Source organism: Rhinichthys klamathensis, unplaced genomic scaffold (assembly GCF_029890125.1).
Source record: "Rhinichthys klamathensis goyatoka isolate OS25496 unplaced genomic scaffold, OSU_Roscu_1.1 h1tg000274l_1, whole genome shotgun sequence".
Lineage (NCBI taxonomy): Eukaryota > Metazoa > Chordata > Actinopteri > Cypriniformes > Leuciscidae > Rhinichthys > Rhinichthys klamathensis.
The window spans coordinates 517,159-661,337 of record NW_026606793.1 but is presented as its reverse complement, the minus strand read 5'-3'; the positions used below and the strand labels follow the sequence as shown (position 1 = coordinate 661,337).

The following is a 144,179-nucleotide window of genomic DNA, read 5'->3' as shown; positions in this document are numbered from 1 at the left end:
CATTCAACACCTCAAAACACGTAACACATAGCCTATGTTTACCTGTTGCCGAGCCCCGCCTACACACAGTGATTGACAGGGCGGGAGGGGACGTGATCGGCTCGGAATGCATTTGCACATTGAATTTTGCTACATTCATTGCGGGACACTTAATGAAAATGCAATCGCAAGTGCCTTAAATGTGAGTGTAAATGCAATTAAGAAAAATAACATTTAATTGATCATTTTGCTACAGTTTTTGCTTGAACATGTAAGACTTTTCGGAGCATTTCTGTAATACATTTTCATTTTCATTTTGCAACTTATAAAGCGTTAAAATCAGTATTCAATTTACATATTAAAACTAGTGTATGAAATGGAAAATGTAAATTATATTATTGAATTATCATTTTCATTTTGCACCAAACGTTGCACAAATGTATTGGAAAATTAAAATTTAAATACAGAAATGCATAGCCATTTTACATATAGCATTGTCATTTTATTACATTTCAAATTGAATATTGCTACCCAAATGCTTCCATAGGGCCAGCCCAGTGTCAATCAAGAAAACAACCAATGGGCCGCTGATCTACGCGTTTCATGCGGTGTCAGAAAAAAAGCTAACGCTGACTTTTTTTTTTACCAATGCATTACACCAGCACTAACCCAGCGCCGCTGATTAAGCAAAACAAAACAAAACAAAACAAAATGAATGGGCTATTTCTATTTTAGCCCCCGGCCGCTTTTTTGCTTTATCCATCTTTTCCAACGACAACTCACTACTCGTGCCTGTTCGCTCAGCGCTCCCGGCACCCGCTCGCGATATTATTGGAGGGGGGTCCCCTGTCAAAATTCTATGATGAAATCTTATGAGGGCGCCTACTCCGCTACACATACCGGTATACCCACTTTTTGCGCCACTGGCAGGCCTATGTGCCGGCCCGGGGCTGAGCCCCGGAGAGCCCCGGCCCAATTTAACCACTGGCTGTGAGCTTGATGATATAGTCTACATACCTCTGCTTTGGGCCCGTTTTTCTTCCGCCTCCTTCCTTCGATTTCGGAAAGCCGATCCCGATGGCTTGGGTGTTCTTTTCATAATAAAAGATTATATAATATATGATCATTTATAGCCTACAACCGCCAAGATGCGTTTAAAGCGCATTTAAAGCGCTAAAGCCAGCTGTCAAATGTTTTCGCGCCACTCCCGGTTGCTGAGCAACGCGCGTGAGTTTGACAGCTGCCTGCCAGAGTGACTCAGTCGTTTTTTAGGATTGTATAATCTAGTAAAAGAAATTGACAAGCAGTGTGTGGACAGTGCACAGTAAAAGTGTACAGTGTGTGCGCAGCTTTCATAATACGATACATACATTAAATTGACTTTTTTTTTTAATTCTGGAATTTTGCGCCCCGTCCAGCGGATGGCGCCCCAGGCGGCCGCCACTGTCGCCTGTCGGCAAAGCCGGCCCTGCCTATTACTTATTCATTTTGATGTTTTTGAAAGTAAAAACCAAGCGAACGTCATAAGTTGACCTCAGACAACAATATAATTTTTAAAAAAAGCCAGTTCGCCCTAGTCAAAAAATCCTATTGGAATTTCAGTTTATCCTGTAGGATCTTAATGGATTCCAATATGATCTTATTGGATTCTTATAATCCTATTGGACATTCTGATTAATTTTAATGAAATTTCACTTTGTCCTGTAGTATCTTACTGGATTCTTATAGGATCTTATTGGATTCTTAGAATCCTTCATTCTGATTTATTTTCATGGTATTTTTAGTTTGTCCTGTAGTATATTTTTTTAAAATTCTATATCATTTCTGTATGTTGTGCTGTTTTTCCAGGTAATTACAATTAAATATTATAAACATTTATACAGCCAGATCATTTTAATCATTTAAATTCAGAAATTATATACATTATAGATAGATTCACAAATAAAAGAATATAAATACAATTTAGGTAGAATGTCATATAGTCGACACAATAAAATGATTTATTTACACTTTCAGGAACACCATTAAATATTAAATATATTAAATTAAATATATAACATTAAATATATAATTTTATAAACATTTATACAGCAAGATCGTTTTAATCATTTCAATTCAGAAATTATATACATTATAGATAGATTCATAAATAAAAGAATATAACAATTTAGATAGAATGTCATATAGTCCATACAATAAAAGGATTTATTTACACTTGCAGGAACACCATACAGCTCAGTTACTATAAAAAATATTCAGCCATCAGCTGAGCTCTATGCTAGGCCTATACATCAGTCAAGCTCTATGCTGTTTGGTTGTAATGCAATATAGCATGTTTTTTTCAAGCAAATGTGCACAACTTTGCGGACAATTTCCAGAGGTTTTACAATCATACGTGTTGGAGTTGGCACCACTTCTTTTATATGGGAAGGAGATCCTTCAGACACAAAACCAGCAAGTGTGGTTTGTAAAAGCTGAACTTGGATGAGCGGATTGTTTTTGTGATCATGTATGATATTTACAATTGACTCAATCTTTCCAATGCAACCATTATTTAGCTGAACAGTAAAACTGTTGTGTTTGTACTCTTTTCCATATTTCTCTGTCGTTAACAGTTGTCCATTCACAATTGCTCTGTCATATGTCTCTGCAGAGTACTCATCATTTTCAGATAGATCACAGACTGGGAGCATTAAGAACTTATCTTTGTGATCTAACATTTTTTGTCGAGAACATCCCAGCAAAACAAGACCTTCTAGCTTTTGCGCCTAAGCAACAAGAGGATAAACACCTAGCCAGTCATTGACAAGTTTGCCCACCCTATTTGAGACATCAGCACTAGTCGTTGTTCGTTTAAGTAGTTGGGGAATTGACTGAAGTATGTTGATTTGGCGTGAGTGGTATTAACATATACCATGTGTCAATATGTCAATCAAACTATGATTATGACTTGATTTATGGCCCTATGTTGGTACAGAGTTGTGTGCCTGTCACTCATGACTGACATGTGTCAGTCATGACTGTCGTAGTGTTCTTGTATCAAGAAAACAGTGTTTCTGATTTACGGTGGTAGCTGATAGGCTCCTGTATGTCTAGGAAGTTTGGAGCCGTGTGACATCCTCCTTTGGTGAGATCCGGGAAACTTTTAAAAGACAAAAAAAAACTTTTGTTTGATTTTATGACCATCTTTTGGTAGATTTAGGCACCCCTTGTCACTCATGATTGACAGAGACTCCATGTGTCAACAAAAATCTGGGCTCCTTCCAGTCAGCTGGGGGGAAACTGTTGCTGATTGTATTTACCTTTGATTGTTGGGGGTGAAATTCACCCAAGCAGGCATCACGTAATGGTGGCACCCTGAGTGTTGAAAACCTTTGTTGTAGGGTAGCCTATATGTTAATTGAGTCAAAACATTTGAGTCAAGGCATTCAGGAATACCATTAGCCCTACGTGTGTGTGTGTGTGTGTGTGTGTGTGTGTGTGTGTGTGTGTGTGTGTGTGTGTGTGTGTGTGTGTGCCCAGCCCGTTCTCATCCTTTGGCGTCATACATGTGACACTTGTACATTTCGTTGAAATCTTACACACATGGCATCCTTTAGCATCAATATGAGACGCAGAACCCAAGGCGTCATACAGGTGACGCGCGTCTAAATCCAACGCACATGGCATCGTTTAGCGTGAATATGAGACGCAGATCCCAAGGCGTCATAACCGTAACCCGACCCCAGACCTAAACCTACCCATAACAGTGCGTGTTATATTGACGCTAAAGGATGCCATGTGCGTAAGATTTCGACGAAATGTCATATGGCGTCACCTATATGACGCCAAAGGATGAGAATGCGTTGGTGTGCCACAGTAGGATGTAGTACCTGAACTATAGGTTTATGGTAATACCTAAGACAAAGAATCAAAAGATTTTTTTCTAAAATCACAGTTAAGGTGTTTACAAGTGGAACTGGCAGGGGAAGAGTGCAACCTAAATGGGTTTGTTAATGGTTTTACGACAGTTGCTTAGGCTGGATGTTTAAAGAATGACACTTCATCAAAAGCTTTCTGGTGATTCTCTGGGCTCGCACACAAAAAACATTTTTAGTGTATATCAATTTGGTCGTTACTTTGGTTATTTTAGTATTTTTTAAAGAAAATGTTTTAGTTTTTTTACCCCAACCCATAGTGTATGTGTGTGTGTGTGTGTGTGTGTGTGTGTGTGTGTGTGTGTGTGTGTGTGTGTGTGTGTGTGTGTGTGTGTGTGTGTGTGTGTGTGTGTGTTGCAAAACAACAACAGATTTACATATTTTACTTCAAACTAAGAGATTTTAAATGTTCAGACATTTATACATTTGTTTGCCACAAAAAGCAAGGAAAGTTGTCTATTTTCTGTAAATAAAACTTTTACTTTATTGTATTCTTTAAAACAGACTGATAACCAGCAACTGGTATTAGAACTGTAGCCGAGCAGTTTCCTCACACGAGTAAAACACAATTTTCACTAGAAAATGTATGACTGAACATTTTTCTTTTGACAAACCTATATTTCAAATTATACATGAGGTGTGTAACAACCACAGGGGATACACATTGATTCCTAAGATCCGGGGCACAGTGCAAACAAGCAAAAGTCAAGAAATCAAATCTTAGTGTAATCTCTGTGAGGTCAGAAAACAAAACTTTATGTTGAGTGATCCAGATAAATCTTTATGCTACAAAACATCATAGAAGTCACTAGCACTTTAAACATCCAGCACAAAATTAAAGAGATGAGCTTCGGATGTTTAGACTATTACACATCCTCCAAAAATGTGTGTGTGTGTGTGTGTGTGTAAATAATACTGCTAAACTCTTTGTGCGTATTTTTACACGCTAACATATTTTGACAGGGGGTATTTCACACCGCAGTGATACAAAGTTTTTACACTCTTGAATAACTTTCAAACATAATCTTTATATAGTTACTGTATGTGTGTCCAAAAACATCTGTAAGATTCAAAAGACCAAATCAGTAAGAAAAGAGGGCACAGCATACATTGAAAAGCAAGATTTATAATAAATACACAAAATCCATTTGTGAACAAATATGAAAGTTTGTACATTTTTTTTTGTAAGTAGTGTTTTTATCACTCCACTAGTGTTATTCTTCTTATTCAGATATTTTGTTAAAATATTTTGTTTGTTGGACTCTTCTTTGAGAACTGTCAACATTCAGTGTTTATAGGAATAAATGCAAATTAAGAATTTAAGTGATAGTATTTCTGCTTGAGAGTGTTTGACTAAATTGATATTTCTTTTAATGCAACTTTACAGCTATCTATGATTTCAGTTTACACAAAGCATCAACACGAAAAATAAGTTATGCTTTTAGTTTAAGTTTTACACTTAATCTGTTACAACCGAATCGCATCTGACTATTGCACTGAGAGCTATACATTGATTCATTTCATCAACTTTAATAATGGTAAATAATGTTCCACACTCTGGCAAAATGAAAAGAAATAATGAAGTGTACATAAATCACCATGTAAATTCAAGACCCCAAATCACTAAGAAAATAAATTACGCCATACAGACATTGTTTATGATGCATACATAGAAAACTCAAATGTTGAGCAATTTGTACTTTTGTTTCATGTTTTGTAAATATGGTTTTGCAAAGGCTTTTTATCGCACCACTAGACATAGTCATCTTGTTGAGATGACACTGTTCACATTTCTTTCTTTTTTGTTTTTGTTTTAGGTGAAGACAGAAACGATGTAAGTTTATGCTATTCCGCACATGGGAAAACGTGTGATGAACGCATGGCTTACATTTAAGAGGCTTTTTTATTTATTTATTTTTTATAAATGACTGAACTTTCTCCTTTTGACAAAACCAGTATTTCATATTATATTATACTTAATATTATATTAAGTTACTTAACGTCCGCAGAATAGTTTGTCAACATCCCGCTTAGCATTAAAGATTAGTTTGTTTTTAATTGGTATCATCATCTTCTTTGACTCAAATAAAGTTACTATATGTGCTATAAATCTTCGTAATTTTTTTTGCACTTCTGACAGATTTGTTAGAGGAACTATATGCTACAGTATTGTGATGCAAACACATTAAGAACAATAAAGTTACATGTCCTTGTAAAGACTATGAGTAAAATTCAAACAATCGTTATACAGGATTTATGTTTGCACAAAAGGAAATACAAGAGGTAAATTTACTTCAACCGTGTGTAGGGGGTATAAGAGGGTTGAAAAGCTGTTCACAATAAACACACATAAGTGTGCAAATGACGGTTCTATTACGCCGATAGATTTAGTCATCTTGTTCAGACAGCAGATGATACTGTTTCACAGTATGTATGTAGGACTGTATGTTTTTAGGTGAAGACTTTTCTTAAAGAGCTGTCAACATTCTGCGTTTTATAGGAATAAATGACCATTCATTTAAGTAATAGTCTTTCTGTTTGAGAATATTTGACTAAGCTGATACTTTGTTTAGGTCAACTTCCCCCATCTATCTATGATGTGGTCTATACATGCTGTTTTACACTTAAAACCATACGGCTGAGTCACATTTGACTATTGCCCTGAGAGATACGTATTCATTAAAGCATGAGGTTGTTAAACAAAGTTCCACACTTTGGTGAATCCTGCAGATAAAATTGCACAAAAGCAAATTCTAGAGGTCAAATTGCTATAAAATAAAAATAAAAATTGTAAATAGTAAGTAAATACAACATGCGCCATTTAAAACAGATACAGAAACCCTCTCTTCCGATCTATTGCTAAAGTTTACGAATAAAATGCTGTTTAAGAACAGCATAAGAAAATTACACACATTTAAACCGATATTATTTTAGGTCTGTCTACGAAGAGGTCACAAGACATAGAAAAACATCAAGTCTCACTTTTCATGTTGGTCCTATTATGTTACATACACTGTAAAAAATAAAATCGTAAAAAAACGGTCAATAACTGGCAGCTATGGCTGCCAAACAAAAACTGTAAAAATAAAGTAAAATATCCTAATTTAAATTGAGTGCAAAAAACTTTTCCAAACTTTGTCCTTAAATGTTTTACAGAAAAACACTGTTATTTTACAGTTATTTCCTGAATTATTATGATCAAACACCTTCACTGTGAAAAAAAGGTCAAATGACTGTCAGCAATGGCTGCCATACAAACAACCATAAAATGAATGTAAAATATCCTAATTTAAATTATAAATACTATTGCAGAATTCTTCATTAAGCTTTTTAACAGAAACACAGTTATTTCACAAATATATATATATATATATTTACCGAATTTTTACTAAAAAACATATTCACTGTAAAAAGTAAATATCTTGCTATAAACTACATGCATGATTTACTGTGATTATACGTCATCAGCAACTACACAGTTACTGTCGGTTAAATAAAGCTACACACAGCATTTCATCAGTATTACTGAAGCACAGGCTCTACTCTTCAACACAATGGTGACAGACACAAAACACACCATACAGAAACACTTTACATCCCAACAGAACATTAAACACTAACAGATCTGTCAAAATCTCAGCATCTTCACTTATTACAATCCTTCTTTCATACTAACATTCTTATTGAGAAATAACAGAGGTTTAGAAGTTGATATTTTATTGAAAATAATAAAGTTTGATGTCACCATGATAGAGGTCAGTGTTGGCTTTAGTTGGGCTCTTGACCCTTCAGATATTAACATTAGTTTTTCTCTTAACTGTGCATGTCTTTGATGCATATTTGTTATTGTAGGAAATCGAGAGAAACTCAGATCAGATGATGTTGGTCACTTAATAGTCATAATATTCATCAAGCAGTTGTCTGCTGTATTGATACCACCTGTTTTGTATGACTTTTTAATGACTGATTAAGTTGTAAAATGTTAATTGTTAATTTTGAATGGCAGTATTGCTATAGAACATCCTACAATGCTGTTATATAAGATTTTATGAAGTCATTATGCAAACAGTGTTTTGACAGGATCATACAGACTCACTCAGACATCAATAATTAGCGTATGAATCTCAACAATGGTGACAATGGAAAAAAAATTCTGACCTATTATAAAGTCACAAAAAGGCTTTGTTGATTGTCACCATTGTTGAGATTCATATGTAGATTCTTGATGTCTCTATACTCCTAACAAAATAAACCAACCCAAAAAATTTTATGTAGAATATATATTTTTTTGGAGATTGCAATAATACTGATCCCACAATATTTCAACAAATCATGTGAAAAAAAGTATGATAATAATTGCCTTTGTATAACACTAAAGTCTATCTACATATAATGTATTCACAGCTAATAGAAATTTGACTGTCATATCAATGAATCAGATCATCATATGATGACTATAAAATCATCAATAAATGACCAAGATCATCTTATATTTTCTCTTGCAAATATTGCCATAATAGATGTGCATCAAAACACAGTTAAGGCAGCCAGAGAAAAAGTAATGTTGAAACTCAAGAGTCATGAGCCCTACTAAAGCAAACACTGATCTCAATCATGGTGACATCACATTTCTATGAAAGTTTTTTACACTTTATTTAAATTAGGATATTTTTACAATGAAGGTATTTGATCATAATAATGCAGAAAATACCTGTGAAATAACAGTGTTTTTTTATTTTTTTTATTTGAATTATAAGATTTTACTTTAATTTTATGGTTTTTGTTTGGCAGCCGTAGCTGCCAGTCATTTGACCCTTTTTTTACGATTTTTTTTTTTTACTGAAGGTATATGATTGTTATTTTACAGGTATATCCTGAATTATCACAGTGTTTTTCAGTTTATTTAATTTAGGATTTTTTACTTTAATGTTACAGTTTTTGGGGGGCTACCAGTCATTTGACCGTTTTATCATTTAACTGTTTTGTTACTGTTTAATTACAGATTATATTTGTAATTTTACATACATTTTTATGTAATTTAAGAAAACAGAAAAAATACTGTATGAAAAATACAATCAATTTCCTGTATACAAAATGTGAATTACTGCAATTTGTCATTAATGTCACAATACCTAAAATAACAGCTGAATTTTAATTTTACAGATATTATTTGTAATTTTACAGTGTTTTGAGTAAAATTTAAAATGAAAGAAAATGATCGTCAAATGATCACAGTTATTTTCAGTATGGAGATTGAGTTATGTTCTTTGATTTTGAAAAGAACATAACAGCAGCATTCTTATTGTAATGTCGGGTGTGATTGTAATGCTTGTGTGATGTTTTCTTTACACTTTCCCCATGGATGTCTGTTTCCCATGTCATGTTAGTGAACTCTAGGTCTTCTCGCCTTCTATTTGGTCATAAGTGACAGTATTCACATGAATTTGCATGATTTAATAACTTCGAATGCTGGGTGTTATATCCATATCTGTGTTACACAACATATTTTCAACACAAGCTGTTTATGTTGAGCGTAAGCATCGGTAAGTGTCAACATGTATGGAAAAGACCATTGTGTTACAGCAAAACCACTATCGGTGGAATGATATTGTAATGTATAGAGTTTTTGCATTAATAAATTAACTTTTAATTAACATTACCTCATTGTTTCTTGACATATGTTTATAACCGTGATCCAATTTTCACATCTCAAAGAATCTTACAGACGGAAAATGTTTATCCAGAATTTAGACTACTGTTAAAAAAAAGTCGACGTGTAGGGATATATACAATCGGTACATTGTATTTAATGTCACTATAGAGACAATTTAATGCACGCTTCAGGGGCTGAACTTTTAACATTTTAATCTTTGGTAAAAGTTAACTTAAAGTCTGCACAAAAAGAAAAAAAAAAGAAATTCCATCCTTTCTAAATGCATGTTACGGATCTATTGAGAACAATTCACCAGTGCCTATGTTTTGACCTTGTAATGTTTAATCAAATTTGTTGGAAAATCAAAAATACATGTAGGCTTTACTCAACTTTTTATGTCAACAGGTTTTACGTAGATGCCGCATTTAATTAACATTGTTTATTTCAGTAAACTTAATTTTCTTACATAACATTAATTCAATTTCATTTAGTGGAATCAGGTTAACATTCTTAATTTTGTCCAAAACTATTAAGTTCAATTATCCTAAACTGTTATATCCAAGGCATGCCCAAAGTAGTTGTTTTTATTATTATTATTAAAACCACTTTAATTATTGTTAGCACGTCCTCACCACCGGTCTACACTTTACTACAATGGTAACCTCCAAAAACACTAACACACCAGAAACTCTTTTAAATATAATCATAAAAGAACATTAAACATTGACAAGTACCAATTTTTTATCCTGATGAAAATGATGGGAAGGGGGAAATCCTCTTGCTATATTGCTATGGGTATGTAATCTCAACCCAAATGGATTAAGTAAAATGGTTGAAAAGAATCGTGTTGGATTAACTCCATTGAACAAGCATCAAATGTTATTTTTGGTATACTGAAACATGAAAATATTGAGTTAAGTCAAACGCAACTGTTTCATGTCAGATTAACGCAATGTATTGTGCTTGAATGAGAAAGCTAATACAGCGGTGTTAAATGAAAAATATTTTGACTGAATTCTCTCCGGTGAGATGCAGGACATAGTTATTTATGGCGTCCTGAAGACCACCCCCGTACACAACATGGCGCAGTCCTGATAAACTCTAGAGCTCAGCCTCAGTTATCGCACGCAAGCCGGCTTCTCCTAACTGTTGTGTGTGTGGTGGTGACGATTCCCCCGCTAAATCCAGTTTTGACGCTACAGACGGTTGCTTCAGCGCCGTTGTATTCAAAATCAGAAAAAACGCGGACTGCTGTGCTACTACAACATCTTATTGATCAGGAGTTGAAGGAACATTTGGTTGTTACATGGCCTGCCAAAGACCGCTTCAACATTCCTGTATACCTGAGCATGACACGAATTGCGCTTCTTCGACTAATAACACTTTGGAGGATATGACCCATAAACCCAAACTTCAGAGTGTTAATGCACAAGACTTGGACGATTGTGCTGCAAGGACTCAATCACATGACATTCCAGGAACTATCCGAATCTTTCAACATCGAATAGGAGACAAAGTTTACACCATCCATGAAGTTTTGTTCTAAAAAATCTAAAAACTTCTAACTAAAGGCTTGATGGAGCACGACTGCCCGCTGAGTTCTGAAGATGCTGTGCACAAGTCTACGGTGTACGAGTGCGCCACGAGCAAAGAGTGTCGTTTAAGAGCTACGATAGCCTGTATGTTTGAAGATTATTTTAGAGGCCAGATGGTTGACTTGATGCATAAGATCATCGATGGTGCGTGTGATCCGAACCTTTTATGTTTTACGGGACTTCAATTTATGGGCACAAAAACCCACAATGTATTTCCCTGACATCAATAAATGTCAAGAAACAAGATTCTTGGCCACATATCATGGGCGTTGTAGGACCTCTGTTAAATCCAAAAGTATAGTCCTGTCATGAAACTCTAGATGGCGCAGGCTAATAGGTCAATAGGCTTGTTTGAGATGCGCCTCACCTGAAATGTAGCTGAGAGTATCGGCTCTCCTCACACACACACACACACACACACACACACAAAAATAACACAAATTAACAGAGGTGGGAGACTCGAGTCATATGACTTGACTCGAGTCAGACTCGAGTCGCAATTTTCTGGACTTGAGACTTACTTGACTAGATCTCTGAAAAGACTCGACTTGACTTTAGACTTGACTCGGACTTGTGCCTATTTACTTGAAATGACTTGTGCAAAAAAAAAAATCTCAATTATTGTAATTTTTTGTATACGCCATAAGAGGGAGCGCGGGCGGTAATGCACTCTGTGTGTGCGGGTTGAGGGAGAATAAAGCGTTGAGCGATGTAGCCAATCACAGACATATGTGTTGTTTTCTTGAACGCAATGGCCAATCAGAAGCATTTAAGATAGACTCCCCTCACCGCTCAAAACAGACTTTTTGTTCAGTGCTGAATTCTGTATGCTGGCAAATCCTCTAATTATAACAAACAAAGTGTATATATTATGAAACGTCATTGATAATAACAGATGTGTGAGATCACGATGAACTGTCAGCTTTTTAGGAATTATTAAGGGAGCGCACAGTCATGCCAAACCATGCACGCAGGAGCTGCTTGCTTTTATGTTATAACAATGGTTTGTGTGTTAATGCTTTAATAACAAATAATTTATCAGGAGCATTTATCCTGATGTTTATGGTGGCGACACGTAGGCTAAATTGAAAGTATTTGGATGTACAGAAAAAAGTCTATTTGCGGGCGGGAGCGGGACAAAACATAAATGTTGCGGGCGGGAGAAAGTAATATAGAAAGTAGTTGAGAACGTCAGTTACAACGACCCACGTATTAAAAAATAGCCGGGTTTAAATAATTTAAATGTTTAAATTTGTTTTCTTAAAATTTCCATATAATATTTAGTGTTATGCATGGGATCAAATCACCTGGATATTTAGAGTAAGAACATACAAACTTTTGCATACAGTACTAATTTAGAATGCAATATATATATTAGGGCTGTCAAATGATTAATCACGATTAATCACATCCAAAATAAAAGTTTTTTTTACATAATATATGTGGGTGCACTGTGTATAATTATTTTGTATATATTTAAATACACACACATGCATGTATATTTAAGAAAAAAAAAATATTTTTATATAAAATATTTATATTTATATATAATATAAATTATATATAAATCTATATACAGTATATACATGAAAATATTTCTTAAATATATACCGGTACAAGCATGTGTGTGTATTTATATATATATAAAATAATTATACACAGTGCACCCACATATATTATGTAAAAAAAAAAATATTTTGGATGTGATTAATCACGATTAATCATTTGACAGCCCTAATATATATATATTTTTACAAGATGGGAAAAGTTTTATTAATTCTTGTTTACTTGTGTTCATTTAATTTATTTTTATATTAGAGCATTTAAAGTGCTTCTTAATAATATGATATTATATTTTAAGTTAATTTATTTATTTTTGTAAACCATTAGCCCTCTGTGTCTAAATAAAGTAATAAAAGTCCCAGAGTAAAAAAATGTGTAAAACTAGCCTGTGTGCGACTTGGTATGACTTGATGACTAAGTTGCGACTTGACTTGACTTGACTTGACAAAGAGGATGACTTGACTTGACTTGACTTGACCCTTACAACAGAATGACTTGACTTGACTTTGACTTGCAATGTTAAGACTTGGACTTGACTTGAGACTTGCATTTAGTGACTTACTCCCACCTCTGCAAATTAACAAAAAATTTGTTAATAATAATAAGTCATGACCAGGAAAAAAAATCAAATTTTATTTTAAAAAAGTAAGAATGATTACAATTGCAAAATTGCTTCAAAAGTTTTAAATCTTATGAACATAAAGACATTAAATTCCTTTTCGTTATAGAAATTACTGAGAAAAAAAACTATATATAGGCCTATAATGAATAAGAATAGGATACCAATAATAAATGAATGATTTACATGTAACTCCACATAAATCAAAGTGTGTGGAGCAGCTAAACTAAGCTAGACAATGTAATAATATTCAGGTCATATATGGATTGATTTTTTCACATTGATGTTAACCTTCCATAATCCAGCATTTTCTTCAGATTTTTCAGATATAAATATATAATTTCATCTGTGTGTGTGTGTGTGTGCATGTGTGTATGTGTATATTCCAAGACTGTAACCTTGTATTGAAACTTGAATTTGTTTTGAAAGGATTAAAATGTATTTAAGGGAATAAAGAACAAGCACAAATTATGATCAAATGTTCTAATTATAGTTCAGTATCTAATCAATGTAAACTATTTGCAAATAATATTTTATTTTAATGCACACATTCACTCATATTTGTTTGTATAATATGTCAAAAACACAAAACGTTTCTTGTCTCGTCACAGTCAGAATTGCATGAATCATGTAAATTACATATTTGGTTGAAAAGAAAATCTGAGTACTTTGCATTACTGGACATTACTGTTGGTCGTTTACCATTTCTATCATAAAACAGTTGTCAAATGTAAAATGTTTACTATACTTATGTCTTACAACGCACTCTTCGACTGTTAAAACTAAAGCATCGGCTGGAATTCATGCTCGTCTTCTGTGAGCAGTAAAGCATGGCTACTTTAATTTGATCATTTTGACATTGACGAGTGCTGTTAGACTGCTGAAGCAGACCAGCCTAAAAATATAAAAAAAATGGTCATCCTAATAACACACAAAGTGGTGTGTAATGGAGTATAACTTATTGCTCTGGGCCCTTTACCAACTGAAGGATGGACCAGGGGTGGAGGATTTTTGTTGCAATGCGATTTCACGACTCTTAGACCAGTTGGACACACATTAGTTAAAAAGTCTATGAAATGCTTTACCAACAGTCCCACCAACAGCTGAACCAATAACTCCACCAACAGCTACACCTGTAGGCCCAGCAATGGCTCCAACAGCTGAACCAATAACACCACCAATGACTGCTCCAAAACCAGTTAATTTGCCACTTGCAAAAGCTGATAAACGGAACCTAGAATTATACTTTCTATCAAACTGTTCAAATCCAAGGTCACTTTGTGCTTTGTGTAATGTTATGGCTTTCTCCTTTGCAATTACCTCAATCTCATGTATTTTTATCCATTCTTCCTCACTCTGTCTCACTGCTTTACGTCTTTCAATTTCAGCATACTCTGTTTCTATATTCTGCATTTGGCTTCTTATTCTTTCAATTTCCACTTGTTGTTGTAACTGTTCTTCATCTCTCCGTCTCCACTCTCTCTGTCTCCTCTCTTCCTCTCTTCGTTTCTCCTCTTCCTCTTTCCATCTCCACACTTCCTCTCTCTGTCTCCTCTCTTTTTCCTCTCTCTGTCTCTTCTCTTCCTCTCTTCGTCTCCACTCTTCTTCTCTCTGTCTCCTCTCTTCCTCTCTTTGTTTCTCCTCTTCCTCTCTTCGTCCCCACACTTCCTCTCTCAGTCTCCTCTCTTTTTCCTCTCTCTGTCTCATCTCTTCCTCTCTTCGTCCCCACTCTTCCTCTCTCTGTCTCCTCTCTTTTTCCTCTCTCTGTCTCATCTCTTCCTCTCTTCTTCTCCACTCTTCTTCTTTCTGTCTCCTCTCTTCCTCTCTTCGTCTCCACTCTTCTTCTCTCTGTCTCCTCTCTTCCTCTCTTCGTTTCTCCTCTTCCTCTTTCCATCTCCACACTTCCTCTCTCTGTCTCCTCTCTGTCTCCTCTCTCTGCCTCATCTCTTCCTCTCTTCGTCTCCACTCTTCTTCTCTCTGTCTCCTCTTTTCCTCTCTTCGTCTCCCCTCTTCCTCTCTCCGTCTCCTCTCTTCCTCTCGTCTGAGTCTCTCGGCATCTTCATACATCTGATTACTGTAGTGTCCTCCTCCATTCTGCTCTATCATTGTGTCAATCTTCTTCAGTAGATCATTCACCTGATCTCTGTTATTCACATCTCTATTGTTGAAGACGTGAAATCTGCCTCCACACTGATCAACTAGATCTCTTAATCTACAGTTCTCCTGAATGAGTTCCTCTACAGACTTTCCTTCTAGCAGATCTCCATGAGTGAAGAGAATGATGGAGTACTTTAACACTTCTTCACCAAACCTCATCTCAATCTGCTGAGGAATCTGCTGTTCCTGCTCTGTGAATCTGTCAATAACTCTGAGAACAATGATAAAAGCGTGCGGTCCAGGACTGGATATATAAACACTTCTCGCTATCTCTGTTATTAACTCATCAGGGCTCAGGTCTGTGTCAAAGAATCCAGGAGTATCAACTACAGACACAGATCTGCCTGAAACAGTGGCGTGAGCAACTGAACATTTACTGGTTGCTGAACTCGAACTCTGCTCAGATCTGAACTCTTTCTTTCCAAGTATTGTGTTTCCAGCTGCACTCTTCCCAGCACCAGTTTTACCCAGAAGAACAATCCGTCTGGACAAATGGCTTGTGAAATCATAACCAAGAGTTAATGTTGTGACCGTTGTGATCCGTCTGGGCAGCCTCCCTCCTTCTGATTAAAGACAAAACAGACATTAGTTATTTAGATGGAGTTCACTTACAGGACAAGAGACCTACATTTTCCTGTGCATTTATGCCTCAATGTTAGCCTTACTGAAACATCATCATCATCATCATGTTTTCTCTTTGTTCATCTGGCTGTCACAACTCAGTTACAGCAGCCAAACAAAATCTAAAGTTAAACCGTTAAGGGTCAAGAGCCTCCATAATGATAAAGATCTCCATAATGGTGACTTAAAATGTGTGATTTTCCTCCTTCAGTGATTCTGCTTGTTAAAGGGATACTCCACTTTTTTTGGAAATAGGCTCATTTTACAACTCCCCCAGAGTTTTACCGTTTTTGAATCCATTCAGCCGATCTCCGGTTCTGGCGAGCCTATTGGAATGGAGCCTATTTTCAGGCGCTGCGTCATATCATTACGCCTACTGCTCTCATGGTACAGCAGTAAAGTTTCTTGATTATTACGCAGGAATGAGAGTATAGTTCCTAGCCATATCAGCCTAGAAAATCACAACTTTACATTTTCATTCTGTTGTAGTGCACAATGTAACTACAGAAGTCAAGTTTTAAATAGGAAAAATATCGAAACTCTTTGTTCATTTTTTTTGAGAAATCCTAATGGTCTTGTCTACTTCAATGATGTATGCTAAGCTATGCTAAAAGTGGTACCGCCAGAACCGGAGATCGGCTGAATGGATTCAAAAATGGTAAAACTCTGGGGGAGTTGTAAAATGAGCCTATTTCCAAAAAAAGTGGAGTATCACTTTAACATCAGGGGCCCTATCTTGCACCCAGCACAATTGACTTTGTACACCGACGCATGAATCATTCGTATTTTGCACCCGCGTAAAGCAGACTTTTCCCTGCACAGACGCACGCTGGCAAACTAGGGACTGAACTTGCGCTCCCTGGGCGGTTCAGCGCAAAAAAGGAGGCGTGTTTCGGCGCAAACATTCCCTGGTGCAATTTTGCAGTTCCAGAAAACAATTGCGCCACTGACCAGAAAAAACCTAGTCTAAAGTCAGTGGCGCGTTGCGCGTACATTCAGATGCTATAAGCGCGCGTGCTTGGCCATAATACAGAGTGTGAACAACGCGCATACACTGTAGAGGATTCTCTCATCTATACAGATGCATTTTCCTTTTTGCAAATGATACATTATTATAAGGAAAAAGATTAAAATACGAGCGAAATCATTGTTGTGTCCATGACGATGGGGAAAAATAGGCATAAAGCTTACACATTTACCCAAATTATTATATGCATGTTTAACCGAAGCTAATTTGGGTGGGTTCGTCCCATCCCCAATGTCACTTCTCTTTCTTTTACGGCCCTGACGAGAACATCGATCTCCTCGCTGTGAACCGATTCTGAAGCGCGCCTGGTAAATGCGCAGTTATAATAGTATTGCGCCATGGATCAAGCGCACCTCGTTCATCATGCTCTTAAAGGGAATGTGATATGACGCTCTGATTGGTTTATTTCACGTTACGCCCAAACCACACCTATGAATAATGAAGCTACTTCAGACCAACCCCTTTTAGATTTGCGTCGAGCGCAAGAGTAATTTATCCCGCCGGTTAAATAGCAACAGCGCCCGGGATCCGCCCACAAAGTTACTTGCGCTTTGCGCTTGACACTTGCGTTTCAGATTGTTAAAATAGGGCCCCAGGTGTCTTCAATAATGGCCAATCATCACTCAATTATTCACTTCATTATCTCATTAACCTTAACACTCTTGAGTCTGGATCAAATAAACTCCCAGGAAAGTTCATTTAACACTGGAGTTTTTGCTGTGGGTGGAATAAAAATATGGCAGGACTTTTACTTTCTGACCCCTGGACTTTCCACCTCTGCGACTCATATAAACACTGAGCAGTGTTCACACTGGGGATTTTGCTGTGCTTTGATACAATATTTTAAAAATCAGCTGAATGTTATCTAAAAATTATATTAGAATGTCTTCCATTTTGATAAACAATCTATAGCCGTGTTTCCTTTACCCTTCAAATTGTGCAAATTGCGAATTGAAAATACGCCCAATGGAAACACATCAATTTCACAAAAACAACTATATATTGCAAAAAAGTTTTCACACTCGTATAAGGTGGTGTTTAAAGCAATTTCAAAAAGGAATATTTCGCAAAACTGCAATGGAATCAGTTTTTGTGCATTTACAGTCACATGACGTAGATCACGCTGTATGTTTGGACAGAATACGAGACAGAGTCCTTAATTAAACTCATAAAAGATCAAATAATTACAGGAATACTGGATTCTAAACCACAAAGAAATGCCACAATTTATCAAGAGCTTGAAGCAGAAATGAGGGAGAAACACAGAAACAGCTCATATGAGCCACTCCCAGTATAAGAGTCTTTCCTTGCCAGTAAAGCTTGGCTACACGCCTATGTCTCCTTCCATTAATAATACTAGTGACTAGTGCGGTGGCTGGGATAATAATAAACCTACCAGCATATTTTGCCATGATTTTTGGAATGACATTATCATCGGTTAATAGTAACGGTGTCATTGCGCAATAGTTTTTAGCGTCATTTAGAAAATATCGCAAACCTTTTGCGCAAATATGTAATGGAAACGCACGCGGCTTGTGTTGTATTGATTTTGAGCTAGGGTTTGTTTGTACAGCGAATTTGATCATTTGCGTTGATTGTAACTCAATGTTGATATCTCTCAAAAATAATTTTCCCTGATATAAAGTAGTATCATGAAAGCACAATTTTAATCAAGGACCAGAACTATCAAAACTGCTTTTATAATAAAAAAAATAATAATAAATATTTGAATATATGATTTTTAAGAAGACCCACCATTTACCCCAAATGAAGTCTGGATAATTTTTGCAAGTAGTAATCTAGTTTGTTTGCTTGGTCCTCTTATCTTGTTGTTCAACACATGATATCTCTGATTGTACTTCTCAAGTGTCTTCAATGCATTATTTCTTTCAAGAAATTCCTTTATTGTCGTGTTTCTTTCCTCCAGTTCGTCTCCTCTGGTGAAGAGAATCCAGGTGTTATTCAAGCGGTTTTGTCCCAAAAACCTCTCAATCTTCTCCACAGTTCTTCTCTCTTCTTCAGTGAATCTGTCAGCTTTGATGACCAGCAGAAACACACAGCGACCTGATTCACATCTCTGGAAAATGCTCTGATTCTGGGTAAAAGTCCCAAATGATCCTGGTGTGTCATAAACAGTGACTGGAAAACCAAAGACGGACCCAGATTCAACCGCAACATGTTGTGTGACTGAAAAGGAGCTTTCATTTGACTCAAAAACTTGTCGTCCCAGTATTGTGTTTCCTGACGCACTCTTCCCAGCTCGTCCTGTCCCCAATAAAATCAAGTTTAAATGTTGTTCCATTATCGATGTGTGACCTAAAATTAAACAGTGAGAGACAGGACAATTGTTTTATAAGATTTGTTTTCTCTCTAATCTCTTATCTTCTCTTTTTCATTGGACACCTTTACATTTTCATATTTTCCTTTACAGTTCTAATCACAATTTGCAGCACACAGTTTAAATTATGGTTTTACATTCTAGCAGCACCTTGAAATAAATGTTAGTTTTTGTCAAAGTTAAAGAAGCATCACTTATACACTACCGTTCACAAGTTTGGGGTCAGTACGTTTTTTTTTTTTAAAGAAGTTAAAGAAATTAATACTTTTATTCATCAAGGACATTAAATTGATTAAAAGTGACAGTAAAGACATTTATAATGGTACAAAAGATTATATTTCAAATAAATGTTGTTCTTTTGAACTTTCTATTCATCAAAGAATCCTGAAAAATAAAACATATGACAGTTTCCACAGAAATCTGAACTGTTTTAAACACTGATAATAATCATAAATATTTCTTGATCATCAATGATCATATTATAATGATTACTGAAGAATCATGTGACACTGAAGACTGGAGTGATGCTGAAAATTCAGCTTTGATCACAGGAATAAATTACACTTTACGATATATTCACACAGAAAACAGCTGATTTACACTGGAAAAAATATTTCACAATTTTTACTGTATTTTTACTCAAATAAACACAGCTTTGGTGAACAGAAGAGACTTTTAAAAACATTAAAAATCTTAGCGACCCCAAACTTGTGAACGGCAGTGTAGGTTAATAAACCAGATTAGGCTTAGTTTCATCAAACAGCTTGTGACATGTTTTATAAATGTGATGACATCTTGTTGCATGCACAAATTATGATTCATAAATATAAAAGAGAACATTTGTATTCAAAAAACGCTATTTGTACAAACTGTCACATTGATTTAATTTTGAGTTTTACAGACATAATTTAAAAAAGCCTTTAATCAGAGTTGCAGAATGTAAGTTGATGGATTTTTGAGCATGCATTTGTTACTTTTGAGACCAATTTAATCTCACATACCATGGAAAGTCACTCTGATTCTGAAAAAAAAAAAAGAATTAAAAACAAACTGATTAATGAATCATATTAAGCAATAAAGGCAAACCTGAGAGCTGCTGTCTTTCTCCGCATGGAAATATGTCAATTGTCTGAAGCCCAAAAGACGAGTGAACTTTCTCGGCTGGTCTTTATATAGACACTGTGGTTAGTGAAATCACATGATCAGAATGATCAGAGAGCTGTTTTCTTTTGTAAACATGCAAGAGGACTAATTTACAATTAATTGTATAGAAATATTCGTTTGAGTGTAAACTCTGCCAGATTCACAAGATCTAAGCCTAAACTTGTTCTCTTCTGATATAGATGAGAAAGTGGATGAACACCGTTTGGTAATTAGCATATTACATCTTCAAATCATGTCCATATAAGGTCTTTTCACACAATCTCTCATCTACAGTCGTTTTTTTCTGAAACCATATTTTGATGCTCTAGATGAGTTTTAAAAGGAAGCCAAATGTGCCAGTATGACACACAGATACACACTCTTATTTCAGTGTTGTTGTTAACATTGTAGCCTAGTTTTTAAGCAGAAAGTTTGCTTCATACGTTCTGTTTAACAACATTGTTACGACCCCCGAATTAGTCTAGGGGTTCGGGAGTCCAACATTTTAAATGTGGCATTATAGAGGAACATATAAGCCATGGTTTGTACAAAAGACCCAACAATCAAGCTTAGGACTGTGCAAAAAGCCAAAACCTTTATTCAGTAGGCTAAACAAGGTAAGTGGCAAAAGTGAAGTGAATTGATACGAATATAGATTAATATAAATAGACGTGAGATACAGAATTTCTGTAAAATAGATTAAGTTAATGAAAAGAGAAAAAGATAGACGTGGACGGCGCCAAAGAAAAGAAAATAACAAAACCAAACGAAGTCTAGCTGTTAAATAACCTCTACTCCTAACTAAGAAAATAAAGAAGAAAACAATAATCTTCAGCGTCCAAGACGCCCTACCTAATCTCCACTAACTAACAGAAAACAGAAATACAGGGAGTGGCACTCGCCCCTAACCTAATGTGTTTAGACAAAAGCGAAAACCCCTGCGTGTTGCAGTGTATGTCACGTGACATGCTACCTGTCTATCTCTCTCTCCGCACTAGTAACCTTCAGCGGAGCAAGTTACATAAAATCAGAGAATTAAACACAGGAAGAGTTCACTCATACATAAACTCAGCATCACACAGAGTGAACGAGAACCACAGCCTTAACAGGGTATACAAAGTCATGACAGCAAGCTGCGTCTGAGTCTCAGCGAGCCGAGAGCTTCTGTGGAAACGTCTGGCGTGCACTCTCTGTTCCCATTGGCGACAGCGAGAAGAGGTGACGTCAGCGCTAACAATGATTGACAGGTCACTTAGCCAATCACGGGTACCTGCAAAAGCGAAAGTAACCGAGAGAGAGCGGGAGGAGAAATACAAGAGAACAAACACCAAATACAGGAACGTAACAAACATTAACAGAGGAGCAAACTTTCAACCTTTTTTGCACATATTCATTTCAAAAACGTGCGTTATGTTATTGCTCCGTCTATGCCTGTACTTGGCCCATGCATGAGTATCCAAAATTACACATTAAAATCAATCAGAGCTATGGAAATGTATATTCATATTTTACAATTAAATATGAAGATACATAGTCATGAAGATATATTAAACTTCCAGTAATTGGCACCCTGATAGCACACACATATCTCTGCACATTTTTGCTCTTGTGATTGTCAGCCTCTGCTTTTCGCAACAGACTGAAGTTTCATTGTGAGTGTAACGCACCTTTTCTTTCAGCTAATAAAAGCTGGTGTTATGATTGGTCTGTGCATTCAGCCTTTCGTCAAACATCTCAACACAGCCTGCCTCAGATTGTTTAATGGACACAAAAATGTTGTATTTAACTCTACACATCTGTAGTTGCATTCAAAACAAGATTTAGTGTCTACCCAGCTAATAGACTTTTGTTATAAGAACGTTCTCAAAAATTCAGTGTTGGTTCTGGGAACATAAAAAATGTCCAGTTTTGTTGAATTTTAAATCGAAATCTAGTTGAAACATTATACCTTTTAAAACACGTTCCTACCGTCAAGAAAACTGAACATTTTTCACGTTCCCAGAACCAACACTGAGTATTTGGAGAACGTTCGTATAACAAAAGTCTGTTAGCTGGGTATTCTATTTCAAAACCTGCTGCATTTTTTCCCATGAGAAACTTTATGTTGTCAAGCAGTTGAGTCCCTGATTAAATCAGTGGTCAGATAGAGATAACAAGGACTTCCTGTCTAAGTGACGATTAAATCTTGCTGACGAAAAAAAACAAGGCCATGATGAAAACGAACTCTGCAGGTTTGAACAGTGAAAACACACTCAAAAGACCGTCACAGGCAGATCTTCAAAATAAAGAAGCACTGTACTGAAAATCCAAATACTGTATGTAGTTTTTAGTAGTAGAAGTGTTAAATATATCAAATAATGCCATTTTAAAATGTATTTAGTATACTCAATTATATAATAACAACAATAAAATAATAATATAATCACAATTAATAATCCTCTCTGAACCTAAAAGGCAATATGTCCAGTGGTTCTCAACCAGGGGCCGCAGTGATCCTCCAGGGGGGCGGATATATTATTAATATAAATAATTTTTTTTTTTTATTAATACGTTAAATAAAAAATATAAATTCAATTAATTATCCACCTCTCATACATATTCTGTGATTGTTTCGTTGCAGCCCAAAGCCATTTCTCATCACACTGCACTGTAAAACCTTGCTGTAAAAAAAAACAGCTAAATTCTGACAATAACATACTATTTTCAATTAAAACAGTAATATACTGTAGAAAACAATGCATACTGGGTAATATTTGTCATTTTCGAGAATGTAGTTAATAGGAATATACTGTGAGTTAACAGCGCTCAAAGTCAACACTCAGAGGCTGTGTTCCCAATCACACCCTAAACCCTCATTCACTATTCCCTACATTAGTTCACTAATATGGTCCACTTGAATGGAAAGAAGTGAGTGAATATAGAAACCGATGAACACCTGATAAGCAGAATCACTGAAGGACAGAGAAACAAGAACAGGAAAAAGAGAAACACAAGAACTGTAACTGAGTTTATAAAACATTTGTTATGGCAAGAAAAAGTCAAGAGGAAGTTGATCAGGTGTTTTTGGCTGTTGTGATGATGCCATAATTGTCTTGGATATCTTGTTCGCCGATCTTTTTTTTGGGGTGTTAGGCTATATCTTTTGTTAATAATGTAAAACTTTTGATAAGAGATTAAACACTGGATGAGATCAGTGAATCAAGAGACTACATGATTATATCATCATAAATACATACATATCAGCATTCAATTATCTATTTTTTATTTTATTTGAAATGTAATGTAGGATTTGGATTCCACTACTGCACTCGTCTATTTTACTATGGAAGGCATTATCGGTACTTTTGGCGAAAGGAAAGTCAGTTGTAGTTCTTGTGTTTCTGCTCGTCTCTTTTTCTATTCTCTTCTTTCCTTCAGTGATTCTGCTTGTTAACAGGCTTATTAAGGCTGAGATGACTCCATATTTAATATACACCCAATTTTGTGGCTCAGATAAGATCTGATAAGATTTGTTTTTTTTTAAAGTTCTGTCACATTTATAATGTTGGCCTCTAGTGTGTTGTTATTAATTTAACCCTAAAACAGGCAACGTGTACCACGGGTATTATATTCTTTAGTCTATTGTAGGAGTTGCAACGTCAAAGTTGCAACGACATTGCAACTTTCAAGGCCCAGAAAAGTGGTAAAGACATCTGTGGCGAGGGGGGCGTGGTTTTGCGGAGTCTGTAGCGGGAGAGAGAGGACGGAGCAGAGCGGAGCGTAAGTAGGTCAAGTGCAGATGATGAACACCTGTGTCTGATTTCAGTAATTGGCGTGGAGAGACCGGATATAAGCCGGCGTGTGAGAGCGAGAGGAGAGAGAGAAACAAGCTGGGACCTCGCGTGTGCTGCTGTGGAAAGAGATTGCAAGGAATTCTGAGTTATTGTGTTTTGGCTGTGCCTGTGCACGGTGAACGCGCTCTGTTCGCACCTTTTTGTTTATTTCTGAAGACGTGAATAAAAGTGAACGTCCCAGCTCAAGCCGATCCCTGTCTTCTTCCTTCCTGTCTGAACTGAACCTTATCACACTGGTGCCGAAACCCGGGAGGGAAGAAGATCGCCGCCCCCATGCAAACCCCGCCAGCGTCACCATTTTCAGACATAATCCAGTCGCTCGCCGGTCTTCACCAAGAGCAACACCAACAACTGCTGACGATCAAGGAGGAGCAGGACAAACGGTTCGAGGCGCTCCTCCGAGCTCCACAAACAGACGGCTTGGTCGAACGATTTAATCGCAGGTTAAAATCCATGATTCGAAAGTTCGTACACGAAGACGCCAAAAATTGGGATAGGTGGTTAGAACCCCTCTTGTTCGCTGTACGGGAGGTCCCGCAAGCCTCCACGGGGTTTTCCCCCTTTGAGCTTCTCTATGGACGTCAGCCCCGTGGGGTGCTGGATGTCCTTAGAGAAACTTGGGAGGACGGACCTTCTGATAGTAAAAAACGAAATTCAATATGTCATGGACCTGACAACAAAACTCCACACTTTGGGGCGGCTGTCAAAGGAGAATTTGTTGCAGGCCCAGGACAGACAGAGTCGGTTGTACAACAGGGGGGCTAGACTACGACAATTTACACTGGGAGATAAAGTGCTTGTATTACTCCCTACGTCTAGTTCAAAATTACACGCGAAGTGGCAAGGGCCCTTTGAGGTCACACGGCGAGTTGGGGATCTCAACTATGAGGTAGCTCGAACGGACAGGAGCACATCAAATATACCACCTCAACCTGCTCAAAAAATGGTCGGAGGCAGAATCAGTGATGCTGGCGACGGTAATAAGTGGGGAGGAGGATCTTGGTCCAGAAGTGAATTCAAAGTCTCAATCTCTCGCTCTGGCCCCTGGTGGAGACCACCTCTCACCCTCGCAGCTCACTGATATCAAATCAATACAAGCAGATTTTGCTGATGTGTTTTAACCCCTGCCTGGTCGAACAAATCTCATTCAGCACCATGTTGAGACTGAGCCGGGCGTGGTTGTTCGCAGCCGGCCGTGTAGATTACCGGAACACAAGAAAAAGGTAGTTCAAAATGAATTAGAGGCAATGCTAGAAATGAGAGTGATAGAAGAATCCAACAGTGACTGGGCGAGCCCGATAGTTTTAGTCCTTAAAACGGACGGCTCAGTTCGGTTCTGTGTGGATTACAGGAAGGTGAATGCAGTGTCGAAATTCGACGCATATCTAATGCCTAGAGTTGACGAATTGCTTGATCGACAAGGTACCGCTCGTTTTTATTCGACACTGGACTTAACCAAGGGTTATTGGCAGATCCCCTTGTCTCCCATGACTAAAGAAAAAACAGCTTTTACAAAGCCGTTCGGATTACACCAATTTGTTACTCTTCCGTTCGGGTGGTTTGGGGCTCCAGCCACCTTTCACCGGTTGATGAACAGACTTCTCCGGCCGCATGCTGCATATGCCGCTGCATATCTCGATGATATTATCATTTATAGTGGCGATTGGCAGCGACATATGCAGCATTTGCGAGCTGTCCTAGAGACACTGAGAGGGGCGGGGCTCACGGCCAACCCGAAGAAGTGTGAAGTAAGATATCTGGGCTTTCACTTGGGTCATGGACAGGTGCGTCCACAAATTGACAAGACGGCAGCAGTTGCGACTTGTCCAAGACCCAAGACCAAAAAGGAGGTTGGACAGTTCCTGGGGCTGGCGGGCTATTACAGAAGGTTTGTACCTAATTTTTCGGACACCGCCAGCCCGCTGACTGATCTAACTAAAAAGGAAGCACCAGATATGGTTCAGTGGACGGAGCGGTGTCAGCAGGCTTTCACCCGCATAAAGGCTGCTCTGTGTGGCGGTCCGCTCTTACATGCTCCTGACTTTTCTCTCCCCTTTATTCTGCAGACAGACGCGTCGGACAGGGGGTTGGGCGCCGTACTGTCCCAGGAGGTGGAGGGTGAAGAGCGGCCGGTGCTGTACATCAGTCGCAAGCTCTCTAAGAGTGAGACGAAGTACAGCACCATTGAAAAAGAGTGTTTGGCTATCCGATGGGCTGTTCTCACCCTCCGCTATTACCTCCTGGGGCGGGAGTTCACCCTCTGTTCGGACCACGCTCACCTGCAGTGGCTCCACCGCATGAAAGATACCAACGCGCGGATCACCCGTTGGTATCTGGCTTTACAACCATTTAAATTTCAGGTGATCCACAGGCCGGGTGTACAGATGGCGTAGCCGATTTCCTCTCCAGGAGGAGGGGGGGGGGGGAGGCTGCAGTCCGGATGGCTCCCCGGCCTGAGTCGGGCGGTGGGGGTATGTGGCGAGGGGGGCGTGGTTTTGCGGAGTCTGTAGCGGGAGAGAGAGGACGGAGCAGAGCGGAGCGTAAGTAGGTCAAGTGCAGATGATGAACACCTGTGTCTGATTTCAGTAATTGGCGTGGAGAGACCGGATATAAGCCGGCGTGTGAGAGCGAGAGGAGAGAGAGAAACAAGCTGGGACCTCGTGTGTGCTGCTGTGGAAAGAGATTGCAACGAATTCTGAGTTATTGTGTTTTGGCTGTGCCTGTGCACGGTGAACGCGCTCTGTTCGCACCTTTTTGTTTATTTCTGAAGACGTGAATAAAAGTGAACGTCCCAGCTCAAGCCGATCCCTGTCTTCTTCCTTTCTGTCTGAACTGAACCTTATCACAACATCGTTAAAATAGTCCATGTTACTATTATGAAGCGATAAAAATACTTTGTGCGCAAAAAAACCCTAAAATAACGACTTTATTCAACAATCTCTTCTCTTCCATTTCATTCTCTTACGCTGTTGATGTAGTGTAAACAGTGCAGCGTTTCTGAGTTCTAGGACGTCGGCTCATTATTGGCCAGCATCCCACGCGTCACACACATGACCAGCAATAGTGAGCTCTCAGATTTCATCAAAAATATCTTCATTTGTGTTCCGAAGATGAACGAAGGTCTTCGGGTTTTGATCGAGATGAGGGAGAGTAATTAAGAAGTCATATGTTGGTCATATGTTGATATGTTGATCATATTTACCGCATTTTGAAAAGTATGTGTGTGTAAAGTGTGTAAAGTACTTTTTTACACACTTTACACAAAAGTGTGTGTACACTTTACACAAACGACAACATCAGCTCATCACCCAGCATCAAATATTTAAAATATATTCTGACGACACAGCCATTCTTGTCCTGCTCAAAGATAACAACTCTGTTATGGATTATCACACTACTGTCATGAATTTTGCTGTGGTGTGAGGATAATCACCTGAATCTTAATAATAGCAAGGCAAAAGAGCTGATAGTCAGTCCCCCCTCAACCCAGCATCCTATTGTTATTCATAATCAAACAGTTGAAATAGTGGATGTGTTGTGTTCTTCATCAGGGAAGAGGAGGAGGACATGATGCTGTCTGCTGTGATCCAGAGGACAGGTGAGAAACGGCCCTCATCACTTCATCACATTCAGTGTTTTCATTTGAGTGTTTTTAGATTTACTTTAAGACGTTCTCTCTCTCTAGACCTCCTGGCACAGACGGACAAAAAGCTGGAAAAATTCAACAGGAAGTTTAAAGGCCTTCAGATGTTCAAGACGTCCAGCTGTAAACTAAAAACAGCAGCAGAAAGAAAACCATCTGAAGGAGAGAAAAGGACTGTAGACCAGGGGCCCGTTCTTCGTGCGTTGCTTAAAACATCCGAGATCAAACGAGACATCCAAGATGATATCATCGTGCTAATCATGATCCGGCTAATTGGGTTCTTCGAACACACCTGTTGTTTATGATTAGTATGTAAAACATCCGAGATCAAACGAGACATCCAAGATGATATCATCGTGCTAATCATGATCCGGCTAATTGGGTTCTTCGAACACACCTGTTGTTTATGATTAGTATAGCTGGATCGAGTTATCTGAGATAACTGCGCGTTCATGCGCTGGTTTAAAAGGGGATATGTATCGATAGTAGAAACATTGATCAGCAACGCTGCTATTGGCTGATCACCGTGGCTCAGTTTTTCCATAGTAAAAGAAAAAGGTTTTCTCCACAGCAGAGCAAGAGTTATTGCTTGAAGGTTTTGCTGAATTTGAAAACTTAATTAAAACGCCAGGGAACACCTCAAAGTGTGCAAAAGCCAGGAGAGAGGGCTGGCAAAATGTAGCAGACAAATTAAATGCGTTTGTGGTGGCCATGTTAGATGTTTAACTTAATATTACAGTAGGCTATATTTTTTTGTATTTTAATATTTTCATAATTACTTTGTTCATTGTCATGTCAGAGTCACCACACTACATGGAACATGGTGAAAGTGAAGTACAATAATATTCTACATAATGCTGATTTTTACTAGGACTGCTTAATGGGATAAAAAGGCACTGTTAAATAAATGGTTGTCTGTGTATAAAAGCAACAAAAAACAAACAAAAAAAACAGATGCTCCTGCACCCTGGCAGAAGAGATGACCCTTGGGTTGAATGTGAATTGACATGTTGTGAAGGGCATCCCTGGGTTCAGCTCTTCAGATCAACATCCAGGGACCAGTAGCAGCAACTGTTTTCTGTTCACAAAATCCCCTTCATTGAGGCCTTGATGGGAACATGTGTGCTGTCTATGGTCTGTCCATGTCACCAATCATGTAGAGAAGCCTGAGGGACATACTGTAAGTCAAAATCGGCATGGTCATGATTGCATGATCTTCATTAAAAATTATAATATACCTGCGTTGGCAATAAAAAAAAAAAAAAAAAAAAAAAAAAAACATGCTTTACAATCTTGGGTCTTAAATTGGCTTGCAAATGCCACAAAAAACACTAAAAACTGCTTGAGCGCCAGGTAAACTTTGCGAATGGCACGTGTTATGTCTGAGTTCGTTGCGAATCTGTCTTGTACTAAGTGACATAATCATGTAACCAACGCGGAGGGCGTTTCACTCGTGATGAAGACCTTACAGGAACAGATGGAGAAGCAATTTGATTAGGCAAGTTCACAAGTTCATCTTTAGGCAACACAGTAGAGGACGGAACAGACTGGAGGGGCAAGGACACCAGTTCACTCTCAATGACATTTTCCATAGGTGCACAAGCTGGAGAGAGATGAGATGCATGCCAATTTTCCCCATCTGATAACTGGTAAGTGCATGGACCAAGTTGATGTACAATTTTCAAAGGCTTTGAGAATCTAGGATGTCCTTTTGGCACATGAACTGGAATTTTTATACGCACCCAGTCTCCAGATTTGAACTCAGGAGTACAGGCTCTTCTTTTTAGGTCTGTGTATGCTTTCATCTTCTTTTGAGACAATGACACTTTCTGACTCACAGCAGGATCCTTACAAGTAATAGGAAGAGGGAGAACATTAAGACGAGTACGCATTTTCCTGCCACAGAGTAACTCTGAAGGAGACCGTCCAGTAACAGAATGGGTAGTAGCACGGTAAGTTTGAAGAAACTCTGTTACCATTGATTTCCATGGCTTTCCAGACAGAATGGCAGATTGAATAGCACTCTTCAGTACTCGATGGAATCGCTCAGTAGCTCCATTTGCAGCTGGATGGTACACTGATGTATGTATGTGTTGAATGTCTCGATCTTTCAGAAATGCTGCAAACTCCACTGACTTGAACTGACATCCATTGTCAGATACAATGTAATGAGGATTTCCAAATCTGCTGAAGACTGATGTCAAGAAGTTGATCACATTTTTACTTGTGATTGAAGAAGTGAATGCTACTTCTGGCCACTTACTATGATAGTCAATTAACGTCATAATGTACCGACAATCCCAAGTAGCGGTTTCAAATGGGCCAACAATGTCAACAGCCACTTTTTCCCATGGCATAGATGGAAAAGATACAGGTTGTAAAGGTGCAGCACGAACAGTTGTAGTCTTGTCAGAAGACAAGCAAACCTCACAATTCTTGATCTGTTCATTAACCAAGCAGTCAATGCCAGGCCACCAGTAAAGTTCACGAATGCGCTGTTTCGTCCGCACTATTCCTTGATGACCCTCATGGGCCAGATTCACCAAAACACGTCGCAATGCAACAGGAACAACAAGACGTGACCCTCTAAACACATAGTCCTTTTGCACAGCAAGTTCATGACGTATTTGAAAATATGGACGTAGAACCACCTCCACAGCAGCTGATGAAGAAGGCCATCCACGATCAATCTGAGCACGTAATGCAGTCATTTCTGAGCATGATGCAGAGGCAAAAGCAAATTCAGTTGGAGACACAGCAGACATTTCAGAAGAAATAGTGCAACAAACTCTGGTTCAATGTCAGAGAAATCCTCATCAGAAGCAAGCAAAGGTAGGCGTGAAAGATAATCAGCAACCTGATTTTGAGAGCCAGGATAATAATTCACCTCATAATTAAAACTCAGAAGTCGCTCTGCCCAACGCGCAATCCTCATTCCAGCGCGATCTGTGCCTTTAGAGGAGAGGAGCACTGTCAAGGCCTGATGATCCGTACGTAGAAGAAATTTTCGACCCCAGAGGTAAGTTCTCCATTTTTCAACAGCCCAGACACATGCTAAAGCTTCCTTTTCAATCGTTGAATATTTACGTTCCGCAATCGACAATGTTCTTGAAGCAAATGCAACAATGCGCTCTGTGTTATTTTCATGAATTTGAGAGAATACAGCACCTAGTCCATAATCTGATGCATCCGTCGAAACGATAGTGGGCAAGTTAGGGTCAAACAATGCCAAAGCAGGGCTTTGGAGTAACAACTCCTTTACAGTACTGAAACTCTTCTGAGCCTCATCTGACCAGCTGAACTCAGATCCTTGTCTGATGCAAGCACGCAATGGCTCTACTACTGTAGCGAAATTTGGAATGAATTTATTGTACCATGACAACAATCCAAGAAGGGAACGGAGCTGATGTGCATCTTTAGGAACAGGAGCATGAAGCATTGCACTAAGATGATCCTCATCTGGGTGAATACCCTGTGCAGATACAGTATGACCAAGAAAGCGCAAACTGCTTTTATTAAAGTGACATTTTGAATCATTCAACTGTAAGCCTGCATTTTGTATGCGCTGAATAACCACTTTGAGCATTTGGTCATGTTCACTTTTTGTGTGTCCCCAGACAATGACATCATCCAAATAATTGGCTACATTTGGCAAACCTTGTAGTACAGTAGCTAGCAGTTTCTGAAACGCAGATGGAGCTGAAGCAAGGCCAAAAGGTACTCGACAGAATCTAAATAACCCTTCATGAGTGATGAACGCAGTCAGATCACGACTTTCTTCATGTAACAAAAGCTGGAAATAAGCATTCTCTAAATCAATTGTAGAAAAAAACAGTTGCTCCACGCAGCATAGACATCATCTCATCAATATGGGGCAAAGGATAACTGTCCGCAACAACAGCTTTATTTGGTTCTCGCAGGTCTACACACATGCGAATTCCACCGGTCTTCTTCTGAACAACTACAATTGGAGAAATCCACGGTGATGCATCCACTCGTTCAATAACACCCAAGTCAAGAAGGCGTTGGAGTTCATCACTGACAGCATTTCGAACAGATAATGGCAACCGTCTAAGTTTCTGACGTACAGGTTTCACCACTGAAGAAGTCTTTACCTTATGCACAAATCCTTTTGCACATCCTAGCTTAGTAACAGGAACAGAAGCAGAAAGTCGCATTACAGGAGCTGAAGCCAATCCTGGAAGTATGGAAGAACCTTCAAATTTGAGATGCAACCCATTAATTAAATCCATTCCAAGAAGAGCAGTGCCACATTCAACTATAAAGATTGACGTATTACAGTTCATATTATCTCTGGTAACAGTAACAGGTAGACAGCCAAGCACTGGTATTGGATCTCTTGAATATGTCACCAATTTAACAGAAGGAGGCAGCAAAGGGTCTTGTTTAAAGTGTTTTTCATACACAGATTTTGGCAGAATGGAAACGGAAGATCCCGAATCCACAATCAACTCCACAGGTACAGAAGCTGATGCAGTCATGATAGTAGTAGTACACTTAATCTTATTAGATACTGAATCATGCATGTAAAGAATCTGAAGCTCAGGCAGTTCAATCTCATGTACAGAACGTGCTTGCTGTGAACGACACACTCTTGAAAAATGTCCCAACTTTTGACAACTATTGCACTTTACAGAAACTGCAGGACATCTGGAATCATTTGCAAGATGTTTTGTAGATCCACATCGATAACATGCCCGAGCCAAGGAAGTAGCAACAGACATTGAAGGCACAGACAAAGGTTTCAAAGGTGATTGTCTTTTGTAACGATCAACAGCAGGCACACTTGTTGCTTGAATTGCTTGCACAGGTACTGAAGTCTGATTTGAAAAAAGTTTAGCTTGTTCACCAGCAGCCTCCATTTGTGTAGCAATAGTAATAGCCTTGTTAAGAGTCAAATCAGTCTCTAATAGCAGACGTTCTCTAACACGATGACTGTTTACATTCTCCACTAGTTGATCTCGCAACATTTCATCATTATTAGATGCAAACTTGGCCAAGTCCCGAAGAGAAGCAACATACTGCAGGATTGTTTCCCCTGGTGCTTGAATACGTTTTCTGAATGCATGACGCTCAGCCACAACATTACGTCGGGGAATAAAGTGTAATTTCAAAGTCTCAATAGCATCCTCCATTGTTTCTCCTTGGTTTGGTAAAGTATAGAACAGTCTCTGACCTTCTGTTCCCAGGCAATGAAGAAACAAAGCTCACTTTCTTGCAACTGGCCAGTCATCTCCTGATGCATTTACGACAAGCAAGTAATTCTCAAACATCTTTAACCAGACGCCACAAGGAATAGATGGCTCCCCCGGACATGGTAAGAATGGCGTAGGAAAAGCAGCAACAGCAGACATCTTTCATGTAGACCAGCAAAATCCTCGTCGCCAATTTGTTATGTCTGACAGGTAATCAGGTAATCAAGACAAGAAAGTTTCTTACTTCTTTAAGGTTTATTCAAACCCACAAACAATTCACACTGCCGGCAGTTACATGATAAGGCAGCAGGTGCACCCCTTCCATTATTACTCTACACCTTTTATAGGTAACATCATGTGAACTACAGCGCCATCTCCTGACAAGTACATAAACACAACAGCACGACAGACAGCACTTATCAAGTTCTTCGCATCTCCAATAGTGTAAAGGTAAGAGCCACTCGCAAAGAATTTTTGGGCAATGCAAACATTTTGTGCTGTTGTTAAAGCCCGATTCCTTTTTACTTACTATAAACGACACCCTCACGATCGTTTCACGAGAAAAAAAAATATCTCAGAAAGTATCCTGTACTATCGCGCTGCGCTAAAGGACTTCCCGTATCAGCTCCGCTTATGAAGCCACGATATAATCCTGTTAACATGAGTTAAGCCTGCTCGCGAGCAGGTTCAAGCGGACCTGTTGCTATGACAGCAAGTCCAGGATGAGCGTCGAAGAACCAAACAATCCAAGATCATGCCAAATCGCCAACAATCAAATCCAGCTAACTGAGTTAGCGACGTACGAAGAACAGGCCCCAGGGGTCTCAAACTCAGATCCTGAAGGGCCACTGTCCTTAAACCTGAATCAAGCACACCTGAAACAGGTATTCAGGATTACAAGAAAGTTCCCGGTAGTTAAAGCTAAACTCTGCAGGATGTTGGTCCTCCAGGAGCCGAGTTTCACACATGTGCTATAGATGCTTATTAAATAATGCAGAGCAACAAAAAATATGGTTTAAAACTGTCAAGTCAAGTCATCCTCATTTATATAGCACTTTTAACAATGATTGTTTCAAAGCAGCTTTACAGAGATAAATATATCATTTAAGTTAACAGAGATTGGTTTGGTTTTATAGCGGTTCTTGAGTAATGTTATTATCCAGTCTGGAAAATCTGTGTGTTGACACCAGATGCGTCTGTCAGAGCGAACAATCTGGATCCATTTGTCTTGTCGTTGAAAGTAGTGCCTTCAATATGTCAGAAACAGACTGACCGTTTACTGTCGGTGACTTTACGAATCCAGTGTAGACAGCGCGTAAAACCTGCCAGTCGGTGTATCGTTTCCATAGCAGTGACTTGTCTCTTTAGTGAAACAATAACATCCTTGAACATTTGGTGTTCCGTTGTTCCAGGGGGGAAAAGCCAGATCCGCTCAAGGACAACATCACAAGCCTCTTTATATAGACTGGTCACTGGTCAGAGGTGGAGATGTAAGATTTTACAAAATCCTCAAGATTTATATGAGCGAGGACATGTTATGGACATTTAATACCACCCAAATAGTCAAGGTCATTGTACATTTGTTTTTTTCTTTTATTTAGACATTTATAGTTCTGTACATATGTAATGTACCGTATATGTTGCACCCCTGGAAAAGGGGAAAATAGACATAAATAAATGAGACGACACGAACTCCTTGTTGTCTGTGCATCAAGCTGTATTGGCTGACACTATTTTCTTTCTTTTCCAACACAATATATAACAGAGAATTGAATGTATAAATCAATACATTAGTTCACATTAATACGCAGACGAGATCAGCAATGCATAACAATGTATCACAACAGTCACCATAGCCGTAATTTAAATACATTTTTGTACACATTTTTATAACTTTACTTTTATAACTGTGTATTTATATAAGCACTAAACCTGCATTTTTAACATTTATGGCGATGATACACAGGGCAACTTTTTGAGCAATGTTGCTGGGCAATCTTGCCAAGTGATTGTTGCTTGGGTACTTTCCTATTGAAAATGGGCAATAAAATTCTATCTGGATAATTTAGATCGGTCGTGGGCCCTGTGTCTCATCTGGTTGCCCATTGACGGCAACATTGCCCGGCAACATTGCCCAGCAACATTGCTCAAAAAGTTGCCCTGTGTATCATCACCTTTAGTCCTGTGTCAACTTTTCTACAACTTCTTTGACACTAAAATGATATGAAAAACTATTTCAGCAGTCACTTATCATTAAACAGATTAACCATGAAATACAGAAAAACAACATGGACTATGTTCCACATAACATTTGCTCCTAACCATTTCAGTTAATAAATGGTATATTTTTACTTTACAGTTAGGCAAGGACATAAGATGCGTTCAGTTTAACCCACAGTTTCCTCGTGGTTAGCATGTCAAACACACGATAATTAAACCTCAAACCTCACATTTCCACATATGTTCAGGAGAAATAACCAGCCTTATAAACACTGTGTAGTTTTAACTCACAACAGAAATGAATTAATAAATAGTCTATACCTGGAAAAGGGGGAAATAGACATAAATAAATGAGACGACACGAACTCCTTGTTGTCTGCTCATCAAGCTGTATTGGCTGTGACGCAAAACATAGTTTGTGTCCGCTACTGCCTGCAGCCTTTGGTTTCCCCCTAGTGGACATTTCCTGAATTACACTTCATTTTTACCAACAAAACAATAATACATTCACATACCATATTGTTTAGTATTGCATAATCATATTGATCTTTTTAACCACACTACATATATCATTTTTTTTGTTTCTTTTCATTGGTGTTTAATGTGAGGACTGCAAAGCAAGCTTTTCATTGCATTGTGTAAACCTTACTCAATACAAATGACAGTAAATGTGCTTTGTTTCACTTAATTTTACTGTACCAAACCTGTTGGACCTCCCGTGAAAGCATTCAGACTCTATATCAAAACTGATATCGCTTTTTTTCCCATGTTCTTATTTTCCACTGGGATAATAAGAATGCTTCTGCTTTTCTTATTGCTTGCTCTTTGAGCTACCTAATTAAAGATTGAATGTCAGATTTATAACTGGTGCATTTGTTTAACACTCTGTTGTAATGGCTTTTCTAATAAGCCGTTGCCTTTGATAATAAGTGTGAGCAAGTTTTGCTCATGTGCTGTAATTATACTGAGTCACAGCGCCACTCAGTGGACAACAACAACTCTGCAATACAACAAATGGCTCCTACATTTAATATACAGGGTTCCCACGGGTCATGGAACTTCTGGAATATCATGGCTTTTTAAAAGGTCTATATTCCAGACATTGACTTTTTTTTTCGAGACTCTTATGGTTCTACATAGCACCATTTGACCGATATTCTGTATTTCACATTTAAAGCTATATATTATAAATAGGTGCTATACAGCACTTAAAGTAGATCCTCTATGATTACAAGCCAATGAACCACTTTTAGTGCTATTTAGCAGCGTTTGTGTTTGAGTTTACCGTTGTGCTGAAGAGTAGAGCCTGTGCTTCAGTCCAGGAGAAAATCTAGAAACACTGATGATACGCTGCATGTTGCTTTATTTAAGACAGGGACTGTAGTTTCTGATGCAGTGATAGTTACATTAGAGTTTTACAGAGAGTGTTTCACTGGATTAATCCAGGAATTTCTTGTGAAGTAACAGTTTATTGTAAAACATTGTCAAAAACATTATGATATTTCACCTTAATTTTAGTTTTTGTTCTGCCAGTCATTGACCGTTTCTTTTTAAACTAACTTTAAGCGTTATTTCATTAATTGTAATTGTTGGACACTATGAGCTGCCATACATTTCACAGGTTTTTTTCCCCGGTGTATTTTAATGTCATTTTTTTTATAATTTTCCCAATAGAGAGTGTTATGGCAGAATTATTGCCATCTCTTTCAAACCAATGAATGCTGCTACTGCTGATTTGCTGATTGAAGCGAGCAGGTGAGAAGGATGGACGGGGAGAAAACGGATGGACTTTGACCCCAAAGGTCAAAGTACAGGCCGGTTTTAGAGCGAGTAGAAGAGCATGCCCAAATACTAAAGTTCAGGTTATTACTGTGATTTCCTGACTAGAGAGAACTGAACTTTAGTCTATCTATGGGCAGAAGAACAGACCTTGAGATAGGGTTATAAAAAACTGCGCTCCCCCTCCACACTTTGTTCACTCTTGTATCGCAGACTGTACATTGACTACCTCTGTGGAACAACTGAACCTATTCCTTGCAAGAAATAAATCATTTTTAATTCTCAGACTGTCTCTTACGCTTTGATGATTTAATAGAAAATTTGCTATTACAAGAGTTAGAGAACCTTTAACCCTATTACGATCCTTGTTTCCTGTTTACAATCATGATCTTTGGAGTCAATATGACCCCAAACATTTATGGAGTGATTGTACAAAAAAATAAACAAATTAAAATTACATATATGACATAAATTACAAAAAATACAAATTATATATATATATATATATATATATATATATATATATATATATATATATATATATATATATATATATTGTCTTATCTATTCGGTTATGCTGTGTTTTGGGGGATATGAAGTACTTTTTTTTTACCTATTTACTGCATGCAAAATTCCTAAACTACATCATTAGCATCCATATGAGATGTACAATTTTTATAAGAAAAAAAACAAACACTTTAATGATCAGTAATTAGCATATCTGTCCAGCAGAGGCCCATAGACATCCATTCATTTTTCTGGATGTGGCGAACTGTTCTTATTACAGCTTTGTAAAGGATGAGTGTGGTCATATAGACCCCAAAGATCAAATGATTTTAGTAAAACTTGCTTGAGAAATTTGCAGCAATCAGTTTCCACATATGTGTGTAATAAAATGAACAAGTAGAAATCTGGCTCTTTTGTATTATCATTTCAGCTTTAAGTAACACACACTCGACAGTGTAAAAGAGAAGTTGGCACAGACAGACCCTGAATGTCCTCAAACATCACAAACACTAGTGTTTTCTGCACACTTACAGGATAAAGAAAGCAAACATAAATCCACATGCTCCTTAAATGTTGTTGTTGTTTCACAAGCTTTGCAGAAAGCAGAATCATGAATAGACATTGTGAATCAGTAACAGATTTAAGCTATTTAACCAGAATATATCATCTATGCTACATTTTTTATTTTATAAGAAATCCATAATGCTATATAAAATACTAATTTTAGTCGTGTCCCCGGGTTTCACTCAGTCCTGTTACCCCAACACATGCATTCCCCCGTCTGGAAAACTCGGATCCCCCCTTTTTTACTCTCCTTCCTTCTCTCAACCTCCCTCTCTCTTCTCTTTCTTTCTCTTTCTTTCTCTTTCCACCTCCTTCGCTGTGAAGTACTATACTCGTTGTAACACACGTGGTTTAAAGCTTTACACACATGCCAGCATGAAGAAACCCTCTCAGATAACTGTCTTTTGGAGAAAGTATCTGTAAGTGCATAAATAACTTTACTTCATTTAAACTTGTTTACCTATTATTTCTGAATGCAATATGTGTTGCAGGAGTCCACATCTAAAGGCCTATAGAGTCTGCATTAAGCGTGGGCAGAGTTGTACTTTTCCTTTTAATTTTTGTTGCATAGGCATGTGTTGACAGGTTTACCCCAACCCACCCTCTCATTTAAGTTGGAAACTTGACAACTTAAAGAAAAAAACTGGCACTAGAGATAGAGTTCCTTCAAAGAAACTTCAGAGTAAGTCCTAATATATTATTTCACACAGAGTACTATTGCTGACCTTGCATAATATCTCTTATTGCAGGCAAACGATGACTTGATCACTGGCTTTTCTTTACAAAGAACAATTCAAATAAAACTCAAAGAACTGAGCATATTTGTCTTGTCTTTTATTAAACATTTAATGAAATGTTTTATATTTTTTCTGATGGTGGCAATGTTGTGTAATATGGCACATGCAACAATGTCACAGGCCCTGTCAGGCTTTTCAGACACTGAAATCTTTCCTTTAGTTGGCCAAAATTCACTTCATTGTGTGCCCTTGTCCTGGCTTGAGCGGCATTGTAACTGGTCTGGGGTTTGGGTCAGGGAATGGGGTCATAAACACCTGTCTCCAAGCAGGATCCTGTTGTAATCACCTGTTTAATGGAAATATGCAGGTCTTTTAGGATCAGCATAAGTGTATGTAATGCAGTGAGCTTGATACTTATAATTGTCCTTACCACGTTCAAATAATGTGCATAAATGTGAATCTCTGAAAATGCTTGAGTCATGCACAGATCCTTGCTTTCACATTTGTGATATGGAACATAGTCACACACAGAGATTTTACTCAGTCAACTGCCTTTTTTTTAAATTTGATATAATATTACTAATCTTGAATATTAAAGGTGCTCTACGTAACTTTTAGCGGCCTCTAGTGGTGATGTTTCAGATTGCAACCAAATTTTACAAGAGCGCTCGTGCTCGAACTCATAGACAATACCGTCTATTACGCAAATATCTCGGCGAATACTTGACGGATTCGGCGAGCACCGAGCTCGTTGGGACCATCTAGTCGAGCTGAAAAGAACCATATAAGTTCCATAGTTTTTGGTGGTGTTTTCGCGGAGATATTAGCAGAAAACCATCGGGTGCGCTGCAAAATTGCGGACGCCGGTGACGTCACGATCTCAGAAGAAAATCAGTTCTTGCGCTTCAGTTCACGGAGACCATGAAAGCGCGCCTGATTGTTTTATTTTACTTTACAAAAGCACAACGTTTTCTTGTTATTGTGAGTTTACACAAATAAAAGTAGTTGCGAATAATGTATTATTATTTTCTGTATGACCAGAAATTATAGAGTATTTTAAGTTGTTTCCACTGTTGATAGGAAAATGCAAGTGTTCGCGCCCGCGCCTTCCTGCCATGCAGTGCAGAATCTGAAGGAACTCCACAGTATGTACAGTGAAGAGAAGTTAAAAACAGGGAAGGAGTTAAAAATGTCATACAGACAGTTTGTGCGCCTGCGACCCTTCTTTGTGACAGAGCCAAAAACAAGAGATCGCAACACCTGCGCTTGTCTTGATCATGAAAATGTTAGGCTGCTTGCAGAAAAGCTGTTTCATAGTGGAGTTCTGGGAACATCAAGCACATCTTCACTTCTCTCGCATATAGCATGTGATCAGAAGAAAAAGGATTGTATGTATCGCATATGTCCACATTGCTGCTACTCTGAGATAGAGGTGACGTTACCCGAAGACAAAATCTCAAGGGAAACTACATGGCAGCAATGGAGAAGAGAAAAAGTAAACAAAGATGACAAGGTTTACACCAACTTTGTTAAGAAGGTGGAAACAGGGTCATGGGAAGAGCTTGTTAAATCCTTCAATCAAGCACTAGATTTGCTTGCAAAACACCACTTCAATTGGCTTCATCAGCTGGAGGAATGCAGAAAGCTCAAAGAAAACCTCAGTGACACAGAGGTAGTTGTCCATATCGACTTCTCTGAAAATTATGGATGCAAGCTAAGCACAGAGATCCAGGCCTTCCATTTTGGTGGAAGTCGAAAACAGGCAACCATACATACCTGTGTGGTATACACAAAGCAGGGGTGCAAGTCGTATGCCACCATCTCAAACAGCCTCCGTCACGATGAAAGAGCTGTCTGGGCACACCTTGAACCAATCTTTAAAAAAGTGAAGGAGGAGAACCCAACCATAAACAAAGTTCACTTCTTAAGTGATGGCCCAGTGACACAGTACCGAAATAAAAATAACTTTTATCTTCTGAGCACAGTTCCTTTCCTTTGGGGATTTGATGAAGTCACATGGAATTTCTCTGAAAAATCCCATGGGAAAGGGGCCCCTGATGGAGTTGGAGGAGCCATGAAACGTACTGCTGATGCCTTGGTGAATATGGGTAGAGACATCCAGACCCCAGAGGAACTTTACAGGGCTCTCAAGGAGAACAGCTCAGCAATAGATCACTTCTGGATTCCAGAGGAGGATGTGACCAGATATGATGAATCTGTACCAAGTAAGCTCCCAGTTGTAAGGGGTACAATGAAGATACACCAAGTTGCTGCACAAACCCCTGGAAAGATCACCCACAGAGAGCTGTCCTGCTTTTGCAGGCGAGGAGAGATCTGCCAGTGCCATGACCCTATAGTAATCGACTTCAATCAGTTAGGTAATGAGACAACTGTGGAGGCCATACCCACAAAACAGCAAGCACTCGATTTTATTGGGAAATTTGTTGTGGTGATATATGATGCCCAACCCTTTGTGGGCCAAGTTCTCCAGGTGGTGGAAGATGAAATTGAGGTGAGCTGCTTGAGACAAACCGGTGGAAAGAACTCATTTGTGTGGCCAGAGACACCTGATGTCATCTATTACTACACGTCTGAAATCCATGCAATCATCTCTGAGCCAGAGCCATACTCTAATCGCAGTGCTCAACTGTGCAACCAAGATTGGAGAAGGTTTAATGAGATGAGGTTATAACCTGCAACTGCATGCAAAATTTCATTGGTTGTCATTTTATTCTAAATGCTTCTGTTATTTTAGACAATGTCTATAAAAAAAAATGTAGTGTTCATTTAATTAAATTTAGTGATTCAAGGTACTTTAACCCATTAATAAGATTTTTCTTTATAAATATGTTGTTCAATTACATGCTTTTGTAAATTTGTTGTTCAATTAAATGTTCAGTGAAATGAGTGAAGATTGCCTACTTTAACTCTTTACATTATTTATGAATATTGATGTAGAGTGACTATGATCACCTATAATGTTGAAAAGTTGTGCTGTTTTGATATTCATAAACATGAAAAAATTGTTTAAATGTATTTGTATACTTTCCAAATCTGGGAAGAAACCATACTGAGTTTGTGTGTAACAGTTTACACACTGAAAACCACATCTGTATTTCTTTACAGTGGAGCCTTTATAATTTCCTGGAAAAACATTGCATAACATAAACATTAATTATTTATGAACATTATTATGTGTAAGTGTTGTAAAAATGACAATTCATGTGTTAACTCATATGGTGTCATACCGAGTAACAATTTAAGTCAGGCGGGATAACGCTGTTTTTTTCCATGGAAATGCATAATTTCACTTAATGGAGTTGAGGAAACAATAATAACATGCTCCCAAGTTCTGTAAAGCATTTTCAGACATTTTGCATTTTAAATCACATTGCAGTGTTAAAATGTGGGTAAAGAACTTGAACAAGTAGGGTCACGTTTAAAGAAAGCACAATATAATGAGAAAAAATAGATGTGCAAAAAAATGTTTTCTGAGCTCTAAATATTGTTTACTGCATCACTTTACATATTCATTAAGTATTATTGATTTGAAAAGTTTTAATACCATAATATTTAGAAAATGCATTAACGTTATCCCGTATGACATTTTGACTGGTGTCGTCACATGATTCTCAGTAAAACCGCTTAAAATACATTGTTTAAAATTGAGATTTTAGTAATAAGTAAAAAACATCCCCATAAAGACAATAACTACTTTGATGTGCAATTTTAACCAATTTTAATTTTTTATCAGTTGAAAACCTTATTTGTCACTGGCCCCTTTATGTATTTCATTTGCAGGAATATCTACACTTCAGGTATTTAAGGAGGAACTGGCAGACATTTGACCAGGCGACCCATGGCCTTGGGCCTGGTTTAATGGGAAGCACATTCAAGTTCAACGACTCCTGTCTAAAAGAAAAAAATTAAAGCACCTAAAAAAAACTCTGAGAATGATGAAATGAACTAGTTAAAAGTACAGTGATATGTTGCTGTTTTATACATTTAATTCACTGTAAATGTTTTGTAATAGTATAAAAAAGGAAAGTCATAATTATACTTTAATTGAATATTTTATTGTAATATTGGACTTATATTAAAAGATCGTACAATAAAAAATATATAGTTTGTGAATTGATTATTTAATAAACGTTTGTTCTTTCATGTTGTTCTTATACAAAGAATCTCCACAACAGTCATTGAATGAAAAGACAGTAACAGCAAGGTAAAACAGGGTCCCAACTTTCTATGCATTTTTTTTTTTTCATGTTAAAATTACATACTGTTGTAAGGGTGGATTAGGGTTCAGGCTGTAGGACTGCTGAATGACTAAAACATTTCTCTCAGGACCACTGACCAGGGTTTCTGTTGTCCGGTAATTACCGGGCATTGGTCGGGAAAAAAAAGAAATGTCAGACAAAATTAAATCTCTCCGGTCAAATTGTCCAACAAATTAACAACCGCCGCTCGTTAATCGATTATTAACCGTTAACTGATAAGATTATAATATTGAATTGGCATTAAATAAAAATAAAATTGACGCGTATCTGTGACCCGTTAAAAATACAATTTTTTTATTATTTTTTTTATCAAAGGGTTTATTTTAATGTGCAAAGTGCAAACAGCAGCATACAGAACAGATCAACAACAGAACCTGGATTCAGATAAAATTCACGCACCTGCAGCTTTTCTGACAGTGACAACAGAGAAAAACAGAATAAAATAATACAGATAAAAAACATAAAATTGGCCAACACTAAATATATTTTTTTAACTTAATTAACAAATTAAGATGACAAAAAGAAAACACTGAATCCGTTTGAACAAAGCTTTCAAAAACCGGCAAATTTTTTCGTTAGACTAAGATTTTTCGTTAAATAAAAATAGCAGCCCTACCTCAATCCACACCGAGATGTTTTTATCTCGATGCGGCGCGGACGCAAGTCGCTTCCATTATGAGCGTGCATACCGCGCGCCTACATTTGAAATAACGAACTTGAGCGCGCAAAAGACGCGATATGAACAGGCCCTTACGCGGCTTATGCGCATTGCAAGTTGTGGAGAGACACTGGGAAGTTTTGATTTTAAGTCGGCAGCTGCACAATTCAGCACTGCAAAACAGCGTAAAAAGTAGCCTAAAATGAAATGACGCGAGACAATGTTATAGGCCTAGTCATTTGTTTGTTCCAGTTCATTTGACAAGGAGTTAAACTATGAATGTGAAACCATAGTAAAAACAATTGCCGTTGATTGACGCCAATCGGACGTTCATGTTTTTTTTCCGTCTATTTGAAAGTTAGGCTAATAAACATGTTGCATTCTATACGGCCTGATCATGTAATTTTTTAAGTTACATAGCCTGCCTCCAGTTTTCCTCAACTTGACTAATTAAGAGGCGATATTTGACCGGCATATCATCAAAATGTCCGTAAAACAAAAACTCTGCCGGTCACTTTGACCGGCACCATTTTTTCTAGCGGAAACTCTGCAACTGGCACTACGCTTGATTATCAGATAGTAGAAAACTGTATATTTCTTGTCTATTACCACCCACTTCTACCAAAGACGGAAATAAGCAGTTACAATAGCTAAATATGTGGGAGCGTTGCTATAGTGTGACGATATTTTATTGCAATAGGTAGCCCTTCAAAATCAATACCAAATTGTTAAAGGAGAACTCCGGTGCTAATTTTTTTTGTAAATTTGGAGTGCTGTCAGTACAGAGAACAACGACAAAAATCGGTGTTGCCTACACAGTAAGTGGACTTTTTCTAATGTTACATCAAAAGGGGAGAAAGTAGCTACAACACTTTGTAATGGCCATTTTTTTCCCCCAATGCACAGGACAGTGAAGAAAACCTCTCAGGTATCTTTAAGTGCATAAATAACTTTACTTCATTTACACTTGAGTAGGAGTACCTATTATTTCTAATATGAGTTGCAGGAGTCCACATCTACAGAAGAGCAGTGATGCAGAGGTGGGCAGTGTTGTACTTTTCCTTTTCATTTTTGATGCATAAGCCATGTGTTTGACAGGTGTACCCCTACCCCTAGAAAACAGAGTATTTTGAAAATACTTGACAACTTAAAGAAAAAAAACTGGCACTAGAGATAGAGTTGCTTCATAGGAACTTCAGAGTAAGTGCTAATATATTATTTCACACAGAGTACAATATATATTATTTGCAGGCAAAAGATGACTTGATCACTGGCTTTTCTTTACAAAGAACAATTAAAATAAAAATCAAGGAACTAAGCATATTTGTCTTGTCTTTTATTAAACATTTAATGAAATGTTTTATATTTTTTCTGATGGTGATGTTGTGTAATATGGCCCATGCAATGTCACAGGCCCTGTCAGGTGCAACCCTCAGACTTTTCAGACACTTTAGTTGGCTAAAGTTCACTTCATTGTGTGCCCTTGTCCTGGCTAGAGCTGCATTGCAACTGGTCTGGGTCAGGGAATGGGGTCATAAAACACCTGTCTCCAAGCGGGATCCTGTTGTAATCACCTGTTTAATGGAAAAATTCAGTTCTGTTAGGATAAGCATGTATGTAATACAGTGAGCTTGATATTTATATTTTTCCTTACCATGTTCAAATAATGTGCATAAATCTCTGAAAATTCTTGAGTCATGCACAGATCCTGGCCATATTTGTGATATGGAACTAGTCACACACCATCTAAGAGATTTTAGTCAGTCAACTGCCTTTTTAAAATTTGATATAATACTAATCTGGATAAGAATCGCAATAGTAACTTGCCTGCTATTAAAGCCCGACTCCGACGAGTCCAACATTTATGCGTTTCCAACAAATTAATGATGTAAACGACATCCTCACGAGTCATGAGAAAAATGATATCTCTCAAAAAGTACACTATCGCGCTGCGCTAAAAGACTTCCCGTATCACCTCCGCTTATGAAGCCGCGATATAATCCTGTTAACATGAGTTAAGCCTGCTCGCGAGCAGGTTCAAGCTGGCGCACCTGTTGCTATGACAGCAAGTCCAGGATGAGCGTCGAAGAACCAAACAATCCAAGATCATGCCAAATCGCCAACAATCAAATCCAGCTAACTGAGTTAGCGACGTACGAAGAACAGGCCCCTGTTCTCAACAGATTAACCTGGTTAAATAAAGGTAAAATAAAATAAAATAAAATATGGATCTTAGTGTCACTAAACAAGGCTGCTTGGACGCGCGTTTCGGTCCTCGTTGTGTCCTTTAGGTCGGAGCGTTCTTCCGGTTCTTCCAGGGCGCGTATGGCTCGTGGGAAGTTCAAAACATTACGTGTAGGTGAGTTGCTGGAAATTAGGCTAAGTCTTTGTGTTTCTCTTTTTTCTTTTCTTGTTTCTATGTCCTTCAGTGATTCTGCTTATCAGGTGTTCATCAGTGTCTCAATTCACTCACTTCTTTTCATTCAAGTGGACCATATTAGAGAATTAATGTAGGGAATAGTGAATGTGTTATGATGTGGTGAGGAACGAACCCAAGTGCAGACAGCGAGTAACTCAAACAAGGTTTAATGACGATAAAACAGAAAGCAAAAACCCACGATGGGGCAAAAACAAGACAGGATAAACTGATACTACTACAAACACGACTTTCAACAGGAACTCACAACTCGAACGATAAACATAGAACTCGAGACAGGTATCACAGGTTTCACAAGGCTTAGACAAGGTTAGACAGTCAACATTGATTAGACAAATTGACAGAATGTCTTAAAGATATAAAATGCTGGATGACGTGTAATTTCCTGCTACTAAATCCAGATAAAACTGAGGTATTACTTATTGGTCCAAAAAACTACCCACAAAATCTCTTACAATACAACTTTAATTTAGAAGGATGTCCCGTTACCTTATCGACTACAGTAAAAGACCTGGGTGTTATACTAGACCGCAACTTGTCTTTCGAAAATCATATTTCATATGTTACAAGAACTGCCTTTTTCCACCTTAGAAACATTGCTAAATTACGTAACATGCTATCTGTTTCTGATGCAGAAAAGTTAGTTCATGCATTCATGACCTCGAGACTAGATTACTGTAATGCTTTATTAGCTGGTTGTCCTGCATCTTCAATAAACAAGCTACAGTTAGTCCAAAATGCAGCCGCTAGAGTTCTTACTAGGTCGAGAAAATATGATCATATAACACCGATTCTATCATCTCTGCACTGGTTACCTATTAAGTTCCGTATCAATTACAAAGTACTACTACTGACCTATAAAGCCCTAAATGGTTTAGCTCCTGTGTATTTAATGGACCTTCTATCGCCCTACAATCCATCGCGTTCTTTAAGATCCCGAAATTCGAGGCTTCTGGTCATTCCTAGGATATCTAAGTCCACTAAAGGAGGGAGGGCGTTCTCACATTTAGCTCCTAAACTCTGGAATAGCCTTCCTGATACTGTTCGTGGCTCAGACTCGCTCTCCCAGTTCAAAACTAGATTAAAGACGCATCTCTTCAGCCAAGCATTCACATAATGCTTACCCCTGTTGAATCAGATCGAATGCATTAATATTATGAACAGCAGCTACGCTAATTATTTCCCATCTGCTTTTCTGCTGTTATCTCGGGACGCTAGTCCCGAGGTAAATAGCGTTCGTCAGCTCCAGTTTGTATCCAGCCTCTCACGGAGACTTCAGATGCCCCAACACCTGCGATGAGACGACTCGACGCCTGTGAAGAGACGACTCGACGCCTGTGAAGAGACGACTCAACGCCGGCGATATGTTATGCCCTAAATTAATACAGGATGATTAACTAACTATATTCTTCTATGTACATTTCTGAAATGCACTTTCTGTAAAGCTGCTTTGAAACAATATGTATTGTGAAAAGCGCTATACAAATAAATTTGAATTGAATTGAATTGAATTGAACAATGAACCGGCAAAAGACAGCGAGAACACGGGGATTACATAGGGAACACTAATGACCAACACAGGTGATACTAATAATACAATGATGACAAGACAGGGATAACAAGGGGGGCGGAGACTGGAAACGAGACAACACAAGCACATGACCAAAACACAAGGCCATGTGCTTGCACACAGAACATGGGTCTGTCATGATCCTGCCGCTATACTAGAAAATGACGGACATAATGGCAGAATCATGACAGAACCCCCTCCTTAAGGAGCGGCTACCAGACGCTCCCCAAGGAGACATCAAACACGGGACAAGACTGACTGAGACATAGACAAGACCCAACAAAACATGACAAATAACAGCAATGGCATGCAAGAATACACAATCATGGGGTCTGGGTGAAACATCAGAAACAATAAACTCGGAAGGGGAGGCGAAGGAAACACAAAGTCCTTAGGGGGTAGTCCAGGGGGAACATGTGCACGGGGATTCTTAGGTCCGCGGGACGAGGATGGGGAACGATGAATCTGAGCAGAATTGGAAGGGGGCACACAAGGAGGTGACTTAGGGGATACAGTTCGTGGCTGAACAGGGAAAGGAGGTACAGTGGGCGACAGAGCGGGGATAGTGACAGGGAAAACTGAGGGTGACGAAACAAGTCTCTTGATCGGGGAAACAGCAGGTAAGGGAACAGAACACATAACCGGGGGTGTAGCGGGTGACTGAGGAGTGGAAGCCAAACTCACTGAATCAGACTCGGTGATCAAAAAGTCAGACTCTGGATCTGCGCTCTCAGAAGCGGACTCGGAAACCAAACTCCTTGAGTCGGACACGGAAACAAAGTTCTTTGCGGTAGCATGAGGAGCAGCGCTCACCGGGACAGGATCGGGTCCAGCGCTCACTGGGACAGGATCAGGTGCAGCACTCACCGGGGCAGGATCGGGTGCAGCGCTCACCGGGACAGGATAGACAGGGGGTTCAAGGATCTTGAGAAGAAGGGACAGGTATGCAGACAGGGTCTTGGCCGCAATGTTTATGGGCATCTCCTGACGCGCCGAAACTGCCTGCACAATCCTCTCTGCGGCAAGATCGGTCGCAACTCTCGGAGAAGAGGGCTCTGAGGCAGCTCTTGCTGAGGCGGGTTCTGGAACAGCGCTCTCAGTCACCGAATCGGGCATTGTGGCTCCTGCAGCAGCTCCAGGAACTGCTCTCACAGAAGCCGTAACAGGTTGAGAACTCACTGCGGGCACATGGGAAGGTTGAGACGGAGAGCGAGAAGATCCCTTCCTTCTCTTCTTCCTCCTGGGACGAGAAGCAGAGACCATGAGTGAGTCAGTGCTCGGTTGAGGAACCATTGCCGGGTCCGTGACAGGCGGCAGAGGAACGGTCCTCTCAGGCTGGATTGACTCCGAAGCGGACGCCTCTGACGGGGATTCCCATGAGATCCGCCTCCCTCGTTTTCCACGGAGATCAAAAGGGACGGACGGAGCTTTAGGAGTCGTGGAAGAGTCAACCGGGCTTCCAAACATCGCGACCCCTATCCGGAGACCTTCAGGGATAACCGACAGTCGAGCAGAAGGTGAAGTTCCTGTAACACTCTGCAGCTCCCGCTGTGACAGAGTGTCCACCACGCTGTGGAACGGGCGGCTGACCAGTTTCTCTCGCTCAGCGAGAGGGGGAGGATCGTTGAGACCCGCGATGAGGTAGCATTTCACCAGGCTGTCCGGCAGGAAGAACCCTCTTTCCTCCACAAGCCGGACATACTCTCTCAGGGTTAACCTACCCTGAGGAGGGAAAGGAAGCTTGCCCTCCCGGCTGTCGGCGACGACCGACTGCCACCACCGCTCGGGGTCTGAAGACTGCGGGGTTGTGTAGATCGACGCGCTGTCCGCTGGGTTCCCTTCTGGTCGGTTCATTCTGTTATGATGTGGTAAGGAGAGAACCCAAACGCAGACGATATGCAGACACTCAAGGTTTAATGACGATAAAACAGAAAGCAAAAACCCACGATGGGGCAAAAACAAGACAGGATAAACTGATACTACTACAAACACGACTTTCAACAGGAACTCACAACTCGAACGATAAACATAGAACTCGAGACAGGTATCACAGGTTTCACAAGGCTTAGACAAGGTTAGACAGTCAACATTGATTAGACAATGAACCGACAAAAGACAGCGAGAACACGGGGATTACATAGGGAACACTAATGACCAACACAGGTGATACTAATAATACAATGATGACAAGACAGGGATAACAAGGGGGGCGGAGACTGGAAACGAGACAACACAAGCACATGACCAAAACACAAGGCCATGTGCTTGCACACAGAACATGGGTCTGTCATGATCCTGCCGCTATACTAGAAAATGACGGACATGATGGCAGAATCATGACAGAATGAGGGGATAGGGTGTGATTGGGAACACAGCCTCTGAGTGCCGACTTTGAGTGCTGTTAATTCACAGTATATTCCTGTAGGCTAGTTTTGTTTTCTACGGTATATTACTGTTTTAATGTAAAATGGTATGATAGTCAGAATTTGGCCTTTTTTAAACTATTGTTAACAGTGTGTCAACACTCCCGTTTTTCCCGGGTTTCTCCCGTTTTATTAGCCCTATCTCCCGGATCCCTCCCGGTTTGTTATTTTTCCCGGGAAACTCCCGTAATTTGAATGGCCTAAACTCCTTTATGAATAATCGGACCAATATGTTTGTCTAATGTTGACCAGTTGCCAGATTGTATTAAATGCATTATATTCACAGAATCCACAAACCATTTACAATTTCAACCCGTTTGTCACCTCAACCTGGCAACCTATAACCCAGTTGCGCAGTCGCGGAAAGTTTAACCCAAAAGCGAGCCGATAGACGTGATGCCAGGTGAAGGCGGTGTCCCCGCAAAGAAACTGAAGTACAGTGCGATGGATTATCACGATCAATACCGTTCCCAATTATCCCATATTCCCATCTAGAATATTTGGATAACCTCGCGGTAAATAAAGAGCCTATCCTTTAGTCGTGTCCTCAAGAGTTAGGTGATCAGTCTATACAAATTTGTGTTCTATTATAGAAATAATAATAATAATAATAGATTTCCCCTTTGTATTATAAGTCTACCTTTTGTGGTACTCTTCAACCGTGTTTGCAATACGACACCCTGTCATATGCTGCCTCTTTGGCTAGGCTACTTGATCAATCAAATCTTACAGTGATTCTTCTTATCTCAAAAGAATGCTCACCCTCAGATGTCTTCTTCTCCAGAAAGGATCCTCTTGACCCCGTTGGATGTGACTCGTACTCAATAACCCAAGATTCAGTCAGATGATTATAATAAATGTTTTAACAAAATTTATTAAAAGAATCAAATGAAAGAAATACTTGTTACAGGTTATAGATAAGTACTAACTAACAGATGTATACTAACTAGGCTTCAGTGCTTCTTGCGGCCAATAACTGCTGGAGTATTGACCTGTTGGTTGCAAGGACGAGCAAAGCAGACTGATCTCATGAAATGGCGTATGTATGACACGCCAATTCGTATTTCCATTTTTGGCGTGCTATCAACACGCATAATCGCTTTTCAGCGTGTTTATCAACGCCTTTGACTTAACGTTATATTACTGTATTATGTATATATAAATATATGACCTACCCCAACCCCGTCCCTAAACCTACCCGTCACTGGGGTTAATACCATTTATGAGTTTTCTCCTACCATCCTAGGAAAAGAAATATCGCTCCACAGATGTAGATATAGATTTTGCTTCGTTTCGCTCGGACATTTAACGGCGTACACATACACGCGGAATCACTCGGACATTTAACGGCGTACACATACACGCAAAAGATTTCGGCGTGGACATACACGCGGATATCTCAAAATGCGTATAGATAACACGCCACTTGAATTGAAAGTGGCGTGTATGTTTACGCAAAGTCATGATGTCATGTTGAGCAAAGAATCTTCTCCAAGTCTCATTCTTTTTAGTCTCTTCCCAGGCCCTGCCTTTGCATGTTACATAAGCATGATTCAAATACGCTGCACTTTCGCCCCATAAATTGCCAATTTCGGCGCAAAATATGCAAGGCTTGCATGATTTCATAATCCCTACATTTTCGTTGCAAAAAAGTCACATCTTAGCAGAAAGTTGAAAAATGTTGCGTTTGCTTCACACAAGAGCAGCCATTTCCCTGAGTTGCCATGGGAACGTTATTAAGTGACGTAATTATGCGACGTGAACATCATCGAAAAGCTGTAAAACAGGAAGCATTTTATATTTTTTATATTTTATTTATTCATTTTTACAGAAGTTGTAGCATATTCCTTTTGTAAAGCTACATAACTTGTTTGACTCATCAATGTTTTGTAAGTTTGATGTGTTTATTAAGATCTGAAATAAAACAAGATGAGAACTGAAATATTTCCAGCACTTTCTGTTATGTATATGCTTGCTTATCATAGGAAGTAATAAGAAATGACTCTTTACATTAAGTTAGGAGCCTAGTGAGAACAGGGTGTTGGGGAATCACTTTTTTCTCTCTTTTTCATCAAACCGCAGTTCTTGCAAGTTCCCACAATTTCATCGCATAAAATTGCATAAATATCCCGCATATTCCATTGCATTTTTTAAGAAAACGTGCCGCATAATCGAGGATTTTTGCCTGCAACAATCACAAAAAAACTCCGCATTGTTCTGGTAGGACTGGCCTTTGGGTCACATCACAATACAGCTTTTGTCCCCCCCACTTTTATAATGGCTGCTACGCCCCTGAGCATGAATACACAATGTGGGTTTAACAAGCCTCTCATAAGCATTAGTAGGCATTGTGGCTTGATAAGCCAGAGCGATAATGGTTTAATAAGTCAAACAAGCGTATGGCTTCTAATTTAATATATATGAATGCTATGGTTTAAGAAGACTTGAGCAAGCTATAAGCATAGTTTCCTGTTGCAGACACTATGTGTGGGTGTATGGCTTAACATGCCTTATTAGATCAACAGCCCTGGGGCTAAATATCCTTTCTCTTAGAAGGGGGTCTTGGAGCGTGATGTCTTTCATTAGTCCAGCTAGTTCTTTGACACTAGCTGCAGTGTGCTGGACAGTGGGTCTCTTATTATGACCTTTTCTTTTTTGGTGGTAAGTTAAGGGTGATGCAGAAGTGAGGGAAATGCCATCCTGAGCTTCTCTTCACAACAGTTGTAAATTTCAACAATGTTGGACGCAACCATTTACGTGCATCATATCGACAACCTCCACGCTTTCCTCAGAGATGAGTTTCAGCATGGTGAAAAAGATAGTTACAGAAAATCGCATGAGCATGAATAACAGCACTCTTTACTCTCTCCTATCCTGCAAAATAAACCACACCGGTTTGCTTTCAAAATACACTCCGTCCAAGAGGGCTCTGAGAGCAGCTAAATCTGCCACGTACAATTACAACACTTAAAAAAAAATAAAAAGGTGAGCACATATTCATGTTTACAAAAGAGACACAGTTATTGATGCTCAAGGTATGAACTGTAAATAAATGTGTTAAATGAGTTTGTACCACAGTGTTGTATGTGTTTGTACCAGTGTTAAAAACTGTGATGTTTTGTCGTAATAAAATTACAAATAAAAAATATAAAGAAATATTAATAAAAATTAAGTTATGTTTTCATATATGAGTATTGCAATTTAAATAATACACTTAACACGTGCAGTACACTTAACAGCATGAGCCTACCTCTTACAGCATGAGCCTATAGAGAAACTCATTTCGCACTGATCACACGTGACGTGTGCAGCTTCTCTCCGCTGTGGATCATCTCATGTTTTTTCAGATGTTCTAAACGACTGAATCTCTTGTCGCAGTGTGAACACTTGTAAGGTTTTTCTCCAGTGTGGATCCTCTCGTGTTGTTTCAGAAGTTCTAAACGACTGAATCTCTTGTCACAGTGTGAACACTTGTAAGGTTTTTCTCCAGTGTGGATCCTCTCATGTCTTTTCAGATGTGCAGACAGACTAAATCTCTTGTCACAGTGTGAACACTTGTAAGGTTTTTCTCCAGTGTGAATTCTCTGGTGCAGTTTTAAACCGTCTTCTGTAATAAAAGTCTTCTCACACTCAAAGCACATGTACTCTCTCACACCAGTGTGAGTTTTCTCATGTCTATGTAAATGTTGCCGCAGTGAAAAACTCTTTCCACACACAGAACATGAATACGGCTTCTCCTTCGTATGAACTCTCAGGTGTGCCTTCAGGGTTGATTCACTAAGAAATGTTTTCCCACACTGATCACATGTGAACGGCTTCTCTCCGGTGTGGATCCTCATGTGTTCTTTAAGAGACTGTTTGTATGTGAAATTGTTTCCACATTGATGGCATACATGCGGCTTCTCTCCAGTGTGAACTCTCATGTGTCGCTTCAGGTAAGTTTTAAAAGAGAAACTCTTTCCACATTGATCACACGTGTGCGTCTTCTCTCCGCTGTGGATCCTCTCATGTGTTTTCAGATATGATGAGTGACTGAATCTCTTATCACAGTGTGAACACTTGTAAGGTTTTTCTCCAGTGTGAATTCTCTGGTGCACTTTTAACTGGTGTGCTGTAGTAAAAGTCTTCTCACACTCAAAGCACATGTACTCTCTCACACCAGTATGAGTTTTCTGATGTCCATGTAAATGTTGCCGCAGTGAAAAACTCTTTCCACACACAGAACATGAATGCGGCTTCTCCTTCGTATGAACTCTCAGGTGTTTCTTCAGGTATGATGCACTAAGAAATGTTTTGCCGCACTGATCACATGTGAACGTCTTCTCTCCGGTGTGGATCATCATGTGAGCATTAAGGTGTGATAATTGACTGAAACTCTTCCCGCATTGATCACATGAGAACGGCTTCTGTCCGGTGTGGATCATCATGTGAGCATTAAGGGATGATGATTGACTGAAACTCTTCCCACACTGATCACATGAGAACGGCTTCTGTCCGGTGTGGATCATCATGTGAGCATTAAGGTGTGATGATCGACTGAAACTCTTCCCGCATTGATCACATGAGAACGGCTTCTGTCCGGTGTGGATCATCATGTGACGCTCAAGACATTGTTTGCTTGTTAAACTGTTTCCACACTGAGTGCAGGTGAAAGATTTCTTGGCTCTTATTTTCTTTAAAAATTTATTTTTAGTCTTTGAGCGACTCAAAGGTTTTTCTCCAGGTTGGACATGATGTTCCTCCTCCACTTCATTCAGTTCTTCTCTCTCCTTGCTCTCTTCCATCAGGTCTGACATGAAAGAAACAAATATTACATTTTATTTTCAGTACATCAAAATATTTAAAAGAGAAATATAAAGTGAAAGGACATGAACTGCTATAAAATATTATGATAATTTGTCTTTGAAACTTTCCATGAATGTTTCTTCCAATTATTATTATTAAACCATCATCACTGCGTAAGAGACACTGAATCAAAGAGTCTTTTTAAAAGTATTCCCTAGGGAAAAAATTATATTTTATTGTATTTGAAATATATATTCCTCTTTGCAATAGTACAGTGCAAATATACTAACAAAAAAGTGTAGTATCTTTCAATATATTAAAAGTAGCATCATGCTTTCCCAATACAACTTTTAACACACTTTAAAATAATTTTAATATACTTCTACATACTTTTAATATATTTCAAAGAAGTACACTACAAGTACTTTGGTAATAATTATATGCTTAGTTACATTTTTAAGAAATATTCTAAACACAAGCATACTTTAAGTGAAGTTTGTGTATTTAACCCTCTGGGGTCTGAGGTGTTTTGGGGGCCCTTGAGATGTTTTGACATGTCCTGACATTTGTGCTTATTTCAGCTACTTAAAACATACCATTTGCCAACATATAAATTGGCTGTATTCAGCACAAACTCTGCTACAATAATTTGTGAGCAAAATGGATGTACATGTTTGCATTTTATAGAAAAAAAATATTATGCGTGGTTAGTACGTTTTGGGAAAAGAAATGTCACCGCAATAAGGCCATTTAACACATACTGAATAGTTGTCCACAAGACTTTTGAGTTACTATTCTTGTAGGCTAGAATTTTTACTTCAAAATGAAGTGAAAATCATTCTGACCACTCTTTCTCTGACCAGAATTTCAGTTTCATAAAGAGAAATCTCTCGTATCTCTGTGACAAGTATTGACTGAGTTACAGTTAATTTTTCGGACGCGTTTCAGAATGGACTTCACTGACAGAGAGAAGGCAAAATGCGCATCATGTTTATTTTTCTTTATTTGACGAAAAGCACAACACTTTGTTTTTATTGTGAGTATCCACAAAAAAATAGACACTTAACAGGATCTAATGATGTACAACACTTATATGTAAGATCAAAATCAACAGAGTAATTTGATTCTCTTTTGCACTGATAAGGAAAAAATCGAGCTTGTCGCGCCGGCGCGACGGCCGACCCCAGAGGGTTAAAGAAAACGTACTCGGTTACATACGTAACCTCGGTTCTCTCTAGAAGAGGGAACGAGTATTGCGTAAGTTGCTTACGCTATGGGTAAAGTCATCTTTTCTCGAGATATTGAAGTCAAAAATTATCCTTAATTTTCCATTTATTGTCAAGGCAGTGCAGCTGCTAGCAGACCTAGATCAGGCTATCTTGCGTGCTCATTGGCGTCCCTGCGGCAACTGCTGCACTGAGCCTTGCGCGTGACGTCACACCCAATGAGGGCGCTACGCGTCACAGCCTGCCAAAATGGGGGTGGCTTAGCGTATAAAAGTCAAGCTCGGTGGCTGTGTCACTGGTTTCATCAGCTGAAGCGAAAATCGCTCGTGGCGCCTGCACGGTCAGGTTACGCAATACTCCTACCGAGGTTACGTGTGTAAGCGAAGACGTTCTCTTACGAGAGGTTCTCTCGTATTGCGGAAGTTGCTTACGCTATGGGAACCCAATGTCAACGCCGTGTGCGCCCAGCATCCACTTCATGAGTCCCAGGGATTCCCGGGGAACATAGATAAGTGGAAATCAGGCGGCCAGCAATGCGGGCCAGTACATGTTATAAGCACATATAGGGTATACAGAGCGGCGTTGCCGGTCTATATAAATATTCACCATACAGTGCAGCTCAACCAGGAGAGCTAAGGTCGCGTGAGAGTAGTCTGCGCATGATAAATCTAGGCAGGACATACACACCGCTCATACTGACAGAAGTCTAGCCTGCAGGGCGGGAACTTCCAGGTTATAAAACCTAACAAATGTGGACAGGGAGGCCCAGCCTCCTGCCTCACAAATGTCCTGAAAGGAAATCCCGCTGGACCAAGCCCATGACAAGGCCACGCCTCTGGTGGAATGAGCCCTAATGCCCAAGGTGCATTGCAGACCTTTAGACACATAAGCAGATGCGATAGCTTCCACTATCCATCTTGACAGGCTCTGTTTCGAGGCAGCGAGACCCTTGGGGCGCCCACCAAACAAGACAAAGAGCTGTTCCGAGCGCCTGAAAGGGGCGGAGCGCATAATGTAAGCCCTCAGCGCCCTTACAGGGCAGAAGAGATTAACATCGCTCTCACTATCGGATGCTGGCAGAGCCGATAGAGAAATGACCTGCGCTCTGAAGGGAGTGCCCAACACTTTAGGGACATAGCCATACCTTGGTTTGAGGATGACTTTAGAGTCATTTGGCCCGAACTCAAGAAACGCAGCGCTAACAGAAAGCGCGTGTAAATCCCCCACACGTTTGACTGATGACAGAGCTGTCAGAAAAACGGTTTTGAGCGAGAGGTACTTTAGGTCCATGGAGTCTATCGGTTCAAAGGGGAAAGCTTTCAGGGCCTCTAGGACCAAGGAAAGATCCCACATGTGAACCGACGGGGGTCGCGGGGGATTCATCTTTCTGGCTCATCTAAGGAAGCGGATGACAAGCTCGTTTCTTCCTATTGACTGGCCGCGCGTCGACTCAGTAAACGCTGCAACGGCCGCCACATATAATTTAAGCGTGGATGGGGACCTGCCCTTATCCAACAGCTCTTGAAGGAAGCCAAGCAAACACGGGACCCCACACGTTCGTGGGTCTAGATCTATATCAGCACACCATTTGGAGAACACCGACCATTTAGACGCGTAGAGCCGCCTCGTAGATCTATTAATCATTGGTTAATTTTATCTAAATTCTTCTTCCCTTTCACAGATCCTGTGATAAAGCAGTCTTCAAGTACTACAGTATCTAAAACCACAAGCCCTCAGTTGCAGGAAATGAGTCGCACTCAAAGAAGTGATGGTCCACTTGAAGATGTGACATTCAAACTATTCTGTTTCTTTGGTTCAGCCATTTGTAGGCCTAGGTTTGTAAATAATGCATTATTCACTGCTGCACATTGTTTTTCCGTAACTTAGATTTCATTTTTTTCAGAAAATTGCATTGTGATGCTTATTTATTTAGTGATGTTTATTTATTTAGTGATGTAATATTCATAGTGTACTTTTCAGTACTGAAATGTTCTACAAAAAATTATAAATATAGCTCTGCCATTGCATTTCACTGATCTTTATTATGTATTTTGTTCAAGAGATTATATATGATGCTGTACTTTTTTTGTACTCCTATGTATTAATTTTGTACTGTACACAAAAAGATACTATATTAAAGTTTTCTTGATTTGAAAGTCTGTGTATGTCTTAACATTTATATTTAATTATTTTTGTACTTTTAATGTACCATTTTAAATACTGAATAAAACAGCTTTATAATAAACTATTAGTTTAATGCTAATACAGTTTTAATGCTATTTAAATGTTCTTGCCGTACATTAAAATTAAGCTTCAAATATATTATAACTGTACTTTAAGACATGTGAAAGTATATTTATAATGACTTGTAAAGAAATACACTTAAATGTACTTGAAGTGGTTCCATTTTAGCCCAATTTAATATATTAAAATATAGTGCAAATAGCTTAAAATTGATCTTAAGTATCTTGAAATACACTTAATATACTTGAAGTTGTTTCAAAATAATAAATTATAAGTATATTGCTTGTATGTTTGGAAGACACTCATAATGCATTTGTAATGTACTTGTAACAGAAATAAAGTACACTTTAATATTACTATAAGCATGTAATTAGTCCCTACACTAGGGGTGGGCGATATGGCAAAAATATCATATCACAATTTTTTTTCAGGAAAATCACGATTCATGATTTTATCACGATTCTTTTTTTTTATGTTGGTCTTACTATTTTGCAAATGGTTGAGCATTACAGCCAAACTAATGTCCCTATTTTAAAAAAAGCCTTATAGCTCTTCATCTCTGATTTTCATGTTATTACCTAGAGATAGACTAGAGATATTATCTTCTGTTATAATTATTATTATTGCTATTATTATTACCTACTATCCATGCAAAAGTCCAAAAAAAGACTTGTCAAATAATGTCAAACATTTTGTTAAAAATTATAACATCTTTGACAAAAAACAAAACAGAACACAAGTTTGTGAGTGTGTGCATCTGTGAGTGTGAGAGTTTGTGAGTGTGTGCTAGTGTAGTGTAGAGAACAAGTTCTGGCGTTCAAACAAATCCTGTTAAGTTTTCTGATTTGTATTTTTCTTTATTTTTTATAAATTATGTTTTGTTCTGACAGCTCAGGTCCCTTTAAACAAAAATGTACATCTTTTTGTGCACTTTATTTTTAAAAAGCTGTAGCAACATTGGGTATTGCCTTAATAAGCTCAAAATTATTTATAGGGAATTTTTCCCATGTGACATGGGCAAACAGACACACATAAAAACACATCGAATACATCTGGTTAAATGTCTTTCAGTGAGGATATTTGGATAAAGGTTTGTGTGTGTGTGTGTGTGATTGTTCTTCAGAGTTCAGGGTGCTTTGTGTAATGAGTGAGCCGGAGCTCCTCACTACACAATGTTCTGTTTGTGAGGTGATCAAATCAGGGGAGACCCCTAAGGGGCTGTTCTCCGCGTGATCTTCGGCCAGACTCGTGAGATGTCATCTCGAGTCATGTCCTTTTGGTCACATGTCGTAAGCAAAGCATTTCTTTGTTTATTCATTAGAGAAAAAACGCTGCATGTGCGAATCAGAGTCAATGATTTAATCAATTCAAAACACTATTCCTTTGTTTCACCGAATGGAAGAATGTAGGGGAACTTTAGTAAATTAGAATCTAGTTAATTTACTCCAACATACCAGAGCTGGCTCAACTAACCATCTGATTATCGCTAAAAAAGCCTATATATTTGGCAGTATAAAGCATACATGTGTATATTTTTTGTGTTAGTCCATTTTTTTTATTATTCCTTTAACAGCTCAGGAGCAGAACCTGTTTGTGCCCTTTCTGAAGATTTTTTGCACTGTGAATTTACGCTGTCAGTTACGATTTTGAATAAAGGGTTGGAAATGAATGCTTTTTTTATTGAATATTTGATCAGATTCATCGATTAATCGAAAAAATAATCGACAGATTAATCGATTAGTAAAATAAGCGTTAGTTGCAGCCCTAGCTCTTACTACTGCATGATGGGAGGACAAGAAAATAATCTCAATCCATTGACTCAATTTTTACAAACTACATTTTTTTAAACTGTAGCATTGACTGTATTCATCAACCCTGTTATCAAAGTTACTGTAAGAAGAATCTCTATAACTATGAATAACTTGTATGATATTTGACAAATACAACTTTATCAGTAACTTGGTGTTTACCGATTATTCCTAAAAATGTTGAAAATGATTAGAATTCTGGTAACGTTGTTGCAAATTGGGAACCAGATATAAAATAAATGTAAAATAAAACAGTTAAACTAGTATTTAGTTTGATCTGATGCTGACAATTAATATAAAAATGTCTCAAATCTCCCTTTACTGACCATTTGTTGAAGAAAACCCAGAACATTCTGAACCATTTCATAGTGTAACTGTTTACCTAAATGTGATGAAGTGCTTGAATGTTTCTAACATGAATGTTCTCCAGCATCATGAATGAATGAAGAATAAACACCAACCTCTTTGTTCTTCAGGATCTTCAGTGTGTTTCATTCTCCAGGGTTCTGGATCACTCTTGTTCTCACTGTCCTCTTTAATAAACTCAGTCTTTGCAGATTTCGGCTCTTCCTGATGCTCTGATGCTCGTCCTCACTTGTAGCTGATGGGAATTTACAGCATTTATTGGGGAATTACAGTGGGAGGAGCTTCACTGATGACATGAGTGCAGTGGGAGGAGCTTCACTGATGATGTGATTGCAGTGGGAGGAGCTTCACTGATGATGTTATTGCAGTGGGAGGAGCTTCACTGATGATGTTTTTGCAGTGGGAGGAGCTTCACTGATGATGTATTCCAGTGTGGGAGGAGCTGATCTACCTAATTCAAAAATATAAATTACTGAGTTTGTTTTTATAAATGACACTTCCAAGTATTTATGTCTATCTATTCATCTATCTATTTCATCGTACAGTCACTGATGCCAATTCATTAACTATTTTTATATTGTTAATCCTAACATTATTCTGCTGGTATCTAGAAATAAAAAAAATAATATAAATCATTTAAATTCTTCCAAGAATGAATAATGGTAAGAAAAACAGTTAAAATCATAGACACAGAAATAAACATAATAGCCAACAAATCCCCTCAGTCTGCTGACACCAATGAAATGAGCTTTAAGTGTCAATTTACAGGAGATCTGAAGACATCAGCATAATAAATGAGGAGAAAACAAGAACTATTGTCATGAAATAAAGAGTGTTTTCAGCAGATCTGTTAATATTGATGATCCTCAGACTATCAACACTCATTCAACAAGCCATTCAGGATCACCAGCAGATCATCTCACTTTATTCTGAGTGTTTGCTGTTAGAAACACATTATCAGAGTCAGGATACATGATAAAAGCCTGTAAAACTGCTCTACTGAAAGACAATACTGTTATTTCTCACACTATGACATGGATAAAACATCAATAACACACAATCACCAATGACACTCATCAACTACTACAGATACATAATTACAGCAGCATAATTTGCCCAAATTAAGTCTGATCTTATGATAACTAAGCAACATTAATCACTATAAAGTAGTTAGATCATTAAAATAATAACGTTTTATATGCGCAGAAACAGAAAATGATCATACAACTTTTACAAATAAAGAGCACCACAAAGCAAGCACGTTTTGTTCCAACAGTAAAGCGCTATGCAAGTTATATATTTCCAGTGTGACACTTGAGATCGATTCACATCAATTCCCTTAACAGATCCTAAGCTTTGACTTTTGACTTGACGAAACAATCACACAAACGAACACAAAAAATCTCTCAGGTCTGAGTGAACTCCACATATTCTCCTCATGCTCGCTGCTGCTGCACTAAATGTGTATTTCAGCAGAAAAGACGCACAAGTATCGCTGTGACCGATGAAAACAATATAGAAATGAGTCTGTCGCTTAATCAAACTGTATAAAGTGTAGTGATGTGACATCTGAAGCGAGGCTCCGGAGCTTGTGTCGAGCAAAAAGGGGCGTTCCAGATGAAGCCCCGATTCGAGGCTTGTGTCGTTTCCGTGAAAATCACGTGACGATAACAAACGAGGCCTCGGATTGTGTTGAATACGTCATTGCTTCATTCTGAGTATCGCTTCCGGATAAAAGTGGTTCGAAACCTCGCGCCTCTCGTGGGTTTTGCAGTAGGCGTTTGCATTGGTGTTGAAGTGTTGGTTGTACGAAGTAGTGAGTAGCGAGTTGTAGCGAGTTTGTAGTAGCATAGTTATCATTATATATCATAGCCTGTATTATATATTATATTACATTATACTTAGTTTAGTAGATTATTAGATTATTAGAGTAAAGTATACATAGTTCAGTAGATTATTAGAGTAAATTAGCCTATATCTAGTTCTAGTTGCTATATATATATACTAGTGCTGGGCAAGTTAACGCGTTATTATCGCGTTAACGCATTTATTAATTAATGCCGACAATTTTTTTATCGCGCGTTAACGCAGTTTTTTTTATTATTATTATTTTGAAAGTCCGTTGCTCACTGGCTCTGAATACACATAGGCCTACAGTCAAACCATGATCACAGGAGGGGTGGGATGTTGGTCAGCCAGCAAATAACCCACCCAAACAAGCAGTGGAGAGGCTTTGGCAGGTTCTCTCAGGTGAACAGAAAGGGAGAAAGCGCTCCGCGAGTGAATGACAGGCGCTCTATGGATAGTAACCATGCAACGGCTTCTGTGCGCTACGCAGCTGTAGTCTTTTTAACTTAAATTAAAATTAAATTATACATAACTTTACCTGATAGGCCTGCGTTTAGTTTAGCGGGGATGCTCTGCCATGTGAATTCCCTCCTGTTGATGTCCTGATAACTATTTAGATTCTGGAAACTCACAAACAGCGAGCCAAGGATCAGTCTCTCTTCCAATGATTTGTGCTGCGCGTCGTGTACAAAAAGTTAGACAATTCAACTTCGGCAACGCACGGGCGCGTGCGTGAGGCGAGCATGACCGCAACAGTTTCACAGGAACGCACCCGCTTGTCGCTGCACCTGTGCTGCACCACTTCACCTCACTCTAGGCTGATTTATACTTCTGCGTCGGACCTAAGCCGGAGCCTCTACGCTATAGACTACGCGTTGGTTTTCATTTATAAATCTGCGTCGTTGACGCGCAATTACACATGCAGAGGGAGAGTGTGAAACCCGGGGAGCGGTTCTAGCAATCACAGCGCTTGCAGTACGCGTAGAATTGACGTTACATTTTTGGAGAGATGCACGTCAGGGTACGCGCGCTACACAGCTACGGCGTGAGTTCGACGCAGAAGTATAAATTGGGCTTTACCTCTGTTTAATGTAATCTTACGTGGGAAACCATGGCATGCCATGACCAAACCTAAGCTGCTATCAGAGAAGTAACGTTGGTCGACTTATATCTGTAGTAGTGATCATGACCCTTTGACTACATAGACTGTTTCTGCTGCTCCCTGATACAAGATACCTGTTCAGAAAAAAAAAGAAAAGAAAACTGGACTCGTTTTAACAAGCTAGATAAAAGGTAATGCCCTGGCAGTGGCAAATAGCTTTGTTTAAATATTTGATTTGATTATGTTAATGTTTAAGTTGAGATTTACAAGAAATATTTTATTGATACTGTGTAAAGGGAATACTGCTGGTATAAAAGCACCTTATTTGTTTAAAGTTTTTGCAAACCACATGTTATTGCACTTTTGTAGCAGTACATTTAAATCAAAAGTGCGCAATACACTACTTTAGAATTCATTATTCAATATTGCGCGTAACAATGCGATTAATCGCGATTAATCGCAAGAAATCATGCGATTAATCGCGATTAAATTTTTTAATCGTTGCCCAGCACTAATATATACATATATTGGTAGTAGTGTTATTATTGTATATATATATATATATATAATATATATATATAATATATATATATATATATATATATATATATATATATATATATATATATATATATATATATATTATTGCTATTATTATTATTCTAAGACTAGACTGTAGGGAAAGCCTTAGAGTGCAAACGTTAAAGGCAAACCTAGAGCCCTTACAATGGAGCCAGCAAGAAAGAGGAGAACTTCTCCTGTCTGGGAGCATTTTGAATTGATTGCTCATAACAAGGTTTGTATACATTTATATAATTTATTATCATAACATCACATAATCCTCACCATATCGCTGTATAATCACAATGTGTATTATCTGCATGTTGAAGGTGAAATGTTTGCTGTGCCATAAAGAGCTGACTTACAGCAACAACACCTCTTCAATGCTTAGGCATTATCGTGCAATGCATGAGGATGCACAACCTGCTGCAAACAGACCAGCCACTAGTCAAAGTAATATTTAATCTTAATTTTTTTATTATGTAAATAATGTGTTAGGCTCCTACAATACACCAGCATTGTACTGTGTTATAGATTACAGAAAGAAAATGGTGGATGAGGCTTTGGTCAACATGGTCATCAAAGACTCCCAACCCTTTTCTGTTGTGGATGACGTGGGGTTTAGGGAGCTTGTGCATGTGCTGGATCCATCCTATGTTCTCCCAACAAGAAAGGTATGTATGTGAATAGACTAAAGTAGTTTATTGTTATAAAGTCAGAATGAATAGTAACAATTAATATTTTCATTCTCAGGCTTTGAAGTCCATGGTTGACACCCGGTATGAGGAGGCTAAGGAGAAGGCCAAAGAAAAATTGGACAATGTTGTTGCTGTTAGCCTTACGTCCGACATGTGGACGTCCATCAACATGGAGGCTTACCTGGCTGTGACTTGTCATTTTATTGATGCCAATGACCAGCTTGGGACAATCTTGCTTGGGGTGCAACATTTCCCAAACACCCATACGGCAGACAACTTGGCTATTGCCCATACCATGGCCATGGAGGAGTGGGGCATAAAGGATAAGGTGAGGTGCCTTGTCACGGATGCTGCTGCCAATATGATTGCCTGTGTGAGGGCATTGAATATTAGGCATGCGATATGCATTGCACATGCATTGAATTTAATTGTCAAGAAGTCTTTCGATGATGTGCCAGGCTTAAATGAGCTTCGCACCAAATGTAGGAAGCTTGTAACCTACTTCAGGACCAGCACAACAGGAAAAGAAAGACTGGCCCAAGTGCAGGTGCAGATGGGGAGGCCTGCTCTGAAAATGATTATTGAGGTGGACACTAGATGGAACAGCACTTACAGCATGCTGGAAAGGCTCTATGACCTGAGAGAGCCAGTGGGGGCAGCTCTAGCCTCTTTGAGGACAGATGTAAGCCCTCCTACTTCATTGGAGTATGAAACAATGAAGGATGCTCTCGACCTACTGGCCCCATTCCACCAGGCCACAGTAGAGCTTTCTGCAGAAAAAAGAGTGTCTGCTTCAAAGGTTATTCCCCTAATGAAGATGCTGAACCACACAATAGTAAGAAAATCCGAGGGCTTAACATCAAATATGGCAAGGCAGCTGGCTGACAACCTTGTCCGTCGCGTCAGAGAGCATGCGTTACAAATGGAATCCATTAGTGTGATGACGATGCCTACATTGCTGGACCCTAGGTTCAAAAAACTAGGGTTCCTAAGTCCAGGGAAGCTCCAAGAAGCCATTACAAGACTAAAGTCAGAATGTGCCAATGTTATCAGAAATTCTGAAACAACACCCCCAGCTCAAGTACCTGCCTCACAAGCTGGGCCATCTACAACCTGTGGTAAGTAGTCTATGTCTTATGTGAATTTTCACATTTGTAATGTCATGTAATGTGAACCATTGAGAAGTGAGTGTTTTCCCTTGTATAATTATAGGTGACCTTTGGCATCTACTGGACAGCACAGTGGATAACAGCAGACGGAGCTCCAGTGTGACCGCAGATGCTACTATTGAGGTGGACCGTTATTTGTCAGAGACAAATCTGGCAAGGACTGAGGATCCGCTGGGTTATTGGAACAAACAGAAGCTCCAACATCCCAATTTATATAAGCTGGCACTTACGTTCTTATGTTGTCCGGCATCATCGGTGCCCTGTGAAAGGGTGTTTTCTAAGGCTGGAGAGGTGGTTTCCAAAAAGAGAAACCGCCTCAATCCAAATACTGTAAAAAAAACTTTTGTTTTTAAATAAAAATCAGTAAAAATGTTCCCATCCCTGTTGCAGTTTGCTGTTCCACTCCCAGTTCCATAAGCACTACATAATTGTACTCCCAGTTCCATAATCACTACACTATTGCACTCAGTCAGCACTGCACTCAGTGATTTCTTGACACTCATTTGGGGCATTCACTGTCATCACTAACCCAAAGAACTACTGAATACAAAGTTATGTGTGTGTGAGTTGTGTGTGCATAGGTAAACACAAGCAGAGTAAAAAACTTTATTTAAAACACAGGCAATAGAAAAAGGGTGTGCCCACACCATGACAATTTGGTTGCTCAGGATGAATAGATTTGTGTGCGATACATTGCTTTGCACAGCAGGTGTCACTAGGGAGCACACTGTTTCATGAGGCTTCAGGTAAACGAACCTTTTGGTGAACCAATGGGCTGGAAAGCCTCAGTGGTTCAGGAAGCCTCATTTGGCCATCACTAATAAAGTGTGTGTGATGGTTGTGTAAATATGAGAAAAGCCTACCGTGAACTGCTCTCCTCGCCTCAGAAGACTCGGAAGAGACGGCGCGAGCGAGCGGTGACGTCATCGGCCGCCTATGGCATCAGTTACACAACTTTCCTTCATGTTTTTCTTCTTTATCTTTTTTATTAATTTATTTTAGTTTCCAGCTCATTGTTCTTTTCTCATTTGTATTCTGATGACATTGAACATATTGTTAATACATTTTGTAGTATACAAGTTGTATGTCATCAATTTTTTTTTTATCTCTGTATGTTTTGGACAAATAAATAAATAAATAAAGTAGAATTTTAAGCTGTAAGCACCAGCACGCATAGATTTATGGATATCTATGCCAGCACGTCCCAGCCGGTCACTTATTTGGTTCCCCTGGAAACATTTCCGCTGTGCTCTGTGTTATTTGCAGCGCGTTTCTGTATGGTGGTGTTGTGAGTATTTGGAGCACACGTGTGTTGTGAAACTGATGAAGATGTTTTCTTAATTTGCGGGTGTTTTTTTCTATTTGCATGTGTTTTTTTCTATTTGCACGCGTTTTTTTCTATTTGCATGCGTTTTTTTCTATTTGCACGCGGTTTTTCTATTTGCATGCGTTTTTTTTCTATTTGCATGTGGGTTTTTTTCTATTTGCACGCGTTTTTTTCTATCTGCATGCGTTTTTTTCTATTTGCATGAGTTTTTTTTTCTATTTGCATGTGTTTTTTTTCTATTTGCACCCGTTTTTTTCTATTTGCATGCGTTTTTTTTTTTATTTGAATGTGTTTTCTTCTATTTGCATGTGTTTTCTTTAGTTGCAGCGTGTTGAGCTCTCTCGGCCATTCGGCTGAACCCCACAAATCTGGATTCGGTGCATCCCTAGAACTAACAGAATCAGACTGCAATAGCCTGAACTTAAGACCCAACAACTAATCAATTAATAAAACATTGTTTATTTTTATTCTTTTTACAAATGTAATCAACATTTTCGTAAGTACTATGTGTTGGGATATTTAACATGCCATTTTAATAATATTATGCTGAAATGAACAAAATGACTCGAAAAAAGATTCGTTCATTTTGCTGAGGGAGACTCAAAGATCCGAGTCAGTAACATGATCCGAACTTCCCACTACTACATACATCACTTCCCTCACCACCCCCCACTTCCTCAAATTCTGACGTGAGAGCCCAACGAGCGTTTGTTTGTTTTACCTCAGTATGTTGTTGTCATGGCCGAAGCAGCAACTAAACCGAAGAAAGTAAAGGTTTTGTCGGAGGAGACTAGGAAGAGAAAACGGGAGAGTGATAAAATTAAAGCCCGGACGAGGGTCAATATTGGTCCAGCGTTCGCTCGCTGGCGTGAGTTAAAGGAGGAGGAGGGGTGCCCGACCGATGCTGACCTGGCCGTCATTCTGTTGGACTAGTAAGTATTTCTTGCATACTATCTCTATTTTTTAGAATTTGTTGTCAGCCTGGCCATGTTACAGAAGCTATCTGGTCCTCCATTTATCTTCATGAATCAAGTAATGCAAGTAGAGTAGCGAATTATCAATCTGGTAAATTAGCCAGTAGTCTACTAAACATGTAAGTTAGATTAGGGTGACCATATTTTGATTACCAAAAACCAGGACACTCGGCCCGGCAAACAGATACTCGAAGTTTACTCAAAGATGCCTTATTAATTTCAATACATTTAAAGTAGGCTATGCCTCCTCTGTATGGATTGAAAATTGTTATACAAGACACAAATTCAGATAGGCTTCTCAGAGGTTACTCAACATGTTTTATTATGACAGGTTTCAAAAATAATGAATGAAATAATGATAGAAGTAATGTCTCTTCTGTATTAGAAATATAAATATATAAATAATAAATAACTAAACGAAATACCTCCAAATTGAACAAAAATAGCTCTCACAAACTTACAAAAACGAACTAACAAAATTTATTTATATCTTTAGTTTTCTTCCTCTTTATCCTGTTTTTCTTCCTCATCCTCCTGTTTTTCTTCCTCATCCTCCTTAACCCAGATAGCACAAGTCTATTTGATGTTATATTTACATCTGGAAGACGTATTTTTAAGAGTGTTTGCTCATCTGCAAGACGTCTATAGGACGTTTCCTGTCAGATGTCAAATAGACGTTTAGAAGATGTCTTTAAGATGTAATGATTTAGAATGCATGTTAAACTGACATCTTCTAAACGTCTCTTTGACATCTGACAGGAAACGTCCTATAGACGTCTTGCAGATGAGCAAACACTCTTAAAAATACGTCTTCCAGATGTAAATATAACATCAAATAGACTTGTGCTATCTGGGAATTGTTTGCCCATCTATATTTTACTGTAGAGCTGATCTTTTCCAGCAGTTTTTTGAAAACCAGGACATTTTCATCACTTTATAAAAAACAGCCTGGACAGGACGTGAAAACAGGACATGTCCTGGGAAAACAGGACTGTTGGTCACCCTAATGCTGAGTTCAGACTGCACGATTTTAGCCCCGATTTTGGCTCGCCGACAGGTTTTGAGAAATCGCCGACAAATGCCCGAAATCACAGGCAAATCGGTGCTCGTTCACGCGAGTGACAATCACGCAGTGTGAATGAGCAAAGACGCGATCTGAGAGAATCGCCGACGCCTGTGAGATATTTGGCATGCTAAATATCTGGACCTGTCGGCGATTCACAATCCTGCTGTGTGAATGTGTTCTGACTGAAAACTACATCGGCGATGACCGACAGCCAATGAGAGAGCAAGATACGAGGAGGAGGAGGAGGAGGAGGAGGAGGAGGAGGAGGAGGAGGAGGAGGAGGAGGAGGAGGAGGAGGAGGAGGAGGAGGAGGAGGAGGAGTTATAGACCAGAATATCAGTATTTTAATAGATAGGCCTATATTTACAATTATATCAAACAGAAACAAAGCACACACATTTGCATGACCAGCAGCAACAGCAGGACATTTGCAAAATGATTTATTTACCCCCAACTCTCTTTGCAAAACACAGTCCTTGCTCCCCTCGTCTTCCCAACCATTTCCTGCATAAACTGTTTATTATTTTTTTTCATTTTCGCTACAAATCAGTGCACAGACAATTTGTAGGCTATCATTTTTAATAACAAATTCAATGTCGCGCGAGAGCTCCGGTCTCACGCACGCATGATCTTCCGTTATTTCCTATCACTTCTCGCGTGTGTTTGGTTGTGAAACGTAGTTTGCGGACCAGGCAGAAGTTGTCGGCGATTCTCTCTTTTGTAAAGTCATGCAGTGTGAAACCTCCTGTCGCCGATCCATCGTGCAGTGTGAACACAGCAGCAACTGAATGTTACCCCAGATAGTCACGCAGTGTGAAAACAACAGTGACCCGATTATTTTGAAAATCGTGCAGTCTGAACTCGGCATAAGCATGTCAACAAATACACGCGTAAGATTTTATGACAGTAGTAGAAGACAATACTGTTTCCCAACTGTAGGGGGACCCCGAGAGCAAAAGTTAACCAATGCTTTTTTTTTTTTTTTTTTGCAGAAAAGGTAACATACAAATAATAATAAAATATAAACAATAAAAGTTACCTAATGCTGCTTTAAGAATGCGGCTTTAGTGACGTCACTAAAGCCAAAGGCCCCGCCCACGAGTGTTGACAGACACTGCCGTTTTAACATAGACCCGCCCTGGGGTGCGTTTCCCGAAAGCATCGTTAGCCAACTATGGTCGCAATTTCCATTGAACTCTATTGGTAACGACGGAACTTGCGAGCATAGTTGGCTAACGATGCTTTCGGGAAACGCACCCCTGATCGAGTTCACAGCGAGTTGAGAGTTGTACACATCCGCCATTGCTGCACTGACGAGGATGTCTCCCAAGCGTTGTCGGTGTTGTGTAGCTGGATGTATTAATCCACATAGCTCAATATATTTACTCCCGAAATCTGAGCCAATGAAGACGAGGTTGATTAATTTTGTTTTTGAAGAAAATGCTCCCTCAACTCTACCAAAATTAATTTATGTCTGCTCGAATCATTTTACACCGGACAGCTTTTTGAATGAGGCTCAGTATGAAGCAGGTTTTGCGAAGGATGTAGCGGTGCCAACTGTTCGTGATCCAGCTACACGTCTAGAAGTAAGTATTACGCATTTGTTTTCCAAATTGCCTTTGAATTTGTCAAGTTCATAATAACATGTTAGACTTATAAAGTTTGTGTCCAGCTATGTTGTTATTTTTTTATCGCGCTGATAGTGAAATCTTTATTTGTAAAGGACAGCACATCAGAACAGAGCAGCCGAACAAGAGATGTTGCTTGCCAGACAGACGCAAAACCGCTGACCAAGTCTGTTGGCACTCGGTTCTCAATGAAGACGTTTCATGTTCGCTACAGGAGTTCAGGTATGTTTATGTATTACATGATACTGCTTATACAGAGGACCTATGGCTATAACTAGTCTTGTTACACAATAAGTGTCACATAACAGTAACACACAACTACTTTGTATATTACAGGTGACCAGACGACAGATACATTTTCGGACATTGACAGTTTGTCACCAGCAGCTGGTATAATATGTAGGTCCTCTACACCTATAAAGGGTCCATCAAAGAGACCTTGTGTGGAACTGGAGGAAGAGGATGATGATGAAGAAACCCTAATGGACACATCATCTGTAGTAGCACCTGAAGAGCAAGATTATACATTTGATTCAGCAGAGACGGACACAACTTTAACGGAGACAGCAGACATGTCGTAAGTTTCAAAACTGTGCATTTGTTTTAGAACAGGGGTGTTAAACTGAGTTCCTTGTTGGCCACAGCACTTCAGAGTTTACCTCTAATCAGTATTAAACACACCTGAGGCAGCTGATCAACTCTCTAAAGCCGAGTTCACTTCAGACTGCACGATTTTAGCCCCGATTTTGGCTCGCCGACAGGTTTTGAGAAATCGAACAACCTTCTGTAAGCAGTGATCACACAAACATTACAGCACTTTCAGAACCTCTTATTGTGTCGCAGTTCATTTAGTTTCCACTGGACATTCCCACCTTGCAGGCTTAAAAAAACTGCACTTATGAATAGCAGGCTTCCCTGGTGCGCACAAGCAGGGGAATGAACCGTTAATGTGCGCTATAAGCTTCCACGTCCGCTTCTCGCTCCTTGCTGTGACACCCAGCCCGAATTTTCCTTTAAAGGGGTGATGAACTGAGAAATCAAATTTTCCTTGAGCTTTTGACATCTAAGAGGTCATCAAATTATAAGAATATCGTGTAAGTTTCAGAACTGAAAACGTCCTTGTTAGTCCAATAAAAGCTTTTATTGACACCAGGCTCAGCAAACGACTCGTTTTTCAAAGTGGGAAACTATGACGACAAAGAGGATAAAACACCACCCCCGCAGAAGAAGATCAACGCCTACTTCAACACGGCCGGTTTAGCCCCGCCCACCGATTCGCGCATTACACGAAACTCATTATAATATGCAAAACTGTTATCCACTCACAGCAGTGGGCGTTTACTTCCAAGTCTTCAATGCGAGACGCCCATAAAAACCGAGCGTTTTTGAGCTAGGCTCAAAACTAGGGTAGAAAATAGCCTATTACTTATTCATTTTGATGTTTTTGAATGTAAAAACCAAGCGAACGTCATAAGTTGACCTCAGACAACAATATAAAACAATTTAAAAAGCCAGTTCATGACCCCTTTAATGGCCTAGTGTTCATCCACTAACTGGGCGAACAGTAAACACGGTTCTTCTGACCAGTCGGGCTTTCTCGTCTTTCTTGTTTTTTAATCCATGTGTGCTATATTAAATAAACATTCAAACCACCACTTAAATAGACAGCAATCAGTGTAATTGGAAAGAGTGGAACAATTTTTATCATTCTAAGCCAATCAAATACCTTAGGAAATTAACAGCAAGGTAAAAAAAAAAGGATTTATATACATAAATATAATGTGTGTGTGTGAGTAAACTCTATATTTAAAATGGCTTTTTTTTTTTTTTCTTGGACAACCAACCAATCACAGTCTTCAAAAGATTGTGTCATACATAGCAACTGGGTCAGCCCCGCCTCCTCACTAAGATGAGAGTTTTTGTCTTTTCCTTACTCAGAGTTGCCATCAGATCGTTCCCGAATCGCTCTTGAGCTAAGACTCCTACGTAAAAGTTTTTAAGCTAAATTAAGAGTTTTCTGAGAGGATTCTTAGAATCTTTATGAATACGGGGCCCAGAATATCAGTATTTTAATTGATATATTTACAATTATATCAAACAGAAACCAAGTAGCCTACACATTTGCTTGACCAGCAGCACATTGCAAAATTATTTTTTTACCTCCCACAAACAATCCTTGCTCTCGTCTCCCCCAACCATTTCCTCCTGCATAATCTGCTTTTCTTTTCTCATTTTCGCTTCAAATCCGCTCACAGACAATTGGGATCGCAAGCTTCTTTTTCAGGCTATCATTTTTAATAACAATTTGAGTCTGGCGCGAGAACTCCGGTCTCACGCACGCGTGATCTTGCGTTATTTCCTTATCACTTCTCGCGTGTGTTTGGTTGTGAAACGTAGTTTGCGGACCAGGCAGAAGTTGTCGGCGATTCTTTCTTTTGTAAAGTCATGCAGTGTGAAACCGCCTGTCGCCGATCCATCGTTCAGTGTGAACACAGCAGCAACTGAATGTTACCCCAGATAGTCACGCAGTGTGAAAAGAACAGTGACCCGACTACTTTGAAAATCGTGCAGTCTGAACTCGGCTTAAAGGCTCGTACACACCGGGACGAATATCGGCGTGCGTTATTCGCCAGCGTTTTTCAACGCGTTTTTTTGTGTTCACACCCAAGCGATTTTCGCTGACGATGAGCCGAGTGAACATGCAAATTCATTCCCTGACATTAGATGGCGCCCATTTGCTCTGCAATTCCACTCCATAACATTCTCTTTTATCAAGATTTAGATGTAGTCGCTGTCGCGTTTGTCATATAGTTCTTTATGTTCTGACACCAACGAGACCAGCAGCTCTACATTCATCTTGCCTTGCATCTTCCTCGTCTTATTTCTTCCCGGCAGTGTAGACGCTACTTGGCGTATATCTTCTTCGCCGTTACGTATGTGTGCTCGGCAAGACCGTTTTGTGTTTGAGCGCCCCCAAGTTGTGTTTTACTGTAACTTCAGAAGCTCCAGACACGTGAGCAAAAGCGCCAATCTCATTGGTCGGATAGTTTTTGACGCAGCGCGTCAAACTAAAAAAACGAACCCGAGGCGTTTAAAAAAAAATGACGCTTTTACGCGTGGCATTTTTCGCGCCGGTGTGCACACTCACATTGGCGCCCTTTGTTTAGTCACGAGGCATTAAACGTCGGCCCGGTGTGAACAGGCCTTAAGGCTCATTAAAAAAGTTCAAGTATGCCTGTTAACCCTTCTGGAACTGAGTTAAACACCCCTGGTTCAGGCGTTTATTATTTTTACTATTATTATATTTTGTGACTTGTTTTTAATTAGGGATGCACCGAATCCAGATTTGTGGGGTTCGGCCGAATACCGAATCCACTGGTTAAGATTCTGCCGAATCCGAAACCGAATACCGAATCTTACTCTCATTCTCAGTCCATTAACACAGTAAACACATTAATGAAGTAAACAACGTGTATTTTTCATTTTATTTTATTTTAACTGTACAAAAAAATAATAAGCAACATTATTCATTTTAACAGCAGCGATGTTGTGTATTGTTTAGGGTCCTTGCCACCACGAGACAAATCAGCATTGCAAATTGAACATGTAGCTCGACTTGAATTGTCTTCTTTTGACTGAAAGTACTGCCAAACAACACTGATTCTGCTCACGAGTTCCATTTCCACTTTCTCACACCTACTGCATTCGAATGGTCCACCTACTGTAACATGTAGAAATAAGGTGTGGCCCCTTTAAGAGCTGCGCGCTCCCTGTTGAACTGTCTGCAGTCTGTATTGTATGTGCCGTGCGCCTCGAACACCCCATGTATGCGGGTTATTTCTGTTTGATGCTCATTTTTATCGTGTGACAGACAGTTACACAAGTTCGATTGGGGAACAAAGTGCGAGTTGTGAGATGCCAAGTCTGTCTGTCCTCTGCAATAACTTTAGCTGTGAGCTATCCCTATTTTTCTTCCTGATCAGACTGATCTCATGAAATGGCGTATGTATGACACGCCAATTCGTATTTCCATTTTTGGCGTGCTATCAACACGCATAATCGCTTTTCAGTGTGTTTATCAACGCCGTTGACTTAACGTACATTACTGTATATATAAATATATGACCTACCCCAACCCCGTCCCTAAACCTAACCGTCACTGGGGTTAATACCATTTATGAGTCTTCCCCTACCATCCTAGGGAAAAAAATTTCGCTCCCCAGATGTAGATCTACATTTTGCTTCGTTTTCGCTCGGACATTTAACGGCGTAGACATACACGCAAAAGATGACGGTTCGTTTCGCCGTGGACATACACGCGGATAAGGACATATACGCGGATAGCTCAAAATGCGTATAGATAACACGCCACTTGACTTGAAAGTGGCGTGTATGTTTACGCAAAAGTCATGATGTCATGTTGTCCTGACACAACACGTTATACTACTATAGGCTTGTTCGACTTGCACAGACCGCTCTGTTTATGACATCAAAGTACCGCGAGAGCAATTTAAAAGCACTACGGGCCGTCTGCTCTCTATTCAAGTCGAACAAGCCTAACGTAAACACCTTCCCGTAATCAACGGCGGCGTGGCGGTAGTGCAAGCCAAGGGTTCGGTTCGGTGGAAAAAGATTCTAAGGTTCGGCAGAAACCGAACCCCGTTAAAAAGCCCAATATTCGGCCGAATCTGAATCCTGGATTCGGTGCATCCCTATTTTTAATATTGGTTAACCTATTCGAGTTTTTGTTTCTTAGTGCTCAAGCATCTTGTCCCATTCATAAAACCAGAAAATACATAATATACGAAAATTGCATTATGGAGCTGTTTGAGGTGTGCCCGGTTTGCAAGCGGAGCTGTTCTGTGCGTTCTCAAAGAATCGGAACTTTTATACGAGTTGAACAACTCTGCAAAAACTGTAAATATTCACGCAAATGGAACAGCCAGCCGGTTCTAGGCGGCACTCCAGCTGGGAACCTCCATATTTCTGCTGCAGTATATCTCTGTGGGGCTTCATTCTACAAATTCGAAAAGGTAAATGAAATATCAAGTACATTAACGCGTTTTTATTAACACTTTACCATGTTAAAATTTGTTATTTAAAATGAATAATGTGCTACATAATCTTGGCCGCTTTTTGTGTCACCAGATATGCTCTACTATGAATCTGCAGCTTTTCAAGTATGACACCTTTCGGCGCCATTCCCGATTGTACGTTGAGCCAGCTATAGTGCACAAGTGGACGCATTGGCGAAATGAGACGCTAGATCGCCTGAGTAAAAGGGAAAGGGTCATCGTTGGAGGTGACATGAGGGCTGACTCACCAGGTACATAGTTGTAAATAAGAAGGATGCATGGATGGGATTACTCGGGTACTTTCTGGATAATGAAGCATAACATGCATAGTAGTTATAGGTAGTATCTAACTGAGTTCAATGCACTCGTGGTAATAATGCTTTGTGTAATATTACTTTCAAAGGCCACTCTGCAAAGTTTGGAAGCTATACCTTGATGGACCTTCAGACCAACACCGTTGTGGACATACAGTTGGTTCAGGTGGGAGAGAAGAAATATCAGTATTTTTAAAAAAAAATACATTTCGAGAAGTTTATAACTTCAGGTTTGTCTAAGATGATTGTTTCGTTCCCTACTTGTCTATTTCAGAGTAACGAAGTGGGAGGAAGCTACCATATGGAAAAAGAGGGATTACAGAGGAGCCTTGCCCTGTTGGAAGCTCGTGGTGTTACTCTGGAGTGTATTGTAACTGACCGCCACCCACAAATACAAAAGTTCCTCAGAGAACGTAACATCAACCAATTTTATGATGTGTGGCACATCGAAAAAGGTTTTATTTAATTATAAATCATACAGATTCAATAACAGTTTTATAAGTGGGTATAATATGAAAATTAAGAAACTGTGACAATTTATAGACATATCACAAATATTTAGTACTGGCAAACTGTGAACATCACTGTATTTCCTCTCAGCGGTATAATGCTTGTCTGTATTTTTATTTACAGGGATTACGAGGAAACTTGAAAACATTTCCAAGATGAAAGACTGTGAAAAATTACGGAAATGGCAGAGAAGCATTAAAAACCACATTTACTGGACTGCATCATCTTCAACCACTGGACCAGAAAGAGTGGCAAAATGGAAATCGATTCTGAACCATGTCAGGAACGTACACACACATGAGGATCCAAACTTTCCTGCTTGTCTACATCCTCTGAAGAGAAGCAGAGACAGAAAGAAGTGGCTTGTTGCCGGTATGATACTGTAATTTATTTATTTTTTACAACACGACATAAAAAAAAAAGGGACTGTTAGTCGAAGTGTAAACAACCTTTTAGTTGTAATTAATGCAATTTTTGTATAATTTCTCATAGGAACTCAGGCATTCTACAAGCTGCAGAAAGTGATGACAAACGCACGGATTTTGAAGGACGTCACCAAACTAAGTCCGCATCACCAGACTTCATCTTTTGAGTCATTTCATAGCGTCATTCAACGGTTTGCCCCAAAAAATGTGGCGTTCCCGTTTCTTGGAATGTTGTGCAGGTAATTCAACTGCTGTTAAAATAACTTTACAGCACTATAGGCTATTTTCCTGAATTGTGTCTGTGCACTTGCAGACTATACCTGGCTGCATTTCATTACAATGAAAATTCTGGTTGTGCACAAGCAACATCATCAACAGGACATCCACTATTCAAAGTGAACCTTCCAAAGCCCAGGAAAGGACAATGCACGATCAAACAAGTGAAGACACCACCAACATTCAGTAAGTTAGTTATTTATTTTTTATATTTCTATTTTTTATCTTTTTACTAGGAGCGCTGTAGCCCCAATCTTAGGAGCGCAAGCAGAAAATGTAGGGGCACAAATCAGCTTGCAATGCAATTATTAACATTTTCTCCAAAATAACTGTAATACTGACAAATTCTTTAATAATAAATAGACTTAACGTACAGATATCCAGGGCTTAAAGTATTCCGGCACCGTGCCGGATCTCCGGCGTGCGGCCGTGAGGGAAAATAAAATTGGGAACTTGCATGCGGTTTAATATTTTCGAGTCAATTGATTTCACCTACCAATCATATGAGAGGATCGCAGCTCTAACTAACGTTACAAGCCTATCAGAAGCAGAGCAGGGCGGGTTCTGGCAACACAGTGTGGTTGAGATCCATACGTCACATTAGCGTCGTCGGTGAAAGCATGGAGCGCAAGTTCATAAAGGCCGGGGATGATGTCTTACCCACGGGTGTAATTTCCCATTGCGTACAGGGGGGACATGTCCCCCCCACTTTCAAATTAGTTTGTTATGATTTTTAACCGCACGCCGTCATTGCCACGGAGGAGCAAGACCGAGCCTGTGTAAAATAGCTCACTGAAAGTTCTAATGCGCAGGTATAGCGGTTGCGACCATAGACTATAAAAAATTAATTGCGACACAGTCAGTGATGAAACGCCAGAAACAACAACAGGTGACTAATGTCATCATGGATGAAAAGAAACAAAGGAGATGTGAGTTGGTTGATTCAGGAAATTAGCTCAGGTCAGAATAATGGGTAACTTCAGACTGTTAGCTAAATATTAAATGTAGAACATTCTGTGTAGCTTACTAAAAAAAAAGTATTCTGTCAGCAATGTATGACAAGTGCTGTCAACATCAACGCATGCGATTCATTTTTGTCCAGCTTTAACGTTTTAAAATATTTAACGCAATTAACACAGCATCCATCCGTTCTTTCTGTCATCCTTTAGCTAGGGTTATGATCATGCTCTTATTCACGCAAATGCTTTAAACCATTCCTGCGCAACAAGACAAAAGAGAACGTGCTGTCAGTGAATGTCCTCCTGACGCGCGCACACACGACGCACAGAAAGACGCCCCCGCGCCAGTAAGTTACCGAGTTCTCTTTCGCGCTTGAACGAACTGTCAATAACTCACACATTTATGCCAAAATGTCTGTTTTGTCGAGTATCCTCACAAGAACAGTCTTAAATGAGTTAAATAAAATCTTAAATGGAAGTAAATATAGTGAGAGAATGAGATGCATGAGATCCTGTCAGCAGCGGCAGATCTTAAAGTGACAGGAGGCATTACTTCTGTCTGTCAGTAAAGATAACTTAAAGAACAGAGGGAACAGAGAAAATTACTCACTGCTCTTGACTGAAGAACGCTTGTAGCTTTGATAAGGATTAATCTATATTTCATTTATAATTTATGCAGTGCGGACTGTTTTATAACCTTATTCAATTTCTGTTTGGTACAGGTAAATGACATTTATTATGGGTTTTAGTGTGGATTGTTTTAAGTTCACTTAAATTAAAAGTTTTTATATTTTTTGAAGCTTAACGTTTAAAATTGGGGGGAAAATCATTTTCATCGAGACATCTGTAGCTATAATATTAGTGATACTGGCTTTCATTCATAAAAAGATGCCATTAAGATACAGCTGTAATACTTGAAAATAAATGGTGCCATTGAAGATAAGTCCGTCTAAGTCACTGAATTACTGAATTATATATATATATCATATATATATATATATATATATATATATATATATATATATATATATATATATTAGGGCCGGGACTCGATTAAAAAAATTAATCTAATTAATTAGAGGCTTTGTAATTAATTAATCGAAATTAATCGCATTTTATTTGCATAAATATTTGACCTGAGAACAGTGAGAAGTAATTTTTTTCACATGGATTTTTTTAGTATAATATTGAATAATGACTGAATACACAACATGACATCATGACTTTGCGTAAACATACACGCCACTTTCAATTCAAGTGGCGTGTTATCTATACGCATTTTGAGGTATCCGCGTGTATGTCCACGCCGAAATCTTTTGCGTGTATGTCTACGCCATTAAATGTCCGAGTGATTCCGCGTGTATGTGTACGCCGTTAAATGTCCGAGCGAAACGAAGCAAAATCTATATCTACATCTGTGGAGCGATATTTCTTTTCCTAGGATGGTAGGAGAAGACTCATAAATGGTATTAACCCCAGTGACGGGTAGGTTTAGGGATGGGGTTGGGGTAGGTCATATATTTATATATACATAATACAGTAATATAACGTTAAGTCAAAGGCGTTGATAAACACGCTGAAAAGCGATTATGCGTGTTGATAGCACGCCAAAAATGAAAATACGAATTGGCGTGTCATACATACGCCATTTCATGAGATCAGTCTGATAAGCTTAAGCAACAAAATAGTTTATTTTTGTTCAACCAAGTCCAGCAGACCAGTGCAATTTTTGCCATTAAGTGTAGCAATAGCATATTGAACACACTAATGGTGTGTTCATACCGAACGCGAATTTAATTATTTGCGCGAGTAGATTACATACAAAGTCAACGCAAAGACGCGAATAGACGCATCATTCGCGCCGGGCGTTGCGAATGACGCGAATTGGGCAACGCGTTTGCCGCGAATGTCTTTCTGGCAAGTTGAAAAATTTGGACTTGAGCGAATGTTCAAGTGTCTAACTTGACGCGATAGACGCGTATTTGACGCTCTATTCGCGTGCGGTGTGAACACACCATAATAGCAATAGCGAATTCCTTGTTGCATAGCTTGCACACAACCATGCTCTTATCGACGCTTCCATCCATTCGCTTTTTATAACAAATTTTCCCATCCACCGGCCAACCAAAGCGATCTCGTCAGCTTCTTCGTCATGAGCGCTAGTTGGTGCGCCAGTATAATCGGTCCGCCGAAACTCATCCAGTGAGAAACGTTCCGCGGTGCAAAACTAAGTTTGATTAAAATAATTTGTGTAATTAATTAACGCGTTAAAGTCTGTAATTAATTAATCTTAATTAACGCGTTAAAGTCCCGGCCCTAATATATATATATATATATATATATATATATATATATTATAGTTTTGAAGTGCTGGAAAAAGATGTGTTCGCGTTTGACTATTTCTGTCACAATACCATAGTTATGGTTACACTTCCTACATTAGCCTAAATCCATGGTGAACTGATTTGATCTGATATCTATGGTTTATAACAGAGAACTCTGCGGCGAATCGGATTCTATGGTTTCTCACAGGATCTCGCAGCGATGATGCTATTAATTCTGAGGCGAATTCAATGGATTTCTTCACTGGATCTCCTAGTTACATTGTTGCGTGATCAAGATCGGCCCGCGACTGGCAAGTTCGGGGCGCTGCACTGTCTATTATTGGTCTGAACTAATAAACGGTCCGTGAAGCTAAATGAATAGCGCATTTTCGTTACGCTTTCATTTTGCCGGCATTCGAGCCCTAAATAAATATTTGGTTGCACCGGCAAGAAAAATTGTTGAAAAACGCCCTGTTATAAAATGAAATATAAATTAACGGTAAAATACTTTAATATCTACAAATACATTTTGTTTTATTGCACAGAGTACCTAGATGACCTGCAGGACCTAATATTTGACCATGTTTTTGTGGACCCTGCTCCATCCATGGATGAGGTACTAAAGATACCCATACCACCAGACCTTTGTGCGGAGTATGAGCGGCCAGACAAGGAGGAGGTCATCTCCACCATGGTGTCCAGATTCAATCATCAGCTGGTGGGAAACCTACATATCTGCCCTAAACATCTGGAAACTCACGGTGACCCCTCTTCACCACACAGGCTGGAAGCACGACACGTACCCGACGTCCAAGGAAACCCCAGCACCAGCTCACAAAGGAGCGATATGCCAGAAACCTGTAACGACTAAAACACAGGCCAATGTACAGGTGAAACTAGTAAAATTAGAATATCGTGCAAAAGTTTGTGTATTTCAGTAATTCAAATTAAAAGGTGAAACTAATATATTTAGTATATATAACTATATACATATGCATGATTATACTTTTCAGAGGGCCGACATTTCTGTATTTAAAATCCTTTTTTTATTGATTTCATGTAATATTCTAATTTTCTGAGATTTAGAATTTTGTTTTTTCATAAACTGTAAGCTATAATCTTCACAATTATAACTTTTGCACGATATTCTAATTTTTCGAGTTTCACCTGTGCATATAATCATTTATTTTTCAGCAATGTCTTTGTTTTGTTTTATAGCACAGCCTATGCTGCATTTTGTGCTTTCTTATAATTCTATAGAGCTGTTCATAAGCACAATCTAAGACTCCTGAAGTTATATCTTACTATTGTATATCAAATTTAAAATATTCACTAGTTTGTTTACAGTATGTATTGTTTTTTGTAGAAACTGCAATGTTTATTTAATTACAAGGAAAAAAGATCCATCCACTGAATATTTATACAAATTGTGAAATAATTTTCTTGTATTTGCAGAGTGTTGATGATGTTAATAAATATTAAGTTTGTTCTGCAATATGTGTTGTCAATTTCATGGTTACAATTCAGAATATAGGCAAGTTTTTACTTTTGTGCAGTCAATATGTGTAGGTTGATTGCAAATGTATTATATAGCCCTGCATTACGATTTTCAAACTTTAAAGTGTAAATTGCAGGTTAACCACCACAACCAATTAATGTGTAAATTAAAGTGCTTAATATGTATACATTTAAAAATTTCTGTCTTAAAATGCGTTAAAATAACATTTATTGGGGTTTCTTCAAAGGTAGCATGTTTTCTAAAGTAACTGGGTGATGACGTCATAAAAGGGAGCGTGGGCGGTAATGCACTCACTCTGTGTGTGCGGGTTGAGGGAGAATAAAACGATTCGCGGGACTCCTGCAAACTAGAAATATCTATGAATAAAACATAAAAACTAATACATTTGTATTCATCTGTTTCAGAAAAGCAATAAGAACAACTCAAACAAAATAGAAACGATTTACAGGCAGAGTTTCTATTTCTAACATGTCTGCAGGGTTGAGCGATGTAGACAATCACAGACATGCGTGTTGATTTCTTGAATGCAATGGCCAATCAGAAGCATTTAAGATAGACTCCCCTCACCGCTCAAAACGGACTTTTTGTTCAGTGCTGAATTCTGTATGCTGGCAAATCCTCTAATTATAACAAACATAGTGTATTATGAAAGCTTCATTGATAATAACAGATGTGTGAGATCGCAATGAACTGATGTCAGCTTTTTAGGAATTATTATGGGAGCGTGCATCAGTCATGCCAAACCATGCACGCAGTAGCTGCTTGCTTTTATGTTATAACAGTGGTTTGTGTGTTAATGCTTTATAACAAATAATTTATCAGGAGCATTTATGCTTGTGTATGGTGGCGACATGTAGGCTAACTTGAAAGTATTTGGAGGTACAGAAAAAGTCTTTTTGCGGGTGGGAGCGGGACAAAACATACATGTTGCGGGCGGGAGAAAGTAATATAGAAAGTAGTTGAGAACGTCAGTTATAACGACCCACGTATTAAAAAATAGTCGGGTTTAAACCGGGCTCGGGCTCATAATTACAGTTAATGTGCCGGACCAGGCTCGGACACAGCGGGCTCGGGTAGGGTCTTGCTTGATTTTTTTGGGCCCGATCTAAGCTCTACCTCGGGTAAGTTATGCTAACACTTACAGGCACGAATCAGCCGTTTGTCCTTGGGGAACTTGTGGAGCCTCTCCCCCGGTTTTGATGTATTCGTACATCCCAATAGTTAACCATTTTTGCTAGCTAGGTCTCCAATATAGCGTAACTCTAGGCTTGGAGGATAGACAGTAAAAGCTTGGAGTACCTTTTATGACGTAACGCCCAGCTAGTGGAAGGGAGGGGGCGTGCTTAAAAGCACTGTAAAACGTACCAACTTTTCATATTATATTCAGAATTTTGGTATAAAAAACATTAAAAAAAACAATGGTGGACAGTTCTTATCTTTATGTTTAGTAAGCACATTGCATTATCTTCGTGAAAAATTTTACCTGCAATTTACACTTTAATCGAATATAAAACCGTGACATAAAATTTTAAAACACTCTTCATCGACACTTACTGTACAATTCCATGCAGATGTAAGATTCCATAGTCGGCTCGATAAATGTTGTATGCATTCTGAAGAGAATACACGTTTAAACAAACAGGCTCCAATCCAGGATGCTCAGTCATACATCTGGGAGTCTGCTCAAGCTGTCGCATCCGTCTTTTCACCTTTTTTGCCACAAATTTCGTAACATGAATGCGTGACACCTACAGTGAGTTATTGAGTCTACATTACTGGGTTTAACTACATTAGAACTAGGGTTGGGTACCGAAACTCGGTGCCAATAGGGAACCGGTTCCGACGTAAACGGTAGTAACCAGACCGAATAAGAACGAAAATTTCGGTGCCTGATTTCGGTGCCTAACTTCATTAGGCACACACGCACACACACAAGGTCTCTCGCTCTCTCTCTCTCCGCCGTGCGTGTGCTACACAGTTTGGAGCACAGTCTCTTCTGTCTCGCAAGCGCGCTCTTTCTCGCAAGGTTTGGCTGCATTTCACGTGTAAAATTACGTGTCAGAACGCCCTCTGGGTGTGCCGATAGTCTGAATCCCATATAGAATCAAGCCAATTCATTGGCTGATGGCGCGGGCGCCGCATCGACGCACTTACGTCGTCATACTATGTTGGCGCGCGCGCGCCATCTGCTCCTCAGATTTCTTTGCCGAAAAAGGAAGCTGGTCGGCAGCGCGAGGAGCTTGGCAGCGTCTCGTTCCCTATTGAGAGATATGTTACACCAGTAACCAGAGATGTTCTCTTTCATAGGTTTACTCAACGCTGCGTAGCTAAGAAGCAGTGGATTTGTAGGCTGCTGTATCACGTGCCGTTTGAACTGACGCGCTACAGCGATCTGTCACATTTCAAAGAGCCAAAACGTTATTTATTGTGTGAATCTCGTAAAAATATTGACAGAATCTGACAGCTGTGGATTTGTTCCATATCAAAAGTAACCTTCTCTGTCTTGTCTGTCCGTGTCCTCTTTGTCCGCGATTTTTCTGTGTGAAAAGGGTCATTTGCGTGAGTCTCACGGTCAATGCGTGAGAGTTGGCAGCTCTGCCTGCTAGTAATCTCTATTAATCTCCAGTATTATTACATTGTTTGATACAATATTGTTTCATTTGATATTATGTAAATATGAATTTTTATTTTATATTGGTTTTATTATTACCATATGTTACTTGTATTTATATTGTTTAAAGATTTAAGTTAATATTGTGTCCAGTTTGGCCCTGTAAATTAAAGGGTATTATTTTTTGATAAAGTGTGTGCGGTTTCATTTTTTTAAGGACCGATTTAAGAACCGTTTAAGCACCGGAACCGTTTAAAAAATACCGAGTAGGTACTGGAATCGGATAAAACCCAAACGATACCCAACCCTAATTAGAACATCAACTAACCATTCTGAAACTTCCTGCTGCAGTCTATATGTTGTAATTACTTCTTCAGCCTCTCCTTCACTGTCCGATTCCGGTTCATACATATACGGCTGAACAACATTACTTGCAGTTTCAGACAAAGACACCGCCACGTGATCTTGATCGTATGAAGTGGGTTTCCCCTCAGGGAGAACTCTCTGGTCCTGAGCCACCACTGCAAGGGTCTCATGCACAGTAGGCCCAACAGTCTCTCAAACTGTTTCACAGTGCGTGACTGGCCTAGCTTCATCTCTTTAGATAGTGTGGCTCGCATAGTGACTGAATCCCATACCAAACCAAGGAAAGTGGTTCTCTGTAGTGGAGAAAGCACACTCTTCTTGGCATCGAGTCTCAACCCCAATTTCTTCATGTGAGTGAGGATGACATCTCGATGCCGAACCGCTAACTGCTCTGAGACTGAATGGAAGCACCCAGTATTGGTATTCTTTGCCCCCGAAAGAAAACCTCAGGAACTTCCTGTGTAGATGCAGGATGGAGACATGGAAGTAAGCGTCTTTTAGATCTATTTTGACAAACCAGTCCTCAGAACTGATTTGAGTCACGATCTGTTTGAGAGTGAGCATCTTGAACTTGAGTTTCTTGACTGCACAATTCAACAGACGAAGATCTAAAATGGGACGCAACCCCTCATCCTTTTTCGGAATAACGAAGTAGCGGCTGTAAAACCCTGATTCTCTGTTGGGCGAATACACCTGCTCTATTTCTCCTTTCGTTAATAGAGACTCTACTACTTTCTCCATTACCAGAGCCTGTTCGCGATGTACTAAAGTGTGGAGGAACCCCGTTGTACCGAGGTGGAGGAGAACCAAACTGGATTCTGTAACCATTCCCTTTTTGTTGTGCGTGATATGAGGATCTCGGCTAGGGATGCTCACACCCAGCATCCCCAGGGGGCTGGATTCGGCGATGGAGAAATTGGTGCCTTGTTTTTTGGTTTTTGGTGCCTTGAAATCTTTCAACAACCGTGTTGATTGAGTCGCCAAAGAGACCAGAAGGAGAAATAGGTGCATCTAACAGAAACGCCCGATCTTTCTCCTTTATTTCTGCTAAATTTAACCAGAGGTTCTCTCAGTAGCTACAAGGGCTGCCATAGACCACCCATGAGCGGTCTCCTTCGTAGAGGAGAGACATGAGAGACAGATCTGTGGCCCGACTAAGTTCTCAAATTTCGTCAGGACCCACTCCCTCACTATTATCCAGATCCCCCAACACGTCTGCCTGATAAGCCTGAAGCACTGCCATAGTGTGAAGACAGGCTCCGGCTTGACCTGCTGCCGTATAAGCTTTGCCCACTAAATTAGATGTAGTTTTTAAAGGTTTAGTGGGCAGCACGGGAGCCTTCAGGGACGATGCTGAACCAGGAGACAGATAGCTCACGAGCTATCTGCAGATAGCTACAGATAGCTCAGCCTGGGGCATCAACCCATAACCATCTTCCCTCAGTACCAGTGATGCACGGGTCAATGTATAAACAACCCGCACCTGACCGACGTTTTCAACTAACCCGCCCACAACTCAGACCGCAAAAAAAAAGAAAGAAAATATTGTACCCGACCTGCTTCCTGACCCGTATTTTTTAAAAGTAGTAAATGCTCATCGTAGCGTCATTGGGCCATTAGACGTGTAACACAAATGTGTAAATAGCATCGCAAGACGTTGGCTAATTGTTTATTAATAAACATGAAGTTGACGCTGCTGACTCGCGATCTTCGCAGTAGTGAATGCGCCAGAGAGAAATGCATATTTCATACAGATAAGCAGAGAGCAGTCCATTTTCTTTCGTTTTGAATTGTTCTGTTTACAAGTAGACATTTCAGTATAGATATATTTTTCGGGTCTGTGAAGTAGGCTACCTTATACGCTGAGTTTCGGTTCATTTATGAGACGAGCTCCAGTTCACGCGCCGGCGCCTCCGTGTCGGGATTATCTTGTCTGCTATATTTAGTTCTTATTTATTAAATCCAGGCAATTGGTTGATGAAACATTGATTAAAAATAAGATACAATTAGTACAAATTGAAATTCACTTTAACCCTCTGGGGACCAAGGTGTTTTTGGGGTCCTTGAGATGTTTTGACATGCTCTGACATTTGTGCTTTTTTCAGTTGCTTATAAACATATTAATGGCACAGCAGGTCTACCATAATGTGTGAGCAACATGTATGTACATGTTTGTATTTTTGAGAGAATATTGTTTATGGTTATTGAAAAAACTAAAAAATTAAGTTTTTGAAATAAGGACACAAAAAACATACTAAATATGTGTCCACAAGACTTTTGACTAATGTACGTTGTCGCCTAGAGTTTTTGCTTCAAAATGATCTGAAAATCATCCTTCCTAATCATTCACATAAAACAATAGATTGTTTTAAATTGTGAAAAACATTTTTTTGTTTGCCAAGGCAATATGCGGATGGGCGGAACGGCCCAACCCGTATCATGAATAATTAAGTGGTTCTCAGACAGTGACCCTGTCACGGCTCTATGATGGAGGACTCAAATGCAGAACGAGTGTTAACAGGTTTTATTGACAAACAGTAGACAGAAGACAGGATGTGTTGGGAGAGGTGAACAGTCCAAACAATAGGCAGGGATGAGACACAATGACAGCCGTAGTAACTAGCCGAGCAGCACTTGTAACTAGCAAGATGACTGGAAGCTGGAGAGTAGAAATGGCAGAGCAGAATGAGACCTCAGAATACTAGCAGTAGCCAGACAGGAACTTGTAAGTACTCCAGCAAGGCACTCAGGGATCTCAGGCTCAGCACCAGGCTTCCTCCAAAGCCAAGAGTGTAAGCAGTCAGGGACACTCTGCTAGCAGGACTGGAACTAGAGACACAGAAGACAAGACAGACAGGACCGATGGCAGAACTAAAGAACAAAATACTTCTACAAATAAAACACTGTAGACTTTAGTCACAAGAAACAAACTATGAAGTACACAGTAGTACAACATCTAACGAACTGGCAACACATGAGGGAAAGAGCACACACATAAAGGGAGTTAACAAGAGTAACAGGTGAGAACACTTAGACAAGGAACAGGTGAACACACTCACGTAAACGAGGACTGAAACAAGGGAGCAGAGAACATGAGGAACAGGTGACAACACTCAGACAAACGAGGACTCAACTAGACAAGAGGGCGTGGTACAGGGAAACAAGGAGGCAGGAACAGAGGAGCACATGGCCAACACAAACACAACCATATGTTCAAGCACAACACAAACATAGAGACATGAAACAAAGACAACACAGACAAAGCTGCCAGAGAAAGACCCTGACAGACCCTGCATAATAATGAGCCTTTCATTCAGGGGTGTTACACAAGAAAGAATGCAAGGACAATATTAAAAATGGTCATTGCACTCTTTCTTGTATATATATAGCCTACATATATTGATATATATATATAGATATATACACACCCAGTAGAGCATTACAATAATCTAGCCTTGATGTCATGAACGCATGAACTAATTGTTCTGCATTTGTCAATGAGAGCATATGGCGTAATTTAGATATATTTTTAAGATGGAAAAATGCGGTTTTACAGATACTAGACATGTGACTTTCAAATGAAAGATTGGTATCAAAGAGCACACCCAGGTTCCTAACCGACAACGAAGACTTAACAGAGCAACCATCAAGTGTTAGACACTATTCTAGGTAGTGTCATGATTCTGCCCTCGTGTCCTTGATTTTCTAGTCTTGAGGCAGGATCATGACAGAATCATGTTTTGTGTGCAAGCACATGGTCTTGTGTTTTGAGCCATGTGCTTGTGTTGTCTCGTTACGTTACCCCGCCCCCTTGTTATCCTCGTCTCGTTATCCTCGTCTCGTCATCATTGTCTAGTCAGTTTCACCTGTCCTTGTCTAGTCAGCTTCACCTGTCTTTGTCATTAGTGTCTCCCTTTTTAATCTCCTTGTGTTTGCTGTCCTGTGCCGGTTCATTGCCTTACGTGCCATGTCTATACCCAGTGAGTATCTTGTTTTGTCTAAAAGTTGCGATCTTGTAAAAGCCTGTCTTGTTCCTGTTTAGTTTAATGTCAAAGTCTTAGTCTAGTGTGGTCAGTCATTTACTTTATCTTGTACTGTTTTGCCCCCTCGTGGGTTTTGTTTTCTCTGTTTTCTGTTATAATAAACGTTGTGTGTTTGCATACCGTCTGCGCTTGGGTTCTTCTGCTATCATCATAACAGAATGAACCGGCCAAAACCGAACCCTGCAGACCGTTTGTCCGTCCCTGCCAAGTGTTATCCGGACCCCCTTAGAGAAGTCTGGTTGTCTTCTCCCCTCAACAAGAAGATTGTCACCCTTCCATACTCACCCGAGGGTGAGTGGATCTTGTCGAACTTCTCTCATCTATATGACCACTTCTCCCGGGAGGAGTCCGAGGCAGCATCCTCGAGGTCTTCAGTTTCTTCCCGCCTACCTATCATTCGCGAGGGTCGAATGATAGGCGTCGCGACGCTTGGGGACCAGGCTGGCTCCCTCAAAACTCCTGGCACTTCTTCTACCTCCTTCGGTCTTCGAGGGAAACGAGGGAGGCGAACCTCGTGGGACTCTCCTTCAGAGTCCTCAGCGTCGGAGTCTATCCTGCCAGGGATAACCCCTCCTTCGCACGACACAGTTCCCGCCGTGCTTCCCCAACCCGTCTCAGCTCCGGCGATGGTCTCTGCTTCTCGACCAAGGAGGAAGAGGGGAGCCTCCCGTTCTTCAAGCGCCGTCACAGAGCCCGCTGCAGTCACAGAGCCCGCTGCAGTCACAGAGCCCGCTGCAGTCACAGAGCCCGCTGCAGTCACAGAGCCCGCTGCAGTCACAGAGCCCGCTGCAGTCACAGAGCCCGCTGCAGTCACAGAGCCCGCTGCAGTCACAGAGCCCGCTGCAGTCACAGAGCCCGCTGCAGTCACAGAGCCATCCCATAGGACTATCCCAGAAAGCCCCACCCAGTTTTCCAGCCTGTCAAGAAGTATGTTGTGATCGACAGTGTCAAATGCAGCACTGAGGTCGAGTAGTACCAGCACTGATAATTTGCCTGAATCAGTATTTAAGCGAATATCGTTTATTATCTTTATGAGAGCTGTCTCTGTGCTGTGATGCGATCGGAAACCAGATTGAAAATTGTCGAAGTATCCATTCGAGATTAAGAATTTGTTCAGCTGATTGAAGACAACTTTTTCAATGATCTTGCCAGAGATGGAAATTAACTTTTTTGTCCACCGGCCACTGTGGCTGGTGGATTTCAAAATCTACCAGCCACTCAATGTTTTTACCAGCCACTTTCTTGTTTTTAACCGACAATGTGTAACTGCATGTGAAAATTAATACTACAAGAATACTTCAGCAGTTTATTAAATCTCAAGTCTCAATGAAATACTGACATTTTCTCTTTCTCTCACCCTCGGCCTCATCCACCTAATCTGTCATTTATTTTTGTTTTGATGATAAATTGAGCCAGCCTCCCAAAGTAAATAACCTGTCCTGTGATTTTTTTTTCTCTCTCACACAACACTCTCCAGACACGGATTTATGAGCTATAGTATGTTGGTTGCCTTTACATTAGAATAATATTTAATATAATCTAGATATGAAATGGAATAAATAGCATTCAATACAAAATGAATATGTCTCATATATTGAAATCAAGTTTTATTTGATAAAATATTTGCTTTGTTGTGCATTAGAACCACATCAGGCATTTAGTACAAAATAATTTATTGAAGCATCCAGATACTTCACCACGTGACAGCAGCTAGGCTCCTGATTGGTTAACGCGGCGCGAATTGACGCCAAAGTTCAGATTTTTCAACTCGGGCGGCAGACGCGAATTCGCGTCAAAGGCGTGAATGCACAAAAGCACTCAATAAAATCATGCGCGTGGAACACGTCAGACGCTCGAACTTGCCGCTCGAATGAGGCGTATTCGCATCTACCACGGCGCGCTCTACACCTCATTCGCGCCGCAGGAATTTTTTACGTGCGTAACGCGTCTTTGCATTGACTTAACAATGAAATCACTCGCGCCAGACGCTCTATTCTCGTCTGGTGTGAACGCACCATGATGTTTTCTCTGCAGACCTCTACGCCTGCGATGTAACGCCACATTTTTGTTTGAAGGTGTGCCTCCTCTATAAAGTGTCCGCCGTCCGGGTGAAACAGTATGCTATTTTTATTTACCCGCCACGGTGGCCGGTAGGTGAAGCGAGTTTACCCGCCACAACACAAAATCACCCGCATTTGGCTGGTGGCGGGTGCTAATTTCCATCCCTGGATCTTGCCTATGAAAGGAAAATTTGAGATCGGTCTATAGTTGCTTAATATAGTCTTATCCAGATTGCTCTTTTTCAGGAGGGGCTTGACAACTGCAGTTTTCAGGGAGTTTGGAAAACTACCAGAGAGAAGTGAGGCATTTACCACTTTTAGGAGATCTGCTTCTAAACTGTTTAACACACTTTTGAAGAAAGATGTGGGAAGTGCGTCAAGGGCGCAGGTTGATGTTTTAAGGTGCTGTATGGTTTCTTCCAAAATTTTGCCATCAATTTCTTCGAAAACAGACATAGTAACTACTTTCTCAGGTTGTGGTCTGATCTGTCTGACCCCAGAGCAACTCAAGGATGTGCTGATCACCTTTCTGATATTATTAATTTTCTCAGAGAAGAAAGAGGCAAACTCACTGCACTTGCCGTCTGAGAGCATTTCACTGGGAATCTGGCTTGGGGGGTTTGTCAGTCTCTCTACAGTAGCAAAAAGAGTGCGTGTGTTGTTTAAGTTGCTGTTTATAATATTTGAGAAGAAAGTCTGTCTAGCTTTGCCTGGTTCAATATTAAAAGCATGGATGCTGTCTTTGTAGATGTTATAATGGACTACAAGGTTTGTCTTTCGCCACATGCGCTCTGTTTTTCTGCATGTTCTTTTCATATTTTGCACAGCTGTTGAGTTTCTCCAAGGTGCTTTTTGCCTACCACTCTTCCTGACTTTCACAGGAGCAATAGCATCAATTGCACTTTTAACTTTTGAGTTAAAAGTATCAAGGAGAAAATCAACAGAGTCAGCAGATATGCTTGGTTTTAAAGATATAGCCTTCATAAATAGTACACTAGTGTTCTCATTTAAGCATCTCTTCTTGACAGACACAGATCTAGTTTCAATGGCAGGAGAGATCAATATATCAAAGAAAATACAGAAATGATCAGACAATGCTACATCCTTAATAACAATCGATGAGATGTTTAGACCCTTACTGATAAGTAAATCTAGAGTGTGTCCACGATTGTGTGTGGGACCATGTACATGCTGAGTCAGATCAAACGTTTTTAAAACCGTTTTGATTTCTTTTGCCATATTTGTATCATTATCTATGTGAATGTTAAAATCTCCAGTAATAGCAAAACAGTCAAACTCTGAGGAAATTGTTGATAACAGTTCTGTAAAGTCCTCAGCAAAGGCTGGAGAGTATTTTGGAGGCCTGTAAATAATGATAAGTAAAATGCGTGGGGCACCTTTTAACACAATACCCAGATATTCAAAAGAGGGGTAGTTACCAAATGATGTTTGCTTACATTGATAGACATCTTTAACAAGAGCAGCTACTCCTCCACCTCTCTTACCCGCTCTGCAGACACTCATAAAAGTAAAGTTAGGAGGGGATGTTTCATTGAGGACTGTTGCACTGCAGCTGTCTTCTAGCCAAGTTTCATTTAGAAGCATAAAATCCAGGTTGTATGTGGTTATTAAGTCATTGACTAGAAGTGATTTATTTTTAAGTGAGCGGATGTTTAAAAGTGCTAACTTAACAATCTTACTTTTTGTTACTTTTGTCTTAGTTTGGCGTGTAATAGGCACCAGATTAGATGGGTTTGCTGTACGGCTTTTGAAGGCCTTAGGCTTTCTATCATGTAAACGAACAGCAATAGAGAAAGATACAGGCACACTGGGTTCCCGCTTGTTCTGTAAACATTTGAGAAAGTTACTGTTATCATAGCGGGCACCCGGCACATATCACTGAGAGCTGGTATCAGTTGTTTTTGGTTCACCCTTGAGCCGATAGAGGAGGGTGTGAGCCCTGGCGTTTTTGCAGAGGCCGAAGAGCTCTCACAAGCGGAGAGCGAGCTGGGCCCGCAGGCTTTCGTGGTTTTGGGGCCTGCTGTTTTTTGGTTGATGTCTGGGGGCTTGCAGATAGTTTGGTTCCAGCAAACACCAGTTTTTCCATTTTTTCTGAGAAGCACAGAAGATGCTGTGGAGATGCTGGAGATAGGGATAACGTGTCTGGTGAGAGGGTAGAGGCTGGAGGGGGCTGTTTCTCTGGTGTTATTGGAGGCTGTAAAATGCTGTCCTGGTTTTCTAGCAAGTCGTCCTTGGGAGCTGAAACTTGGAGCAGTTCTAGTATGTCACAGTCTGTCTGTGGTGAGCTCTGTGGGCAGGGCTCAGCTGAGATTGTGTCCGTGAGCAGAGGCTGTTTTGGCTGAGTGGTGTTATCATTGTCCTTGTGTGATATGTCAACCGCATGTCCATCCACGTGCTGAAGTGAAGTCCTCTGGTCATTCATACTGTGTCCAGGTGTGTGTGTGCCATTCAGGTTGAGTGGATTGGCACACACTGCAGAAGGATGATTGAGGGAGAAGTAGATATTGTCCTTTAGCACTCTTGAACCAAGTTTGTTTGGGTGGTGGCCATCCTGTTGAAACAGTTGCCTCTGACTCCAGAAAAGATTGAAGTTGTCAATGAAGTTTACTCCTTTTATATTGCAGGTTTTTTGCAGCCATGTGTTGAGCCCAAGCAACCGTGAAAACCTGTTTGTTCCTCTTGCTGGGAGTATAATAACAAAAACATCAGTAGGCCCTTTGTAATTTAAAAACGTAAGCCTAGGAGAAGCCTATATGCTTCCTGCTCTGCCACTGTTCGGACGCTCTTGCTTACTGCTCCGCGCTTTGCTCTATCGCTTTTATATTTTTATATTTTATCTCCTTTTATCACCTAATTTTAACTTCAGCTAATCAGCACAGTGCTCAAACGCTTGGATTACTACAAAAAAGCAGAATTCTTTTTACTTGACCAGCCTCCCACTGAAAGCTTACATTCCGGGGAAGAGAAAATCACAACTGTCTACACTCATAAAGGATAAGAGAAAATGCCTCCTCTGGAATCTACTTGCTGCATTAACTGCCACAGACTTTTACAAAGGATTGTAGTTCTTGAAACAAAGTTATTTGTGGGACCACCAAACCAGACGGAACACACAACAGAGATCAGCCATGGACGCCCTCAGCATACAGCCGGTGAGTCCCATGCATCTAGTACTCCTCGACAGGCCATACTGAGTGTAGAGAAACAAGCCGATCGACTTACAAATCGATGGCACAAACAGGGAGCGAGACCCAAAGGCACTCGAGACATCAGATTGTCACGAGTATCACATATTGCTGCAGTAGCATCCTCTACCCCAGATACGGCTCTGACAAGGATTGCAAACACTGGTCTCCTACCACCGCCTATACATCTTGAGAACAGATTTGAAGTATTAATGAATGAGGAATCCCTGAATGTGATGAATGTGATCGAACACAGAATGAATAAGCCAGTAGCTAACACGAATGCTAACTGGCGCTCAAGGTCGAGCACACAGCGGCACTCAGCTCAGAGCGCAGCCGAGCCCAGGACTCTGATAGTGGGTGACTCCATAATCAGAAACATTATTAGCAGGGACACAACTACATGCTGCCTTCCACAAGCAACAACTTCTGATGTAAACAGGGAACTTCAGAACATTCTGATGAAACATAAAACTGCAAATCCACTCATCATTCATGTGGGGAAAAATGATATTCATAAAGAGCAGTCAGAACTCCTTAAGAAGGATTTCAATGAACTTTTTGAAACACTTAAAAGACTGAAAGTTCAAACATTCATCAGTGGACCACTCCCAGCAAGAGGAACAAACAGGTTTTCACGGTTGCTTGGGCTTAATACATGGCTCCAAAAAACCTGCTATTTAAAAGGAGTAAACTTCATTGACAACTTCAATCTTTTCTGGAGTCAGAGGCAACTGTTTCAACAGGATGGCCACCACCCAAACAAACTTGGCTCAAGAGTGCTAAAGGACAATATCTGCTTCTCCCTCAATCATCCTTCTGCAGTCTGTGCCAATCCACTCAACCTGAATGGCACACACATACCTGGACACAGTATGAATGACCACAGGACTTCACTTCAGCACCTGAATGGACATGCGGTTGACACGTCACACAAGGACAATGATAACACCATGCAGCCACAACAACTTCTGCTCACGAACACAATCTCAGCTGAGCCCCGCCCACAGAGCTCACCACAGACAGACTGTGACATACTAGAACTGCTCCAAGATTCAGCACCCAAGGACGACTTTCTGGAAAACAGCCAGGGAAACCAGGACAGCATATTACAGCCGATAACACCAGAGCAACAGCCCGTCTCACCAGACACATTTTCTCTATCTCCAGCATCTCCACTTCTGTGCTTCTCAGAGAAAATGGAAGAACTGGTGTTTGCTGGAACCAAACTATCCCACTCTTTTGCTGCAAGCCCCCAGATGTCAACCAAAAAGCGGCAGGCCCCACAACCACCAAAGCCTGCAGGCCCAGCTCGCCCTCCCCCTCCTCCTGTGAGAGCTCTTCGGCCTCTGCCACAGCGCCAGGGCCCACACCCTCCTCCATCGGCCCGAGGTCAACCAAAAACAACTGATACCAGCTCTCAGTGATATGTGTCGGGTCTCCGCTATGACAACAGTAACTTTCTTAAATGTTTACATAACAAGCGGGAACCCAGTGTGCCTGTATCTTTCTCTATTGCTGTTCGATTACATGATAGAATGTCTAAGGCCTTCAAAAGCCGTACAGCAAACCCATCTAATCTGGTACCTATTACACGCCAAACTAAGACTGCTGTGGGGACAAAAAGTAAGACTGTTAAGTTAGCACTTTTAAACATCCGCTCACTTAAAAATAAATCACTTCTAGTCAATGACTTAATAACCACATACAACCTGGATTTTATGCTTCTAAATGAAACCTGGCTAGAAGACAGCTGCAGTGCAACAGTCCTCAATGAAACAGCCCCTCCTAACTTTACTTTTATGAGTGTCTGCAGAGCGGGTAAGAGAGGCGGGGGCTTAGCTGCTCTTTTTAAGGATGTCTATCAATGTAAGCAAACATCATTTGGTAACTACCCGTCTTTTGAATATCTCGGTATTGTTTTAAAAGGTGCCCCACGCATTTTACTTATCATTATTTACAGGCCTCCAAAATACTCTCCAGCCTTTGCTGAGGACTTTACAGAACTGTTATCAACAATTTCCTCAGAGTTCGACTGTTTTGCTATTGCTGGAGATTTTAACATTCACATAGATAATGATACAAATATGGCAAAAGAAATCAAAACTGTTTTAAAAACTTTTGACCTGATTCAGCATGTACACGGACCGACACACACTCGTGGACACACTCTAGATTTACTTATCAGTAAGGGTCTAAACATTTCATCGATTGTTATTAAGGATGTAGCACTGTCTGATCATTTCTGTATTTTCTTTGATATATTGATCTCTCCTGCCATTGAAGCTAGATCTGTGTCTGTCAAGAAGAGATGCATAAATGAGAACACTAGTGTACTATTTATGAAGGCTATATCTTCAACACCAAGCATATCTGCTGACTCTGTTGATTCTCTCCTTGATTGTTTTAACTCAAAAGTTAAAAGTGTAATTGATGATATTGCTCCTGTGAAAGTCAGGAAGAGTGGTAGACAAAAAGCACCTTGGAGAAACTCAACAGCTGTGCAAAATATGAAAAGACAATGCAGAAAAACAGAGCGCATGTGGCGGAAGACAAAACTTGTAGTCCATTATAACATCTATAAAGACACCATCCATGCTTTTAATATGGAACTAGGCAAAGCTAGACAGACTTTCTTCTCAAATATTATAAACAGCAACTTAAACAACACACGCACTCTTTTTGCTACTGTAGAGAGACTGACAACCCCCCCAAGCCAGATTCCCAATGAATTGCTTTCAGACAGCAAGTGCAGGGAGTTTGCTTCTTTCTTCTCTGAGAAAATCAATAATATCAGAAAGGTGATCAGCACATCATTGAGCCGCACTGGGGTCAGACAGATCAGACCACAACCGCAGAAAGTAGCTACTATGTCTGATTTTGAAGAAATTGATGGCAAAATTTTAGAAGAAACCGTACAGCACCTTAAAACATCAACATGCGCCCTTGACACACTTCCCACATCTTTCTTCAAAAGTGTGTTAAACTGTTTAGAAGCAGATCTCCTAGAAGTGGTAAATGCCTCACTTCTCTCTGGGAATTTTCCAAACTCCCTGAAAACTGCAGTTGTCAAGCCCCTCCTGAAAAAGAGCAATCTGGATAAGACCATATTAAGCAACTATAGACCGATCTCAAATCTTCCTTTCATAGGCAAGATCATTGAAAAAGTTGTCTTCAATCAGCTGAACAAATTCTTAAGGTTGAATGGATACTTTGACAATTTTCAATCTGGTTTCAGCACAGCACAGAGACAGCGCTCATAAAGATAATAAATGATATTCGCTTAAATACTGATACAGGGAAATTATCAGTGCTGGTACTACTCGACCTCAGTGCTGCATTTGACACTGTCGATCACGACATACTTCTTGACAGGCTGGAAAACTGGGTGGGGCTTTCTGGGATAGTCCTAAAATGGTTCAGGTCATACTTAGAAGGGAGAGGTTATTATGTGAGTATAGGAGACCATAAGTCTGAGTGGACATCCATGACATGTGGAGTCCCTCAAGGCTCAATTCTTGCACCACTCCTATTCAACCTGTATATGCTCCCAATGAGCCAAATAATGAGAAAGAACAAAATCTCTTACCACAGCTATGCAGACGACACACAGCTCTACTTATCCCTATCGCCTAACGATTACAGCCCCATTGACTCCCTGTGTCAATGCATTGATGAAGTAAACAGTTGGATGTGCCAAAACTTTCTTCAGTTAAACAAAGACAAAACTGAAGTCATTGCGTTTGGAAACAAAGATGAAGTTCTCAAGGTGAACGCATACCTTGACGCTAGGGGTCTAACAACTAAAAATCAAGTCAGGAATCTTGGTGTGTCTCTAGAGTCAGACCTTAGTTTCAGTAGTCATGTCAAATCAATAACTAAATCAGCATACTATCATCTGAAAAATATTGCAAGAATTAGATACTTTGTTTCCAGTCAAGACTTAGAGAAACTTGTGCATGCTTTCATCACCAGCAGGGTGGATTACTGTAATGGACTCCTCACTGGCCTTCCTAAAAAGACCATAAGACAGTTGCAGCTCATACAGAACGCTGCTGCCAGAATCCTGAGCAGAACCAGAAAATATGAACACATCACACCAGTCCTCAGGTCTTTACACTGGCTCCCAGTTACATTTAGGATTGATTTTAAAGTATTATTACTGGTATATAAATCATTTAATGGCCTAGGACCTAAATACATTGCAGATATGCTCACTGAATATAAACCCAACAGATCACTCAGATCATTAGGATCACATCAGCTAGAAATACCAAGGGTTCACTCTAAGCAAGGAGAGTCTGCTTTTAGCTATTATGCCAGCCGCAGCTGGAACCAGCTTCCAGAGGAGATCAGATGTGCTCCTACAGTAGTCACATTCAAATCCAGACTCAAAACACATCTGTTTAGCTATGCATTTACTGAATGAGCACTGTGCCACTGTGTCCGACTGTTTGTACTGTATTTTATTTAATTTTTTATTCTAAACTGTTTTAATTATTCTTATTTCTTTTGATTATTTTAATCTCTTTATTCTTAACTGTTTTAATTATTCCTATTTCTTTTGATTTTTCTATGTAAAGCACCTTGAATAACCATTGTGTATGAAATGTGCTATATAAATAAACTTGCCTTGCCTTGCCTTGCCTTGCCTTGCCTATATATTGGCCCTATTTAAAATGCAATTGTGTGTGCTGACGCGCCAAGTACACTGCAGCCGTTGAAGGCAAGCAAATACGCAGAATAACCTTCCCCGTATTATTGGAATAATAGACGGGCTTACACTATCTCCAATGCTCAGTACATCTACCTCCTTAGAGCTAGAGCACCGAAGCACTCTCCCCCCGGGCGGAAGAAGCCGCAGGGCGGGCTTCCGACACCGGCAAAAGGGCAATGGATCCCACAGATAAGCGAGGAGATAAGGCAGGGCCCGTCTCCAACCCCGCCGAGAGATCCATTTGCGAACCCCAGGTGTGCGATCTCCGTGCTGCCTCAGCAGCAGCGGGTCCCGCACCCTGAGGTTCACGAGCCTGGTCACTTTCATCAAATAGTGACAGGCGGGAGTGGAGCATGCGGAGCGGTAGCTGCTCACAATGCTGACAGTCAGCCCCCACGAAGGCTGACATAGTATGCTCCACTCCCAAACAGATTACACAAAAATTGTGTGTATCCCCACCCGTAAGGAAATGAGGGCAAGAAGCACATGACTTGAATAACTATTTCGCCATAGTTTAGATAAGGATGTGTCAGACAAACAATACATTTAACAGACAGTTTTGACACAGAGCGCTTTGCTGAGGCACAAAAACTAGCACCAGTTGCACCGGATGTGCTTTTTACCCTTTCCTGGTCATGACATCACCTGTACGTGATGTTCATTCTTTCCATTGGACTAGTTGACATACATGCTTCAGACGTAATCACGCGGGGGCGTTCCCAAAGCGTCATCGATGCAGCGCGAGTTCCCTTGGAAAAAGGAAACAGAGTGTTAGCCTTTAGCTTTGACTATTTATTTATGACTATTTATTTATTTTACTTCGGTATATTGTTAATAATTTGCATAGTTAATATTGTTATTTGGTGTTCCGTTTATACAGGTTTTTCAAATGCTATTTAATAGAAATATCTTTTTTTCCTGCTCCTGCACATCATAGGTGAAGCTCCTCCCACAGCAATCACATCATTAGTGAAGCTCCTCCCACTGCAATCACATCATTAGTGAAGCTCCTCCCACTGCAATCACATCATCAGTGAAGCTCCTCCCACTGCAATCACATCATCAGTGAAGCTCCTCCCACAGAAATTCAGCAATAAATGCTGTAAATTCCCATCAGCTACAAGTGAAGACGAGCATGAAAGCATCAGGAAGAGCTGAAATCTGCCAAGACTGAGTTTATTAAAGAGGACAGTGAGAACATGAGTGATCCAGAACCCTGCAGAATGAGAAACACTGAAGATCCTGAAGAACAAAGAGGTTGGTGTTTATTCTTCATTCATTCATGATGCTGAAGAACATTCATGTTAGAAACATTCAAGCACTTCATCACATTTAGATAAACAGTTACACTACGCTACTGGTACAGAATGTTCTGGGGGTTTTCAACAAATGGTCAGTAAAGGGAGATTTGAGTTTTTTTTTTATATTGATTGTCAACATGAGATCAAGCTAAATACTTTTTAAATTGTTTTATTTTATATTTATTTTATATCTGGTTCCCAATTTGCAACAACATTACCAGAATATTAGTAATTTTCAACAGTTTACAAATAATCAGTAAACACCAAGTTACTGATAAAGTTTTATTTGTCAAATATCATAAGTTATTCATAGTTATAGAGATTCTTCTTACAGTAACTTTGGTAACCGGGTTGATGAATACAGTCAATGATACAGTTTGTGTAAAAACAGAAAATGGGTTGAGATTATTCTCTTGTCTTCCCATCATGCTGCAGAAAGAGCCCAGATGATGTCACTTCCTGAGTGTCACAGTTTTAAGAAATGCTCTGTTTTTAAAAGGAGGGAAATCATGTCAGGAGTAACAGGGTTGAGTGAAACATGTAGGACACAGATAATGCTAATAAAAATGGTTAATTAAAACTAGTTAAAGCCGTGGCCACTCCTTGGCCACACTTTGAGCATGTGACGTTTCTACAGACACTGCAACAAGCGTGAAATGACGTCACATTCTGCGGCAGCTTTTTTACAAACATAAATGTAACATATTACACATAATAATAAAAAAATGTTACATAAACAATCCACTCCACTTGAATGCTAAACGTTTGTGTTATTTCTCACAGGGTTATTCTCTTGAGCTTGTGTGTCTGGTGTTTTATAATGTTTTAATAATTGAACGATAAATTGACCTCATTCATGGAAAGTTTCAAGGACATATAATCAATTACCACTACATCAGGGCTTACTTTCATGTCCTTTAACTTTATATTTCTCTCTTTGAATTATTTTGATGTACTGAAAAGTAAATAAATAATAATAAATTAAATAATTTGTTTCTTTCATGTCAGAAGAACTGAGTGAAGTGGAGGAGGAGAGTGAAGAACTGAGTGAAGTGGAGGAGGAGAGTGAAGAACTGAGTGAAGTGAAGGAGGAGAGAGAAGAACTGAGTGAAGTGAAGGAGGAGAGAGAAGAACTGAGTGAAGTGAAGGAGGAGAGAGAAGAACTGAGTGAAGTGAAGGAGGAGACAGAAGAACTGAGTGAAATGACGGAGGAGAGTGAAGAACTGAGTGAAGTGGAGGAGGAGAGAGAAGAACTGAGTGAAGTGGAGGAGGAGAGAGAAGAACTGAGTGAAGTGGAGGAGGAACATTATGTCCAACCTGGAGGAAAACCCTTGAGTCGCTCAAAGACTAAAAAGACATTTTTAAAGAAAAGAAGAGCCATGAAATATTTCACCTGCACTCAGTGTGGAAAGAGTTTAACAAGCAAACGAAATCTTGAGATTCACATGAGGATCCACACTGGAGAGAAGCCGTTCACATGTGATCAGTGTGGAAAGAGTTTCACACACATAACAAATCGTAATAAACACATGAGGATCCACACCGGAGAGAAGCCGTTCTCATGTGATCAGTGTGGGAAGAGTTTCAGTCAATCATCATCCCTTAATGTTCACATGAGGATCCACACCGGAGAGAAGCCGTTCTCATGTGATCAATGTGGTAAAACATTTGCTAGGGCATCAGACCTGAAGAAACACCTGACAGTTCATACGAAGGAGAAGCCGCATTCATGTTCTGTGTGTGGAAAGAGTTTTTCACTGCTGCAATATTTACATGGACATGAGAAAACTCACACTGGTGTGAGAGAGTACATGTGCTTTGAGTGTGAGAAGACTTTTACTAAAGCAAGCATTTTAAAACGGCACCAGAGAATTCACACTGGAGAAAAACCTTACAAGTGTTCACACTGTGACAAGAGATTCAGTCGATCAGAACATCTGAAAACACATGAGATGAACCACACTAGAGAAAAACCTTTCAAGTGTTCACACTGTGACAAGAGATTCAGTCAGTCAACCGATCTGAAAATACATGAGAGGATCCACACTGGAGAGAAGCCGCACACATGTGATCAGTGTGGGACGTGTTTCTCTTTTAAACGTGACCTGAAGCGACACATGATGATCCACACCGGAGAGAAGCCGTTCACATGTGATCAGTGTGGGAAGAGTTTCAGTCTGTCACAACATCTGAAAAAACATGAGATGATCCACACTGGAGAAAAACCTTACAAGTGTTCACACTGCGACAAGAGATTCAGTCAGTCTTCACATCTGAAAAAACATGAGAGGATCCACACTGGAGAAAAACCTTACAAGTGATCCTTTACCACCTCCGTGTCACAACAACAGCTCATTTGAACCGCATTCGATCACCATCACTAGTCCTATTAAAATCCATTTTGTAGTTTATCGTTGGATTTCCTGCAGGGGTTCAGGCTGCAAGACTGCTGAATGACTAAAGAAACGTTGTCAGCAAGATGGTCGAAAACTGTAAATTTCTTGTCTATTACCACCCACTACTTATAACTTATTCCAATGACGGAAATAAGCGCAGTTAAAATATCTTAAAGGATTAGTTCACCTCAAAATGAAAATTTCCTGATAATTGACTCACCCAATGCCATCCAAGATGTTCATGTCTTTCTTTCTTCAGTGGAAAATAAAATAATTTCAATAATAAATAATAATAAATGTAAATAATTTCAGGATTTTTCTCCACACAATGGACTTCAATGACAACCAAAATGTTGAAGTCCAAATCAATGCATTTTTTTTTTTTTTTTTTAGCCTGACCTTTCTAACGTGATGTAATGCCTGTAAAGATGTAAAGACGAAAAATTAAAATTATATATATATATATATATATACACTCACCTAAAGGATTATTAGGAATACCATACTAATACTGTGTTTGACCCGCTTTCGCCTTCAGAACTGCCTTAATTCTACATGGCATTGATTCAACAAGGTGCTGAAAGCATTCTTTAGAAATGTTGGCCCATATTGATAGGATAGCATCTTGCAGTTGATGGAGATTTATGGGATGCAAATCCAGGGCACGAAGATCCCGTTCCACCACATCCCAAAGATGGTTGAGATCTGGTGACTGTGGGGGCCATTTTAGTACAGTGAACTCATTGTCATGTTCAAGAAACCAATTTGAAATGATTCGAGCTTTGTGACATGGTGCATTATCCTGCTGGAAGTAGCCATCAGAGGATGGATACATGGTGGCCATAAAGGGATGGACATGGTCAGAAACAATGCTCAGGTAGGCCGTGGCATTTAAACGATGCCCAATTGGCACTAAGGGGCCTAAAGTGTGCCAAGAAAACATCCCCCACATCATTACACCACCACCACCAGCCTGCACAGTGGTAACAAGGCATGATGGATCCATGTTCTCATTCTGTTTACGCCAAATTCTGACTCTACCATCTGAATGACTCAACAGAAATCGAGACTCATCAGACCAGGTCTTCGACTGTCCAATTTTGGTGAGCTCTTGCAAATTGTAGCCTCTTTTTCCTATTTGTAGTGGAGATGAGTGGTACCCGGTGGGGTCTTCTGCTGTTGTAGCCCATCCGCCTCAAGGTTGTGCGTGTTGTGGCTTCACAAATGCTTTGCTGCATACCTCGGTTGTAACGATTGGTTATTTCAGTCAAAGTTGCTCTTCTATCAGCTTGAATCAGTCGGCCCATTCTCCTCTGACCTCTAGCATCAACAAGGCATTTTCACCCACAGGACTGCCGCATACTGGATGTTTTTCCCTTTTCACACCATTCTTTGTAAACCCTAGAAATGGTTGTGCGTGAAAATCCCAGTAACTGAGCAGATTGTGAAATACTCAGACCGGCCCGTCTGGCACCAACAACCATGCCACACTCAAATTTGCTTAAATCACCGCAATTTTCAATTTGAGATGTAATATGTAAAATGGCAATGCATTTCTGTATTTCAATTGACATTTTCCCATCATTTGGGCAATGTTTTGGGGCAAAATGAAAATGATAATTCAATTATATAATTTACATTTGCCATTTCATACACTAGTTATAATATATAAATTAAATACATATTTTAACGCTTGATAAGTTGCCAAATTAAAAATGAAAATGTATTATAGAAATTATTAGATATGTTTAACATGTTCAAGTAAAAACTGTAGCAAACTGATCATTTAAATCAGGGGTTCTCAAAGTTTTGATACGTGAGGGCCAATTTAGGAACCCAACATTGAACTGAGGGCCGCCAAAGTGGCGGGGGAGAAAACGAAGAAAAAAAAACTGAAAAGAAAATCCCATTTGAAATTATTTTAATGACCAGGTTGCATCTCTACAGTTTACATTAGTTGCAATAAACACATTTTAATTCATAACTGAGGCTAAACCTGGCAAAACTTGTGAAAATTTTTGGGGGTAGAGAAAGAAACTTTTAAAATAGAAGCTTACCAAACAAGTCATCATCATCATTCATTTCTATCATTGCTTGTCAGTCGCGTTTCCATTATTGCAGATTTGCATATTATTATCTATCTTTTTTAACCCGTAACTGAAAAACGAAAAATGAACGGTTGTTGTCTTTTTAAAACGCAAAGTTGAACAAAATTTTAATTTGAACTGGCTTCACCAACTGCTGCGCAAAAAAGTAAATATCGACAGACTTTTTCAGATTTTTGTTTAAATGACTTTTTGCCCCTTTATTAAACATTTTAAATATTCACAAATTAATATGGAAAACATGTCGATTTTACTGGTTTTCTACACTGTAAACCCCAATGTTATCATTAATAAAGAAATCAAGTTATCATAACTTAACATTACTTACAATAGCAAGTTTTTGCATCAAAAATGAAACAGTTGTGTTTAATGTACTCATTTGGCAGCAACAGTCTTTCAGATTAAGATTTTAAGTGTTATGAACTCAAAATTTCAAGTTATTTAAATGATTCACTATGTGTCGGTTTAATATGATTGGCCGTGCCTGAAATTCTGCCTTGACAACACGCTGATTGGTCGATACACAAGGCAGTATTTTTTTTGTTCATCGTGAATTTGTTGATGCAGGCAGCAGGCCAGAGGGACTGACTGACACTGCATAAAACAGTCATTTAGGGGTTAAATCGGTCCTGTCCATCACGTACAGACATTTCAGGCCTCGCATTTGGATCAAGACTTTCAATTCCTGACGCCTGTAAATGGAATCTTTTTTTAATCGACGACTGTCTCGAGTCTCGACTCTCGAGCCTGTTCTCCCCCCTCCCCCGCAGCAGCCCCTGACTCACTGTAGTTCTTCTTGCGCGCGCAGAGCGTCCGGTATTTTCTGAGGCTGAGAAAACGTATGGTAAGTGTGAATTCATAAAACTATTTTAAATAACATGTTTGCCAGAACATAACATCACAATTTGTTCAATGTTGTAACAGTTTTTTTAAACTGTATTTTCTAGCCCGACGTTGTTTTCGAGCCGTTTATTCCCGCCCCTGCTCCATTCAAATCTTGCGCGCTGACAGCGCCCGGTATTTTCTGTGAGATTTACATCAGACTAAGGTAAGTGTGAATTAATAAAATCATTGTATAATGTTTACCATAACACAACGGCAAAGTTTTTCAATGTCATATTTTTTTCTGAACTGTATTTTAGCCCATTGCCTTCAGTTACTGCGTGCACTGACAGCGTCCTGTTTTTCCTTTCCAGACATTTATATCAGACGAAGGTAAGTGCAAATAAAAACTTTTTCATAAAACCTTTTTAAATAGAGTATTTAACAAAAACATAAGATTGAGTGTTGTTGATTTAAATTGAGTGCGTTTATGTTTGAGTTGTTAACGTATTCTCCTTTGACAAATCAGCAGACACTTTCTTCTCAACTGTCCTCAGAGGCTTCAGAAACAGTAACTCACTGAAGGAAGAACTGCAGCTGACTTGATTCATGTGAGGCAAACAAGTTTTTTAGCAACATACTTAAAATGATATCATAATTGTGGAAGTGCAGTGTAAATTTCACTCCTTTTGTTTGTTTCAATGTTCTAGTAAGTGTAGAAATCTACCATGTACTTAGTTTTATTATGATGTAATTTACTGTGTATATATATATGATTGTTTTTAGGCCAGGTGGTAAACGCTGCCATTCTTCACGAATAGGCTACTGCTGCTCTTCAAAGATCTGAGTCATCAATAAGGTAAAGCACACAGAAAGAGTTTTTGTTTGAATACAATTCAGTTTCCCAAGTTATCTTGTATTTTATTTAGTTACTGAAACGGCAAGAAAGCACTTTGACTTGCTTTGATTATTTCCATTCTTGTTGCTGTCCAACTAGCAACATTCCTTTGTATTGTTACATTTTTATTATTATATCACTCTAACCTGTGCTTAAACAATGAGTACTGTACGATGTATTAAAAGAAAATGCGTCTTAATTATTTTTTTTATTTTAATCACAGGATCCTTCGATCCCTGCCCCAACCATTCATCTAAAGGACTGCGGCAATGAGACCCTTTGGACCAACAGTGGCAGTTTACCCAGGATGAGATCTCGCTGATGTTAGCCTGCAGTACTGACACATTTTTTGGTTTTCCAGCATATTTTGAAATTTTGAACCCATTCTAAAAGTGACTGTATGATGTTGAGATCTATCTATTGACACCGAGGACAACTGAGGGACACACACAACTATTACAAAGGGTGAAAGATAAGTAGATGACAATATTTACAATAACAGACAATGTCTGTTGTTGTTCATTACACTGTGTTTTTAATTGTTCTGGTCAATTGTTCTGATCTGGTCAATTTCACTTTTCAATTAAAATTTTTAATCAATTGATTTAATTTACTGCAAGTATTGTAATTGTATTTTTTACTGATTAAATGTTAATATACAATGTTCAGTCAGTATGCATTATAGAAGTTAAGATATGTAATGTAAGCCTAATAAAGCTGTTGTGAAAAACAAAACTTGGTTTAATGATTTATAATTTATTTAAAATGTATTTAATAATAAGTAAACAACAAAATATAACCTGGAAAATTTGAGTTTACTCCATTTGCCTTTTAAGTTATCTTTACTTAAACATTTAAGTTAATTCAATGAGAAGACCACATTAGGTCAACTCAATTAATTAAGTTTGAATTTTCCCATTACTCAAAAAAACTTACGCAACCACTTTCCTCAAATCATTTGAGTAGTCTCAACTTATTAGGGTTTACAGTGTAAGGCCAAATTAGAACCTGGAATTTATATTTTTCCCGCAGTGATGAATGAGAAGACCCATATAGCCTGTACGTGTCTGATCTAGCCTGATTTGTAGGTGAGTTATAGGCTAATGATAATAAATGCGTCTGAAAAAACAGCGAGGCATTTTAATTGTTTATTAATAAACTATTGTTTTCTAAGTGTCGGCTAAAAACATATCTCCATCTCCGCTGTTAAAGGAACACTCCGACTTTTTGGGACTTTAGCCTATTCACCTTATCCCCCAGAGTTAGAAAAGTCCATACATACCTTTTTCATCTCCGTGCGTGCTATAAGTCTGTTTGACGCACCCACCGCTAGCCTAGCTTAGCACAAAGACTGGATGTAAGGGATGTAAATGGTTGCAGCTAGCATACTAATCCAAATAAGTGACAAAATAACGCAAACATGTTTCTATTTACATGTTGTGATTTGTATAGTCACAGAGTGTACAAAAAAACAAAGTCACATGAGACACAGACATATTTTAACCGTATAAATACTGGGAACTATATTCTCTGAAGGCGACTATATTCTCTGAAGGCGAAGCACTGCTACTTGGGCGGAGTGATAACCGCAGCACATGAGACGCACAGTGGTGAGGAGCAGAGAGCGCGTCTCAGGTGCTGCGGTTATCACTCCGCCCAAGTAGCAGTGCTTCGCCTTCAGAGAATATAGTTCCCAGTATTTATACGGTTAAAATATGTCTGTGTCTCATGTGACTTCGTTTTTTGTACACTCTGTGACTATACAAATCACAACATGTAAATAGGAAAATGTTTGCGCTATTTTGTCACTTATTTGGATTAGTATGCTAGCTGCAACCATTTACATCCAGTCTTTGTGCTAAGCTAGGCTAGCGGTGGGTGCGTCAGATAGAGTTACAGCACGCACGGAGATGAAAAAGGTATGTATGGACTTATCTAACTCTGGGGGATAAGGTGAATAGGCTAAAGTTTCAAAAAGTCGGAGTGTTCCTTTAAGCAGATGCGCTTTTAGAGAGAAATCCACCTTTCATACGGATTACATAATCAGGTATTTGCTTTCGATTCGAGTTTGTTTGTTTAAAAGTGCACATTTTAAGCTTTAGCCTACATAGGCTATATTTTGTTTCAGTTCTCGCGCTCCAGTTCACGGAGATCATGAAAGCGCGTAGTAGTCTAGGCTACTGATTGTTTTATTTTATTTTACAAAAGCACGTTTTCTTGTTATGAGTTTACACAAATAAAAGTAGTTGCGAATAATGCATTATTATTTTCTGTATGACCAGAAATGATAGACTAGTTTAAGTTGTTTCCACTGTTGATAGGAAAATGCAAGTGTTCGCGCCCGCGAACATTTTGAAAGGTAATGGAAACGCGGCTATTAATAAGCTTGACATTGTTAAGATTATTATTAAGTCACATTGAATATTGATTACTTGGTCAACATACCCTTTTAAATTGCAATGGGATTTGTGATGCTGGTTTCGGTTGGCCACGATTCCTATTCCTGTGTAGACAACCACTGTTCCTGGTGGCCTTGGGAGTGAGGTCAAGTGCCATCGGTCGGTCGGACCATGTAAATACCGCTTATGCCTATGGATGCCGCTAAACACCACTAAACGGAGATATTCATTTTTTCAAAGCAATAGTTTTAACAGTTTTACAGATGTTATCGCGGGCCGCCAGAAATGTTTCGGCGGGCCGCACTTTGAGAACCTATGATTTAAATGTTTTTTTAAACTTTCTTTTTACTGCTCTCTGACAGTAGGTGGCGCTCACGTAAAAGCATAAATACAGCACTATGGCTCTAGACTGCGAGTAAATGGTCACATTTTGCAACCTTTTTTAAGAGAGAGCTGTCTTTTCTGCTGCATACGAGAAACATCACACGGCAAACGAAAGAGGAATGAATCCCCGCTACTCCTCTGAGCTGTGCAGTGCAACAGTTTATCAGCTCAGAGCAATACTAGACAGGGTTTACTCGTGGGCCAATCTCGATCACACAACAACATTACTACACAGCGCTGGCAGATCCATTGAGAAAGCATTTTAAAGGCTAACTAAACCAACTTTTTTTAGTTAATGATCTGTAAAAATGGGGCTTTATTAGTGCTGATCATTGATTTGAGTAACTTTTTTGACATTTGGGCATCCAAGATGATATCATCGTGCTAATCATGATCCGGCTAATTGGGTTCTTCGAACACACCAGTTGTTTATGATTAGTATCGCTGGATTGAGTTATCTGAGATAACTGCGCGTTCATGCGCTGGTTTAAAAGGGGATATGCATCGATAGTAGAAACATTGATCAGCAACGCTGCTATTGGCTGCCCACCGTGGCCAAAGAGCGCGCTCAGGTTTTCACCGCAGCAGAGCAAGAGTTATTGCTTGAAGGTTATGCTGAATTTGAAAACTTAATTAAAACGCCAGGGAACACCTCAAAGTGTGTAAAGAGAGGGCTGGCAAAAAGTAGCAGACAAATGAAATGCGTTTGTGGTGGCCATGTTAGATGTTTTTATAACTTATTATTACAGTATTTTTTTTTTTTTTTTTTTTTTTTTTTATAATTTCATAATTACTTTGTTCATTGTCATGTCAGAGTCACCACACTATAGTGAACATGGTGAAAGTGAAGTACAATAATATTCTACATAATGGTGATTTTTACTAGGCCTACAGGCCTACTATAGTCTCTTTTAAAAAGGCACTGTTAAATAAATGGTTGTCTGTTTATAAAAGCAACCAAGAAAAAGGCTGAGAAAAAAAACAAAACAGATGCTCCTGCACCCAGGCAGAAGAGCTGTCCCTTGGGTTGAATGTGAATTGACCTGTTCTGAAGGGCATCCCTGGGTTCAGCTCTTCCAGACCCACATCCAGGGACCAGTAGCAGCAACAGCTTCATTACTGATAAATGAGATTTAAATTATCTTAGTACACTGTAAAATAATTTGTTTCTGCATTAAATTAAGTAGACCTACAATCCAAATTGGCTGGTATAGTCATTTCAACTGTTAAATCTTGAGTAATGATAAATTGCGTTGACTTGTGAAAGTAAAAACTGATAAACTTATGTTAATGTAAAAATATTTTGCCATGAGTTATTAATCACATTGCACTGGATAGTGAAGAAACCTTCTCAGATGTCTGTCCTTTGTAGGAAGTGGACTACCTGCAAGTGCATAAATAACTTTAATTGATTTATACTTGTGTCCCTATTATTTCTGACAGGAGTCCACATCTACAGAAAGGCCTACAGAAGAGTCTGCACAAAGCAGTGATACAGAGGTGGGCAGTGTATAGCCAACTTTACCTTTTTATTCGTTGCATGAGGCATGTGTGACACAAACATCTCACAAATGACACAGGGTGATATTCGTTCCCTAGGAGTCTTCAACAGAACATAGAGTATTTTGAAAAAACTAAAATCAGGGGGAGAAATAGGACTTGACTACTTAAAGAAAAAATTTGCACTAGAGATAGAGTTGCTTCAAAATAAACTTCAGAGTAAAATACACTTTCACACAGAGTACTATTGCTGACCTTGCATAATATCTCTTATTGCAGGCAAAACATTACTGGATAACTGGCTTTTCTTTACAAATAACTATTGAAATAAAACTCAAGGAACTAAGCAAAGTTGTCTTGTCTTTTATTAAATTTTTTTTTTTAATTCCTGATGTTGGCAATGTTGTGTAATATGGCCCATGCAATGTCACAGGCCCTGTCAGGTGCAGCCCTCAGGCTTTTCAGACACTGAAATCTTCCCTTTAGTTGGCCAAAGTTCACTTCATTGTGTGTGAACTTTGAAGTGAACCTGTCCATGTCCTGGCTAGAGCGGCATTGTAACTGGTCTGGTGTTTGGGTCAGGGAATGGGGTCATAAACACCTGTCTCCAAGCAGGATCCTGCTGTAATCACCTGTATAATGGAAAAATGCAGTTCTGTTAGGATCAGCATAAGTGTATGTAATACAGTGAGCTTGATATTTATAATTTTCCTTACGTTCAAATAATGTGCATAAATGTGAATCTCTGAAAATTCTTGAATCATGCACAGATCCCGGTCATTTTGCTTTCACATTGATTTACGATATTGTTGTAAACTTTTTCTTCTCAAGTGTAGAAAAGTTAGAGTTGCAGACCAGGAGATTGTTGAGGTATAAGTTCTTTATTTCGTCGCTGTAGTCATCTCAATCAAGTCTAAAGTCAATATACTACAGTCAAAACATTGTAGTATATACTTTTCCAAGGGGGAGGGATTACATAGAGGTGGAGTCACTCTGAAACAAAGCATTCAAATGAGAACACGCCCTACTCTGAGGGCTACCAGTCCAATTGAATCAGCATAACTTATTAAAATGCTGAAACTGGCCAGGAACTCTGGTTCCAAGAGCCATCCCAGAGCCATTAAAGACAAAAGGTGAAAGTCTCCCCTACAGCTAATCCAATCAACCTAACAGTAGCTTAGCTTAGTAGCTGAGAAAATGATTCATAGGCAAAATCAACCTATCAGTTGACCCTATATTTACTTTCTTCACTGACAGACAAAAATGAAAAGCCTATATGAGTCAAAGCTCAGCTTTAGGAGGGGTAAGATAAAAACAAAGAGAAAAAGAGTGTGATGCTGATGAGGAGAGAAAAATAATCAGCTGCCCACTGACACTGTTATCTATTTTTTTGGCCTTCAAAACATCTTAAAATGCACATATGTAGATCAGAGAAATCTAAATTTTCTATACCTCCATATACCTAAATCTGCCCTACCTCACATTTGGGACCACAGTGATTATAAAACCATACCTTTGCATGGTAATGAAACTGGTTAATAGTGAGCAGAGCCATAGAGAGAAAGAGTTGCGACACTCCCATAGACCGCCATAGGAACTTTGTAATGCGGAAGTAACGCGTGTCGTGGAGCGGCCAATAGTTCCAAACACTGATAGTTGCCCCATTGAACCCCATTCATTTTCAGTGCTTCCGAAGTACGCTCGCTGGTAAATTAATGAAATTACTGTATTTTTTTACTTTTACACACATTAGCCGACCTCTCGTGAATCTAGTCTGTAGTTATATTTTTATGTAGCCAGTTTTAGTAAATGTTTATTGGAAGATAATAGGTTAATTGCAGCTATAGCTTACGTGACCAACACTTCACTAATGTTAGCTAACTTACGGTAACTGATGTATATAATATACAACATTTTTAAAAATATTTTATATGTATGTATATATATATATATATATATAGCCTATATATAATATTATATATACATAAACACACACACACACAATTCATTTATTTAAATGGGTTAGGGTTATGCATATATGTGCTTATATGTATTTAGGAACATAGTTAATTCACAACTATCTTTCCGGTTTAATTTTATGAAGAATATTTTTCGGTTGAATATTTACCGAACATTGCTGTATATAGTCGTTGCTTTCTACGTTATGGGAGCAGTCTATTTCCCTCCTAAATCATTCATTTGTACATGCACAGCGTGCGTAATTATTTATATTTTATGTTGGTTGGAATTCTGAACGGACCGCAGACCTCTTTGCGTGATCACGAAGCGGAATTTATAAGCAAGATCACGGGAATCAATAGCCTAATACAGCCCAGTTGTGCTAAAATAAATATCATGAGACGTCCATCATCAGATGAATGACATGGAAAAGTTAAGTTAGAGCCGCTAAAGCCAGTGCTACCCATGCGAACATGAACACTAGCGTTTCCCTCCAAAAATATAGCCTATCTAAGTTGTCACCCTGCCTCTCCAAATGCAAAACTGACATTAACAAAATGCAATAACAGCTGAAAAAGTACTTGGGTGTGTGTTTTATTTTATATTTACCGTTTAATAATGCAATCGCTGCTGTCTGTCCATGCGTGACAGCCGTCGCGGCGACATCAAAGCGTGTCGCAACTCTTTCTCTCTATGGCTCTGATAGTGAGCATTAGATCCCAAACTAAAGTGTTAACTTTTTTTTATAATTTAAAAAAGAAATCATACCCTCATTGGGGGCTTAGCCCCCCTAAAATGAAAATCCTAGTGACGCCCCTGCTAGTAGCCTAGACTTGTTGTTTAACTACTGCGCTCTGTTACTGGTAGGCATGGCCTCCTCCTAGGGCAGCGAAGCAAGTGCATTCTGGGAGTTGTTGTCTTTCATCCACATAAGCCAAAAATAGATTTTCTGGCTTTTCTCAGTCTAGAAAGCTCTAAATTCAAAAATAATTTCACATTTCTTCTACATAAATGACCCATTTTAAATACACATTCATCTTTCCAGAGGTGAAGTATCCCTTTTGCTGCTGATCCACTTCTACACAGCCATCATCCAGTCTGTTCTCTGCACCTCCATCCCTGTCTGGTTTGGATCTGCCACCAAAGAGGACAGGAGCAGACTACAACGGACAGTCAGGACTGCAGAAAAGATCATTGGTGCCAACCTGCCCTCCATTCAGGACTTATACATTTCCAGAGTCAGGAAACGGGCAAGAATTATAACTGCAGATCCATCTCACCCCGGACACAACCTGTTCCAGCTTCTCCCCTCTGGTAGGCGCTACAGAGCACTGTACGTCAAAACCAACAGACTCAGGAACCGTTTCTTCCCACAAGCCATCACTCTGATGAACAGCTGACTCTGACTCAGTGTCAGGAACAATTCCTGTGCTATAACCCAATAACTCTGTCTCTAATCATCCACCTGTGTACTACTTATGTATTCATCATTTTCGATTTCAGAGCTGTTCATACTGTTCAGATTGTTATATTGTATATACTGTATACCAAACCCACCTACCTCAAGTACATAACACTTGCACATAATACTTATTTATTCCAACATCCTTTGCACTATGCTCCATCACACTGTGTACATGAGTACATGTACGCATGTATGTGTACTTGTATATATTTTATGTTAAAGATTTTGACTTCATCAACACTGTGTAAAAAAACAACAACAAAGAAATCAAGATTAGACAATGTATAACAAATGGGATAACCACACAGGTCAACTAAATCAGGGACATCTGATCATCTATAAAAACAGCCTTGTTATCAAACTGAAACCATCTTTTAATCCTTATGTGTCTCAGTGTTATTAAGCAGCTATATGTACCATTGCAACATACAGAAAGGTATACCGTTAAAAGCCTGCTGCCATCTGTAATAAACAAAACTATTTTCTCAAGGACCAAAAGTAGACACAAACACTTTTTTGGGTTATTTTATGTGGACATCAAAGTCACATTTTAACAATGAACACATATACAACAAACCAAATAAACATGAACAAACTCAATCCAGTACCTTTCTTTCCAACATGTATTATCACCAACCATTTTAATCAAATCATTCCCCACTCCACTCCAAAACTGGTAGAAATACATACAAATAGCTGAACATTACTTAAAACAGGTTACCAATTTCTAAATAAGTATGAACAAAACCGAAACCTAAAAAAAGTAATTTCAAAACTTAATCCCGAATTGTGACCCTTAAAATGTTAATGACATCTCCCAGCCATGTCACTTCAAAATGAACCTCGGTAAAACTGCCGTCCCCACATTTCGGGCAGCTGGACTCATTAACTAGCCATTGTTGAATGCAGCGTTGGCATCCAATAACGCTGCGGCAGCATGGGGTCGCCACGGGGTTCCTCATGGCATCTGCAAGATTCATAATAATAGAAGAAGATTTAACTTCACTTTTATTTGTCTTTACACAAGTACCAAGAGTACAGAGCACTGCCTGTAGCATTCCCGGCTGAACAGATGCAAGGTACTCTCAGGGACTGATGTTTAAAGAATTTTATTCCCAGAAACACCGTAAGAGCTAAATGAAAGTAAACAAACAAATATTAGACATCTCGCTGTAAATTATACGTCCATAACAAACACAAGAGAATACACACATACAATCCAATTGGCTTTAGTAAATAGTGTGACAACTCAAGTTTTAGTGAACAGGCTTGTAGTGTTCTTGTTTTGTTGAGTTTTGTAACGTGCTTCGTGGTGAGAGGAAGGATGACACAGAGGAGATCGTTTACTCTTTTAATGTCAGCAGCACCGGCAACAGCCTACAACAACAAACCCCTTAACACGCACTGCTTTACATATCCCTCCGCCTCCAAGCGGGCACTATTTAACATTAGTATATGTGCACGGCACTATATACTACATCCTCCTTTCTTATAATAAATGTAGCAACATTGAGTTTGTTTGGGGGAATTATTAACTCAAATGGGGAATATTATTCATTAGATAATGAATATGTAATCGCATACATAAATTAAATTATCCCAAATAGGGAGTGGACTGAACCTCACCATATATGAATAATCAACACGATTGCTCGTAGTGACTATTAATATGGGTCGGTAACAGGATCGATTATAAAGGTAAATTTTCATGTGATTTAAACTTAGTTTGTCATGCACCCTGTCCGTCCTGCGGACCGGAGCCGAAAACTTCCTTATATCACAAGGTTACCTGCCTGTAAACAGAGTGAATACTTTCCTGTGGCCACAAGGAAATATTTTCTCGTGTACGGCACTTTCAGATATTTCAAATAGTTAAACAAAAATAGAGCTGGTAGCTTTACAGATCTTTGACATCTACAGAGACTTCAAAGTTGTGAACCAATAAGACAGATTCAATTCAAAAGATTATGGAATTTAATAACACAATACTAAAGATTACATAGACTACTTAAATCACGCAGGAGTAAATAATATGCATATCATAACAAACAATTAACAAAAGATTGCAATACAACGTATATGGAGAGAGAAAGTTAGAGTGTGAGAGAGAGAGAGAGAGAGAGAGAGAGAGAGAGAGAGAGAGAGAGAGAGAGAGAGAGAGAGCAGTTCAAAACAGTTCAAAATGAGACCCCAAAAGTTTCTAAATTAATCTAAACAACCTTTAAAGCAGCACTTAATTGAGATTTGTACGTTACTTGCTTTAACGTCCCACTCTGTGTGCGGCTGTGTGACAAAGGCTGGTCGCGGAGTTGGCGTGTCTGGAGCGTCTTCCGATAGGAGGCAGATGTTTGCGATTGCTTCAGCTGCGGCCGGTACGAGAAACGATAAATCTTAGGGTGTATTCACACCAGGAAAGTCCGATAGTTCACTTGCTTTGGTCCGGAGAAAAAAAAAATATATATATTTTTTTTGGTACGGTTCGCTTTCACACTGCTCTTTTTGCAAGTGAACCAAAATTTGTAAACAAAACCACACGTGTGCTAAGGTCGTCCATTCATTGGACAAGGATTCTCAAGTAGGGAAATCAGGAAGTGCAAAAAAGGCTCAGCATGGAGATATTTCATACTGCAATATTTGTTATTTTACTAATTTTGTGTTATTCTGTACAAACGCAATATAAAGAAACTGCGCAGAAGACGGATAAGGTATAAAGTTTTCATTCATAGAGAGGCGCTATGTTCACACATTCAAATAATGAGATTCTTATTGTATATAACGTTACTGCTAACAAGTGCTGTCAATGTTAACGCTTGCGATTAATTTTGTCCAGTTTAACGCAGCATCATCCTTGTATTGTAACTATCGTTACATTATATGAACTGCAAAAGCTTGTTTTGCATCTATGCGCGATTAGACTAAAGAGAACGCTCTGTATGTGAATGTCCTGATGCACACACTCATTCATTCATTCCATTCCAATGACGCACACACGGCACGCAGAAAGACGCGCATCAGTATCAGTAATTCAATCAAGTCCAGGCACCATCCGCTTCGTGTGGCAAACTACAACAGAGGGGCTTTGTGAGTGACTCAGTAATCTAATCAACAGTCCCAGGACACCTACTTTTGTCATAGTCTCTGAATTAAAGGAATGCAAAAACGGCAGCGCAGGAAAATAGCAGACCTGAGAATCTGATTATTGCTACATAAAACAAAACAAAACAAAAGTGTATCTTTAGCAGGGAAGATGTAAAATGAAGCTTGGCTGAAATATTATTCCAATGTGCATCTATCAGGGATATTTTAAACTTAAACTGAACATACCATTGCATATTCACCGTTTCCCCCTTTTCTTTTCTTTTTTTTTTTAAACGCAACATACGCCCAATATTTTATGCACTCATTGGCTCAACACATAGTCTCTGAATCTCACTGGTGGCCTAATAACTCGACCACTTCTGGTTTGACCCTTCTGTGAAGGAATAGAAGACTGCACACTCACAGTCTCATCAGCACCGGTAGGAACGTCCGGGCCACTGTCTTGCTCATCCTCGAGACTGTCCGGTTCAGTGTACACCTGCATGTCGCTGGGTGTATTCCTCAGGTGTCTCCTGTTGCGCCTGTACTGCTGTCCGGATGATGTAACTATGTTGTAGGATTGTGGTTCAGCACGTGCCGCCATGACAACAGCAGGACGCCATCCACGTTCAGTTTGCATGTGAACAGTCCCACCAGGCGGCAGCACCGGAAGTTTCTTTGTGCCTCTGTTGTAATAAGTGCGCTGTCTTCGCTAGAGGCCCTGAAGAGTTGAATGTGCATTAGTTGGTACTGCAGGTTGCAGCACTGTGCTTGAACTGGGTAAAGTGCTTCTCAGGACCCTGCCCATAAGCAGTTGTGCTGGAGAATAGTCCATACCTGTGACAGGTGTGTTCCTGAGGGTTAGAAGTGCCAGAAATGGGTCAGTGTTGGTTTGTTTGGCCTTCTTTAACAGGTACTTAACAGTCTTCACAGTTCTCTCGGCCAGGCCATTTGACTGTGCATAGCCTGGGCTGGAATGAGTGAGCTTAATTCCCCATGCTGTGGCAAACTTTCTCATTTCTTGGCTTGCAAAAAGGCACATGGTCACACACAATCTCTTTAGGTATACCCATTCTGACAAATACCAATTTCATCTTGTTAACAACTGTGTGTGCCGTCTTGTCTCTGATGTTTTGTACTTACGGGTATTTGGAAAGATAATCCACAATCAGAAGAAATGACTGACCACTTATTTCAAATATGTCAGCTCCTACTTTCAGCCAATGAAGCTCTGGGATTTCATGAGAGATCATCGGCTCCCTCTGGTGGCGAGGCTGGAACTGCTGGCAAGTTGCACATGACTCCACCATTTTTCAATGTCTTTTGTCATACCTGGCTAATACCAGTGTACTCTGGCCAGAGCTTTGGTGCGCTGCATACCTTGGTGTGCCACATGCAGCCTCTGTAACATGTCTGACCTCATTTTATCGTGATCACCTTTTCGTCAAAAATGTCACACTGGCTCTGTTGCTCATGTGTCGTTGCTCGTGAGAGTGTGTCTGCGATCTGTAACTCTTTACCTGGCATGTAGATTACATTCAGGTCGTAGCGTTGCAGCTGAAGTAGCATCCGCTGTAGTCTGGACGGAGCTGTTCCCAGTGGCTTTCTCAAGATCGTTTCCAAAGGTTTGTGATCTGACTGCACATTAACCTTGACTCCATAGGCGTACTGATGAAAGCGCTTCACTGAAAACACGATAGCCAGAAGCTCTTTCTCTATCTGTGCATAGTTTTTCTCTGTGTCCGTTAGAGCTCTGGATGCATAGGCGATAGGATGTCAATCTTGCATTAGACATTCGCCTAAACCGTCCTTGGATGCATCTGCTTGTATCACGACAGCTTTCTTTGGGTCGAAGAATTTAAGAACAGGGGCTGTTACGAGCGCATTTTTTAGGCTCTTTATGGCTTCCTCATGTTCGTGCTGCCATTGCCATACACTTTCCTTTCTCAGCGGTTGTCTCAGTGGCGCTGTGGCTGTCGCTTCTCCAGGTATGTACTGTGAGAGATACTTAATCATCCCAAGCATGCGTTGCAGTGCAGGTCTGTCTGTGGGTGATGGCATGTCGGCTATTGCCTTAAATTTTGCATTGTCCACTTTAACACCCTCTGAGGTCACAACATGACCCATGTATTTGACACTGATTACCTTGTATTGGATCTTTTCTTTGTTGAATTTGACGTTAGCATCTTTTGCTATAGTCATCACTTTTTGCAGTATTTCGTCGTGTTCCTTTTCTGTGGATGCAGCAATAATCATGTCATCAGCAATTATATGAACACCCGTGATGTCACCAAACGTCTCGCAGTTGCGCTGCTGAAAAACTTCACTCGCCGACTTGATCTCAAATGGTAGGCGCTTAAACCTATAGCGCCCCCATGGTGTGTTGAAAGTGCACATTAGTGACGACTCCTTGTCCAGCTTTATTTTCCAATAGCCATCCTTCTCATCCAGCACTGTGAAGATTTTCTTACCAGCAAGTTTGCACAACACCTCATCTGCTGTGGGAATTGAGTAATGCTGTCTCAAAATAGCCTTATTTATATCAGTAGGGTCTAGGCAAACTCTCAGCTTCCTCTTGTCTTTCTTTTCGGTGATCACAAGACTATTGACCCATGTTGTTGGCTCAGTCACTTGTTCAATAACAGCTGCTTTTAACAGGTCATCAAGCGTGTCTCTCAGTCTATCCATAACTGCCAGTGGTATTTTCCTGCAGCCATGTATGACAGGAGTGACTGTAGGGTCAATGTGGATGTGATGCTCACCAGAGAACTCACCAAGTCCTTCAAAGACACTTGCATGTTGCTTTAGCAGCTCATCCTTTGTGGTTGGAAACTTGACTGCGAGCGTGTCAATGTCCATTCTTTTTATCAGACCTAATGCTTCACATGCATCCTTGCCTAGGATAGCTGTGTCTGAGTGGTTTGACACATAAAACAACAGGTTGGATTTGGTTTGAGCATTGGAGCACTCCAGTGAGATTGTTCCTTCTGGTTTGAGCTTAACTCCACCGTACGCCACCAACACAGTTTTTGTCGGTTTCAGTTGCAAGTTTATTCGTTTTTCACGCCTATTTTTTCTCTTCAGTGCTTTGTACACAGACTGCGGCAGTACATTTGTTTCTGCTCCTGTATCTAACTTAAACTTAACAGACATGTTTCCAGCATCTATGTTTGCATACCAGGAATTGTCTCTTTTAGTGCTTATGTGGTCTATGTTCACTGTCCCAATGAAAAGTGAGTCCATTTCTGAGCTCAAATTATGCATTTTCATTTTATGTGTTGCTTTTGTGGACTCACACATCTTTGCGTAATGATTGAGCTTACCACATTTTCGGCACGAAACTCCAAATGCTGGGCAAAGCCTTGGTTGATGTGACTTTCCACATTTCCTGCACACTTGATCCTTTATTTTCTTGTTGTCACTCTGGACTTGTGGTTTTCTTCCTTGTCTCCAATGTTGGTTGTCTTTGCCTTTGGTCTTGCTAACTGCATGCATTGCTCTTTCTTGTGTTGTTGTACTCATTGCTTGAATTTGTGCTTTGGCAGTCTCTGCTGCTCTGCAGATGTCAATAGCTCTCTCCAGTGTGAGATCAGACTCTCTTAACAGCCTTTCTTTGAGCCGTGGATCATTCAAACTGAACACAATATTGTCTCTGATCATGTCGTTTTCTGATGCACAGAATTCACAGTCTTTGCTTTTCTGTCTCAACTCAGTCACATATTTTTCAATTGAGACTGACTCTGCCATGGGATGAGCCCAAAACTGATGTCTTTCAAACACTGTGTTTTTCTTTGGCTGGCAATATGCTTTGAATGCATATAGAATATCATCCACTGTTAGCTCTGCCTCATCCGCTTGTACAACGTCTAGTGTGTTGTATACTTCGAGAGCGTATTCTCCGAGTGCATGCAGTAAGATAGCTACCTGTACTTTAGCTTCCTTTCCTTCCGCACCACTTGCAGTCATGTATATTTGAAAGCGTTGTTCCCATCTTCTCCAGTTTTCTCTTATATTGCCTGTTAACACCAGCGGGGACGGTAGTTTGAACTGTTCCATCACTTTTCCGCTCCCAAGCGCAGCTGCCTGCTCGCTCACGCTAGCTTAGCCATTAGCAAAAGTCCGTGCCTAACTTCGGCAAAGAAAAAAAAAGAAAAGAAAAAAAATTTCGACGCACTGGACCAGCTTCTGACACCATGTAGTGTTCTTGTTTTGTTGCCCTTTTGTAACGTGCTTCGTGGTGAGAGGAAGGATGACACCGAGTAGATCGTTTACCTCTTTAATGTCAGCAGCACTGGCAACATCCTACAACAACAAACCCCTTAACACGCACTGCTTTACATATCCCTCCGCCTCCAAGCGGGCACTATTTAACATTAGTATATGTGCACGGCACTATATACTACAATGCTAATGTAATAACCCTGCCTTATTGTACTGTATAAAACCTGAATATGAATTATAAATTGTTTTAATTACAACAATCTCCTTTTAAAGTGCTAAATGGACTAAATGACACAACTGAATTAACTATGAATTATTTTGTATAGCTGACGATCTTAATTCAGAGAGAAAAAACTAAAATATATGAAATGACCAAATAAAGGCCTAATTTCCTGTAAACAATCTATCAGAAGTTCAAATCAAGAGAAACGAAGCAACACTACAGTGTGTTTTGCATGTGACCGTAACAATCAATCACACACTCTAATAACATATCACTGATTTACACACGTGCATAAGTTATGCTAACGACCCATTAACAGCTTCAAATGATAACGAAACAAACACTTTAGTCTCTCAAAATTTAGCATACAACATAAAATTAAAACGGTACCTTGTGCCCTTCGTCAGCCAGGAGCTAAGAGGTAGAAATAGAAGAAATAGAAGTAGAAATAAACCTGTTTAAAGCTGTATTTTCACTCACAGTATAACAGTTTGGGAAACTCATCTCACTTCTCTGGAAACTATAATCAGAATGACGGGTCACATAGAAAGTGCGCCAACATACACACAGCGCGCCACTGCACTTCCTTACACGGACTTCAAAATAACAGCATGTGTGGTAAGTGACAGACGCTCTTGTAAAACAAAATCAAAATACAGTGTCAACATTTTGTATTCAGCGAAAAACATTAATAAACCAAAACATAAACAAATAAAGATTTTTTTAGCTCAGGTTTAATAAGAGTCCCCTTTTTGTGAAAACCTTTCTAAGGTATTCCATGACCACACCGCCCTCTATGGCTGGAGGTAAAGGTGACGGCCCATTTCAGAGATAGGGAGATTTAATGGTCCTTTACAATGCCTTTCCCTGGTGGTTCATCAAACAGAATTAAACCCAAAAAAGCACTAAAAGATCTGAAACTCCCAGAGCTAAAGATAATTTTTGACTGAGTAATGCTAGGTTTCACACACAAGTAGGTCTACATAACTAATGAGAACTACAAGCTGCATACAAAATATTTAATCTACTTAACTAACATAATACGTATATTACACTGGAGAAAAAAGCAAAGAAAAATAAAAAGTATACAATAGATTTGTTTTGGAAGAGTTGTGTTTTGACACAGAAGGGGTAACAGTAGATGGTGGAAGCTGAGAGTTACAAAACTAAAATGTGAAGTAAATAATAGAAACTTATAAATAAATAGGCTACCTGCTATCCTAAGATACATATAAAATGAGTTCACTTGTCTTAATCTGAAATTACAGGTCACCAATGGTCTTTTGTTTAATTCTTTTGTTTAATTTTGTTTAAATTTTTTTTTTTAATTCTCCCCAACAGCCAGAGTTATTATTTTATTATTTTAAATTTTTATTTCAGTTAACTAAAGTGTTTTTTTCACACCCAGTGCTACTTTAGTTGTACTAAAAAAAACGTTGTATTAGTTCAGTTTTAGTCTACTATCACCTCGCGAAAGTGTTACCGGTTACTTTCGCTTCCAAAAAAGGAATAGATCACGTGACTTCCGTTTTTAAATATAATAATGAGAGATGTCACCTTATTCAATCATTGAAGAAAGTAAAACATCATGACTTTACTTTATCAGGTCTATTAAGGGAAACAGATAGTAAGGTGTATGTTGAAATTATTAAATTTGCGAAAGAAAGTAATTTATATAATAGAATAAAGTGGTTTTTGTTCTGTTTTTTTGTTAATTCATTATGGTTTATTTTTCAGTTTGTTTATTCGTTTTGCTTGGTTTTTATGTTTATTTATATTTTGTATAAAAGTAAATTACTTGATCCATATTACATTCCAGTTGGTAGCAGTAATGCACCAATAAGATAGGTTGCCAATCAACACCAAAGAAGAAGAAGAAGACTTCCGTTTTTGGTTTATAAACGAAAAACGAATTGACTGAAGTTCAAAGACTCTCTTCATTCTTTGTTCAAAAAGGAATAACGATAAAATGATCGCCAAAAACGAAAAACTGGCCGTTTTTAATTGTTTTTTCGTTTTTGATTCCGACACCCAAAAAAACGGTTATTTGGTTTTTCGTTTTGAAACAAAAAACAGAAAAACGGTATTTTCGTTTTATAATTACAAACGAATTACGTATTATCCAGAAATCCCCTGACCTTCTAGGGTCCGTGTACGTTTTGATAGTTTGTTTTTTCGTTTGAACCACAAAACAAAATAACGAGAAACCACCTTTTTTTCGTTTGTCGTTTCAAACCAAAAACAAAGAAACGGTAAAAAAAGAGCCGTTCTCCCGTTTTTGGTTCTGAATCCAAAAACGAAAAATGACAAAACCAAAATCAAATAACGGTCCGATTTTGTTTTTTTGAAATTCCTTTTTCCATTTTTCCGTTTGAAGATCTACATTAAAACATAGACAGTGTGGCCACGTGACCCGGAAGTAATAGTAAATATGGTCTATCAAAATAAAAGCCAAGCTTTTAGAACGGTCATAATATGCAGCACATAATGTTATACCAGAGTAACGTTAGAAGAAGAAAAAATCAATTAATAAATAAGCTTATATAAACCTGGACCGGAATAAATATGTTAGCAACATATTGGATTAACATATATAAATATGTTAGCATTAGCAACTCGTTGGATGCCGGGTCTGCGTTGAGCAGTGGGCAACTACCTCGCCGCACTGCCCAAAGTGCAGGGATGAGATGTTCCAAGAAAGAAAGAAAAAAATGAAATTGCAGGGATGGGGAGATTGTCAATGTTTTGAAGGACACTATAAGTTAGGGGATTGTTTTAGTTAGTTTTTAGTTGAATGGTTAAGTTTTGTCAAATGTTCATCTGTTATGTTATTTTATGCAATTAATAAATTGTTCCATTTTTTTCTATTATGTTCACTTGCAGAACTCCTTTTGTTGTAATCATTTTATGTTATTTTATGCAAATAATAAATTAATATAAACATTTTAATAAAATAAATTATGTTCACTTGCATGACATACTGCTTGTTGTCTATTATACACTAGAACCACACACCCCACTGGACTGTAGGCCTATTATGTGAGACATGTTTTTAAATTTGTGAGTGTTACAGTCAACTCCTAAAACTGTTCACGCAGTATAATAGCACACATGTAAATCAGACAATCAAACATGAGGTGAAAGAAATCATTTTGGTGAGTAGGCTAATGCCTTAAGCAGCAGTGCTAAGAAACGTGATTTGTGAAAGCACAGTTATAATGAAAATAATGGAAAGTGTTTTAATTACAGAACATAAATCAATATCTCAATGACAGTAGCTCGCACACAGCAGACACAGTGCGACACCTACTGGTATGTTTTTGTAATCGTTTTGAACTGCCCTTGATTTTAAACTTCGTTGGATTATTAGAGGACTGAGAACCTTCACATATGTCGTTTTTGATTGTATTATTAACAAACTACTATCACTATTAGTCTATTACCTAACTAGCCTGTTCAATACATTTCTATTAACACTGTATAACGTGAGCGAGGCAACAGCGTGTCCTTGGGCTTTTTGAAAATAGATATGATGCGTTAGGATAAAATTATATTTGAGGACCAACACAAGTTTTATGAGGGTGTCAATCGAATGGCAAAGACGAGATAGGGACTGATATTTTGATGGCGGAATCCCAATCTCCCTCATTATTTTATTTTACTATATATATTTTTTTTAATGCTTTATTTGAACATTCAGTTTGCACAGTGTGAAACAACAGAATAATAGCAAAACAATAATTATTAAGAATAACAAAAATATGAAGAATAGTGAAAGAAAACACTACAACAACATCATATCACAAAACAGAAAACAGTTAGACAGTGATATAAACAAGAATGGGGAAAAGAAAAAAAAAGAAAAAAGAAGAAAGAGGGCATTGCTTAAATGAAATGAGTCTAAACATTTAATAAAGTAAAAAGTTTGTAGGTCTTGCAAATTTTACATTTTCTTAGTGCTTTTGGGTTAAGAGAGGATGAAATTGTAATCAAGTAATGTTTTATCTCATGTAAGAGCACCAAAAAAATTGGTTTACAATTTGAAAACTTATATTTGTGAATATAAAATCTATAGGAAAATAATTAGATTTATTATAAAGCAGGTATATTTGAATCCGCTTTAAAAAAAATTAAATAACACTTTTAGGATTCATAGAGAAATTTTGCAAGATATTGCTTGAGGTAAACTAACATCTTTCCAAAGTTGCTGAGTAAAACTGCACGACCAAAACAAGTGAAGAAGAGTTTCAGTGTCATTCTGACAGAAAGAGCAATTAGTGTCAAAATCAGATCTGAATTTTTTCCTAAGGAAATTTTTGACTGGGTAAATATCATGAATTAATTTAAAAGATATTTCTTTTACTTTGTTTGTGAGGAGAAACCTTTGTTGTATGGACCATATATTTTTCCAATTTAAATGATCAAAAAGTCCATTCCAATATGAGATTGCAGGAGGGGCAGAAATAATGTTCTCAAGGAATATAACTCTTACTTTATAATTTCTTCCTTTTTTTACAGTGAAACATTCTCCCTCATTATTAGTAACGTTATTAGGCCTACGCATGACGTCACGTGGGAATTCACGTTGACAAGTATTCATTCAATCGCTGTCAGTTCGCTGTCCATTACGGTGGAAAACACATTAAATATAAATTTAATTATATAATATAGCGCTAACAGTAACAACTCTGCACACACAATAAGTTCTTAGGTTAATCTATATTACCAACTGTATTGAGCCAAACAATGTGCTCATTAAACGTGACTGGTGATGTCTGGAGGCACGATATTAAATAGCTGTAATAAACTATAAAGCCCATTTATTAATTGATTTTTCTTCTTCTAACGTTACTCTGGTATAACATTATGTGCTGCATATTATGACCGTTCTAAAAGCTTGGCTTTTATTTTGATAGGCCATATTTACTATTACTTCCGGGTCACGTGGCCAACCTGTCTATTTTTTTAATCTAGATCTTCAAACGGAAAAATGGAAAAAGGAATTTCAAAAAACCAAAATCGGACCGTTATTTGATTTTGGTTTTGTCATTTTTCGTTTTTGGATTCAGAACCAAAAACGGGAGAACGGCTCTTTTTTTACCGTTTCTTTGTTTTTGGTTTGAAACAACAAACGAAAAAAAGGTGGTTTCTCGTTATTTTGTTTTGTGGTTCAAACGAAAAAACAAACTATCAAAACGTACACGGACCCTTCTAACATACAAGTTGTCGATTTAGATGAATTAACGAGTTAGCAAAATTCGTCCTCTCCTATAGCAACAAATGAATCAAATTTTTCCCCAGGGAGACTACAATGCACTGCCTGATGCGATTCTGTGGTAGACAGTTGCATAGTTATAATTTTGTCCCTGATATTATCAATCTTATAAGTGAAGAAGTTCATAAAGTCATTACTGCTGTGTTTCTTGGACACTTCTGGGCTTGAAGCTTTCTTTTTCGTTAGTTTAGCAACTGTTTCAAATAAATACCTAGGATTATGTTTATTTTCTTCTAATATGGTTGAAAAATAAGCAGATCTAGCAGCTTTTAAGGCCTCTCTGTAAGCAATCGAGCTCTCTTTCCATGAAATCCGAAATACCTCTAGTTTAGTTTTCTTCCAGTTGCGCTCCATTTTTCTGGCTGCTCTCTTTAGGGCCTGAGTGTGCTCGTTGTACCACGGCGTTGGACTATTTTCTTTAATCTTCTTTAAGCGCAATGGAGCAACTGCGTCTAAAGTGCTGGAAAAGAGAGAGTTAAAAGTTTCTGTTGCAATATTGAGTTCTTCTAAGCTATCCGGGATGCTGAGATGATGAAACTGATTAGGAAGATTATTGATAAAGCAATCTTTAGTGGCAGAAGTTATAGGTCTAACGTATTTATAACACGGAGTCGGCTTTGCAGTCTTGGCTAAATGTAATTTACATGAGACTAGATAATGATCTGAGATGTCATCGCTCTGCTGCAGAATTTCAACGGCATCAACATCTATTCCATGTGATAGTATTAGATCTAGAGTATGATTACGACAATGAGTAGGTCCCGACACGTGTTGTCTAACTCCAATTGAGTTTACAATATTTTTAAATGCCAATCCCAATGCATCTTTTTCATTATCTACATGTATATTAAAATCACCAACAATTAGTACTTTATCTACAGCCAATACTAATTCTGATAGAAAGTCCGCAAATTCTTTGATAAAATCTTTATGGTGCCCTGGTGCCCTGTATACAGTAGCCAGCATAATTCTCAAATGTGATTTATCGTTTACACTAGATAGTGTTACTATGCATAGTGGTCACTACAGTGGACAGCTATTAAAAAAGCATTTTCTTGAATTTGCAAGGGTTTTGATGGCAAAGTTGCACATCAATCTCTTCAGTGGACCCTGGTGGATCATCCTATACATTGCAACTAAGTTGCAAGCCGTTGTGTTTCGAGTTTTTCCCCCTCCAAACCAAGATGGCCAATGGTCAGTCAGACATGCCAAGTTGCTCCGGAATATCCACCCATTCCTTCTTTTTTTTTTTGGAATACTTTATTTTCAGTTTTTCAGTATACAAAAACAAAAACAGAAGAACAAGTAAAATAAGAAAAAGAAAAAGAAAAACAATCCCCCTCCCCCCTCCCCAAAAGGGTGCTCCAATATTCTACAGTAGAAATGTAACGTAACAATGTCTTCGAGGTCAGTCACATTCTAATATCACATTATCCACATGATCTAGATAGGGTCGCCAGATTTTAATAAAAGTATTGTATCCCTTTCTAAGGCTATATGTTATTTTTTCTAATGGCACACATCTATTCATTTCTAAATACCACCTAGTTATAGATAGCGGGGAATCAGACTTCCATGAGACAGCAATGCATTTTCTAGCCACTGCCAGAGCTATCTCCAGAAAATGTTTCTGAAACCTGTTTAATATTTTATCAATTTTCATGAAGTTCCCCAGCAAACAAAACTCTGGGTCAACCGGTAATGAAATTTGTGTAATCTTAGTCAAGACACTACAAAAGTCAATCCAGAAATCTCTTACTTTTACACACGACCAAGTACAGTGTAGGAAGGTGCCCACCTCTATTGTACAGCGGAAGCATGCATCAGATAGCTCAGGTTTGAACTTATGAATCTTCTCCAGAGTTAAATACAACTGATGGAGGAAATTATAGTGGATAAGTCTATACCGTGCATTAATAGTGGCAGATAAACTGTCTTTACACAACTCTGACCAAACTTGATCTTCAATTGTGGTAACTAAGTCTGATTCCCACTTCCCCTTAGACTTATACAGATCAGGTTTAGGACATTCCGATATCAGCAAAGAGTACACTTTGGAAATAAGCTTACATTGTCCACTTTCTTGCATCAATTTCTCCATTTCCGTGAGCTTGGGCAGAGTCATGCTGTCGTTCAGAGTGCTCCTCAAAAAGGATCGCAATTGAAGGTAACAAAAAAAAGTATTGCTGGGCAGGTTATATTTCCTCCTTAATTGTTCAAAGGACATGAAAAGTCCATCCTCATAACAATCCTCCAACGTATTAATTCCACTGTGATGCCATGCCTCCAGGATCTTGTTATTTACAGTCATCGGGATAAGCTCGTTTTGTTTTAAAGGTGACTTTGGCGACAGTCTTATATCCTTGCCGATGGTCTTATGTACATCATACCAAAGTTTAATAAGGTGTAACAGAATTGGGTTATCAGTTTTCCTTGATAAAATTCGGTAGTTGTATTTGTACACAAATTCGCTAAAGGAGTTATCTTTCAAGGAGTGAAATGCAATATGAACCCAGGATGGAATTGTGTCTTTCTCAGACATAGAGCAAAGAAACCTCATTTGGGCAGCAAAATAATATTTCCTAAAATTGGGTAATTGTAGCCCCCCTGACTGATAGTCCCACGTTAATTTCTCCAAAGATATCCTTGGTACCTTGTTGCTCCAAATGAACTGTCTTACATTTTTATTAAGAGTTTTGAAAAAGTTTTGGGGTAATGGAATAGGCAATGATTGGAAAAGATACTGCAATCTTGGTAGAATGTTCATTTTAACGCAATTGATTCTCCCGATCAAAGTAATGGGGAGACTAGTCCATCTGCGTAAATCTTCCTCAATTTTTTAAGTAGTGGACAATAATTCAACCTATAAAGATTTTTTAAGTTATTATCCACAACTATACCAAGATATTTTATTCCAGTTAGGGCCCATTTGAATGCGGATGCACCTTGATACCCATGATAATTAAATGTTGTTAAGGGGATTATTTCACTTTTATCATAGTTTATTTTGTATCCTGAAACAATACTATAGGTGTCCAATAGATCTTGTAATCGAGTGAGAGAGTGAGAAGGGTCTGTTAAATATAAAAGAACATCATCAGCTAATAAATTAATTTTATGGGTTGTCTGTCCGACCTTGAAGCCCTTTATTTCAGGGTCCCTTCTAATTGCTTCCGCCAAAGGTTCAATGGCTAAGGCAAACAGACTCGGAGACAGCGGGCATCCCTGTCTACTGGATCTATGTAATGAAAATGGGGATGAAATTTGTCCATTAGTAGTAATTTTTGCTTTGGGGTTATAATATAGGGTTCTCACCCAGTTAATGAATGTATCTCCAAAACCAAACTGAGCTAATACCTTAAATAAGTAGAGCCATTCCAGCCTATCAAAGGCTTTTTCCGCGTCTAACGCCACAGCCACTGTGTGGTCCGGCCTTGATTTTGCTAAATGAATTATATTGAAGAACCTACTTAAGTTATTGGCAGATAGTCGTTTTTGGATGAAGCCGCTCTGATCTGGATTAATTATTTTTGGTAATACTAGGCTAAGCCTGTTTGCTAACACTTTAGAGATCAATTTATAATCTGAGTTCAGTAATGAAATAGGCCTGTAAGAGGCGCATTTTAGTGGATCTTTATCTTTTTTTAATATAACTGTGATTATAGCAGTCGTAGATGATTCTGGAAGCCTATGCGTCTTAGATGAAAGATTTATTACATCCATAATCAGTGGTGTGAGTAAATCTTTGAATTCCTTATAGAATTCAGGTGGGAAACCATCTTCTCCTGGGGATTTATTAGACTGAAGTGAATTGAGAGCTTTTATTATTTCTGCCTGCGTGAAGGGGAGGTCCAAATTTTTTTTATCTTCTTCACTAATTTTTTGTAATTCGATTCTAGATAGAAAATTGTCTATATGGGTCAAATCTTTAGGCAGCTCTGATTTGTAAAAATTTGAATAAAAGTGTTTAAATGTATCATTAATTTCTGTTGGACTATATGAGATCGAGCCTGTTTCAGTTTGAATAGCATTAATACTTCTATTGTTTTCCTCTGTCTTCAGTTGCCAGGATAATATTTTATGTGCTTTCTCTCCCAATTCATAATACCTCTGTCTAGTTCTTAAAATGGCTCTTTCAATTTTGTAAGTGAGCCTCTTAACCCTGCATGGGCCCGCCGGCGGGCCCATTTGCCATTGCATGTTTAAAACAATAATATCTTAGTAAAAACCTAAAGTAATATTGCCAAACTATATATCATTTGAAAGCTTAAAATCTCTAGTTTTCATATTTGGTGGCTGTTATCTAAAATATATTACAGAGGAGCAGAAATTTATCAATTTGCAACAAGAATATTTCATATTCATTAGGAGTATTTAGGCCTTTATTTTGAAATAACAATAAACATGAAAAATCATGAAAGATTGGTAGAAACCTCAGTTTGTTTTCATGCCATGAGTTCAAAAGATAACACCAATTCCATTTTATGAGAAAAAAAGGTCTGAAAATGTTTTAAATATAAAGAAAAATGTATGGATTCTCGATTTGTAATGCGGCTGCGAGCTATAACGCTATAACGTAGTCTTTATGCATTTATTAGAGGTTTAATTCAAATCAAATACTGCCAAACCACCCCTACTACTTCTGAATAGTATGTCTACTTCATAAATTGTATGAAAATTATGGAAATACATGGTTCAGATCACTCAAAACATATGAAAATGGAGGCGCCCTTATATGGGCAGTAATGGAGTCTGGTGTTCACCTAGTGAAAAAGTTGGGTACTGCGCCCGAATAAAATCTTACTGAAAGCTCATTTTTTGAGATATCAACCTAAAATTTGGAATACAACTTGTTCAGATATTTGACTTTATTTTTCTTGCAGTTTTAGAGTAAAATATATTTTGTAATATATATATTTTATATAAAATATTAATCATTATATTTTTACATTACACAATTTCATAAACTCAAACTTATATAACTTTTTTTCTGTTTCATTTTTTACAATTTCTGGACTTCTACAATAATCTGGAAAATGTCTTCTTTAAAACAAGACCAGCCATAGGTCTATATTCCAAAGCATTCCTGAATTACAACCATTTAAGTTTGGACAGTGATTTTTATGTCTATGCTAAAAAAAGGGGGGCGCCAGTTAACAGGCTAATGTATTGTATTGGAGTTTTTTCTGAACTAAGGATTGATATGTGTCAGAAGAACCATTTCTTTGATAATCTTTTTCTAGGGATAATATTTCTTTTTCTAATTTGTCAATATCTTCTGTATATTGCCTTTTCAGGCCTTTTGTATAGGAGATTATTTGCCCTCTCAAATAGGCTTTCAGCGTATCCCATAAGATAAAGCTATCGGGGGAGGAAGCACAGTTTGTTTCACAAAAGAACTTAATCTGGTCTCTTATAAATGTGCAAAATTCAGTTCTTTGTAGAAGAGTGGGATTAAGGCGCCACCTATATGCTGTTTTAGGTTTATCTGGAAACAAGATGGACAAAGTCAGTGGCGAACGATCCGATAACGTTCTAGATAAATAATCAGAGTCTAATACTCTATGGAATAATTGGGTGGATAATAGGAATAAATCAATTCTAGTATGGGATTTATGAGGGCATGAATAAAAGGAATAATCCCGAGTCTGAGGGTGCATCCGCCTCCAGATATCTATTAAATTTAGATCTTTCATATATGTTTGAGTGGTCTTGGCTGCTTTTGAATTTGAAATGGTCTTTGTCGATTTGTCCATTATAGGATCTAAGCAAAAGTTAAAGTCCCCTCCTATAAGTATATTTTGTTGCCCCCCCGCAGCCTTTAGAAACATATTTTGCATGAACAATTCATCATCATAATTCGGTGCATATAAATTTAGGAGTGACCATTGTTCTGAGAATATTCTACAATTAACAAAAACATATCGTCCTGAGGAGTCAATATCAGTATCAAGTATTTCCAAAGGTGTATTTTTATTTATTAAGATGGCTACTCCTCTGGCTCTTGAATTGAATGAGGATGACACTACCTGCCCCACCCATTCTCTCTTTAATTTTTTGTGTTCCTGCGCAGTGAGGTGAGTTTCTTGTAGGAAAACTAAATCTACTTTTAACTTTTTAAGGTATGCCAAAACCCTTTTCCTTTTAATCGGCCCATTCAATCCATTAACATTAAAACTGACAAATTTCAATACTCTATCCACTAAGTTCTTTCTTATTTATGAGCTTCATTCGACCTCTCACAATATTACCATAAACAGAGCATATGTAAACATGTAAGCAACAAATAAATGGAGCACCCAAACAAAAAAGAAAATTACCCCAAAAAACACATAAAGAACCCCCTAGCGCCATCTTCAAAAAGTGTGGCACACTTCCCGTCCTCTAGAAAGGTCTTGTATCCGTGAACAACTATTCTAACTTAAACTTAAAGATATTCTGCCCCCCAGGGGCTCTCCGCTATATAATATAGAATATTATATGAAACACTCTAAAATAGAACTGACTGTAATAAGATAACCACTCAAGTAGGTGAACAATATCGTAAAATTGTGGTGTCTTAACGTTACAGTTTGCACAATGGTTGAGATTAAGAAGGTGCGTCAGGTCATTTGTTTACACTTCTCTTCCATTTTCAAGTGTTCTCTCTCACAAATGCTGCTGCTTCTCTTGGCGTTTTAAATGTTTTCTTTTTCCCATCTGAGAGCGTTACCCTCAACGTAGCGGGATAAAGTAAAGCAAACTGGATACCTTTGGACTTCAGCTCTTTCTTTACCCGATCATATTCCTTTCGGCGCTTCACCAAATTGGCACTCAGGTCAGGAAAAAACATAACCGGCGCATTCTCGTACAATATGGGACCGTTGCTTTCCCTGGACAATTTTGCTGCCGTACGAAGTATCTTCTCCCGGTCCTGATATTTCAGCAGACGTATCAACACAGCCCTCGGCCTTTCCTCCGCGGATGGTCTTGGCGCGGGCGTCCGATGTGCTCGCTCTATTATCAGCGGCTCGGGAAAGTGCTCTTGACCCAATACAGTCGGAAGCCAATCGGCGAAAAAAGTGACCGGGTCACTCCCCTCACACCCTTCACGCACGTTGAGAACGCGGATATTATTGCGTCTGCTGTAGTTCTCAAGTGACTCAACTTTCTCCATCAAATATTCATTGTCCTTAGTCAACTTGATCACCCGCGAATCCAACTCGGTGACATGATCCTCCGCCGCCCCGATGCGATCCTCCGCTTCAGTGACGCGGGATGTCAGATTGTCAAGCATGGACTTTAAACCCGATATGGATTCGTTAATCTCTGCCGTTTTGGTATCCAATTTATTGGAAAGGGCTAGGTTCCCATTTCGTATCTCTTGAAGAATAAGAGCGTTGTCCCCGGTAGGTTGTGCTTGTCCGTGCGCCATCTTGCTAATGCTTGCTTCTTGTTGCTGGTCTTCCTTTTCACTCGATGAAGTATGTACACTCGTCGAGTTAGTTTGCTTATTTCTAGATCTTAGATCCATTACGCGACAGATGAATCAGAATAAAAGAGTAGTTTTCCTCTTTTGAAGGGATAAGAGTGTTTTTAAGAATACATTTTCGGAGAGCATCCAGGAACGTGTCCTTTACCTCGTAGGTAAAAAAATATTGCAGCATCAAGCAATATCTAATGAGTCATATGACAGTAACATTTTCCAAGTTTTGATTTTAGATTGGGAGAAAAATCTGATTAATCACCTGTCCACTAGTGGACCTCATGCATCAATGGCTATATTTCAGCTACAATTCATACTTTTGAATTCATACGTTTTTTTACTGTAAATAAATGTATTTGTATTATTAGAATGTTAATTTCATTAACATCGAAAAAAGTTATGTGATTACATAATTTATGTGACTTATGTATTACTTTACTCATTTCATCAAAAAAGTAATCTAATTATGTAATGCATTACTTGTTAGATCAAAAAGTTATCTGTTTACGCAATGAATGTTGCTTGTAATGCATTTATTTACTCGTAACATCAAAAAGTAATCTGATTACGTAATGCATGTTACTTGTAATGCATTACTTTACTTGTTAGATCAAAAAGTAATCTGATTTTGTAATGTACTATATTGAAATGCTTTTCTTTACTCGTAACACCAAAAAGTAATCTGATTATGTAATGCATGTTACTTGTAATGCGTTACTTTACTCGTAACAACAAAAAGTAATCTGATTACGTAATGCACATTTCTTGTAATTAATTACTTTACTTGTTAGATCAAAAAGTAGTCTGATTAGGTAATACATGTTACGTGTAATACATTACTTTACTCGTAACATTAAAACAAATCTGATTATGTAATGCACGTTACTTGTGACACATTACTTTACTTGTAACATCAAAAAAGTAATCTGAATGCGTTATGCATGCCCCAACACTGCTAATTTCAGATGAGATTGAAAAATACGTATCGCTAGGTTTTCTCAGAAGAGGCCTATGCTAGAAATGTGTCTATCTTGAACATAATCAGAATTATCAGCTAATAAAGGTAAATTGACATACTCTGGCACACTGGAGGGAGCATCTGAGTGGTTTCCACTGTTGTACTTTGACAGGCTGTAGAAATTTCTGATGGAATCACGTCCTCATGTTCTGATATCAAAGATACACGAAGTGCAACTTGTATGAAGTTCAATTGCATTTGCAATATTTCGAATTTATATTTTTTGTATATATTTTATAGTTTTCACATGATTTGATATAATTGTATTGATTAGTTTGTTAAATACACATACTTTATCTGTTTGATTATTGTATTTGATTATTGTAGAGACGAGCAACAGCCCGTCCCACCAGACACATTTTCTCTATCTCCAGCATCTCCACTTCTGTGCTTCTCAGAGAAAATGGAAGAACTGGTGTTTGCTGGAACCAAACTATCCCACTCTTTTGCTGCAAGCCCCCAGATGTCAACCAAAAAGCGGCAGGCCCCACAACCACCAAAGCCTGCAGGCCCAGCTCGCCCTCCCCCTCCTCCTGTGAGAGCTCTTCGGCCTCTGCCACAGCGCCAGGGCCCACACCCTCCTCCATCGGCCCGAGGTCAACCAAAAACAACTGATACCAGCTCTCAGTGATATGTGTCGGGTCTCCGCTATGACAACAGTAACTTTCTTAAATGTTTACATAACAAGCGGGAACCCAGTGTGCCTGTATCTTTCTCTATTGCTGTTCGATTACATGATAGAAGGTCTAAGGCCTTCAAAAGCCGTACAGCAAACCCATCTAATCTGGTACCTATTACACGCCAAACTAAGACTGCTGTGGGGACAAAAAGTAAGACTGTTAAGTTAGCACTTTTAAACATCCGCTCACTTAAAAATAAATCACTTCTAGTCAATGACTTAATAACCACATACAACCTGGATTTTATGCTTCTAAATGAAACCTGGCTAGGCAAGGCAAGGCAAGGCAAGTTTATTTATATAGCACATTTCATACACAATGGTAATTCAAGGTGCTTTACATAGAAAAATCAAAAGAAATAGGAATAATTAAAACAGTTAAGAATAAAGAGATTAAAATAATCAAAAGAAATAAGAATAATTAAAACAGTTTAGAATAAAAAATTAAATAAAATACAGTACAAACAGTCGGACACAGTGGCACAGTGCTCATTCAGTAAATGCATAGCTAAACAGATGTGTTTTGAGTCTGGATTTGAATGTGACTACTGTAGGAGCACATCTGATCTCCTCTGGAAGCTGGTTCCAGCTGCGGCTGGCATAGTAGCTAAAAGCAGACTCTCCTTGCTTAGAGTGAACCCTTGGTATTTCTAGCTGATGTGATCCTAATGATCTGAGTGATCTGTTGGGTTTATATTCAGTGAGCATATCTGCAATGTATTTAGGTCCTAGGCCATTAAATGATTTATATACCAGTAATAATACTTTAAAATCAATCCTAAATGTAACTGGGAGCCAGTGTAAAGACCTGAGGACTGGTGTGATGTGTTCATATTTTCTGGTTCTGCTCAGGATCCTGGCAGCAGCGTTCTGTATGAGCTGCAACTGTCTTATGGTCTTTTTAGGAAGGCCAGTGAGGAGTCCATTACAGTAATCCACCCTGCTGGTGATGAAAGCATGCACAAGTTTCTCTAAGTCTTGATTGGAAACAAAGCATCTAATTCTTGCAATATTTTTCAGATGATAGTATGCTGATTTAGTTATTGATTTGACATGACTACTGAAACTAAGGTCTGACTCTAGAGACACACCAAGATTCCTGACTTGATTTTTAGTTGTTAGACCCCTAGCGTCAAGGTATGCGTTCACCTTGAGAACTTCATCTTTGTTTCCAAACGCAATGACTTCAGTTTTGTCTTTGTTTAACTGAAGAAAGTTTTGGCACATCCAACTGTTTACTTCATCAATGCATTGGCACAGGGAGTCAATGGGGCTGTAATCGTTAGGCGATAGGGATAAGTAGAGCTGTGTGTCGTCTGCATAGCTGTGGTAAGAGATTTTGTTCTTTCTCATTATTTGGCTCATTGGGAGCATATACAGGTTGAATAGGAGTGGTGCAAGAATTGAGCCTTGAGGGACTCCACATGTCATGGATGTCCACTCAGACTTATGGTCTCCTATACTCACATAATAACCTCTCCCTTCTAAGTATGACCTGAACCATTCCAGGACTATCCCAGAAAGCCCCACCCAGTTTTCCAGCCTGTCAAGAAGTATGTTGTGATCGACAGTGTCAAATGCAGCGCTGAGGTCGAGTAGTACCAGCACTGATAATTTCCCTGTATCAGTATTTAAGCGAATATCATTTATTATCTTTATGAGCGCTGTCTCTGTGCTGTGATGCGATCTGAAACCAGATTGAAAATTGTCAAAGTATCCATTCAAGCTTAAGAATTTGTTCAGCTGATTGAAGACAACTTTTTCAATGATCTTGCCTATGAAAGGAAGATTTGAGATCGGTCTATAGTTGCTTAATATGGTCTTATCCAGATTGCTCTTTTTCAGGAGGGGCTTGACAACTGCAGTTTTCAGGGAGTTTGGAAAATTCCCAGAGAGAAGTGAGGCATTTACCACTTCTAGGAGATCTGCTTCTAAACAGTTTAACACACTTTTGAAGAAAGATGTGGGAAGTGCGTCAAGGGCGCAGGTTGATGTTTTAAGGTCCTGTACGGTTTCTTCTAAAATTTTGCCATCAATTTCTTCAAAATCAGACATAGTAGCTACTTTCTGCGGTTGTGGTCTGATCTGTCTGACCCCAGTGCGGCTCAATGATGTGCTGATCACCTTTCTGATATTATTGATTTTCTCAGAGAAGAAAGAAGCAAACTCCCTGCACTTGCTGTCTGAAAGCAATTCATTGGGAATCTGGCTTGGGGGGTTTGTCAGTCTCTCTACAGTAGCAAAAAGAGTGCGTGTGTTGTTTAAGTTGCTGTTTATAATATTTGAGAAGAAAGTCTGTCTAGCTTTGCCTAGTTCCATATTAAAAGCATGGATGGTGTCTTTGTAGATGTTATAATGGACTACAAGTTTTGTCTTCCGCCACATGCGCTCTGTTTTTCTGCATTGTCTTTTCATATTTTGCACAGCTGTTGAGTTTCTCCAAGGTGCTTTTTGTCTACCACTCTTCCTGACTTTCACAGGAGCAATATCATCAATTACACTTTTAACTTTTGAGTTAAAACAATCAAGGAGAAAATCAACAGAGTCAGCCGATATGCTTGGTGTTGAAGATATAGCCTTCATAAATAGTACACTAGTGTTCTCATTTATGCATCTCTTCTTGACAGACACAGATCTAGCTTCAATGGCAGGAGAGATCAATATATCAAAGAAAATACAGAAATGATCAGACAGTGCTACATCCTTAATAACAATCGATGAAATGTTTAGACCCTTACTGATAAGTAAATCTAGAGTGTGTCCACGAGTGTGTGTCGGTCCGTGTACATGCTGAATCAGATCAAAAGTTTTTAAAACAGTTTTGATTTCTTTTGCCATATTTGTATCATTATCTATGTGAATGTTAAAATCTCCAGCAATAGCAAAACAGTCGAACTCTGAGGAAATTGTTGATAACAGTTCTGTAAAGTCCTCAGCAAAGGCTGGAGAGTATTTTGGAGGCCTGTAAATAATGATAAGTAAAATGCGTGGGGCACCTTTTAACACAATACCCAGATATTCAAAAGACGGGTAGTTACCAAATGATGTTTGCTTACATTGATAGACATCCTTAAAAAGAGCAGCTACTCCTCCACCTCTCCTTACAGCTCTGCAGACACTCATAAAAGTAAAGTTAGGAGGGGCTGTTTCATTGAGGACTGTTGCACTGCAGCTGTCTTCTAGCCAGGTTTCATTTAGAAGCATAAAATCCAGGTTGTATGTGGTTATTAAGTCATTGACTAGAAGTGATTTATTTTTAAGTGAGCGGATGTTTAAAAGTGCTAACTTAACAGTCTTACTTTTTGTCCCCACAGCAGTCTTAGTTTGGCGTGTAATAGGTACCAGATTAGATGGGTTTGCTGTACGGCTTTTGAAGGCCTTAGACCTTCTATCATGTAATCGAACAGCAATAGAGAAAGATACAGGCACACTGGGTTCCCGCTTGTTATGTAAACATTTAAGAAAGTTACTGTTGTCATAGCGGAGACCCGACACATATCACTGAGAGCTGGTATCAGTTGTTTTTGGTTGACCTCGGGCCGATGGAGGAGGGTGTGGGCCCTGGCGCTGTGGCAGAGGCCGAAGAGCTCTCACAGGAGGAGGGGGAGGGCGAGCTGGGCCTGCAGGCTTTGGTGGTTGTGGGGCCTGCCGCTTTTTGGTTGACATCTGGGGGCTTGCAGCAAAAGAGTGGGATAGTTTGGTTCCAGCAAACACCAGTTCTTCCATTTTCTCTGAGAAGCACAGAAGTGGAGATGCTGGAGAAAGAGAAAATGTGTCTGGTGAGACGGGCTGTTGCTCTGGTGTTATCGGCTGTAATATGCTGTCCTGGTTTCCCTGGCTGTTTTCCAGAAAGTCGTCCTTGGGTGCTGAATCTTGGAGCAGTTCTAGTATGTCACAGTCTGTCTGTGGTGAGCGCTGTGGGCGGGGCTCAGCTGAGATTGTGTCCGTGAGCAGAAGTTGTTGTGGCTGCATGGTGTTATCATTGTCCTTGTGTGACGTGTCAACCGCATGTCCATTCAGGTGCTGAAGTGAAGTCCTGTGGTCATTCATACTGTGTCCAGGTATGTGTGTGCCATTCAGGTTGAGTGGATTGGCACAGACTGCAGAAGGATGATTGAGGGAGAAGCAGATATTGTCCTTTAGCACTCTTGAGCCAAGTTTGTTTGGGTGGTGGCCATCCTGTTGAAACAGTTGCCTCTGACTCCAGAAAAGATTGAAGTTGTCAATGAAGTTTACTCCTTTTAAATAGCAGGTTTTTTGGAGCCATGTATTAAGCCCAAGCAACCGTGAAAACCTGTTTGTTCCTCTTGCTGGGAGTGGTCCACTGATGAATGTTTGAACTTTCAGTCTTTTAAGTGTTTCAAAAAGTTCATTGAAATCCTTCTTAAGGAGTTCTGACTGCTCTTTATGAATATCATTTTTCCCCACATGAATGATGAGTCGATTTGCAGTTTTATGTTTCATCAGAATGTTCTGAAGTTCCCTGTTTACATCAGAAGTTGTTGCTTGTGGAAGGCAGCATGTAGTTGTATCCCTGCTACTAATGTTTTTGATTATGGAGTCACCCACTATCAGAGTCCTGGGCTCGGCTGCGCTCTGAGCTGAGTGCCGCTGTGTGCTCGACCTTGAGCGCCAGTTAGCAGTGTTAGCTACTGGCTGATTCAGTCTGTGTTCGATCACATTCATCACATTCAGGGATTCCTCATTCATTAATACTTCAAATCTGTTCTCAAGATGTATAGGCGGTGGTAGGAGACCAGTGTTTGCAGTCCTTGTCAGAGCCGTATCTGGGGTAGAGGATGCTACTGCGGCAATATGTGATACTCGTGACAATCTGATGTCTCGAGTGCCTTTGGGTCTCGCTCCCTGTTTGTGCCATCGATTTGTAAGTCGATCGGCTTGTTTCTCGACACTCAGTATGGCCTGTCGAGGAGTACTAGATGCATGGGACTCACCGGCTGTATGCTGAGGGCGTCCATGGCTGATCTCTGTTGTGTGTTCCGTCTGGTTTGGTTGTCCCACAAATAACTTTGTTTCAAGAACTACAATCCTTTGTAAAAGTCTGTGGCAGTTAATGCAGCAAGTAGATTCCAGAGGAGGCATTTTCTCTTATCCTTTATGAGTGTAGACAGTTGTGATTTTCTCTTCCCCGGAATGTAAGCTTTCAGTGGGAGGCTGGTAAAGTAAAAAGAATTCTGCTTTTTTGTAGTAATCCAAGCGTTTGAGCACTGTGCTGATTAGCTGAAGTTAAAATTAGGTGATAAAAGGAGATAAAATATAAAAATATAAAAGCGATAGAGCAAAGCGCGGAGCAGTAAGCAAGAGCGTCCGAACAGTGGCAGAGCAGGAAGCAGTCTTCAGGCTGTTGCACTGCAGGCTAGAAGACAGCTGCAGTGCAACAGTCCTCAATGAAACAGCCCCTCCTCACTTTACTTTTATGAGTGTCTGCAGAGCTGTAAGGAGAGGTGGAGGAGTAGCTGCTCTTTTTAAGGATGTCTATCAATGTAAGCAAACATCATTTGGTAACTACCCGTCTTTTGAATATCTCGGTATTGTTTTAAAAGGTGCCCCACGCATTTTACTTATCATTATTTACAGGCCTCCAAAATACTCTCCAGCCTTTGCTGAGGACTTTACAGAACTGTTATCAACAATTTCCTCAGAGTTCGACTGTTTTGCTATTGCTGGAGATTTTAACATTCACATAGATAATGATACAAATATGGCAAAAGAAATCAAAACTGTTTTAAAAACTTTTGACCTGATTCAGCATGTACACGGACCGACACACACTCGTGGACACACTCTAGATTTACTTATCAGTAAGGGTCTAAACATTTCATCGATTGTTATTAAGGATGTAGCACTGTCTGATCATTTCTGTATTTTCTTTGATATATTGATCTCTCCTGCCATTGAAGCTAGATCTGTGTCTGTCAAGAAGAGATGCATAAATGAGAACACTAGTGTACTATTTATGAAGGCTATATCTTCAACACCAAGCATATCTGCTGACTCTGTTGATTTTCTCCTTGATTGTTTTAACTCAAAAGTTAAAAGTGTAATTGATGATATTGCTCCTGTGATAGTCAGGAAGAGTGGTAGACAAAAAGCACCTTGGAGAAACTCAACAGCTGTGCAATATATGAAAAGACAATGCAGAAAAACAGAGCGCATGTGGCGGAAGACAAAACTTGTAGTCCATTATAACATCTACAAAGACAGCATCCATGCTTTTAATATGGAACTAGACAAAGCTAGACAGACTTTCTTCTCAAATATTATAAACAGCAACTTAAACAACACACGCACTCTTTTTGCTACTGTAGAGAGACTGACAAACCCCCCAAGCCAGATTCCCAATGAATTGCTTTCAGACAGCAAGTGCAGTGAGTTTGCTTCTTTCTTCTCTGAGAAAATCAATAATATCAGAAAGGTGATCAGCACATCATTGAGCCGCACTGGGGTCAGACAGATCAGACCACAACCGCAGAAAGTAGCTACTATGTCTGTTTTCGAAGAAATTGATGGCAAAATTTTAGAAGAAACCGTACAGCACCTTAAAACATCAACCTGCGCCCTTGACGCACTTCCCACATCTTTCTTCAAAAGTGTGTTAAACTGTTTAGAAGCAGATCTCCTAGAAGTGGTAAATGCCTCACTTCTCTCTGGGAATTTTCCAAACTCCCTGAAAACTGCAGTTGTCAAGCCCCTCCTGAAAAAGAGCAATCTGGATAAGACCATATTAAGCAACTATAGACCGATCTCAAATCTTCCTTTCATAGGCAAGATCATTGAAAAAGTTGTCTTCAATCAGCTGAACAAATTCTTAGTCTCGAATGGATACTTTGACAATTTTCAATCTGGTTTCAGATCGCATCACAGCACAGAGACAGCGCTCATAAAGATAATAAATGATATTCGCTTAAATACTGATACAGGGAAATTATCAGTGCTGGTACTACTCGACCTCAGTGCTGCATTTGACACTGTCGATCACGACATACTTCTTGACAGGCTGGAAAACTGGGTGGGGCTTTCTGGGATAGTCCTAAAATGGTTCAGGTCATACTTAGAAGGGAGAGGTTATTATGTGAGTATAGGAGACCATAAGTCTGAGTGGACATCCATGACATGCGGAGTCCCTCAAGGCTCAATTCTTGCACCACTCCTATTCAACCTGTATATGCTCCCAATGAGCCAAATAATGAGAAAGAACAAAATCTCTTACCACAGCTATGCAGACGACACACAGCTCTACTTATCCCTATCGCCTAACGATTACAGCCCCATTGACTCCCTGTG

The 144,179-nt window shown here is 39.3% G+C and overlaps 4 protein-coding genes across 4 annotated transcripts; 2 read left to right on the top strand and 2 right to left on the bottom strand.

The window, feature by feature from the left end:
• Nucleotides 1-14,382: 14,382 nt before the first annotated feature.
• Nucleotides 14,383-19,433, bottom strand: LOC130102541 (GTPase IMAP family member 8-like). The gene is made up of 3 exons (XM_056268493.1): nt 18,887-19,433; nt 15,266-16,046; nt 14,383-14,944 (listed from the first exon to the last, which is right to left on the bottom strand). Exons 1-3 carry the CDS (start codon nt 19,431-19,433, stop codon nt 14,383-14,385), a joined length of 1,890 nt encoding a protein of 629 aa, XP_056124468.1.
• Nucleotides 19,434-53,757: 34,324 nt separating this feature from the next.
• On the bottom strand, nt 53,758-61,349 carry LOC130102539 (zinc finger protein OZF-like). The gene is made up of 2 exons (XM_056268492.1): nt 61,004-61,349; nt 53,758-55,268 (listed from the first exon to the last, which is right to left on the bottom strand). The coding sequence occupies exons 1-2, from the start codon at nt 61,035-61,037 to the stop codon at nt 53,758-53,760; spliced, it is 1,545 nt and encodes a 514-aa protein (XP_056124467.1). The 5' UTR covers nt 61,038-61,349.
• A 3,197-nt stretch (nt 61,350-64,546) lies between these two features.
• LOC130102538 (uncharacterized) lies at nt 64,547-82,067 on the top strand. The gene is made up of 12 exons (XM_056268491.1): nt 64,547-66,235; nt 66,330-66,616; nt 71,377-71,503; nt 71,618-71,858; nt 76,038-76,314; nt 76,430-76,607; nt 76,760-76,836; nt 76,945-77,125; nt 77,304-77,552; nt 77,673-77,844; nt 77,919-78,067; nt 81,710-82,067. Exons 1-12 carry the CDS (start codon nt 65,185-65,187, stop codon nt 82,033-82,035), a joined length of 3,315 nt encoding a protein of 1,104 aa, XP_056124466.1. The 5' UTR covers nt 64,547-65,184; the 3' UTR covers nt 82,036-82,067.
• On the top strand, nt 68,413-103,308 carry LOC130102560 (zinc finger protein OZF-like). Its single transcript, XM_056268514.1, has 3 exons — nt 68,413-68,545; nt 100,624-100,943; nt 102,236-103,308. The coding sequence occupies exons 2-3, from the start codon at nt 100,886-100,888 to the stop codon at nt 103,306-103,308; spliced, it is 1,131 nt and encodes a 376-aa protein (XP_056124489.1). The 5' UTR covers nt 68,413-68,545; nt 100,624-100,885.
• The last annotated feature ends 40,871 nt before the right edge of the window (nt 103,309-144,179 follow it).

What these genes read in the sequence shown, in the direction of transcription:
- LOC130102541 (XM_056268493.1), bottom strand. Translation starts at nt 19,433, where the DNA reads ATGGAACAACATTTAAACTTGATTTTATTGGGGACAGGACGAGCTGGG. An exon ending in GACTTCATTTGGGGTAAATG is followed by an intron (nt 16,047 to 18,886) that starts GTGGGTCTTCTT and finishes GTCTTTAATCAG; the next exon opens with AAGGAGGGAGGCTGCCCAGA. An exon ending in CGAAGAGAGGAAGAGATGAG is followed by an intron (nt 14,945 to 15,265) that starts GCAGAGAGAGGA and finishes AGAGGAAGAGAG; the next exon opens with GAGACAGAGAGAAGAAGAGT.
- LOC130102539 (XM_056268492.1), bottom strand. Translation starts at nt 61,037, where the DNA reads ATGAAACACACTGAAGATCCTGAAGAACAAAGAG. An exon ending in AGATCCTGAAGAACAAAGAG is followed by an intron (nt 55,269 to 61,003) that starts GTTGGTGTTTAT and finishes CTTTCATGTCAG; the next exon opens with ACCTGATGGAAGAGAGCAAG.
- LOC130102538 (XM_056268491.1), top strand. Translation starts at nt 65,185, where the DNA reads ATGGTTGACACCCGGTATGAGGAGGCTAAGGAGAAGGCCAAAGAAAAA. An exon ending in ACGGAGACAGCAGACATGTC is followed by an intron (nt 71,859 to 76,037) that starts GTAAGTTTCAAA and finishes TTTGTTTCTTAG; the next exon opens with TGCTCAAGCATCTTGTCCCA. An exon ending in TGTGTGGCACATCGAAAAAG is followed by an intron (nt 77,126 to 77,303) that starts GTTTTATTTAAT and finishes TTTTATTTACAG; the next exon opens with GGATTACGAGGAAACTTGAA.
- LOC130102560 (XM_056268514.1), top strand. Translation starts at nt 100,886, where the DNA reads ATGAGTGATCCAGAACCCTGCAGAATGAGAAACACTGAAGATCCTGAA. An exon ending in AGATCCTGAAGAACAAAGAG is followed by an intron (nt 100,944 to 102,235) that starts GTTGGTGTTTAT and finishes AGGAGGAGAGAG; the next exon opens with AAGAACTGAGTGAAGTGGAG.